Source organism: Diospyros lotus, chromosome 2 (assembly GCF_014633365.1).
Source record: "Diospyros lotus cultivar Yz01 chromosome 2, ASM1463336v1, whole genome shotgun sequence".
Lineage (NCBI taxonomy): Eukaryota > Viridiplantae > Streptophyta > Magnoliopsida > Ericales > Ebenaceae > Diospyros > Diospyros lotus.
This window is the reverse complement of record NC_068339.1, coordinates 27941269-28085447: the sequence shown is the minus strand read 5'-3', so window position 1 is coordinate 28085447 and position 144179 is coordinate 27941269. Positions and strand designations below refer to the sequence as shown.

The 144179-nt window shown below is 37.0% G+C and overlaps 5 protein-coding genes across 10 annotated transcripts; 1 reads left to right on the top strand and 4 right to left on the bottom strand.

Moving 5' to 3' along the window:
- Window positions 1-6381: 6381 nt before the first annotated feature.
- LOC127794755 (uncharacterized) lies at window positions 6382-7319 on the bottom strand. The gene is made up of 2 exons (XM_052326002.1): window positions 7253-7319; window positions 6382-6929 (listed from the first exon to the last, which is right to left on the bottom strand). Exons 1-2 carry the CDS (start codon window positions 7317-7319, stop codon window positions 6382-6384), a joined length of 615 nt encoding a protein of 204 aa, XP_052181962.1.
- Window positions 7320-11045: 3726 nt separating this feature from the next.
- LOC127793907 (homeobox protein SBH1-like) lies at window positions 11046-18430 on the bottom strand. The gene is made up of 4 exons (XM_052324685.1): window positions 17280-18430; window positions 16592-16835; window positions 11969-12198; window positions 11046-11543 (listed from the first exon to the last, which is right to left on the bottom strand). Exons 1-4 carry the CDS (start codon window positions 17646-17648, stop codon window positions 11340-11342), a joined length of 1047 nt encoding a protein of 348 aa, XP_052180645.1. The 5' UTR covers window positions 17649-18430; the 3' UTR covers window positions 11046-11339.
- Window positions 18431-74132: 55702 nt separating this feature from the next.
- Window positions 74133-75917, top strand: LOC127794602 (uncharacterized). Of its 2 annotated transcripts, none has more exons than XM_052325851.1 (2): window positions 74133-74732; window positions 74836-75917. In XM_052325851.1, the coding sequence occupies exons 1-2, from the start codon at window positions 74296-74298 to the stop codon at window positions 74837-74839; spliced, it is 441 nt and encodes a 146-aa protein (XP_052181811.1). In that variant the 5' UTR covers window positions 74133-74295; the 3' UTR covers window positions 74840-75917. The 2 variants fall into 2 exon arrangements, with proteins under 2 accessions (XP_052181811.1, XP_052181810.1); XM_052325850.1 differs by having other exon boundaries at window positions 74135-74732; window positions 74900-75917.
- LOC127794601 (cell division control protein 48-like) lies at window positions 75684-82884 on the bottom strand. The gene is made up of 8 exons (XM_052325848.1): window positions 82606-82884; window positions 79078-79121; window positions 78696-78821; window positions 78482-78559; window positions 77762-77844; window positions 76309-76998; window positions 76110-76212; window positions 75684-75945 (listed from the first exon to the last, which is right to left on the bottom strand). Exons 1-6 carry the CDS (start codon window positions 82673-82675, stop codon window positions 76884-76886), a joined length of 516 nt encoding a protein of 171 aa, XP_052181808.1. The 5' UTR covers window positions 82676-82884; the 3' UTR covers window positions 75684-75945; window positions 76110-76212; window positions 76309-76883.
- Window positions 82885-93148: 10264 nt separating this feature from the next.
- LOC127794600 (uncharacterized) lies at window positions 93149-141190 on the bottom strand. 5 transcript variants are annotated; one of them, XM_052325844.1, is made up of 15 exons: window positions 140963-141189; window positions 138975-139123; window positions 135324-135485; window positions 134802-134932; window positions 134434-134578; window positions 134046-134305; window positions 126751-126875; window positions 104022-104065; window positions 103634-103765; window positions 103422-103499; window positions 102956-103038; window positions 102746-102868; window positions 102083-102143; window positions 101824-101989; window positions 93149-93718 (listed from the first exon to the last, which is right to left on the bottom strand). In XM_052325844.1, exons 1-14 carry the CDS (start codon window positions 141081-141083, stop codon window positions 101825-101827), a joined length of 1779 nt encoding a protein of 592 aa, XP_052181804.1. In that variant the 5' UTR covers window positions 141084-141189; the 3' UTR covers window positions 93149-93718; window position 101824. The 5 variants fall into 5 exon arrangements, 4 of the variants coding, with proteins under 4 accessions (XP_052181804.1, XP_052181807.1, XP_052181805.1 ...); XM_052325845.1 differs by lacking the exon at window positions 93149-93718 and adding an exon at window positions 93728-100378 and having other exon boundaries at window positions 140963-141190; XM_052325846.1 differs by lacking the exon at window positions 93149-93718 and adding an exon at window positions 100387-100512 and having other exon boundaries at window positions 140963-141190.
- Window positions 141191-144179: the final 2989 nt, after the last annotated feature.

Below are 144179 nucleotides of genomic sequence, written 5' to 3'. Positions count from 1 at the left end.
GGTCAGAAGTGCCGCAACCATAGGGTAGCAGATGACGACACATCTAGCTCTTTAGAGCATAGTGGGGGGATGTTGTCGCGAACTGCTCAGGACGTGGTCTTATCTAATTCTAAGGTCACTGAGAGAGTTCCTCAGCACACTGATCATGTAGTCTCTCAGCGAGCTGCTGAGGAACGCGCAACTCCCAAGGTCTTCAAACGCTACCCCTCAAAAATGACGATCAACGAACTGAGGTCTTGCACTTCGGAGTACAGACTTCCCTGTGGCACGCATATGATGGTACCTTCTCCCAGTGACCACACAGGGTTCATGGCTGTCAGCCCCCAACACCTAGAGTTTGGTTTTAAGCTTTCACTCTAGCCCTACCTCATAACCATTCTAAACAACCTGAAACTCACACCCTTCCAACTGACCCCCAACTCTTACACTTAGATAACCTCCCTAGCCATTCTTTTCAAAAAGAACCAGCTCCCTCTTCCAACTCCCAAAATCCTTAGGTACCTTTATTCCTTCAAAGGTACCAAGGACAGGTTGTATTATATGGAAACTCGTTCCTCCGACTGTAAGAAGCTCTCAAGGGAAGGCTAAGGAAAAATCCAATGTAGGGGACTACAAGTCCCAATGGTTTTACATTTCTTGCTCCTCCCTTCATGATCTTAATAACTTCAGCTTTGTTCTCATACCTAGTAAGTAGTCTTTCAGCTCGTACTTGTAACAACAATTTATTTGTTACCACTCCTTACTCACAAATCTCTTTTTGATTTTGCAGACGTTGCTGGTGGAAAGCCCGAGCTTACTATCTACGAGGCCCAAGAACTGCAAAAAGCTTCAGAAGAAAAAACTGACGAGGACGACAACAAGCTCTGTGACTCTTTGCTACCCAACTACTTGCTCGCTCCCCCCCTTAGCCTTAAGGACATCAAGAAGAAGGACATAGGAATTTAGGGCCAGAAGGAGATAGGGTCGGCCTTATCGACATCGTCAGAGGCAATGAAGCTTCAGCTCAAAAGACCTGGCACTTCAGCAATCTCGAGCTTACCCAGGGTCGTCCGCGCATCTTCTTCTCCTGCCAAAATCCAAAGGGCAAAACCTTGTGCAGTGGTTGCCGGCGAGAGTCACGATATCGTCGCTTTACCTGGTCCTGAGCTTGTAACAGCTGTCGCTACTTCGTTAGTCCCCGCTCCTGCTGACACCTCTTCGCATCGCAAAGCGGCCATGGCTGCAGCAAGTCGTGGTAAGTCTGTGGTTCGCGAGGAGACCCCTGTAGCTGGGAACAAAAGAAAAGCACCACCGGCTTTGCAATCCATTCAACAAGCCCAGGCAGACAAGAGGAAGAAGGCAACTGCTTCTGATGGGCCAAGTGCATCCGAGGTCGCAGCCGGTGGGACATATTTTAGCCCCCTTCTTGACAATTTATACGGGATCCTTGGAAATTCCACCAAGGCTCTGGACAAGAGGGAGATCTCGAGTGACGCACTCTCCGATTACATTGCTCGCCATAACCTTTTGGTAAGGATTTAAGCTCGACTCTGCAAATCTTATTTATGTCCTCCCTGAGTACTGACCTTTCAAGTTTCACAAGCTTCTCTGGGTGCCTTCAAGCAAAAGGAAGCAAGAGCTCGAGCTGCCAAGGAAAAGGAACAGCTTGAGGCTGTCATCGAGGTGCTCAGGAAGGACAAAAAGAAACTGGAGGATAGTCTGGCCTTCCTGACCATTGAGTCCCAGAAAGCCCGGCGAAAAGTTGAGGGCTTGGAAGACCAAGTAAGGGAGGCTGAGAGAGCCAATGCAAAGGTTGAAGATGAACGGGCTCGTGAGAAGAGGATGTATGACTCGACCTTCTCACAAGTCACTTCCAAGCTTAATAAGGCTGAGGCAGAATTGGTTTTAACGCGAGGTGACCTGGAACAAGCCCAACAGCGAGCTAAAGCAGCAAAACAGGAGGTCGAGCAAATGAAGGTTGACGTTGAAGCTCGGGTCACGAGGGAACGCGAGGAGGTCGAGTTCGATATCTGTAGTGCATTTGTCTTCACTTTGTGGAGAGCGCATCCAGACCTTGACTTTTCCTACTTCGGCGAGGAAGCGATGGAGGTGGTGAAGAAATATCTTACTGATGCTGCAAGCATGAAAGTCGCCGCAACCTTGCCCGAGCCTGATCAAACTGTGGTGGACCTCCCTGCTAAAGACGCCAGCAATCCAACTCCTCAAGATGTGGCTGCTCAGAGCTCGCATTATCTAAGCCACTAGGGCTTGTTTCTTTTCTTTACTTGTTCTTCTACTTTGATTTTGAAAGCGATACACTTCTTTAATTCAATGAAACTTTGTTCCCTTGTCACTTGCTACAAGCTGAAAGTTGAACACAAAGATCATGCATGAGTTTAAATTTCAAAACTAAAAACTATTTCATTAGATCAAATAATATGTTAATAAAGACTTCATTAGTTCGAGTCGTATGTCCAATACGTCATGATCATTTAGGTAAATGAGATCAAGTCTAAGCTAACATACGGTAGCTCGGTGAACGTTATAATAAATCGCATTTCGCCGTCAAGTTATACGTCTAGGTAGATCGTAATTCGATCTCAACTAACATACCATGACTTTTAGGGGCTTAACAAGGTTAAGATGAACACCCAGGTAAGTCGTAGTCCATGACTTTTGTCAAGATGAGGGGACCCCAGCTAGTGAACCATGACTCGTAAGTTTTTAGCAGAGGTGGTGGCTTAACAGGCGCCAAACCATGACACTACGGTCAAGATGAACAGGCTCTAGTTTGCCGACCATGGCTTAGGGCAAAGACTAAGATGAATGCTCAGATAAGCTGCAAACCATGGCACATGAGCCAAGCTGAATGGGCCCTAGCTCGCAAACCATAGCCTTTTAACCCTGAATTAGGATTTTTTTCCTGCCTCTTAAATTTAATGAAAAGTGGAAATAATAAGATTTAACAGCAATAATCATAAGTTCAATTCCTTAACGGAGTAACGCCAGCATAAACAGAACATCAATCAAACATCATGAAAAGAAAAGATGTTGCTTATCGAAAATATGGTCTGAGATGCTCCGCATTTCAAGCTCATGGGAGAATAGCTCCATTCATATCTACCAAGTGATATACTCCATTGCCCAGGTTTTCCTTGATAATGTAAGGCCCTTCCTAGGTCGGGCCTAGTGCCCCGTCGCTGGCCTTGTGAGCTCCAGGGAGAATAAGGCGCAACACGAGGTCACCAACATTATAGCACCCAGCTTGAACTTTCTGATTGTAATACCTCGTGATCCATTGTTGATAGGTAACCACCCTCACACGAGCTATCTCTCTTGCCTCTTCGAGTAACTCAAGGTTTGCGGCCAATAGCTAGTTGTTGTTTCCAGAGTTGAAGGTAGCTCTTCGCTGACTCTCCACTTCATTTTCCGCGGGGATCATTGCCTCTGACCCATAGACTATAGAGAAAGAAGTTTCTCCCGTGGTGGTCCGCGCCGTTATTCGGTAAGTCCAAAGTACTGTTTGCAGTTCGTCCACCAAGACCTCCTTTCTGGCTTCCAATTTTGTCATCAGGATTTGCTTGATTATCTTGTTGACAACCTGGACTTGACCATTAGCTTAGGGATGGTCCATGGCTGAGAAGCTCTTATGGATCCCTAGCGACTCGCAGAACTGAATGAATTGCTCGCTGGTGAATTGGGTCCCATTGTTCGTGATTATCTGTCGGGGAACTCCGAACCTGCAAATGATATTACTCCAAACAAACCCTTCTAATTTTGTCATGGATATTTGTGCAACCTCCTTTGCTTCCGCCCATTTTGTGAAGTAATTAACTGCTACTATAGCGTGTTTGCATCCGCCGTGAGCTGTTGGGAGCAGGCCAATTAAATTCATGCCCCATATAGCGAAGGGTCATGGACTACTCATCTATTGCAGATAAGCTGGTGGAGCTCACGGTATCTTTGTGAACCTTTGGCATGTGTCACATCTTTTTACCAGATTTGTTGTGTCTTGCTTCATTGTAGGCCAATAGAAACCCTGGCGAATTGCTTTTTGAGCCATGGATAGCCCCCTAGCATGGTTTCCACAATGACCTACATGGATTTCCTTGAGTACTCTCTAGGATTCATGGTCGTCGAGGCATCTCAACAGTGGGGCCGTGAACCCTCTTTTGTAGAGCATATCATCTTGAAGGCAGTATCTGGCAGCCCATGCTCGCGCACGACGCGCCTCTATTCTATCACCTGGCAACTTTCCTTCTTGCAGATAATCAATAATGGGCTTCATCCATGAGCTCGGGGCCATAGCAATCACCAAAACTTCGTATTGACCCTCCGTGCTTGGTGCTGCTAGGAACTCCACCGGAATGGCTTCCAAGGAGTCCGCATCTCAAGCTGACGCCAAGCGAGCTAAGGTGTCAGCATGAGAATTCTAATTCCTTGGCACCTAGCTCCCCCTCAAAGGTGCGCATTAAATCCCGAACTCCCTGGAGGTAGGCCACCATCTTTGTGCCATTCGCCTGATATTCCCCTCATATTTGACATACCACAAGTTGGGAATCACTGAAGTCCGTTAGTCGCTCTGCCTTCACCTCTCTCGCCAGGCGTAGTCCTGCCAACAGCGCCACATACTCGCTGTTAGTCGCTTTAAAACATAACCTCAACGTGTAAGGGATCCTATGCCCCTCTGGACTTATCAGGAGAACCCCAGCTCCAACTCCATGCTCGCTGGAAGATCCGTCCACATATAACTCCCAGGATGGACTTTCTGAAGACTCGATCTCTTCCTCTATTGGTTCTGTGAACTCCGCAATAAAATCCGCTAGCACCTGTCTTTTTATAGCTGACCTCGGTTTGTTCTTTATGTCAAATTGAGTGAGCTCGATGGCTCATTTGAGTAACCGGCTGGATGAGTCGAGCTTTTGCAGGACTTGCTTCAACGGGTATTTGGTCAACACATCAATTCGATGGGCCTGGAAGTAAGGGCGCAGCTTCCTTGATGCCACCACTAAGCAGTAGGCGAGCTTCTCCATCAAGGTATATCTGGTTTCTGCATCTAACAGTCTGTGACTTACATAGTACACAAGGTATTGTACCCTATTTTCTTCTCGCACTACTGCCACACTGATAGTGTATTCGGACACCCCCAAGTAGACGATCAGCTCTTCTCATTCCTTTGGCTTGGACATAAGTAGGGCCTGTCCCATATACTCTTTCAGCTGCTGAAAGGCGACCTCGCATTCTTCCGTCCACTGAAAATTTTTGGCTTACTTCAACGTATTAAAGAATGTAATACATTTATCGGAGGCCTTAGAAACAAACTTGCTGAGGGCGGCGATCTGGCCGTTGAGACTCTGCACCTCTTTTATCTTAGATGGCAACTTCATATCAAGCAGAGCTCGAATCTTTTTCGAATTGGATTCAATCCCCCTTTCGTTCACCATGAAGCCCAAGAACTTTCCAAAAGCTACGCCAAATGTGCACTTGAGCGGGTTTAGTCTCATCTGATATTTTCTCAAGATCTGGAACATCTCGTCCAGGTCGCAAACATAGTCGTCAGTCCGCTTAGACTTCACCAACATATCATCTACATATACTTCTATGGTTTTCCCAATCAAGTTTTCAAACATCATATTAACCAAAAGCTGATAGGTCGCCCCAGCATTCTTCAGCCCGAAAGGTATCACTTTGTAACAGTATAACCCTCGATCTGTGACAAACGAGGTGTGCTCCTCGTCTTCGGGTTGCATAGGAATCTAGTTATACCCTGAGGAGCTAGTGACTAGTTGTCGCGTCCACGAGCTGGTCTATCCTTGGTAGAGGGAAGTTATCTTTTGTGTATGTCTTATTCAAATTCGCGAAGTCAACGCAAGTTCTCCATTTCCCGTTCTTCTTCTTTACCAGGACCAGATTTGCTACCCAAACTGGGTAGTGAGCTTCTCTAATAAACTTGTTTGCTAACAACTTGTCCAACTCTTCTTTCAAGGCTGCATAACGCTCTGCAGCCATAGGCCTCCTCTACTAGCGAATTGGCCTATGACTTGAGTCTATGTTGAGTTTATGCAACATCACATTCAGATCTATTCCTACCATATCCTCATGGTTCCAGGAGAATACATCGAAATTTTCCCTTAGAAACTCAGTCAGTTGGGCCTTTATTTCCAGGGTGAGGTCCACACCTAGCTTGAGACATCTCTTAGTGTCTGTGCCACTAACCACAACATTTTCCGGTTCACCTATTGGGCCAGCAGCTCAATCACAATCCACCTCACGTGGATCCAAGTTGTGACTGATTCCTTTCTCACCCACACCCCGTGGGCCACCTCCTGAGACAATATTGACTTTCTTTCCTTTGACTCCCATCTTTAATGCCTCTTCATAACAATGTCTCGCGGAATACTGCTAGCCTCTCATACACCCAATCCCATTTGGAGTCGAGAATTTAATAGCCAAAGCTTTGGTCGAGATGACCAGATTCAGGTCGTTCATTGCAGGCCTCCCCATGACAACGTTATACACCGAAGGGCAGTTGATAATTAAGAAGTCCATCATTATAGTAGCCTGGTGATCTAAGTCCCCAATCCTAAGAGGGAGCCTGATGCATCCTGTCGGGGTCACCGCATCCCCAGTGAAACTGTAAAGCGGCTCCGGGGAGGCCATTAGCTGATCCAACCCTAAGCCCATTTGGTCGAAGCATCCTCTATACATTACATTCACCGAACTGCCTGTGCCTACCATAATTCTTCGTACTTCAACGTTCTCAATTCGAGCTTGGACCACAAGAGCATCATTGTGGGGCCAATGGACCTCTCTTGTATCTTTTTCTGTAAAGACGATATCACCGAGAGTTGCTTTGGCCTTCTTTGACGGTGTTCCCTGTTCGCTATACCCGGCAAGTAGAAAGTGACTGGCCTCTCGAACATAGCGCTCGTGCAACCTATTAGAGGCTCCTGCGATATGAGGCCCACCATGAATAGTGAAGATAGTTCTTACCGTAGGTGCCTGGTCCTACTCAGGAGCTTGACAAGGCTCTGGTTGGACTGAATGCTGGGGATGCTGATCCCTCAGTCGCACCACATAATCACGCAAGCGACCTTTCTTAATCAGTTCTTCGATCGCATCCTTCAATACCCAACACTCGGAGGTGTTGTGTCCTGCCTCGTTGTGGTAGGCACAGAACTTGTCCTTGTTCTTGAATCTGTCGGGAGTTCAAATGGGACTAGGCCTCCCAAAGTTTTCTTTTCTCTTCTCAGCAGCAAAAATCCTATCTTACGTGTCAGATAGGACGCTATAGTTCTCATAGCGACCTTGGCGTGGAGGTCGCTCACTTCTCTGTTCATTCCTTACCTTTTTAGCGACCCGATCATTAGGATTTCGCCCCTAGCCTGCTTTATCATGGTCGTCATTGCCCCTCTTCTTGCTCTGGTTATTGCTTCCATCTCTATCTTTTTGGTTGCTAGGCTTTTTCGAGCCAAAACTTTCCTCCCATTTGATCTCTTTCGCAGCTCGCTCATAAAACTCGCCTAGGTCCTTTATGGGAGACTTATAGATGCTCTCATAGAGCTTCTCATCTTTTCGTAGTCCCGCGGATATCGCGGTCAGAATACTCTCATTCGAGGGATTCTCAACATTATTAACCTCGCGACTGAACCTCTCTATGTATTACTTCAAAGATTCACTGGATCGCTAGAAAACCATAACGAGGTGGCATGTCGAGGTGAGCTGCCTCCGGAGCGATTTGTATTGGTTAATGAACCTCTCTTGGCACTCCTCCCAACTACAGATACTACAGGGGGCGAGACTTCCTAACCAAATCCTAGGTATATCCCCCAAGGTCACGGGAAATGCTCGGCATTTAGCCAACGAGCTAGAAGTTTGTAGGTCAATTTGGACGTCAAAGGCATCTAGGTGGTCATAAGGGTCACTGTCTCTATTGTACTGAGGGATGTTCGTGACCTTGAATCTGCGAGGGAGAGGTTCTAGTTCGACTTCTCTTGAGAATGGGGTCCTTTCATTGCTGCCTCCTTTCGGGTCAGGAGCTCCATGTCGCGCCTCCAATTGTCGAACCCTTTACAGAAATTCCTCCACAGTTGGATTTTGGTCCATAGATCGTCCACCGGGGGAGGGACCGCCTTACCCGTCCGCTGACTCATTCTAGTGAATAATGAGCTCGCAGCTGATGTCGTCTCCTATTCTCTGGCGAGCTGCAATAAGTGGCACGACCTGGACTAACCCTGACCGAACTTTCCCCTTGGCATGAATCCTCGCATCATCAATTCCTTTCATGAATCTCATCATGGAAATCCTCATAACGATTTGTTCTTGTTCTCAGATTTGTGGGGCATACTTTCGATCCCTTTCCCTGAGGTTGTCGTTCTTCCGATCTCTTGGACCGCGAGTTCAAGGAATGCGTAGATCCAACCCACCGTGATGTTCCTCTACCTTCCCTTTCATCTGGAACGGGTCTTTCATCCCGAGGCTGCTAGACACCTCCGAGTGGTGCGACTTCCACTCTATTTTGGGTGACTTGGACTTGCGCTTGGACCAACGTCCTAACTACATCCGCGAGTTGCCTTACTGTATTCTCCAACGCCTCTTGACGTTGCTGACAGGCCTGAACCGCCTCCACCCTTGGAACAAGGGTCACAAATTAATAGGGAACCCACGAGGGGATTCCTGAGATTGTTCCAGTCAATGGGGAAACAGAAACAGTCACAGCAGTCATGATTGTGCCCCCTACAGGTGGAATTTTCAGCGACCGACTAACATGATCTTCGGGTTGATTAGCCACCACTTTAGAGCTTCTCGTGTTTCTCTCTCTTGCCATTGACATTGACCAGAACGACCTCTTTCTCTAGCGTCAAAATGTTAACGTTTAGAATTGGTCGACTGTGATTTGTCAGCCCGTACTAATAGAGTGATTCCGAGCGCGAGGGGAAAGAAGTAATGGCACAATCAATCAGACAATACGTAAGAATTTTTACGTGGTTCGGCCATAACGGAGCCTAGTCCACGACTGCTCTCTAGTCATTTGGACAGAGTGACGACATGAATTTTTTCTCGTAGTCCCTTTACAATGGCTTCTGACCCCTATTTATAGTGTGGGAGTATTTTCAATTTACACGAAGATTAAAATGGTGGGCCACATCATGGAGGACAATATGTTTTCATTATCTCCGTAAAACGGGGAGATAAAGTTCTGCACCATCTAGGACCTGGTTTACTATGGATAAGACAAGTGGACATCATCTCCGATTATCTTGTTTTATAGTTCTTTTCTACGAGCTAATCGGCACGGCCAACGAGCTAGAGGCATCGCTGGGAGCTCGCTCGCCATCGCAATTGGAGCTCACGCTTTAGTAATTACGCAATCTCGCTAAGATGCCTTCAGCTTTAGGTTCATTGAGCTTCAAGAAGTTGGGCCCAATTCATGGACTATTCCCAACCCAAAACAATCCAGACAGTAGTCCAAGACGATTTAGAAAATACCCATAACACATCACATGCTACTAAGTTGTGTTCAATCCTTTTTGGAAAACACATTTCCTGTTATAGTGGTTTGTGCAAATCTCCTATCTTTTCACCAAACAACAATGTCTCATAACTTAGATCATATATATATATATCCCAGCGACCTTTCCTAGGTCATGGGTTGAAGATATCACTCTCTCCTAATGTGACAACTGTCTTCACCCATGTGTCATAGTTTATTTATTTCTCATTGGCACACAACCCAGACGTACACTCAAATGCCATTTTATGTTTATTGACTCTCTTGCTTCTATTGCCATTGCTCACATAAGCTAGGGTTAACCTCCTTTTAAGTTCCAAGAAACTTCATTTACACTTTTGTCCCAGATAAGCTCTGTTATCACCATTCTCATTTCTCAATCTTGCGACTAACTATCACAATCTCTCAAGTTGAAGTCTATTCTATTCTTGCCTATTACTTAGGTCTCTCTTACTATCAAGTTCATTCATCTCAAGAAATACTCTTTTCATTCCCCCAAAGACTTTAATTACTAGTCATTTAACTCCGCACTTAGGAGACATGATACACTTCTTCAAAACTTCTTGGGAATCTTTATGGCTTCCCTCGTTAACTACTAATAGATATCATCCTCCACTGTGTCTGTCTCTCTTCTTTGAGGCACATCTGATCTATGAACAATGTTTCCTTCATGAAGAGTATTATGTCCTCTAACGTATTCTCGATCCTCTCAAGATCACATTTCTTAACGTTCTATTGCTCCATCATTTATGATTTGATTATCAAAGTCATATATCCTTAATGACCTCAAATTTCTCCTTATCTATTTTCTTAGGTCTGGGTTGGGGAACAACCCCTCTTAAGACTCTTTGTCACGCACCGACATTTGAATCATCAAGGCGTGACGCTACTTATCCTATAATGCCTGAAACAATTGAGTATGCCTTCTAGACCACCTGTTCCTTATTAGAACACAAAACTACCATCTTCTCCCAATCCATATGGTTCCATTACCTCGAAACACACCTACGTACCCATCTCATTATCATCTGGCCCCACACTTTGAAATTCACCCAGATTCTCACTAGTTGTCTATTAGAGGCTCGCATTTATCGAAGGCTCAGGTAAATTATTAGACTTGTAAGATCTCCTCACTAGCCCTTTCCATCTGGCCTGCTTTGCAGTACCATAGTGTGTCTTTTGAGCTTGAATTACTCCTTTACCTAGATTGACTCTACATTTTGCTACCCCACAGCCACTATACCTTGACCCTACATTTTAAGATCTCCTTGAAGTCTTGGGAGTAATTTTAAGATCTCCGTGTAATGGACATGAATAAAAATTATTATTGCTATAGGTCAGAAAGAAATAATTAATTGGCCTCTTTTATCTTGAAGGCCCGAACGGCTTAAAATTCTGTACAAGAAATAAAATATTTCTAGACAACATAAGGGGAAATTTCTGTTGTCACATCGAGAGCTTCTGCTAGTAGCCACTACGACATAACAAATGTGTGACACTATTTTCAAATCAATCAAAATTATTCTTACAAAGTGATTCCCTCAATAGCTTAAAAAAATGGCTGTTAAGAGCTCGGAAACACCCAATTTAATTATCTCCAACAACGTAAGTACCAGGAGACACCATTATATAACAATAGGAGGATAGCAATATTTTGACCATTATATAACAATAGGAGAGTAGCAGTTTTTGATTTGAGTTAATATCAATCTGATAGCAGCCACAAGGACACTACAAGCTCTAGTACAAATGATAGCAAGGCAGCATTCAACATTTCATATATGGCATGGCTTTGGGAATTCAGTAGAACTCTAAACAGTACTGCGAGAACTGACTCAATTGATTGACTTCATAGCAGCGAAGGAGAGATATCCATGGGAAAGGGATTGCCCAGAACATTATCCATGTAATAATGGGGATGTGTGGCATCCATGACAACAAACTGCATGTCTTCTGAGGGTTTCCAGTGCCTTTTTCTTTGGTTGATAAACCAGTTGTTGATTTGCTTTTGATCCAGCCCTGTAGATTCAGCCAGTGCCAGCTTCTGAGACTCCTGTTGATTCACACATAACATTGCATAGTCGCACCATTAGTTTCATCTGGCTATTAATTAAGCCAATCTGATCAGTTTAGATTTGGTGAAGAGAACGATGTCATTAGTACACGTGAGAACAAGAAAAACTGAGGGTCATATGGTCGGACATGGGTTCAGCAAATAAGAGGAAGAAATAATCCCCGGGACAATAGGGCCCAAATAGATGAGAAAAGAGCGAAATAATGATAAACTAGCAACACTTGGTTATCCAAATCTAGTAAATAAAATTAAGCTTTTATCCCACTATGTAAAGTTAGCAACATAAATTCTAATTTGTCAGTCATTTCTATCTTAAAGTCTTATCTTCTGCAAGGGCTTATTCAAATTTAGTTAATATAGCAAGCAAACACAAAGCATCAAAAGCCTAATGAATGGAGGCATACCGATGGGTATGGCCATTTGTAATGTCTACTCCACCAATCTAGCAACTGTTGCCTAGCTTCTTTGGGCAGCTTCCCTTTCTTCCTCTTCTTCATGAACTCCTGCTTTAGACTGCCTAAATATCCACTGTACTTCTGCAAAAGTTGACCCTTCAGCTCCCTGTCTTCGGCTTGAGGATCAATGAAATTGTTATTCACATCAGCCTCTTCAGCTGATCCATTTCTGTCTAGACCTTCTCCACAGTGCAAAATACAATACAGGTAGGTTAGAAACATAACACGTGTATTTGTATGTGACAATAAAGTTTGTATTACAAGAATTAAACATGATGCTGCTGTTGTAGCAACAGAAATCAGTCACTGCATATCAGATTATCATACAAAAGCAAAGAATGATTCAAGAAGTGCTAAATCGAAGCCTCCCTACTTAGTAATAAAGTTGATTCTGGATATCCCCTATATGTTTGTTGACGCACATAATTTATGAAAAGATTCAGTACAAAATTGAAACCCATGCCTGTATCGGGAATTTATGCACTTAAAAGCATTCACATACATAGGTGATTGTCGTACATGCTGTTTGCATATAATCTGGTGTAATTAGCTTTACTCTCATTAAGAAAAATGATACGCACTTGAGCATTTATCTTTACATTTAAATAAACCACAACATTTTCAAGTGAGAATAATCCTTGTCGTGTTTAGAATGTCATGGAAACAACACGTGCAGGCTGGAACCCACAGGGAAGGATGGTTCACAACAAAATAACATAAAAATTAAAGACCCCACTCCCAAAATATAGATATACAGACAAAATTTTCCAATAAATGAAAAGGTACAAGCATTCATCAATTGCATCTAATCAAAACAGAAGCAACAAAACCTTGCAAGGAGGGGCAAGGAATTGCTATCTAGCTATGATTGCACTATGTTCATAATGATTTTCAAAGATTGACAAGATTTCATTTCTCTTCAAAAGTAAATCCATGTACTACAAATCCAGCCCCAGTTTACCATTTGGAGAAGATAGGGTAAGTCTCAAAAACGACCATTGCTTTCAGGTTTTTTATTTTCCAAGAAAAAACACCAAATTGCTGTGATCTACACGCGCTACTGAACAAATCTACGACTTATGGTATTGGCCCAATTCCACATCAGTAGTTTACTGGGAAGTCTTAGCTATATTAGTTGGTTTCATGAACTCAATAATCATCTTTAGCTAGAACTTTTTGGTGAAGCCTCATGATTTTATAAGTGGTATGCCAACTTAGGATTAGCATGGAGTGGGAGTAAGCTATGGAGTGGTTTTAGGACCCTGAAAATAGTAGCTGACCTAATAGTTGACGTCGGACATTATAGCCAACCTTTTAGGTAGGGCTCTTTACTCACACATACTAAGGCACCAAGAGTCAAATCTGCTAGTACATGCAAAGGGACAATCAATCTCTCTTTAGATTATATTTTGGCATGTTGCATATCTTTTTGGCATAATTTGACCCTGTGGTTGATTGTCCTTTTGGACAAGCAAGCTATGGCCGTCCAATTCATTTTAGCCGTCAATTGTGGGGCTCCAACAACTATTTTTCTCTACTTTTTGAAATGGTTTAGGTCACCGTATTATGCAAAAAAAAAAAGATATTGGATAAAGATCTGGAAGAATGTATAACATATAAGAAGACTTCCAGAAGGCTAAAAACAATCGCTAAATACTATATTGAATGTTCCTGTATACTTCTGTACATCTACAAGCGCCTAAAACGTACAATCTACTTCTCTCTAAAGAAGAAGAAAGAAGGCTCCACTAGTGAGAGTTCCAGATCTGAGAAAAGACAGAAAAAGTTCTTACTTCTGCATCAAAGGGCTATATAGTTTTATTTTGCTTTGCTTTTGAACTACTGTTTGTTTCAAGACTTCAAGTTGTGTACGCAGGCTTGTAATCCTTCTAAATTTTGATTTGTTTTGCAAGGCCAGTAGTCTTTCCGTTCAATTTTCCAATTTAACAACAAATTTGGATGGATGAGTAAACTATTACTAGCTAGAATCAACAAGCCTGGCCTGCTATTAATCAATACTTCTAGAAACCATAAATGGAAATTTCTGTGTGCATAAGAGACCAGTTTAACTTCTAGCCGGCAAAGTGAACATTTTTAAGAATACCACAGGTGAACTGCTCAACCTAGCTATTTAATTAAAATTTTGTTTCCAATAAAAGAAAAACAAATAAATAAATATTTTCATCTAGGATGGCATCTCAAATTATACAATATGGCGAAAGAATGCATGATAAAAATAAAAAAGTAACAAGAATGATCAGCACACTATCAAGTAGAATTCTTATGATTCGGAGTAACATTTATATCTGACAGCCTCAAATGAATAATGTCCCTTTGAGTCCTGTGAGTACTTTAGATACTCTTTCTAAACCAATGAAGTCATTTCCCCAAACCCAACAAATTAGCAAGGATATCATTCTGGCGCATGCTTATCTACATTATCTAAGTGCAGAAACCTTGTTAGCAGCCAGATATATTATGCTTTCTTTAGTGGGTTGACTGGCTATATCTTATCACCTAATATGATCATAAAAATGTCATGTCATTGATAGTCTAATCTCAATTGATTTATCAGGCCAGAAACCATGCCTAGCAAGTTGATCAATCACACTACTGCACCACTTAAAGATCCAGGGTGGGGTTTAAGAGGCAAAACTAATCAATTAAATAATTATATGTATTGCAAAAAATGGACCTTTTCCATGACCATGACAGAGAAGTATATATGGTATCGAGTGAGTCAATAGTGTTGCAACCAATAATTAATTTGATCCACTCGTATATGAAAATAGCATATCAAGCTTTAATCACACCAGGTGAGATCAGCTATCCACTTGGATATAATCATGAAAAAATTAAATCAAAGGGGTAAAAGAGTTTACAACAACATAAGTTTAGACATTGTTCAGCAAACCAAAAAACACAAGTTCAGACATTTATCAAGAAAAAAGAAAAAATAAACGTAAATTTAGACAATTGCTGCATCAGATTGTCAGCTCATAATTTGAACCTAGACCTAGAGAAGTATTCATTAACCATCAAATGATGAATAGTAAAAGAAAGAGAATGAGAAGAAATTCATAAAGAAACATGACATTTTTATCAGCTCAATCAATGTCATTCTTCCAAAGCTGCTTCTCACCATGGTAGGATTATCATTCTCCAAGTTTAAAGATAAATCAAACTGTCACGTACTAATCCATTATGATTCCAATAAACTGTGCTTTGATGTGTCCACATAGCAAACAGTAGCTAATTGATCTTGCCCCAAAATTAAAAGGCATCACAAAGTAATTTTGATCTTAACCAGACCTCTAGGCTTATTTAAGGACCAGTGGCAGTTCTATTCTACTCTTGGTGCAAAGAACTTGTTTCTGTAATTAGATGTGATGGATTGAACTTGATACTACCATGCATTGTCATCAGTGAAACATTAAAACACAGCCTAATAGAGGCCAGGAAATTAAGGAGACACTTATAAATAATGCAAAAAATATGCTCACAACACAAGGAACATAACACTAATTAGCAGCAGACTTACGAAACAAAAAGAAACAGAGAAAGCCAACACACTGACTTGCAATTTAACATAAGGTTGAGCATAAGCTTTGTGTGAAATCCACAGAAATCTCTAAGCTGTTTAAACGCATGTAGGGAAGTACACAAATAGGCATGAGAAACATAGAAAACACTGTTAAATAGAGATGGAAGAAAAAAAAAACATTATATACATAGAACTCAGGATATAGATGGCAGCAAAAAAATTTTTAAGGTTTTTCCTTCTCTATTCGTTCAGATACAGCATTATGTTTGACAACCTAAAAAATGACCACCTCATTAATTTGAAGTGAGGTTTCCACATGCATTGTCCAACCTTAAATTTGTTAAATGGTACCCTATCAATCCAAAGAAAAATAGCTAATCAAATTTACCAGACCATGCCGTCTCGTTCTTGTAAGATTCTAAACTTAGGGGAGTAGACCGCAAACCCTAGGGTCACAAAGTTGTGACTTGACATTTTTCCTTCGATTTTCTGTAGCTATTTTCAAGTACAATTGCAAGCCTTTACACTCCAAAACAAGGTACAGTCACTTAAAAGTTACTTATATACCAACATGACCTTTTGGTGCATGAACTGTTCTCCTATGTATTTTTCCTAATGTCTAGGAAACAAATTCAGACATGGAAGTACATAGAGCCTAGCTGGGAAACTGGACTGTTCCAAAGAGTAATTTAATGTCGCCTCGTTTTCTTCAGTAGAAAGCATTAATTAAACTAACTAGAGACTTCCGTAACTCCATAAAAGCCAAGTAGAAAAGAAAAAAGAATTTAAGCATGAAAAGTTAGAAACGGGGAATTTAAAATTAAGCAGACCCTTTGGGATCAAACATTTTATGTTCGTTTATTATAATATCCCAGTGTTCTTGTAAATGGAAACGTGCATGAGATGTGGTGACGAATGAGCAAACAAATTCAAAGCAAAATAAATATATGTATATGTATATATATATATATATGTACACACGATAAACAAATTAGAGAGAGAAATTAATCCAAGAAAGAGGTCACAACCAGAGTCCGAGGAAGCCACTGTAAGGGCTTTGAACTGGAACTCAATTCTGGACAGGAAAAGCATGGCTTCCTTGAAGGGTTTTGAGAGTTCTTGCTCGTACTTGGTCAACATCTCACAGTAGGCTTCCATGAACTGGTCCAGCGCCGGATCTTCGCCAACACAGCCCGATCCCATCCGGCCGACGGCTGCCGCCGATGCGCAAGCTTCCTCCAGCCTCGCCACCACTTCAGGCGGCGCTCCTATCTGTTTCACGTATACACGTGTGTGTATATATATATATACTTGATTAATAGACTTGAAAACATAATTAAACTGCCTGTCTTTATCACTCTGGTTAAAGAGGGACTAATTCTCAGAACAGTTTCCTTGAAAAGCGCCCTTTAAGATTGGAGAAATACAGATGAAAAATCAACCATCCATAGTGAGAAGTAGAACACAGTACACGAGACTCCCTGGTTCCGGGCTCCAAGAAAGGTTAATTATACCAGGCCTTATCCTTGTTCAGCAAAGAGTCCGTCTCCTTCTGACTTAAACTCGTAACACTCGAGTGATAATAAAGCAACGCTACCGTTGCGCCAAGCTTTCGGGCCTATCCAATTTTCTAAATCTCACTTGAAAGAAGATAACATGTCGAGAGAGAGAGAGAGCGTTAATAAGCATAGTTGTCGAAGAGCAAGAGTAGTATACCTTTTGACAATTAACATAGGCGGCTAAGAGGCGGTGGTAGTGAGGATGGGCCATAATCTTGGCCTTAACAGAAGAAGAGCCGCCCTCGCCGCTGTTGTTGCTGTAGTTCTCCATGAAGTAACACCCAGCTGCGCCTGCGTTGTTGCTGTGTTTGTTGACGTGATCTCCAACCATCAAAGAAGACCCACTATTACCGTGACGATTTTGGTCGGGATTAATGTTGTTAGGATCAGGTAGAGGAAGAAATAGGGTATTGTTGTTGTCTGCGTTAGGGTGAGAATTAGTAACCGGAGGTGGAGGCATCATTATCATTTGGCATAGTCCACTACTGTTCTCTCCAAAACCCATCAAACATGAAGTTCCCTCCATTCTCTCTCTCTCTTTCTCTCTCTCTCTCTCTCTGAGCTTTGATCTCCTTAGCTTCCCTATAAAACCCTAAACCAAGCCACCTATGTTTTTTGTGGGTGGATATGGAGTTCTCTCCCGAGAATTAAGCTACCCTATTCAGTCTTTTTGGAGAAATCCTAAATAGTTGTAGTGGGTGGGAGTCAGATTTCATGAAGTTGGTTTTGCTCATCAATTGGCCAAAAAAGCCTGTCCAAATTTCCTTTGGAAGTGTGTTTATCCTTCTGGTCATTCACAGCTTTACCTGCTTCTTCTCTCTCTCTCTCCACCTGATGGATGACAATTTTAGAGAGAGAATGATGATTTGCAGAGAGCATGCGGATTGTAATCACACTAATCGCAGAGAGAGGGGACTCCCCATGTTTTATTTGAGCCTTGCGGTGCAAAGCTTTCCCTTCCCGATGAAAACTCTCTCCCACTTTTCTTGCACTGCCACTGATGCACTGCCATTACTGGCAACTATAGAGAGATAATTAAAGCGTAGAGAGAGAAGACGATCAAATCGAGGTGTGGTGTAGTGTGGTGTAGTGTATGATGAAGCGAAAGGGTTGGGCTTCGGGGCACGGAATCAGAACTGTTGGGTTTGTACTAGCACTGGCTGCAGAGGTCCACTCATTCATTTCAATATTCGCTTCATTCATTGTCACTTCTAATTCCCTTTCCTCCATTTTTCCTTCCCTTACATTTTTGTGTGTGTTCATATACTGCATTATCACGAGTTTCTAGTTGGCTGCGTTTCTAGCCTAATGAGGGGAGGAATGGCCCCTAGCCACCCTGCATACTCCAGAGGCTAATATAATCACATGGGTGTCGTACAATTTTTTTTATAATTATTAAGTAAAACAGAGAAAAAAAAAAGTATATTTAATGCGGGAAAAATAGTAGGCTACAATAGTGTAGTAGGTGAATCATTGTCTCTATTAATTCACCAACATACCACAACTTGATGGTGCACTATCTCACCTTTTGTTTGCAATGAAATAGCATAAGAGTGGTTGATTAGCATACGTGGAGTTTTGAAGGACGCAAGTGAGATCAAGCCTAGTTTTAGCCTTGAAAGTAGAGAGGAAATTAAACTCCCATCCTAATAAAAATATTTGAGTCATTTAAAGTTGCTCGTAGAAATTTGGGTCTTGTAGACCCAGATCCAACCAGCCACACGTATTAACAGTGGATTAAACCCGGCCTACTTAAGTTTCAATGGTTTGGAAACTATCTGTATATCATCAACAACAACCTCCTCATCAATGTCAGAGGTGAACGTCTATGCAAAATAGATCACCATCACCAGCTTGAGTGGACGACAAAGAAAGGTTGAGATAGAAAGCTAAGGGATTGCAAAACAACGAGGAGTCACAATCATTGCGACAGTCCTTTGATGAGACCGCCGACGTTCGAGGATGATCTCGCGCTAGACTAGCAAGCTGCGGAGGCTTGGGCCTATTGAACGACTCAACCATGCAACTCCAACTGCTCGAGATAGGCCTCTGCTTGATAATCTGGTGCTCCACATTACTATGTGGAGCTTACAACCGGTGCTCAATGAACGGATCACTAGGGTAGGGTTTCGGTGGAACGATGAATACAGAGACAAAAGGCGGGAACTTTTTCTTGGCCTTATTATGTCCATGAAGGGATCAAACAATGTCCTCGGAGGAGTAGAAGGTGCTTGGCCTAGGCGTGAGCCTTCGTCCAAGGGTATCATTCAAATCTCTATAGCAAATCGACCCCTCCCTCATTTGTGGGGCTTTGAGATTCAGCTCTCTTGACATCAATGACTTCGACTTTTAAAGGGTTTGGGTCTTGTTTTGAAGTTAAAGGTGGCCCATCTAAAATACTAATCTAAAGGGTTTGGTTTGTTTAGGTCTATTATTAATGATTCTGGATTCTCATAAGTCTAATTTGAGTGTAGGTTGGACTTCACTTATTGATAATCCTAATTATCACAAGTGTTTTTTGGTACCTTAATTATCATATGTTGCAGGTTAACATAAATTCTCAACACTCTATTATCAAACTCAAAACTCAAGTCCGAGTAGTTAGGACTCACACAAGCAGTAGGCAATAGAAGGATACTGTAGAATTCTAATCAATTTATAAATCTTGCTCACTGTTTATAATGCCATCCCTTTCTGTGTTCATTTGCTTTACTTTTTTTTTTTTTTTTTCAGTCAAGATTGATTCCATGACTGCAATTCTCTTTTCACTAACGTGTGACACTTCAAAAAATGACAAAAGAGAAAAAGGAAAAAGAAAGTAAATAAGAGGAAGGAAACAAAAGGGAAGCCATATCATAATATCTTATAAGATGACAAAAAATGCCTCCCCAATCCCCACCTCCCCAAGATTTCTCCCGAAAAAGAAGCAAATTATATACGGATTAACGAAAGGGAAATGCACAATGCCCCTTCGTCCAAAGAAAAGGTGGCAGCAAAATTCATCGATTGGCTTGAGTTGTCTCCAATTCAATTTGCACTTTGGAATACTAATCTTTTACCAAAGCAAAACGAATCATATCCCCGTCCCTATCTCATTATTAGTCTCATCCATCCCATCTTACTACTCCTAGTTTACCCAATGAAAAGAGAGTTGCGGCCAAGAAAGCTGGTAAAAACACCCTAGTGCCACAGTACCGGCGTCCTTTCCATTAGTTTCTCTCTCCCCATCTAATAATTTGGAGCATAATTATTTTTCTTCTTTCCACCCATCTTAATGAGCCAGTCTCAGGAGTAAAATCTTTCTTTTGCCTGTCCTTACTTTTACTCGCCTTTTTATTAGCATTCAAAACTCAGATGGTATCAAGTAGGAAAAGAGATCGATCTCATTTCATAGACCCACCCAATTTTAAAAATGATAAATATATTCTGAATATTAATGTACGTATGACAGCCTACTTAAGTAACCTTAAACTAGTGACACAGCCGCATATACTTGAGAGAGGACAATTTCTTACCTTAATTTTTAAAAAATTATATATAAAAAAATATGATTTAGTTCCTTTCTCAAAATGATCTCCACTTAAATTTATAAAATGGGGGTTAACCTTCTGCTGTGAGTGGTAAAGTTCTTTAAGAATAAGGATTTGAATAGTGGGGATAATATTTTCACCATCTCTTATACTTTAATAGTGTTCCAATCACATAATTCACGAGTTTAACAAAATAATAAGATGCCTATAATACTATCGGTAAGACTTTAGTAGGAAGTTCTACTCAAAAGTAACATCCTTGTAAAGAGCTGCTACCACCCTTGCGAGCAGCAATTAATTAATGGCCTTATTGAGTTAACCACACAAGTAGGGCTTTTCTTTTTTAATGTGTAAAATAAAAAGAGTATTTATTATATAATATTTTATAACATCCAAGTTCAAGAAAAAAATATAATATATTTTATAAATTATAAAAAAAATTAATAATAAAATATATCAATAAATATTTTTCACAATTCTCAAAACATAGCCAAAATCTACAATCAAAGAGCGGCATTATTACCTCATTGAGGCCTTTGAAGATTGATGATTTAACAATTCGTTTTGTTTAAAACTTGATTAATGATTGAAAATAAATACTACAAAGAAACTTTTCCTTTGTTGTCACTTGATAGCTAGACTATATAAACTTTTCTTGAGAAGATTAGGGGAAAAAATGGGTGGACTTACTTAGAAGAAAGAAAAGTAAGAGAAGAACAAAGTGGAAACAAAAAAAGAAGAAAAAGAAAAATGATTGAAGATCGAAGGTTAAAATATTTAATAATTATGTGTCAGTCAGGTGTTCAAATTAAATTTTAATGTAGGTAAATACGTGGGCAAACTGCTATAGAAAGTGATGTATGAATTTGTTTTGAGTAATAACCAAATAGTCTTGCCGGGTTAATTATAAAACTAGAGTTTTCTTTTTTTTAGTAATAAAAAATAAAATATTAATCAATATATAATATTTCAAAATATTCAAGTTCAACAAAAAAAATAGAATACATTTTGTAAATAGATAATTGATTTAACAATTTGTTTCATTTAAAGCTTGATTAATTGATTGAAAATAAATACAAAAAAGAAAAAAAAAATCTTTTTTTGTCACTTGATAAACTAAATAAAGACTTTTTTCAACAACCAACCATTTGGAGAAGATAAGGGAAAAAACCCTCCATGGAGCTACTAATAGAAAGAAAATAAGAACTAAGAAAAGAATAAGAAGGAATACAGAAGAAAGAAGAAAAATGATTGAAGATCTTAGGCTAAAAGATTTTTAATAATTATGTCACAAGGTTAGTTCTATAAGATAGGGGGAAAAATCTATTCTCATTTTTTTTCATGATAGTTGAAAAGGGTTTCAAGGCAATCACTATAAAATTCGAATAATGACCATGTTCTTAGTTGGTTCTTCTTGATTTCAAAGTATTATGGTGATTCTCAAGTATGAGCATGCTTATACTTACTCTACTTATAAAAAGAGGGTGGGATTGAGCCTCTAGTGAATTTTTTTATGTTCAAGTCACTATACTCAAAACTAAATGACATGATATTGATGCAATCAATGAATAATTAATAAGATACTTGATTTTAAAAGATCATGTCTTTATGTAGACTTGTCGAGAACTAATAAATAAATACGATTATACTACATGAATGGTCGAATTTGATCCCTTGCGTGTGTGAACTTAGGCCCGAGTCCCTTTTGTTTTATGGGCTTAGATGATTTTGAGTCAAGAGATTTAGGCTCAACTCTCTATACCTGATCTTCCACGCTTAACTATTTAAGTTTGGATGTATTGGCTTAGATCCCATCCCTAAAGGACATTTCCTCATCAATAGTAATTATGTTTATATATATAATTAATAAACTTAATTTTAGGATAAATATTGTTATATAATTCTTTGCATTACTAACTAATTAAGGGATAGTCTTCGAGCTCTATTTTTTCAGCTAAAATTTATTTTTTTTAATAAGTTACACTTATGAACTATTTTCTTAATAGAAAAATAACATTAAATTAACAATTATCTCTTGAAGAATTCGATAACTAAGATGATGAAAACTTCTTCTTTTTTTTCAAAAATTCAAATAATTTCAAATAAATGTATAATATATTCTGATATGTTATTAGAAATGAAAAAAAAAAATGCCCCCTTTAGCTTAGATCTTACCTCCGCCCTGGCTTCGAACTTAAATATTCTACACATGGATATATATATATATATATATGAATATTTACCTAATACTCGTCATTTATGAATTATTATGCACATTTAATCAACCAATAATTATCTATATTCAATGAATTTAGGCAATATATATGCACTTAGAAAAAATACGTACGAATTCTCAAGGATGTGTATGTATATATATAACAATTTCACTTTTGTTTTTTGGGGTTTGGCTTTGCTAAATAACAGTTTATCTTTAGGAGTAGGGAAGGAGTTTGCATGCTGTGTGCGATTGTCCACACTCAATCACCGAATGGGGAGACAGGCATTTGCGTACAAGGAATACATCACCATTACATTTAACTGTTTAAAAACTCCTACGTTTTGAGACTGACAGTCTTTACTCTTTTTGATTTTGTTTTTGTTTTGACGATGGAAGTAAGTCCATCATCACACGATGGTTTGGAATTTATATTTCGAGATTGTATTTACAAGAAAATGAGGTGGGATTAGATCTTTCGTCAAAATTAGTAATGGAAGTTAAAAAAAATGACGATCTTGTAATAATTTTTTTTATTTGTTGGGGTCTTTTTTTTATATAAATTGAACGAAACCAGATATTTGAAATTATTTTTGAGATTATTGAGATTCTTAAAATTGTTTATGAAATTCCTGAGTTTGCCTAATTTTCTAGTTTAATTGTTATGAGATAGTGAAATCTCTTAAATTTAAATTGAAATAGATCTATTAAATTTAATCTGAGTGATTCTCTATTGAAATTTAAGAGTTAGATCTAATTTAATCTCTTTTAAATTTAAATCTCGTCTGGAGGAGATGACAAATGTCATCACCACATGGGCCTAAATTTCAGACATATGACAAGATTGGATTGTTCTCTTTTGAGAGATATTTTGGTAATATTGTTTTTTTTGGTAAGAAAATTATATTAATAAAAAATCGACAAAGAGTCAACAAAATCACATCTAGACATCCCCAGACATGAAAAATACACAAAAACACCAAAAAAATAAACACAAATAAATCAATTCCTCAAAACATAAAGAAGAAAAAGACCAAATTGTTAAGAACAAATTAAGCCGTCCTAAAAAATTATGGGGTCAATGATAACTGGATTTGCTGCATCCAAGTTAAGGAAACATCACGACAACACTAATAATATGATCAGACAAATTTGATAATATTGTTGGTGTTGTCGTGATGTGTCCTTATCTTTTTTTGTTTTAAGATAGTTTTTTTAATTTTAAGTATAAATAATTATAAAAATATTATTTAGATATTCAAATTTAATATTTTTGGTGATATTCTATTTGATATATCATATTATATATCAATAAAGTGTTAGTAAAAATATTAAATTTAAATATATAAATAATAAAACAATTAATTAGTAACCCAAATCAGAATATTTGAAATTCTTTTGTGAGTACAATTAAATTTACCAAATCAGAAGGTCACACATACACACTCTGAAGCTGTATTTATCTATGGATAATTTAATTACAAGCTCGATTACATATGGTATGGTGTGTTTATTTATTTATTTTTTATCTTAGAAAACTAATAAATATAATCATATATTGTAGTACAATTAGCACTGACGGAAACCTAGATGACATCTTGTTCACCTAGAAAAAAAATAAAAGAAAATATATATGGAAAATCTAAATGCCAAGTACTTCATCATCATCAAGTACTTCATCTTTTATCCCAAAAATCTAAAAGCCAAGGCTCCTAGACTATCAAAAGTGTACTCTGGGTGTAGTGATTCTCCTCGTAATTAATGTACACCCTTTCTCAGTTCTAAATTTCTAATTATATATATATATGTATGGGGTTAATTATTCATTATATATTCACTCATGGAAAAGAAAATGAAAGTACGCAAATTGCATTAAATTATAATTAGAAGCAATTCCTCACGTTCAAAACGTCAACTCCTGCTGCATGCATGGTTTGAATTTGTAGTCGATCTTATAAAGAGTGGATAAGTAGATAAGGATGCAAAAGGGATTCGCCATTTATGTCCACCCACGCGTCAAGAATGGGACAAAACATACATATATATATATATTATATGCAAGAAAGAGATCAATGGCAATAATAAGAGTCGGGTTTAGGGATAGGGTTAGGGTTTGGGGGCGATCTTGTCTGGTAGTATAATAAATAATATGCGAATCGATCAGTCACAACGGCAGCGTCAAGAATAAAAACAGAGATGAAAAGTTGAGAGACGTCACTGCTGAGAAGGAAGGAAGGGAGGAGGGATGGAAGGATGAAGACGGACTGGCGGGGGGGTTGGCTATGGCTATAATAGTAGCTATTTATATTTATATATATAGGCTATATATGTAGCCTGTAGGTAGGTGCTAGGGTATCTACGCTACGCACGAAGAAAGACAGCTTTGCTTTGCATATATATATATATATATATATATAGCTAGGGCCTTCCAAGGAAGCTTTTGTCTTTGCCTTTACGTCATGTCCATCACCAGTAGTAGCGTAGCTTTGCCACTTAATTGCCGCCATCATCATCGCCATCATCGTATATGTATATATATATATATATGTAATCTAATATCTTCTTCGTTAATCGATCAATTCTAAAGCAACTATTAGTTTGGTAGCTTAAATATTAGTGGTGACTGGTGAGTTCATCTCTTAGATTTCAAATTTTGTGACTACTAGATTTTTTTCAAAGCTTTTTTGGTCTGTCAGCATGCATATGTAAATAAATTTACAAGATATTGTCATATATAACAACGTAGTAACTCAAGAATGATACTTAAATACTACTTGATATTGTGAGTTTCATTTGGTTATAGTGGTATTATTATTCCTAATTTAATGAGTGAGGGAACAAGTTAGAAATGGTGTCACTTGATTATTTAATATTACCTTTTTTTCAATAAAAGTTCAATTCTAAAGACACCCTCTCTAAAACATTTTTGTATAATATGTAATTGATGAATTTATATATTTTTATTTTCAATCGATTCTAAATTCTGGTAAAGAAGAATGGTTGTATTAGATAATTGATAACTAGTTGGATGAAATAATTCAATCCAAAAATATAAATAAAACTTAAATGAGAAAAATATCGACACATATAAAATTAACATGATTTATGTCAATGATGTATATCCACAATTTTATTATATACAATTACAATAATTTGAATATATTTATTAAATTACAGAAAATTAACTCATGATTTCAAATAACTTATTGTACCACACACTAAAACTTTAATTAGTTATCAAGTTATGAAATACGTAATATATATACAATTACAATAATTTGAATATATTTTTTGACATATTATTGGCAGTTGTTGATAATCACTGAACCAAAACTTTCTATTTATAAGGACTAAATTACAATTCCAATAGGATTAAGTTTTTCAAAACTATTACAATATGCTAATTAAAATTATCATATGATAAAGATTATCTAAATTTTTTTTCCTCCATTACGTTAATCTTCTCAAACGAGATAATAAAATCTCAATCAAACTACAATTTGTAGAGTTATCATAGCAATTCCTCCCTCCACTTAAATTTCCAAACATACCCGCAATTCAACCAAGAACACAAATCATGGGCTAAAAACATTGCAAACCTAAACAAGTTAGGTCACACATTTCCAAACACATTAACTATCATTCTCTAGCTAGTGCATCCAATTATCAAGCTCTCTCGCAAGCATTTTCAACGATGACTTTCTCTTTAGTGACGACTTGGATTCCTCCCTTCAATGGTTGCCTTATCTCACGACAACAATTGTGATGGCATCGTCCTCATGGCAAAAACAACACGACTATTTTCTACTTCACTACAATAGGTGATAATAACATATAGTAATATATATCCTTCCTTCATCCTCAGACTCATTCATATAAAGGCGACAAGTCCATGTTAAAATTGTGACGACGTGTTGACTTTGTTGGTGAAAGTCATACCTTTGTTTATACTCTCTTTTTATCATTATGAATGAGTCCCTAGATTTGCTGATAAAAATCTTATTCTTAATTATTAAGAATATGTGACGAAGATTTTTAGTTCATAATTTCTTAAAGGTATTCCCGATTCTTAGATTTATCAAAAGAGAAATATGATTTATCAATCATGGATCAACACATGGGTTAGTACTATTGATTAACATGAGATGTTAATGATAATGGATGATGAGTCACATGCCATATTAATTGAAATGCAAATAGTAGACATGTGGTAGGTGTTAATTGAATATTTCTGAATGTGATGCCTATAACAGATCACATGGCTTTGATGATTAATGATCTGTTCCTAATTCTCGATTGTGTATTAGGTCCTTTGACTGGAAGGGACAAAATTGTCTTGTGCACTGGTGTCGGGAATTTATCATTGAGCGAAACCATCTAGTGTAAGAGGTGGAGATGCTCTTTATGTGGTCTTTGTGCAATGGTGTATGGAGGTAGATGCTAGCTGATGGGATCCACTGTCCTCCATCAGATGTGGGCGAACCATTCTTTGTAGTCTTAGTTGTAGTTGGAAAATCCCTAATCAAGGTAAACACGATCGGAAAGGAGTTTCAGATGTCAGAAGGAGTTCTAATATGATGGCCCTGTTTGTTGCAGCTTTTAGAAGGAGTTCTAAAAGCTGCAACTTCTAGCTTCTAACTTTAAAAAAGTTGAGATGTAGTGTTTGTTTTAATTTATAGAATTCTAACTTATAGCTTCTACTAGCTTTTAGAAGGGATAGAAGCTGACTTTTTCAAAACTGGGGTACCCCAGCTTTTACAACTTCTGCTTAAATAATTATATTTTTATGACAATTTTGCCCTTATTTTTAGTAAAGAATTACCCTCTTGTTTACGCAATCATAGGTTTTTCTTCTCCATCGCCATCTCCATTTTCAAATCTCTTCCTCTCTCTCGTCATCTTCTTCTCTCTCTATACTTTAATTAATTTTTTTATAACACTTGAAATTTATACATATACACTAATTAATTTTTAAATTATCATTCTATAACTACTAAGGGTATTATGGACAATTATACAAAAATAAGTTATTTTACAGCTTATGGTATCAAACACCACAACTACTTAACTACAACTTTTAAGAAGCTGCAGTAAACAAGTTCACAACTTATTCTAAGTTTTAGAAGCTATAATCTAAGAAGCTATAAGTTATAATTTCTTTAATTAAACTGCAACAAGCGAGGCCGATATCTCAATCACATCATACTAGATTTGGAATAGTTACCGAATCTTATGAGTTTAATCAGTCCATGACTCTCACTTGGTCGGGATGTTAGTTAATGGAATAATTATAGTGCACGGTAATCAAAGAGTCTTAATAGGTTCATCCGAAGTATAGATTTCATTGCCATTATGATCGTCTTAAGTTTTGGTTAGAGAATACTCAAAATCTTTCAAGATGTTTGGGGGAGCTAGAGATATCCTCTTAATTAGGTTGAAGTGTTCGACCGAGGTCAAGGAGTTGTCGTATCTTGATTGCTATATCACTATAAACCTAGAAAGTCATGCGTACGCTGAGTAATGTATAAGATTAGTAAACCTTTGTTGTTTCAGTGTTCCATATCATTAAGTGTTAATGATGCAAGTTGCTATTAAGAATTAACAATATGGATCAACATGTTTGGGGGACTATTAAAAGTTAACAGGTGCTATTAAGAGTTAATGGCGGTCTTGGTTCCATTAAGAGTTAATGAAAAAGCTATTAGGAGTTAATAGCGAGAGCCTAAGTGCAATATAATAAAGATAACAAATTCGGGTACAAATTGTTGACAGATGTTTCAGGCGATCACTAGTTTCCTTTGTCAGATAAAGAAAACGGTTGATCGATCTTTATGATCAGTCACAACTTTAAGAGAAGGATTAATCCCACGTGCTTCTGATTTCTGTTGCTTCATCACATCATAGCATTTAATGCTTTGATGCTGTTATCATGAGATAAAAGAAAGAGTGAGGAAGCTTAATTGAGAATAAAAAATTGGAAGACATGCAAATTTTTGGGAAGTCACGAGAGAGCTTGAGAAACACCCTCTAGGCTTCATCTTCTTCATTCTTTCTGGTTTAACCTTTTTCTTCTTCTTGCTCCAAGAAGTTTGCCATTTCATTCTCTTGCTCCCTTGTTGATCCATGGCTGTGAGATAGCTATTAGCAACTGAAAGGAACCTCAATAGCTTTGGTTCACCTTCATCAAGCGAGTCCTAGCACAGCTTTGGTGAAGGGTTTCGAGGCAGCTTAGGTGTGGATGGACTAGGTCTTCCATATTTGAGGAGGCGGACTGGTCACCCGAGCATCGCAAGCATGAGAGCGAATTTGGACAACCAAGAGAAAGTTGGAAGTTTAAGGCGTATAAGGCAACCGACGGGAAATATCATCAATAAAGGTGCAATCCTCATCGCCCTATGGATGGCTTTCGTTTAATTACATATGAATGATTAATATCGAGTCTTGCAAGAGTTCATTTTCGTTTTAGCTATGGATTTGTTTTGGTTTTGAAAATGTTTTAAAACTGATATAGCCTTGCATAGATCCACCAAGCGTTGGCTTTTTGGCCTTGGGCCCTCACCCCTTTAGATTTCACGCAAGAAGTTCTCTCCCAATAATGGTCACAAGTGTGCTCATAGAAACACTTGTGAATGACAACACTTCTTTTCTTCACTCAATTAATGGTTTGAGCATGAGACTTCTATTAATAACACATCACTTTTCTCTATTGAAAAGTTTTGACATCATTCTTCCAACAATGACAATTGTGGTGGCATTCTTCTCGCAGTGACAAATTCAAACATACAACTACAAACATCTAGTGACATCTCATCTTCACATCGATTTTGGTAATAAACTTTTATCAAACTCAAACTCACATTGTAACAAATTAGACTCAACTTTAGATCTAATCTGTCACAAATCAACAACAAACCCAAATCATACAAAACTACCCTAAATCAAAACTTGTCCAACTCTAACTCAAACCCAAACCCAAATCACAAATTGCCTAAAAAGTTATGCCCAAATACACACAAAAGTACCCAAAATAATTGCCCAAACAAGTTCATCCAAACAAAACTCACTACACACGAGACTTCAATTAAAATTGCCAAACGGAGACCACATGGAAGTCAAACTTCCTTTGAGAAAAAAGCCCAAAGGTTTCTCCCATTTCTTAGGTTGAGAATGATGATTGGAAAGAAGTAGTTTGCAATGACGATGATCAAGTCTATAATCATGGTAAGAGGCATCAAGGGAATTAATGGCGAGTCAGTTCATGGATAACAACAAGTGTTTATACTTATTTTTAATCTAGTTGGAAGCTCTATAACACTTTAGATTGTGGTGATAGTGGAACAACTATTAGGTTTCTTTTTCTTCGATGAAACTAGGAACCAACAACATTGTAAAGATTTGTTAGCTTAAAAGGGATAGTGAATTAAGCTTTTCATCTTTAACAAAATTTAATTAACTTGAAGCTAAAATTTAAAAATAAACTGAAGGAATGTAGCACAAAGGATATATAGTGGTTTGGCTATGTCTATTCCACTATCTTGCCTCTTCACTAAAGATTTTGTCTAACCAATTTACTTGAATAGCTTTTCAAACATGCCTATGCATAAACCTTTACAACCAATGGTTTTTTAAATAGGCCACAACTAATGCCTTTTACTAGGATTTAGTTTAACCTTTACAAGATCACAATTGAAATGTGAATAAGAAATACAAGAGAAGGAATAAGATTATATTGAAATACAAACATTTTCTTTTACGTTTACAAAGAGATAAAAAGATTGGAAGATTTAAACTTAATCTCTATTCCTTTTGAAGAATGTAAGCAGTAAGACACATCTTTGAAAGCTTTTGAAATTGAGAGGATGTAACTTTTCAAGTTCACAACATTCTACTTTCTTTTTAGATTTCAACTCTTTATATAGGATTCTGTTCTTTAATGCATCTGCTGAGCTATCTATCAAATTGAGAGAATGTTGTTTGTATCTTAATTACTATTTTGTTTTTATCTCTACAACATCTTAAAATTTAGTTAGAATCATTAAAATTCTGGTACAATTTGTTCGAAAAATATTTAATATTCTGAAAAGTAGAGATAAATTGCATTTAATGCACTACAACGGTTATATTATTCAAATTCTATTAGACATTACTCGAGTACAAAATAATATTTAATCGACTAAACTTAATCCTTACTCGAGTATAGGTGTTTTGTAATCGGCTATCTTTCTGACTTACTTGATTACAAATTTATTTTTACTCGATTAAATTTCACTACCAGAAAAATCGAATTTAGCGACATAATTTAGAGACGGAATTATTTCGTCGCTAATTAGTGATGGATAGCGACGGAATTTTCGTCGCTAATTTTTTTAATTTAGCGACGGAATATCCGTCACTAAATTTAGTGACGGAAATCTCATCGCTAAATTTTAATTTTTTTTAATTTAAATTTGTTTTATTTTTTAGCGACGGGAGTAATCTCGTCGCTAAATTTTAATTTTTTATTTTATTTTTTTATTTTTTAGCTACAGGTTGACCCCGTCGCTAAATTTTATTTTATATTTATTTTTTAGCGACTGGAGTAAGCCCATCGCTAAATTTAATTTTTTATTTTTTAGAGAATTTGAATTTTTGTATTTAATTTTTTTTATTTTTTAGCGACGGGATGTCTCGTCGCTAAATTTAAATTTTTTATTTAATTTTTTTTATTTTTTAGCGACGGGGTTGACTCCATAGCTAAATTTAAATTTTTTATTTAATTTTTTTTATTTTTTAGCGACGGGTTGACCCGTGCTAATTTTTTTTAATTTAAATTTTTTAAATTAAATAAAAAAAATTAATTTTTTTAATTTTTTTTATTTAAATTCTTTTAATTTTTATCGAATTTGATTTTTTTTTTAATTTTTAGCGATGGGAATGATCCCGTCGCTAAATTTTAATTTTTTATTTAATTCTTTTAATTTTTATCGAATTTGATTTTTTTTTTAATTTTTAGCGATGGGAATGATCCCGTTGCTAAATTTTAATTTTTTATTTAATTTTTTTATTTTTTAGCGATGGGTCACTCCCATCTCTAAAAATTAACAAAAAAATAAAAAAATTAAAATTTAGCGACAGGTCAGTCCCGTAGCTAAAAATTAAAAAAAATAAATAAAATTAAATAAAAAATTAAAATTTAGCGACGGGGTCAACCCCGTAGCTAAAAAATAAAAAGAATTAAATAAAAAATTTAAATTTAGTGACGGGATATTTTTCGTCGCTAAAAATTAAAAAAAAAATTAATTTAGCGACAGGCTCAACCCCGTTGCTAAAATATAAAAAAAATTAAATAAAAAAATTAATATTTAGCGACAGGTCAACCCGTCATTAAAAAAAATAAATAAATAAATAAAAATAAAGAATTAAAATTTAGCGACGGGGTAGAATAAAAAAAATTAAATAAAAAATTAAAATTTAGCGACGGGTCAATCCATCACTAAAAAATATAAAAATTAAATAAAAATTAAAAATTTTACATTTAAATATATCACAATAATTTTTACTAACATTAATATTAGTAAAAAATAAACTAATAATTTTTTAAATATATTAAAATTAAAATCAAAATCAAAACATAATTTTTTACTGCTAATATAATAATTAATAAAATTTTATTTAAATTAATAACGAAATAAAATTAAAATTGATATTCATTTCCCATTACTAATATTAAATATTAAAATTAATATCATTAAATAAGTTTAAGAAATTTTGGTGTATAAATATAATTCTGAAATATTTGAAAGAGAATAGTATAAATATATTTTATATATATCAATGAATAAGAAGGCTTTTAGATTGGTTGGATCGCGCGCGAAAAAATTAAAATAAATAAATAAATAAAATTCAAATTTAGCGACGGGGTCAACCCAGTCGCTAAAAATTAAAAAAATTAAAAAAAAATTCAAATTTGGCGATGGGGTCAATCCTGCTGCTAAAAAATAAAAAAAATTAAATAAAAATTTTTAATTTAGCAACGGGGTCAAGCCCGTCGCTAAAAAATAAAAAAAATTAAATAAAAAAATTAAAATTTAGCGACGGGGTCAATCCCATCGCTAATTCTGTCGCTGATTAGCGACAGGTACAACCCTTGTCGCTAAAATACTCCCGTCGCTAAATTTTTTAGCGACGAATTTTCATGTTTTAGTGAGGATTTTTCATTACTAAAACGTTGATTTTTTGTAGTGTTTTTAAGACAAAAAATTGCAATATATACTCTATTAAAACACTATATTTACTTGAATACAAATAAAACCTTATTCGATTAACATTTCAATTAACATTTCAAGTACTCGATTACACAAATGGTCTAGAGACTTAACACATTTCTAGAAATTATATACTCAATTACAAAATGAGTACACTTAAATTATTACTTGATTACAAAAACTAAATACTTGATCAATTTTTGTATAACCAGAAACTTATGTTGTCTACTCAAGTACAAAGCTTATTTAGTCGAGTACACTTGATTTTTTTTCAAATACACTGAGACTTGTAATCGATTATCTATTACACAACCTATGCTTACTCGATTACAACCAAGATATACTCGATTAAAATAATATACCCTAATTGATTTGGTTTAAAGACTTATCTAATAATAACATTACTCAAATGTATAGGATTTTTACTCATTATAAGAATTAATTTTCTGACCTAATGAGATATTATTATATTACTTGAGTAACGTAGATTTGTACTTGATTAAGAGATTTGCTTTATTCAATTGATTTATATATCTTACTCAATTATTTTTACACTCATATATTTACTCGAGTAACATAGTGGTGGGTGACGGTTTTTTGGTATATCACTCTACTTTTCAGGCATGTTATATAACTTAGGAATTCAAGATTTTTTTAATAATTAGACCTTAGCCCCTAAGTTTTCTAAAATTTTCTTTTTACCCCTTAACATAACAACCTTAATAAAATAAAGTTAAGGAAGGTAATTAAAATAACATGGATCATAGTCTAGAGCAAAGATAAAATGAAATAGAAAACTTCAAATGAATAATATACATATAAATCTAAGTTGACTTTACTTGATAGTCTAAATATATTTAGGATACAACAAATTAAGGGTAGAAACGAAAGATTGAACATAAATATGCAAGTGAATCTGAAACTTCAAGGAACTAATTCACTAACTTGTTCATTAGTTAATTATAATACCCTTATCTACAGATCATTTGTCACATCTATATATATACATTTTATAGAATAAAATACATTTAGGGTTGAGTTATATGTTTTAACGATATTTTTTCGTAAGATACATGACATGAATAACTTATTTTAATAATTTGATAGTATCAAAATATCATAGATTGCACATTTAGGTTTGAGTTATATGTTTTAACGATATTTTTTCGTAAGATACATGACATGAATAACTTATTTTAATAATTTGATAGTATCAAAATATCATAGATTGCACATTTTCATGAGTTTTTCAAAAATAGTAACTGACACGTGCAAGACCATTTTCCATATTTTATAACATATTTTTCAACATATTGCTGTGCAGAATGTCAATTGTACAAATAAAATATTTATACATCATACCTTAATTATATATGAGGAAAAATTGAGAAAATCTTTATGTCGATGTTAGCTTCTGACTTATTGTTTATGGTCTCAATGTGCTCAAAAATATTTTTCCTAAGGTTGAATGTTTTTCGAACACTTGATATTCTTTTAAATATTTTTCTTTCTTTTTTTAGTTTACCCTATTTATTCAAAATTTCTCTATTTTTTTCATTTTTTTCTACTTTGACACGTGTGCTAAAGCACCTTGTTCCATGCACATCCCATGAGCACCTTACTCTTGGTGCGTGTGACGTAAATGCTCGACAATAGTTTTTTCTAGTCATATTCTCTAGTAATTCTCTTATTGTTGGCGATTATTGTCGTTAGTCATTTCGTTGTTTCTTCATTTTCTTTATTCTTTTCTTTTCTAATTGAAACAAGCATTGGTGTTGCCAATTTTGTACTTTGTTGTATTGGTTTTTCAGATGAGATGCCTTTGCCATTATCCATTCTCTAGAACACCAAATCTCTTCCCTCTCACCCCTCTTTCTTTCTTTCTCTCTCTCTCCTTGAACCCTCAAATTCCAAGAAGAAATCTTGAAAGACCATCAATTTCACTAGAAAAGACTAAATTTGATGAGTCACTATTTTTTGGCGAAGTACAAATCGTACCTAAAACAACACTAAAAGATTTAAATTTTGTCCCAATCAATCAATCTTTTTCACTTTTTTCTAACAAACCTTTTATTAGGAATCCTTAAAACAAATCAAAACATAATTAATTTTTTTCATAAACTATTAGCTAAAACCTTTCCCTTTATATGGTTTTAGCTAAAACCTTCCCCTTTACATAGTCGAAAACCACTGCCCAAAATGTTTCATGACAAGTTGCAGCTAAAACCTTCCTCTTTATATAGTCAAAAAGCACTTGCAAGTTTTGGAGAAATTACACTTTTATCTCTCAAGTTTGGTTAATTCAAATTTAACCTTTCTAGGTCTCTACTTCTAATATATTACACTATGATTTCTGTAAATTATACCAACACCTACTGTAACGTAAATTTTCATTTAAGCTTTGAAAATTTTCAAAAATTATGCTAAAAGCCCAACAATCTTTGAAAATTACACTAAGACCTCACACTTGAAAAACTAAATCAAGTGAAACATCTTAGTAAATTACCAAAATACCCTTAAATCATAAGATAAATAGGGTGTAATATTATCAAAATGCCCTCAAATCATAAGAAATAGCCATTAAGCCTATTTTTCTTTATCTAAAATAATAAATTCTTAATTTTTAAATTATTTTAAAAATCTCAAATATTACACAGGCTTCGTTCAAGTGACTATACATTATGGATCTTGTCAAATCTCATTCTTTCTTAGATTTGATTGATGACGACCAAACAATAGCAACAAAACTTTCTTTTTCGATGGAATCAACGACTTTTGGTTTTTGAGTTTCTTCTTCTTCATTAACAAATGGCTAGTCGATGATCTTCTTTCAGCAACAATCCTATCTTCAATGGTCATGGCAACCAAAAGTTTTTCTCTCTTAACGATGGATGGCAACAATTGTTCGTCTTCAATAACAAGCAATGGTATTACTCCCCGATGATGCATGTTATTGTTGGTGCAACCCTCCACACAACAATATTTATTTTATGTAATTATATTTTCTCACACACAAGGATTTTTGAAAAATACAATCTCAACAGAAATTGAACCAAGCTAGAGCTTTGATACTAGTTATTGGGATCTGATTGAGCAAACTAACAAGATAAACAAAAATCAAACAAAAAAATTATTGACACATAGAAAATTAATTAGGTTCAACTCAATAACCTATGTCCATAATTTCATCACAAGGGAATAATTCATTAAATCAGAGCAAACTAATCTTATAAATTCAAATAATTAGTCGCACCACTAATTGAAACTTTGGTTATTAAGTTATGAAACACTTGACATACAATCATAATAATCTCAATATATTTTTCTCCTATTATTGGAAATGGTCCATCAATCACAAAACTAGGATTGCCTATTTATCAACATCAAATCACAATTATAGTGGAATTAGATTTCTCAAACATATTCTAATTTTTTAATTTAAATCATCATTTGATAAAGATTATTCAAGAGATATTTCTTCCATCAAATTAAAAGTAATATACAATCACAATCAAACTTGAATTTGATTAGTTATCATAACAATAACTAAATACAAAACTCATCAAATCTAATAATCTGAAGTCTAGATAAAAAAAAAACTAATTGGGACACAACCCCCTCCATAATGAAATTCTACCAAGTATAATGAAAATGAGCTAGCTAGGGCTACATCGATCGATACTCAAATATAGTAAAAAAATTTAGTTTGAGATCATAGATTGCTAAGAATTTGGCATAAAATAACGAGAAATTATATAGAAATGTGGACGTGATGATTTAAGAAAAAACTAATATATATTGAAAGCTTTCAAGGGACAGGAACAGGATGATTGAGAAGAAAGCCAAAATGTTGACTTGATTTGAATACAATAGGTTATGAAAGGTGATTCCCCTTTTGGGCATGTATCCTAGATTATATAATTTATGATGTGCCTTGATTACCATTTATTTATCTCTACTTGTCTACTAGATTTTCAAATCAGATGTCCTAATCATGGGAGACATGTAAATGATTCTCCCCTTGTAACATTAATCATAATCACTAAAATGCCTTCTAATTAATGTCTCTCTGCCCGCTTACACGGTCCCATTAGAAATGATAAAATTTTAATATTCAACACCTAAGTACATTTTTCCTTCTCTTTAGATGTAAAATATTTTATATTTTATTTTTTGATATTTGTTTGCATTGTAAAATAATTTTTAAAAATTAATTATAGATATTAACATATATATATATATAAATCATGAATATAGATGTACTTGCATGCCTACGTACATACATATGTACATGTGTCTATGGATATATATATATATGTGTGTATAGCTTAATTTATATATTTGAGATTTTTAAATTATTAAAAAATATGATATTTCGTCCCTCCTCTAATTTATGTGTACTATTTATATTTAAATTAATATTTTAAATTATTTTTAATCTAAAAGTTAACAGTTGTAAAGCACATAAAATCATGCTCAATTCAAAATAAGTGAAGGATGATGTCCCCTTAAAATTAGGGCTCCCCAAATCTTAATATGCTTTCCACCCAACCGCACCCACACATCTTTCTCCCTCTTTGGCTCCATTGTTGTCTTTACCTTATTTTCGCTCTGTCATTATTGTCTCTCCTTCATCGTCTATAGGCACTCAACTTCTCTTCTAGTTCTGACCTTTTCGTAAGACTGACTGTCACTAATTGCCTCTTTTCATCTCCGTTGTCATCATCTTTTCTTTATCGTTACTCCGTCATTGTCTTTATTTTTATTGTTCTTGAAATCATCAACCAAAGGTACATTTTTGCAATCATTGACCAAAAATTTCTCCATCTCAAACCTCTCAATTCTTAAAATCATCTCAAAAATTGTTTGGGTTTTGTTCTTTATGCTCTTGACTTGGTGTGTATTGGGTTCTAAGTTGGCTTTCTTTCCTATTCACCTTATTTTCTATTTATTCTCAATTAATTTTTGAACTAAAATATTAGTTTAAATGATGAACAGTAAGCATGAAATAGATAAGGGATGAAACATCATATTTTTTTAATAGTTTGGGGAGTCATGGATATATACACATGGATATATGTGTATATATCTTTGCATGTGTATGTATGCATATGTATTTGTGTGTTCAAGTGCATGAATATATGTGTATTTGTATACCCTATCAAAAACTTGAAAATAAGGGTAATGGGGTTCAATCAGTGGTATTGGTTCTCCCACCCAAGGTAAAAAAGAAATGCAATGGAAGGAAAGATGCTACCTATAGTGAGTACTCCCTTTGCATGGCTTCATTTTAGGGAAAAGTGAGGATGCGTTTTTTTTGTTATTTTTAACTTGTTTTTAATTTTCAATTTTTCAAAACATAAAAAATGCGTTTACTTTACTATTTTAAAAAAAAATTGTAAAAAAAATCTAAAACAACATTTTGGGTGTTTTTAGCCAAAACATACTGAAAACACCCAAAACACTGAAAACATAAAAAACACCCAGCTAGCCCCCCCACCAATCTCGCACAGACCTAGCATCTCTCATCTTTTCTCTCATTTCTCATCTTTTTTCTTTCTTTGACTGTCGACTGCCATCGCGACCACATCCATCGTCGTCAACTGCACGCGCCACCAGCAATGTGAGCCATTGTCGACCGCCCTCGTTACTTTCTTGCTGGTTTTGTCTCCTCTCTCATTTCCTCTCTTCTCTTCATTTTCTTTATGATTTTTGGGTATGTTAGTCGATGTGCCATTGGGTGTCGGGTGGTTGGCTCTGATTATTGAAAACCATCGATCACGCTGGCTAGTGGCGACTGATAGTATGTATATAGGCGAGTGGGTTGAACGTATAAGTTTAGATCTAAGGAGATTTGACTGTTGGATCTTGCTGATTTTTGGGTATGTTGGTCGATGGGCCTTTGGGTCTCTGGTGGTTGCCTTTAATCGTTGGAAACCACCAGCCATGGTGGTTGGTGGCGACTGGCAATGCGTTTTTCACTTGTGGTCAAAAATTAAAAATTAGATCTATGAAAATTTAACTATTAAATCTGGCCCATTTTCGTGTATGTTAACCCCTTGACTTGGAGTTTGTAATGCTAGGCCCTGATTGTGTGAATCTTGGGTAAGCGGTGGTCGTCGATGACGAAGAAGAAGCAGGGCGTTGGAGAAGAAGAAAAGAGAAAAAAAAAAAAGAAAAGGAAAAAAAAGAAAAAAAAACAAGAAGAGAAAAAAAAAATTCTTATTGAATTTTGAAAATAAAATTATATATTTATTTAAAATTTAAAAAATATAATATATCTATATTATAACTAAAAATATAGGATAACATATAGTATATTATTAAGTATATAATTTAGTATAAATTATTGTTAAAATGTATGCTATTAATTTATTAATCAAATTTATTATTTTATTTTAATAGTAGAATTTCATTAAAAAGAGTTGATTTTATTATTTAATAATTAAATTCATTGAATAAAATATAATAAGGACAAAAAAAAAATAATTTTTCAAAATTACAAAGTAAACTCATTTTCTATTTTAAGGAATTTTTTTTCAAAATGACAAAAAGAATGTGTTTTAAAAAATCTCAAAAGAAACACTCAAAATATAAAACTTAAAATGAATTCTGTTATACGAATTTCCCGCATCACTCCTCCTAGGCCAGGCTCAGTCCAATGGGCCAACCCAATCACTCGGAGCCTAGAAGGTCCAGGCGACCTCGTAAAAGAAAACTCATACACCACCGAAATTCGCAGCTCATAAAGCGAAGCTCCTTGAGAACTCTCGGTAATGCCCTTAGTGAGCTCCCAACGATCGACTAACGAGCTATAAACCTTTAATTCGCCGGCCTAAAACCTCCAGCTCGCATAAGTGGCAAATCTACTGAGAAGTCAGAGGTAGGGTTTATTTACTTTTTCTGCAACAACCCATGCTCTTCGTAATGAGGATCCCACTCCCGATTTTGTGTAGATGATAAGGGTTGTTTGTCCCCCGTTATGTGATCTTCATATTTCTACACGTTATCTAAATTGTAAAGGCCCCTCAATATAAATAGGAGCGAGAGATATCATGAGGGGTATAAGGATAATAATCAGACACCGTCATTCTGAAAGAATAATCAGAGTGCGGTTGTGGAGTAGGCATCGTTCTGACTGAACCACGTAAAAATCACTTGTGTTGACTCACATCTGGGATTTTGTTTTTCCCCTCTTGACATTTTTGGACTTACTCATTGCGGTCCAAAACGAATCACGGTTAGCTAAAATCGAACGTCGACAAATTCAAAACTCAAAACTTAAAACTAAAAGATGAAGAGAATATCACCTGAGTTTTTCCTTATTCTAGATCTATAAATAATTCGAAATTTCTATTCTATGCATGCATATCATGGCATTTGAACTTGCTGACTAATCATAACATCTACATCACTGGAAAGCATACAACCAAACATTGGGGCTCTAGCCTGGTGTACATAATTTACAAACTTAAAACTTAATTTACAATGATAACTAACCTTTGACTAGTGCATAACAATTTAAATTTATTTACATGACTAATGCTTGTTGAGCCAAAATAAGCCAAGATTCGATTTGTTGGAACTTGACAATGCTTGCAGACTATGTAACGACCCATTAACAGGGGTAAGACACCCTGTTGATGTTCTTATGTGTGTTATATTTTGTTGTCAATTGATCAATACTTTTAAAAAGATATATGTTATGCTTAAAGGGTCAAAATGAATGAAAATATGATTATGTGGAAAAGTCAAAATAAGAGGAAATACAATTGATGGTTGATATATATATATATACATGTTATATGATATATTAAATTAATATATGTGCAAATGGGTTATTATATATGTGTATATATATATATATGTGGGTATAAAAGAAAAGAAAAGAAAAGAAAAGAAAAGAAAAGAGGGAACAATTAACAAATTAATCAAGAGCTTGGCATGCAACCTTTTACTTCTCTTCTTCTCTTTCTCTCCTTCTATCCTTATTTTTTGAAGCTTCAAGAAGGGTGGGGGTTGTAGTTCCAGTGTGTTGCTCCTCATTCCAACGACCTTATTTCGTGCCTTCTTCCTCATTTGGTTTAGTCGTCTGAAAATCTCTCAAGGCAAGTTCCTATGTCTCTTTTACCTTTTAGAGGCAAGTTCTTATCCTCTTTTTCTTTCAAATGCAAGTTCTAATTTTCTTTTCAGTTTAGATGGACTTGCTCCTCTTATCTTGGAGGGTTTGTTCTTGAAAACCTTATTTTCGGATAGTGGGTCTTGCCTATTCTCTCTTTTAAATCTTCTTGTTATTTTTGAAATACTTGATGAAAGCTTTAATAGGATTTTGGTTCACCCTATATTTCTAAAAAAAATGATGTTTTTCTTGATCAGGGTTTAGTTTCATACAAGATTTTGGTGTATCTTGCGTGTGTTTTTGTCTCTCGTGCTTGTTGTTCGTGTTGTTGCATTCTAGCGATCGATTGATCGTGCCATGGCTTTTGACCGTTTGGAGGAATAGGCTCTGACAGTCAACCATTATGGCAAGGTTGTCAACCATTCAGGGAAACAAGCACTGGCAGTCAACCGTTGTGCGTAAGTTGTCGACTGTTCCGACCTTGTTGTCGACCGATACTTCACGTACTACTTATATACTGCCCCAAAACATCTTGTTAACTATTATTATGTTCATTCATTGATCTTGATATTGATTGTTCATCTTGGGATAGGGGGGGTAAAAAATACAACCATGGGTATGAAGTGTGCATTACTTATTATCTAGCATGAATTTATAAATGCGTCGAAACCACCTATGTTTGCATGATGATGAGTTTAATGTGTATTCATGTAGGGTAAATGACGTGGGTAACATGTGATCATGCATGAACTTATACATGCTTACAAAGTGCCTACGTGTTTGTGCATAATAATTATTTTGTGCAGTGGGCTATGTCTGCAAGGGTACCTTTAAGTTTGGTAGGCATTTGCCTGACGTAAGGGAGCATCAGCTCCTTATGCTCACCTAGTGAAAACTAGTGCGTGGGAGCTTCAGCTCATTATGCTCACCTGTTGAAAAATAGTGTGTGGAAGGATTTAGGTCCAAATGTTATGGTCATGTTTATGTGGGCAGGTATGTATGTATTCGAGGTATGTTTATATGATATGATGAGGCATGGCATGGGTGCATATTATATTATAAACAACTTTTTCTTGTTTTAATTCGTAATGCTTCATGTCCATTTTAAATTATATTTGCTGAGCCTTGTAGTTTATACTTGCTTTTGAGTCATTCCAAGTAAAAAGAAAACTAAGGAAAGGGGTGAGCCCAATGAAGCTTGATCCTTTGGGTAGATTTGTGTACAATGCTTTCTTGACCAAAAAGTCCATGGGATATTTTTTAGGGCAAAAGATATTAGTTTAATTTTGTATTCAAATTTTAGTTGCCCTTTTTGATATTTATGGGTGGTTAAGCCCTAATATGTATCTTGAATGAATTGGGGTATAAATATTTATTTTGGCTTCTGTTACTCAATGATAAAAGTCGTGAATAGTTTTAATTGAGTTTATATCTGTGCTAATACTCTTGGCGACTTCTTTTTTTGATTTCCCCTGATAGTAGGATCTTCGGGAATAAGGTCGCCACAGACTAACCTATCGAGTTAGTCATTACCGGCTCATCTCCCTTGTATGTCCTTGCATTTGATATTTTACTCTTGAAAAATAAAATAATGGTTTTGATAATGACTATATGAAAATCAATCTCTAAATCTTTATGAGTAAATAAATATATATGGACAAAGTTTTTTTAATCAATCTATATGAATGAGAAAAACAATCTTTAAATCTCCTTGAGTAAAGTTATGAAAATTTATATAGGAGAAATGTTGAAGTGCGGTTGAGTGTATTTCGATTCAAAATAAATATGTTTTTAATAATCTCAACTTACTTTCAAAAGAATCGAAATAAGGATTTGTTTAGTTTTCATTTTTTCAAAATGGATAGTCGACTATGTGATTTAATACTGTTGACTATGCTTGAAAATAGTCGACTATGCTGATTTGATCTGTCGACTATTTAAGGCTTTTGTCGACTATTTTTCACTATGTCGACTATCATGTAAGGATAGTCAACTATGGCTTTTCATCTGTCGACTATTTTTGTTCATAAAATTCAAAATCCTCTTCATATTTTTACATCTATCGACTATGTTTATGTGTCTGTCGACTATGGAAAATTTGTGTTATAAGATAGTCGACTATGCGTTTTTATCTGTCGACTATGTTTTGTTTTATTTGTAAAAATAGTCAACTATCCATTTTCTTCTGTCGACTATATCTTTTGCAGAAAGCTTCCAACAGCTAATTTTTCAAACTCCAACGGTCACAAACGGCTACATTTCTCTTCAATCTTTTGGGAAGCCTATAAATACAACTCAAGGATGATCAAGAGAAGACTAATGGATAGAAATGAGTTGATCTAGAAATTACAAATCATTTTAGTCGAGCTTACAGTGTTCTATGCTTTAATTTTCTCTCTTCAAGTCTTTGATTTTAACTTGTATTATTTCATTCAAGCCTTGTATCATTTTTGAGAGACATTGTAACTAAGAGATTCATCTCTTAGATTCTCTCCAATTGTACACTTCTTGTTTTTCCTAACTTGTGTAGCTAGAAGGCCTACTTGGTTTAAGTAGAAGGTTGTATTTCTTAGCTTGTGTAGCTAGAGGGTCTACTTGTGTAAGTAGGAGGTTTTAGTGAATTGGTTCAAAATCCTTAGTGGGAGCTAAGGTAGTGGATTAGGCTTGGTTTAAGCCGAACCACTATAAATCCTTTGTGTCATTTATTCTTCTTGCTTTACATTTGTCATTTCATATGTTCTATGTTTTAAATCACTAAAACCTCAATTGGGTCAAAAAGTTTTCAAGTTCTATCAAGATTTTTAATTATATCAATTCACCCCCCTCTTGGTGTGTGCCATATCAGTTCAATTCTAACAGCATTTACTAATCATAGAACAAAGAGCAAATAACAAAAGAGATACAGATATAAGTGCATAGCTTAGGGCATACCACAAATGCATATGATGTACAATATGTATGCATTTATGATATGATAAAACATTTCAATCAACTTTGAGATATGGCTGATCTGACAAGTGCCTTACTTGGAACAGGCTATCCCATTTCCAACCTTTCTCTTGGATAGATAAGTGCCCTATTAAATCATGGCTAGCATCTCTTTGTCTAGTATCAAGAACTTTTTACGAAAGCTAGTCTTACAATACCCCAATTAATGAGCTTAGCAAACACATCTTAGATCATCGTCCAAAATGTTTATGAACCCATTTCAAAGCACCATTTATGCAACAATACATGTTCATGTCAAACCAATTCTATGTACATGTAATGCACCACACATAGTGTCCACCTTAGATAGTCTTTACGTGTTTCCTCTATCCTTAGTTGGCTTGAATTTTCACATCATAATGATCTTGTGAAATCATGTCACATACATGCATGTCAACATTAGGATGTAGATTCCACTAGGACCTTCAAATTTTTAGGGATTACATTTGGGTGGAATGTTATGCCTTAACTAAATTAAGACTACCCATAAGGTTTCCATTTAACCCTTTCTAGTCCAGATGATTACCAATTTACTCTAGAGTCCCAAACAACACAAAAATTACACCAAGACCTTAAAATCTTCATAGGCAATTGTATCATGACCCCTGAGGGTTTTCCTTTGTCTCATTTCCAACCCTCATTTCACAAAACCCACCCCCTAAAGTTTAACAAAAACACACACAACCCAATGACTGAAACTTTAAACTTATTAAACTTCAATTAAGCCCTAAATTTCTTACAAATTAACCATATGTAAAACTTCAATGAGTATCGAAAGACCTCAAATAATAAAACCATGGCATCACGAAGAGAAAACAAGCCAAAAACCTTGAAGAAAATAGGCTTACCGAACTGCCTTTATTTGTAGCCATAATTGTCCAAAAACTAAACTTGTTGGGACATTGATTTCTTGCTTGATTTTCCTCAAATCAACACATGTAGGGTCTTCCCTAGGTAGTAGTAGATTTTTAAGTTACTTGGGTGACTCAGCGTTTAATCGAGTAAAAGAGAAACTAAATCGATTATGCAAGAAAATCAGTTGAGTAAGCTAAGAACTTAGTCAACTAACTAGGCAAGCAATTGAGTAAAAGTAGTTGAGTAACAAGGCAGGGTAATTAGTCGAGTAAGGAAACATGATAGTCGATTAATTAAGGAGGGAAAATAAGAAACGATGAAACTTGCTACTAAGTGATAATGCACTGCAACCACACTTAGATAAAAGTTAAGAAAATTTGTCACACTTTGAACAAATGATGAAAAAGGACAAAAATCAATAAATTATCATAATTTTCTTTCAAAAAGTGTTAAATGACTGGTCACTTCTTCCTTTGTGAAGGAGATAATTCCATGATTATATTGAATATTTTTGGAAATTATAATAAACACCTAGGGACCTTGGACAGTTTAAATGGCTAGTGTTCTAGTGATTTCATGGGGAATATAGGTCAGTAACTCTTTAATGGCACGGAAAAGATGAGAAATGGATAAGCGAGAGAAGTTGGGAAATCGAGTTTGTTTTTATTAAAGATGAGCTGGAACCCATTAGAGGAGAATCTCGATAACTACAGGAGGGGTCTTGGGTCAATAGTAATTGAGTTGAAGGACCTTTCTTCGTCTAGGGCCAAATTTGGGGAGATGGTTTTGGAGATTGATCAAGTTATTGGACCATGATATGTATCATCAAAAGTTCATTAAAACATATAGAAATTGGACTTCATCAAAGTGTTTTCTTGTTTCGCATCATAATAACAGGTTCTAGTGGCTTTTCTTTTTTTTTCTAGCTACTCCTAAGTGATATCGTTATTTGACAACTCTTTTTGGTCTAGGTAACCACCTTTCAACCTATCATATTTTCTTTCCTATTTTTTTCTTTATTTTCTTTTTTTTTTCCCTATTCCTTGCTTTTTTCAACGAGACACATTATGCAAAACAAATATAGGGTACCTTTCATAAATTACATAGTTGCCCCTATCTTCATGTAATCTCACTTCTATTTCATTAAATCTCATATAAACCCCAAATAAGTTTCTTTAATTCACTTAGACCTTTTTTTATTTCACTTGGGTCCCCAAAAGTTCCACTAATGCCCTTTTCAAAATTCCCGACACTTTTAGTTTCTCATTTTGGCCCCAAGCTTATATCTTTTAACCTTTTCAGGCCTTGAGGAATCCTCAAAAAACATTCTCAGGTCATCCTTTTGGGGTTTACTCATGCCCTAAGGAGCTCCTTGTCTTTTACCTTTTATGTTTTATTCTTTCTCAACTCAAAGTTTTACCATTTTTTTAATAACCTTTTTACAATGTCTTTGAAATTACGTTGTTTTGATATATAATAAAATAAAATTATTTCATATTGTATAAAGGTAAGATTGCTTTATATCACATGTTGGAGTTATGGAAATAATTTCTTTGCAAAAAAATAAATTAATTATGGTGTACAGATACAATTTTTATAAAGTAGAAATCTCCTACATTCAAAACCCCCTTTTGAATCTCGTAGAGAGGACTCTTATAGTTAGGATTACAACGTTGGTTGCTTCACCTTTCTTTTTTATTTTAATAAAAATCTTTAATCATGTAAACATAATTTCACATAGCTGGCCATAATTACAATTACTTTCCTTTTTTTTGGTCCGAAGCATTCAATGAGTACTCAAGGAGTGAGATAAGAATGCTTATCTCTATTCATATATATATATATCAGCAAAAATGATTGAACGGTGGAAATGATATATATCCATTTGAAAGCCCATCTCTTCTACTGTTTTCATCATTCATTTTATCTCAAATCACTTCTTTTCTACTGCACCCTCTTTGAATTGCATCGCACTTTACTTTTAGTACGATATTGTTCTTCTTTTTGCTCTGCCAGCCCTAAATATATACCAATACTCTCAATTACCCTAAAAGCCCTTCATCATGTGTTTGTGTGCAATGCAAAAGATAATCTATGGAGAGGTGAAAACTAAGTCATTTTTAGTAACTTCCTCAACTCAATTGGTTTGCATTGGATATGTACCCACAAAGTGCAAACCCTATTCATATAAAAGTAATCCGCAGTTGATTCAGACAATTGCGCCTCAAAGAGTTTGAATGGGACAACGTAATCTTTGAAGTGAATGCTCCTTCCAATACCAAATGCCATTAGCAGGAATAATGAAATAATGGACCTCCACTACTACTATCCACTCGTATCAAAGAAGAAAGAGAAGAATGAATGATAGATATGGGGCTTTCTGCTAGCTACTATTAATGTATTTTTGGAGGTTCTTAAGTACATGGGCTCTCTTCTACTCTTAATTAAAATTAATGATTCAAAGTCATGTTAATATATATATTCATAACATCTCCTTGAGATTGATATCATTCTTCAGTAGTTAATATTTAAGATCAGAGTTTGAATCTCTCAATGTAATATTTAATATATTGACATAATATTTGGATATGTTTGTATGGTTCGGTTGTGACACTGAATTTTGTTGTATTTGGCCGACAAAACACATTTGCGTTGGATTCGCTCTTATGTATCCAACTCCTTATGGGCCACTACTAGTGGATGTCAACGTTGGAACGGCTCACTTATTCCTCCATTCCCTAGTGATTCTTCACAAATTTTAGATGCCAATATTCTTGTATAAGAATTTCAATGTAATATTAGTTCGAGAAAAATCATTGAATAAAAGTTTGTAATTGTTAGATCGAAACATGCAAATTAATAATGATAAATAGAAATTAACGAGAAAATAACGATTCTATGCCTACGATTCTATCACAAAGAGATAGTCTACTAATTAAAATGAATAAGACAAATCTCACAACTTGAGATAACTAATTACTCTACACACTAAATCTTATCTCAATTACTTTACACACTAAATCTTAAGTTATCAAACTATAAAAATTGTGACACAATCGATTTATCACTCCACATTTTAATGGGAGTGATCCATCAAACATTAAATAGAGACTGCCTATAAACTCCAAATCATAATCATAGTAAGATTTAAGTCTCTTACATTTATTTTAGTATACCAATCAAAATCATCATCTGATAAAAACTATTTGAGATATTTTCTTTCTATCAAAATTAAAATTTGAGAAGTTATCCCAACAGTAATTCAATATAGTCAATACAATATATAATATTAAAAAGATCAACTAGCCAAAAACTTTACAGCTAAAAGATTCTTGGTGTTACTGCTTGCAGATCCAACTAAAGACAAAAATAAACATCCACAAGCAATAACAGCCCCCAACTCAAAGCAAAAGGATAAACAATAATGCATCAAAATCTAGGTCGTACTATACTTACACTCAATATATATAAAGGGTGCCTGCAAACTCTTAGCTCTTTTTTTTTTTTGGGGGGGGGGGGGGGGGTAGGGGAGGGGCAAAGAGTGTTTTAATGTGTATAATAATAACGAAAAAATTAAACAAAAATAAATAAAATAAAAGAAAAAAATAAAAATAAATAAAGAGAGACAAAATGGACTCAATAGAGTTTCCCTAGCAAATGAGAGTCTGACAGAATCCCTTGTGTTCGCGTTCTAAGAAGCCTCTCGGGAGAGTCACAAACATCTCCCTCGATTATGTCTCATAGGAGACCAATCGCAGGGCATCCCATGAAAAAATTGCAGCTTTCCTTAGATGTTCACTCCAAAAATCTCTTAACATAAGCCTTATATATTAATGATCCTTACCCCAAAGCAACAAGAAATCCTATCCCTTTCAGGGAAGTACTCCTATAAATAGAGGACCTATATCTCCCTAGGCAAGTCATTCTTATTGATATCAAACACTCTATAAATTCTTCAGTAATTTTTTATTTACTAACTTAAGTATTAGAGTGTTTGCATAGAATTGTCTTGCACCATTTGATGATGTTTTTCTTATAGAATTGTATAGGCTTGAAGACGGATTCCTCAAGACTTTAAATATTTGGTTTCCACACGATCTCAAGCTGTTGACAACCAAAGCAAAAGGGGTTTCAATGTTAAAAGCCCCCAGACTCTTTTGAGAAACAAGGGGGCTCTCTCAGAAGGGCAACCAAGAGCCTCAGGAACAGGTTCACCATGGTACCTCTAAGTGACTATGAGGCCCTTCAAAGACAACATGACAAAAGCATCAAGGCACTCTGAGAGATGGCAGCTTTTCTTTAGAATCTCATGCCTTTTGCTTTACTTCAGCCAACACTTCAAAATTATCTGAATGATAAAAAGAATCACTCAGCAAACTCTCTCAAAAATCTGCTAGAGACTCATCTGGCTGAGCAAGTGCTCCTTTGCTGAGAGAACACTCCTGGCTAGGAGACTCACCCGCAAAGGACTCGCTCAGTCCACCCAACAGAGCCAGAAGAAGGCCGCAGTGAACAGAGCAGAAGTGATGCCTCAGAAAGTTCTAACGCTGGGAATAATCGTCATTTGTCCCTCAATGTGTCAAACTTGCTGGGTTGGCACAAAGAATGACACCACGCACTTAAGAGGGATAGATGAATTGAGTATTTTAAAAATTACTTAATATTTAAAAATATTTGCTTAAAATAAGATTTTAATGAGTTAAAATAAAAAATAAAAAATATCAAATCACTATAAGAAAAATACTTTTTAACGACAGGTTAGCGACGGAATAGTCGTTGCTAAATTTTTGCAATGAATTAACCAACGAAATTAACGATAGAAAAATCCGTTGCTAAATAATTTCTAATATTTTTAAAATTTAGCAATGGATATGCCCATCGCTAAATAATTTTTGTGATTTTAATTTTAAAATATAATATTTAATTTAAAATTTTTATTAAATTTGTTAATTTAGCTACAAAATTATTTCCTCACTAAAAAAAAATAAAATTAAAAATAATTTACTGACAGAATATTTCTGTCATTAAGTGAGAAAATTTTAAATTAAAATTAAAATATTTTAGAGACAGAATAAAAGAAAATAAAATTAAAACTTAATTTAAAATAATTTAATAAAATAATTTCATCGCTAAATGAAAAAAATTAAATTAAAATAAAAACCTTTTAGCAATAAAATAATTTTCATCGTTAAAAGAAAATAAAATTAAAATTTAATTTAAAATTATTTAACGACGGAATAATTTTGTCGCTAAAAGAAAAAAATATAAAAATAAAAATAAATTTTAATTTAAAATTATTTATTGATGGAACAAATCCGTCATGAAAAAAAAATTAAAATTAAAATTTTTAAATTAAAAAAATAAAAATTAAATTATAAATTTAGTGACTAAATTATTTTGTTGCTAAAATGTAAAATTCATAAAATATTAAAATTAAATTTAAAATCTCATTTCACAAAGAAATTTTTTATATTTAAATATAGAATTTATAAAACTTTAAATTAAATTTAAAATTAGTGACAGAATATTTCATCGATAGGTTACAAAATTAATAAAAAATAAAATTACAAATTAAAATAAAAATAGAGACTGAATTTTTCACAACTGATAAAATAATTTATAAAATTTTCATTTGAATTAACAACGAAATAAAATTTATAAATATTAAAATTAAAATTAATATCCCTTTGAATTAGTAACGAAATATTCTATCTGCATTCAAATACAAAACAAACAAAGAAACCCATATTCAAATACAAGATAGAAACCAAAATATATATATATATATATATATATTCGGATATAAGACAAATATAAGTAAAACATATTTGTATATAAAATAAAAAGAAGAAAATTTATCTGGATACAAGACACAAAATCATATTCGGATATTATTTTATGTTTACTACTGAGTATAAAATATATTTTTCTCTCTCTATATATTATTTATATTTTATGATTTTTTTAAAAAATCAAATAGTCTAAATAGCGATGGATAGATGCTCGTCACTAACCACCCCCTCACCACGCCCTCCTTTCCCGGGTGCGACCCCCTTTTGAATTTTCTCGCCCTCCCCTTATATAAATCCCCTCCCCTCCCCCCTCTACACTCTCTCCCCTCTCTTTCTCCTCTCCTTGCCCCCTATGCACTCCCACCCTCACTTTCAAAATTCTGTTTATTTATTTATTTAATTTTTGTAAAATCTTCATTTAGAAGATATAAGTATCACCAAAATTTATAAAGTATTTTTTTTCATTGTGCATTATATTTTTTATATTTATTATTTTAACTTTTAAATGCATCTTTAAATATTTTTTAGATGAAAAATATCCATGTTAGTTATAGATTATTTCGTTTTAACTGATATGTTAAACAAATAAAATGATCGCAACATATCATTTTTAGCTATTAATTTTAACTATTAATTTATAATAATTAGTTGTTACTTGATTAATATCTCTGTTATTTATATTTATTGCATGTATATTATTGTTTATTTTACATTTATATAGTTATATATTCTATATACATTATTGTGTATATATTATTAATGATTTAAATGAGAAATCATTCATTAGAAAATGTCTAAATTAGAAATAAAAAATTATTATGTCAATTTTTTTCAATGAAATATTAATTATATATAAAAATAAAATAAAAATATAAGTTATTTGTAAAAAATATTTTTAAGTAGTTATTTATTAAATATATTATAATAATTTTAAATAAAAAACTTAATATTTATATTTTAATTAGTTCTCATTTTTGTTTTAAAATAAGAAGTATAAATATAATGTTATAAATATTATTGTTGAGTTAGTTATTTAGTAAATATAATTTTAAAATTAAAAATAAAAATATAATGATATAAATATTATTAATGAGTTAGTTATTTTAATTAATTAAAATAAATTATTAATTATCAAAAAATTATTTATATATATTTATATTAAATAAATATAAAAATTTACGTTCAAAAATTTGAATTATATAATTTATATTTTTATATATTTTTTATTTGTTTAAAATTTTATTTTTTTAATCAATGACAAAAAAAATTTCATTGCTAATTCCATTACTAAATCCATCTGTTGCTAAATTTCGTTATTAAAATTTAGCGACAGAATCTGTCTATTACTAAATCCGTTGCTAAATTATTTTGTAGTGAATACAATGCTTGAAAAATATAAAACAAGAATGAAAAATGACACAAGAGATTTATAGCGATTCGACTAAATCTAGTCTATTCCACTACTTTAGTTCCTTATTAAAGATTTTCAAATTCACTAAAATCTCTTACTTAGTCAAATATGCCCTCTGCATAAATTGCTAGGACTACACAACTTCTACCAAATTCAATAAGGTCTTTAGCACAAAAGCTAGGAATAAAATCAAGAAGATTAGAGAGTTGACACTCTTAGTTACAATATCTTTCAAACAAAATACATAAAAGTGAAAACAAGATAATACAATTGATATATGTAACTTTTTGAATGAAAAAATGAAAGCTTAAATACTAATGAGAAGAACGAATACAATGGTAAGCTCTTGATACTTTATTTTTGTTCATTAGCCTGCTCCAACGCTTCATTGGACGGTATTTATAGACTTCTCCAAACTTTGAAAAAAAATTAGTCGTTTTGAACCGTTGGAGCTTGTAAAAATTAGCCGTTAAAGTGATATGTGATGAAAATGGTTGATAGACTCATAGAAACGGTCAACCAATTATTATATAGTAGTTGTTGATTGGGATTGGCCGAGAGCTTGCATAAGATCAGTTGACAAGCTTTGAAAAACTAGTCGACACTTCAAGGGAAAACGATCGACCAATTTGAGAAAAATGGTTGACAGTTTGACCTTCAAATTTAAAAACTTGGATTTGAGATTCAAATGCTAGATGGTCAATTTTGATGGATCAAATACAAAAATTTCTTTTGATAATAAAAACTTGGTTTTCCAAATGCCACGAAGAATATTGAAAATTTATTTTAGCATTGGATAATTTTCAATATGGTGCTTAATCATAAAGGTTAAAATAATTTAATTGCACTTATAGATAATTCTTTTTATAAAAAATGGATGCATAATATTTGATTAATGACATGGAATTTTTCATCATTCAAAGAGAATAAAAAATCAAAACAACAAAACTAACGATGTAAGAAAAATGATCTAGCAAGTTTTAGAGCAAAAGAAAATACTACCTACCTATGAAGAAGAACAAATAAGGAGTATTCCTTTTGGGAAAGGAATAGCCCTTGTCTCCAAATTTAAGATGCTTTAATTATCTACCTACTCAAGAAAAAAAGAACCTTATGGACATATTCAAAATTGTGATGCAATCACATTATAACATGGATGGAAAAATGCAATCATGTGTCGAGTTTTTCTTTTAACTCTAACTAACTATGGTCGCACATGGTTCAACAGTTTGACAAAATATACTATATCTACTTTCTATCAATTACGGAGGAAATTTATCAAGACTTTTATCATTAATAATCCTAAAAAGTAGGATGTTACTTATTTACTCAATCTACGACAAAATGACAAGGAGACCTTAAGATAATATGTTGACCGACTCTAAAATGCCATTCTTGAGATTCATGATTTACATGTAGGAGACCTTAAGATAATATCTGCCATGCTTTAAGGTATGAGATCAGTAGCATCACAATACTCTCTAGTAGATTTATTTGTCAAAGTAAATAAATATATCCTACAATGGCAAGCCATGAGGATAGTAGGAAGCACTGAAGAAAAAGAAGAGAGAGAGAAAAGAAATGGATTCAAATGAGGGAACAAGAAAAAGAGAAGACAAATCAAGGAGATTCGATGGACCCTATGGACTGTAATTTAATAACTACACTGTAACGCCCCACTTTTCTTTTCTCCATACACGTATAAAGATACATGATGACACTAACAACCACATGGTAATCAAAGAGCGTTTATGGAAGCCTTTGCCAACGGAAACAAAGAATCAAACCTGAAAGCTTTATAAAAACCATAAGCTAAATATTTAAGGTTTCCACTAAATGCTTTTAACACAAAAATCACCTGAAAAATCATAATACAACCTGGGAATCTAGGGATCATTTAGACTCCCTTTTTACAGTAATTAAAACTCACACTAAAGTCACAGTACAATGCTTTTACAATTTACACGTAGAATAGCTAGTTATCCGAGAACCACTTCCTTTCGTTTCCTTTCCTTTTCCTTTAACATGATTCTGGGGCATTTGTCATGACTAACCCACCTGGAACGTTGAATGTTCCAGGAGTATGAGACACCCAAGTTAGATAGTTATATCTAAGTGAGTGCAACAAGAAGAGATAGCATATATGTAAATGAGATATGCAAAATGATATGAAACCGCCTGTGTGATAGTGACGCCGAGGTGTTGCAATCACCCCGCTGATCAATCATGTCCTCACATCTCCATGACTTTTCACCAGTCTAACATGAGATCCTGACTTCAGCTAGCCACACACACCAAGTGATGCATGATAAAGAAAGAGGAAATGCTTGGTTTAAAGGAAAGTCATGCTTATGCAAGTAATCACCCTTACCCATTTAAAGACAAAATGTTCGGTATGTATCATAAAGATGCAAAAAACACTCACCTTGCTGGTTTGGAAACGCTAAGGTACTATTCACAGGGTTCGGGAATGCTTTTCTGTAAAAATAACATACTTTCGAAACTCAAATCTAAAATATTTTTACATAGGGTCCTAGTAATAAATTTAAGAACCAAGTACACAAAATTTGGGGCTAGGGGGCCTTTCATGCGCTTGGGAAGGAACCCCACGCGCTGCACTCGCAGCAATCAAGTGGCGCGTGAGCTGCACGCGCTGCCCCTCCCATTTTGACCTCTTGTGATTTTTTGACCCGTTCTCCCTCATTCGAACTTCGATTTGACCTCCGTTTAAACCCACGGGCTCCTTATTCAATTATCTATCAAACCATAGAAAGAAATTAGAATTAACTTACTGTTTCGATGCTGTTTGGATCCTTTTACGATGACGGTCTAAATCTTTCGACGAAGCGTTTCTCCACTCTATTTTTGGGTAGAACTTTTCCTCTCAAACTCACTTCCTTTTTGCTCTTGATCAATGGTGAGATTGTCCCTTCTAAGGGCTTAGTATTTATAGGCATCTATGGCCAATCCAAGTGTGCCATGTGTCACTTGGATAAGGTTGTAATCATTGCTTTCGTAGGATCGCGCCACGTGTCCCTAGTGATTTGTGCCATTTCACCCTCTTGCAACATGTGTCCATTAAAACATGTGCCACCATATGTTAATTAGGTTTTTTCAAGATTCCTCATAATTGCTCATAATTATGTTTCCTAACTAAGTTTATTTGGTTTCCTTAACCAATTAGTTACAAGATATTTTGAACTTCTTTCAAATAACTCTTTAGCTAAAAACTTCTTTGTACTTATATCACTTGAGCCCTAGAACTCCTTAAACCTCTCCAAAATACCTTAAGATGATGCCCCCGTGGTAGTTTCCATGATTTTTTGAAAAATCCTTTATTTGTTCATCGGCGATTACCCAGGAACTTCACATGTATCAACCGTATCCTTCGATTTCCAAGAAAACGTTTTAATTCTTGAACAACAATGCCTAGAAAAACTTCGGGTATTACATCTTCCCCTCTTAAAAAAAAGATTTCATCCTCGAAATACACCCCTAGGTCTCCATGTGGTTGAAGAGGTGTGAGAACTTCTGCTGCATTTCTTCTTCTCTCTCCCAAGTGGCTTCCTCAATGTTATGGTGTTTCCACAACACTTTCACTAATGGTATCACCTTGTTTCTTAATACTTTCTCCTTCCAGTCCAAGATCTCAATGGTTTTTTGGGATAGGTCAAATTCTCTTGTAGCTCAATCGCTTTTTCTAGAATCTTTTGGGAAGGATCAGGTTCGCACTTTCGAAGACGAGACACATGAAACACATCGTGTACGCCAGACATTGATGGGGGTAGTGCTAACCGATATGCTATTGGCCGATGTTCCAAAACCTCATATGGCCCAATGTAGCGTGGGTTTAACTTTTCTTGTTTCTTCCCCTGGTGCAAGATCTTCAAGTATACCTTGTCTCCAGTTTGAAATTCCAAACCCCTCTTTCGATTATCGACATATGACCTCTGTCGGTTTTGGGTTGCCTTAATCTTTTCCTGAATCACTTTAATCTTTTCGTTAGTTTGTTGTACCATTTCAGGTCCCAAAAGTTGTCTTTCTCCCACCTCGGTCCAACATAGTGGTGTTCTGCACCTTCGACCATAGAGAGCTTCGTAGGGAGCCATACCAGTACTACTGTGATAACTGTTATTATATGCAAACTCAATAAGAGGTATGTGCTCCTCCCATCCCTTTGAAAACTCAATCACACAAGCTATGGTCTGAATTGTCCGTTTGTTTGGGGATGATATGCCGTACTCAGCCGCAATTGGTTCCCCAAACATTTTTGCAAACTCTCCCAAAATCGAGAAGTGAATCTCAAATCCCTATCAGATACTATACTTACTGGAGTTCCATGCAGTCTAATTATCTTTTTTATATACAATTATGCTAACTTGCTGACTGGTTGCCCTACTTTCATGGGCAGAAAATGAGCAGACTTTGTTAGCCTATCCACTATTACCCATATTGCATCGTTTCCCGTAGGTCCTCTTGGCAAACCCGTAACAAAATCCATAGTGATATGCTCCCATTTCCATTCGGGAATATCTAGGGGTTGCAGCTTCCCAGCAGGCTTTTGATGTTCAATCTTTATCCTTTGACAGGTGTCAAATCGACTCACATGTCGAGCTATGTCTTTCTTCATTCCCGGCCACCAGTACAAATTTCTCAAGTCCTCGTACATTTTGGTAGCACCAGGGTGGATAGTATATTTGGCTCGGTGCGCCTCTCCCAAAATGGTTTGCCTCAATTCCTTGACCCTAGGCACAGATTCGGTCCATGAACCGTAATATACCATCAGAAAAACTGAAGTCAAGATTCTTGACCCTTCCCTAGTCATCCACCCACAATTTCACCCTCGAGTCTTCCAGAGTAGCTTGCCGGATTTGTTCCACCAGATGGGAATGAACCATCAGGCCAGCGATGTAGACGGACATTCTTTTAGGAATAGCGCCCATTGACAATTGGCTGAAGGCCTCCACCAATCCCCACTCCCGGGCCATCAAATTAGCTATCAGAGCAGGCTTTTTCTTGCTTAACGCATCAGCCACAACATTTGCCTTCCTGGGGTGGTATTGGATCATACAATCGTAATCCTTCAAGAATTCCATCCACCGTCGTTGCCTCATATTCAAATCCCTCTGTGAAAATAAATACTGCAAGCTCTTATGATCTGTGAAGATCTCGAACTTTTCTCCATACAAATAGTGCCACCAAAGTTTTAAGGCAAACACGACCGCAGCCAATTCCAAATCATGGGTAGGATAGTGCTGCTCGTGATTTTTCAATTGCCGAGACCCATATGCCACCACCCTTTCGTTCTGCATGAGTACACACCCCAAGCCAGTTTTTGAGGCATCAGTATAAACCACGAATCCTCCTGTCCCACATGGCATGGCTAAAATGGGTGCAGATGTTAGTCTCTTTTTGAGTTCATTAAAACTATGCTCGCACGCCATATTCCATTCAAACTTAACTCATTTTCTCCTTAACTGGGTAAGTGGTAAAGCAATATGAGAAAATCCTTCAACATATTTTCTATAATAACCTGCCAGCCCCAAAAAACTTCGTACCTCAGTCACGGTCTTAGGTTGCTCCCAATTTCTTATTGTGTCAACCTTTGAAGGATCCACCGCTATTCCTTCCTCTAATATGACATGGCCCAGAAAAGCTATTTGCGTTAGCCAAAACTCACATTTAGAAAATTTGGCATATAGTTCATGCTCCCGTAATGTCTTTAGGACTGTTTCCAGGTGTTGCTTATGTTCCTCCCTGCTAGCTGAATATATTAGAATATCATCAATAAACACAATCACAAATTGGTCTAGGAATGGCCTGAATATCCTATTCATGAAGTCCATAAAGGCTGCTGGTGTGTTAGTTAACCCAAATGGCATCACCAAATACTCATAATGTCTATAACGAGATCTAAAGGCGATTTTCAATACATCCTCCTTGATCTGCAATTGGTAGTAGCCCGATCTGAAATCTATCTTCAAGAATACTTTAACACCTTGTAACTGGTTAAACAACTCATCAATTCTAGAGAACGGATACTTGTTTTTTATAGTAACCTTATTCGGTTGACGGTAATCTATGCACATCCTTAGACTCCCGTCCTTCTTCTTTATAAACAATATAGGTGCTCCCCAATGTGACACATGCTAGGTTGGATAAAACCCATGTCCAAAAGGTCCTACAGTTGACTTTTCAATTCTCTTAATTTTGCTGAGGCCATTCTATAAAGAGGTATTGATATTGGGTCTATCCCTGGTATGACATATATGGCAAGCTCAATTTCTCGATAAGGGGGTAGTCCAGGTAAGTCTTCAGGAAACACATTAGGGAAGTCTCTTACTATGGCCACTTCCCCAAGCTCAACTTTTTTGTTATCCTCCTGTACACAAGCTAGGTAGCCATATGCTCATTTCCCTAACATCCTAACAGCTTTAAGAGTTGTTATCCATTTGATTCTCCCACTCCCATTTTGCCCTCGAAACTTCTCCCAAGTTCCATCATCTACTTGTAACTCAACTGTCTTTGCTTGACAGTTAATTTTTGCATTATATTTAGTCAATAAATCCATTCCCAAGATTATGTCAATATCCTGAATATCTAGGGATGTAAGTTCGACTGGAAACCCATTATTCCCCAATACGATCCGTCCATCCCCATAGCATGTATATGTTTCTACTTGTCTTCGAAAAGGGGTAGATACTATCATGGGACACCCTAGTTCTCCCAATTTCAATTTTAAACAACGTGCCAATGCATGCGATACAAATGAATGAGTAGACCCTGGGTCTATCAATACTTGCACCGGCGTATCAAGAAAGATCATTGTAGCTTGTATTGTTGACGGGTTGGCACTGGCGTCTTCTCTCGTCAAATTGAACACGCGTCCCCGCTGCGGCTCCATGCTTCCTTTATTTGCCCCGAATTGAACAATACTTTTCTTCTGAGGGTAGTCGTGAGAGATATGACCAGGCTTTTAGCAAGTGAAACACACGGTCCCTTTTGGGTAATCCCGAGCCACGTGGCCAATTCTTACACAAGAATAACATCCCTGGGCTCCTGTCCTATAGGGTTTCCCTGGATGATATTTCTGACATTTTGGGCACGTACCTTTGGTCTTGAACTTCCTTCCCTCGAGTCCCCAAGTCATGCTTTCTTCCCAACCTTCCATCCTCGGGCCCACGAAATTCCGTTCCCAAAGTCTCCATTCACCGAAAGTTGCTTTCTACTGTCAAGGCTTGCAGCACCACTTTTGCATAGGTGCGTGTCCCTAAGGAGCTTAAGGCCAGTTGAATCTTCCACTTCAGTCCCCCAAGGAACTTCTGCACTTTGGCTTCCTCATCCAAGTTGTATATAGGCATATACTTGATTAGCCTTATGAAGTGATCCTCGTATTGGGCGACAGATATGTCCCTTATTTGTTTTAGATTCATGAACTCCCGACCTTTCTCCATTTTCTTACACAAAGGAAAGTATTTCATATTAAAAAGTTTCTTAAACTGCACTCACATAGTAACTGGCGTACCTTGTCCTTTAGGACCTTGCAGGGTTCTCTGCATCGTTTTCCACCACTGGTCAGCTTCATCACGAAGCATGAATGTTGCACAACCAACCTTGTTCTCCTCCTCACAGCCAATAAAGTCAAAGATCTTTTCAATCTGCTCTAGCCAAAACTCACTCTCATAGGGGTCAGTCCCTGCCTTTCCTCGAAAAATAGACGGGTTCAACTACTGGAACCTGTAGCTAACATTAGGATTTCGAGGGATAACCTGACTCGTTGGTTGTGTTCCTTGCATCAGGGCGACCATACTTTCCAGGACCCACTCCATTTGATCCATACGAGTCCCTCCTTCCTAGTTCTCTTCTGGCAATAGGTTACCTTGGGGCGTCCCCGTCCCTTCCTCGTGGAGGTCCTGCATCTCCTCCTTTGAACATTGTTTCTGTGCCTAGTGTTCCTGGTTTGGCGAGTGTTTACCATATGAAACCATTTACAATAAATTTTAAAGACAATTTATAAACATATCCTCCCAAAAATGTATATCCAGCTAATAAAATAAAGCATGCAACCACACGTCCTATCCTTTTATATGACAATCACCCACCTATCCATACCCATATGATGGGTCTTATAAAGCCATTATCAAGCATGCAAATCCCTAAGTCCCAAATTCCATATTGTGACAGCCTCTTAGGGTTCTTATTACATACTCAGGGCCCTTAGATTTACAATACATTCCCAAAATTCCTACAACATCAACAACCTTCCAAGTTAGTTTGTCCAAAATCCTCAAGGTTTCTAATCCTTCACCTACAATCACTTGTTTATTTCACAAACCATTACTCAAGGCATCATTATCAAATAAGACCAGTTAGTCCTAGTTCATCAAATTCCTAAAAAGCAGCAACCAACAAATCTCCAAATGATAATAATCATGACATCTCCAAAACAATAACTATCACTTCTTCTTCTTCTTTTTTTTCGGAAAGTAACAATCATCAACTTTTAGGTACAACAACTACTAATTTCCAGGAAATAATAACCATCAAGTTCTAAGAAGCAGTAATTAGAACTTTATATGTCAAACCAAAATTGCCTCCCAAAATCCAATATGCTTCTTAGTTATGGCAATAAAGTGGTTTAACCTACCGAACGACCAACTTACTCTTTCCTGCCTTAATCTACTTACTCATCGGGTTTAGGTGTCACTCATTTGGGTTCCTTTTTCCTTATGTTTTACATAACCTGTCACCACAAACCATCAAGATTAGTACGACTATAACATTTTGTATATTACATCACTGCCTTTTTATTTATACATACATAGCGGTTTATTCCCTTACCACGACCTCCCTACCTTTCTATTCTAAGTATACATACATAAGCCATATCCACCACTATCACTATTCTACGTATACATATGTGTAAGCTATATCCGCCACTATTCCACTTCCCCTATATACATATCCAAAATTTACATGAACCAAAATTGTCTTCCTACACCTCCAACCGTCATCACTCCTCGTCCTCGGACCCAAATAGGGGTGTCCGGGCACATTCCTCGGGCTCCTGCACGGGTACCTCCACAAGCGCAGGCATAACCTGATTAGCCATGAGAGCCTCGACCTCACATAAGTGGTTCATGAAAGCTATGAAATCGGGGTAGACCTCGTAAATGATGAGATGATTTCCTGCATCATTCCACTCGGGGGTGAGTAAGGAAACTAAGTATGCTATTTGGAGTCCTACCAGATGTGGCACCACTACGTCCGGTGAAAGCTCCAGAATGGTAGGTGACACAGCATCAAGAAAATCTCCTAAGGCATCTCCGGGAATCATATACACTCCCCTTAGTTGCATGGTCCACCATCCCATGATAATGCGCTGGTTTTGATGTTCAACTACGTTGGGGTCCATTTCTTGTATTTAACCAAAAACATCCCCAAAGTCAATCATGTAAGAAAACTAAATCGAGTTATGTAAATCTAGCTCTAATACCAACTATAACGCCCCACTTTTCTTTTCTCCATACACGTATAAAGATGCATGATGACGCTAGCAACCACATGGTAATCAAAGGGCGTTTATGAAAGCCTTTGCCAACGGAAGCAAAGAATCGAACCTGAAAGCTTTATAAAAACCATAAGCTAGATATTTAAGGCTTCTACTAAATGCTTTTAACACAAAAATCACATGAAAAACCATAATACAACATAGGAATCCAGGGATCATTTAGGCTCCCTTTTTACAGTAATTAAAACTCACACTAAAGCCAGAGTACAATACTTTTACAATTTAAACGTAGAATAGCTAGCTATCCGAGTACCACTTCCTTTCCTTTCCCCTGACTTGATTCCGGGGCACCTGTCACGACTAACCCACCTGGAATGTTGAATGTTCTAGGAATATGAGACACCCAAGTTAGATAGTTATATCTAAATGAGTGCAACAAGAAGAGATAGCATGTATGTAAATGAAATATGCAAAATGATATGAAACCGCCTGTGTGGTAGTGACGCCGAGGTGTTGCAATCACCCCCGCTGATCAATCATGTTTTCACATCTCCATGACTTTTCACTAGTCTAACATGAGATCCCGACTTTAGCTAGCCACACACACCAAGTGATGCATGACAAAGAAAGAGGAAATGCTTGGTTTAAAGGAAAGTCATGCTTATGCAAGTAATCACCCTTACCCGTGTGAAGACAAAATGTTCGGTATATATCATAAAGATGCAAGAAACACTCACCTTGCTGGTTTGGAAGCGCTAAGGTACTGTTCACAGGGTTCGGGAATACTTTTCTACAAAAATAACATACTTTAGAAACTCAAACCTAAAATATTTTTACATAAGGTCCTAGCAATAAATTTAAGGACCAAGTACACAAAATTTGGGGCCAGGGGGCCTCTCACGTGCTTGGGGAAGGACCCCCACGCGCTGCACTTGCAGCAGTCAAGTGGCACGTGAGCTGCGTGCCCCGCCCCTCCCGTTTTGACCTCTTGTGGTTTTTCTACCCGTTCTCCCTCGTCCGGACTCTGATTTGACCTCTGTTTGAACCCACGCGCTCCTTATTCAATTATCTATCAAACCATGGAAAGAAATTAGAATTAACTTATTGTTTCAATGCTGTTTGGATCTTTTTATGGTGGCGGTCCAAATCTTCCAGCGAAGCGTTTTTCCACTCTATTTTTGGGCAGAACTTTTCCTCTCAAACTCACTTCATTTTTACTCTTGATTAATGGTGAGATTGTCCCTTCTAAGGGCTTAGTATTTATAGGCATCGTTGGCCAATCCAAGTGTGCCATGTGTCACTTGGATAAGGTTATAATCATTGCTTTCGTAGGATCACGCCACGTGTCCCTAGTGATTTGTGCCATTTCACCCCCTTGTGACATGTGTCCATTGAAACATGTGCCACCACATGTTAATTAGGTTTTTTCAAGATTTCTCATAATTGCTCATGATTATGTTTCCTAACTAAGTTAGCTTATTTGGTTTCCTTAACCAATTAGTTACAAGATATTTTGAACTTTTTTCAAATAACTCCTTAGCCCAAAACTTCTTTGCACTTATATCACTTGAGCCCTAGAACTCCTTAAACATCTCCAAAATACCTTAAGATGATGCCCCCGTGGTATTTTCCATGATTTTTCAAAAAATCCTTCATTTGTTCCTCGGCGATTACCCAGGAACTTCACATGTATCAACCGTATCCTTCGATTTCCAAGAAAACGTTTTACTTCTTGAACAATGCCTAGAAAAATTTCGGGTATTACATACAATTTGCTTATAGAACCCCAATCTTCTGTACTAGCAGCCATCGAGGACGTAAGACTGGTGAGATTTCCTAGAAAAACTTATCGACTTATGTGAAAAGACAAGGATGCCTTTTGTAGATTCCATAGAGCATATGGTCGTTTGACTAACAATTGCTAAGAATTAATTAATTAAATTGAGATGCTAATTAGAGAAGGTAGACTCAAAAGATATGTTCCTATTGTAGTAAGAAAATGACATGGTTAAAGACAAGATTAGAGACTAGAGAGAAAAGAAAAGAAAGATGATTAGAGAACTCTTCATCTTGATAGTGAACCCACTTTCCATGCTATACACGTCATCTTTGGTGGAGAAACTTTGGTGAGAAATACATCATCCACTCGAAAGGCTTATGCTAAATAGGCTTACCATGTGAACTCCGTCCTGAAAGAACAATATAATGAAGAACCCATTACTTTTACCTTAGAGAATAGAGGAATTATATCATTATGCCACATGACAACCCTATGGTGATCTCAGCTATCATAACTAGACACCCTATAGGGAGAATACTAGCAGATAGTGGTAGTTTAGTTAACTTCATACCCTCAGGAGAGATTTGCTCTTGTGGGGATGCGAAGGTGTGCAAGTGACCTTTTTTCCCTCTCTTGCTTTTCTTCTCCCTCCATGCATCGTCAAAACAAAAACCATCTGTGAAAGAAAAACCAAAGGGAAAACTTTGAAAAGAACTACTAGACAAGTTGCCTTCCTTGATTGGGGAACGGATTAAGGAGCCCTTGTCCATGATTGGCGAGGTTAGGACACCACTAAGGACTTGCATATCCTCAATTAGCATGTCCTACTTGACCACGACAATGTTCACAGGAGTAAAAACCTCTCGAATGGAGATAAGGACTCGAGGAACCAATTGCTAAATTACATTTCTCTGATGCTCGCATATTACTCGGAGCATAGGTAGGCAAAAGCTGTAATACCCGAAGTTTTTCTAAGCATTATTGTTCAAGAAGTAAAACGTTTTCTTGGAAATCGAAGGATACGGTTGATACATGTGAAGTTCCTAGGTAATCGCCGAGGAACAGATGAAGGATTTTCCAAAAAATCATGGAAACTACAATGGGGGGTATCATCTTAAAGTATTTTGGAGAGGTTTAAGGAGTTCTAGGGCTCAAGTGATATAAGTGCAAAAAAGTTTTGGGCTAAAGAGTTATTTGAAAGAAGTTTAAAATATCTTGTAACTAATTGGTTAAGGAAACCAAATAAACTAACTTAGTTAGGAAACATAATCATGAGCAATTATGAGGAATCTTGAAAAACCTAATTAACATGTGGTGGCATATGTTTCAATGGACACATGTCGCAAGGGGGTGAAATGGCACAAATCAGTAGGGACATGTGGCGCGATCCTACGAAAGCAATGATTACAACATTACCCAAGCGACACATGGCACACTTGGATTGGCCAACGATGCCTATAAATACTAAGCCCTTAGAATGGACAATCATTCAATTAATCAAGAGCAAAAATGAAGTGAGTTTGAGAGGAAAAGTTTTGCCCAAAAATAGAGTGGAGAAATACTTCACCGAAAAATTTGGACCGCCACCGTAAAAGGAGTTAAACAGCATCAAAACAGCAAGGTAATTCTAATTTCTTTTTATAGTTCGATAGATAATTTAATAAGAGTTGTGTGGGTTCAAATGGAGGTCAAATCGGAGTGTCTGGACGAGGGAGAACAGGCCGAAAAACAACAAGACATCAAAACGGGAGGGGCGGCGCGTGCAGCTCACGCGCCACCTGACTGCTGCGAGTGCAGCATGTGGGGGTCCTTCCCCAATCGTGTGAGGGCACATGAGAGGCCCCCTTGGCCCCAAATTTTTTGTACTTGGTCCTTAAATTTATTGCTAGGACCCTATGTAAAAATATTTTAGGTTTGAGTTTCGAAAGTATGTTATTTTTGCAGAAAAGCATTCCCGAACCCTGTGAACAGTACCTTAGCGCTTCCAAACCAGCAAGGTGAGTGCTTCTTGCATCTTTATGATACATACCGAACATTTTGGCTTCACACGAGTAAGGGTAATTATTTGCATAAGCATGACTTTCCTTTAAACCAAGCATTTTCTTTTTCTTTGTCATGCACCACTTGGTGTGTGTGACTAACTAAAGTCAGGATCTCATGTTAGACTGGTGAAAAGTCATGGAGATGTGAGAGCATGATTGATCAGCGAGGGTGATTGCAACACCTTGGTGTCACTACCACACAAGCGATTCATATCATTTTGCATATCTCATTTACATACATGATATCTCTTCTTATTGCACTCACTTAGATATAACTATCTAACTTTGGTGTCTCATACCCCTGGAACATTCAACGTTCCAGGTGGGTTAGTCGTGATAGGTGCCCCGAAATCAAGTCAGAGAAAAGGAAAGGAATGGTTCTCGGATAGCTAACTATTCTACGTTTTAATTGTAAAAGCATTGTACTGTGGCTTTAGTGTAAGTTTTAATTGTTGTAAAAAAGGAGCCTAAATGATCCCTAGATTCCCAAGTTGTATTATGGCTTTTCAAGTGATTTTTGTGTTAAAAGCACATAGTGGAAGCCTTAAATATCTAGCTTATGGTTTTTATAAAGCTTTCAGGTTCGATTCTTTGCTTCCGTTGGCAAAGGCTTCCATAAATGCCATTTGATTACCATGTGGTTGCTAGGGTCATCATGCATCTTTGTATGTGTACCTTGGAAAAAGAAAAGTGGGGCGTTACAATTGGTATCAGAGCTGGACTTACATAACTCAATTTAGTTTTCTTACATGATTAACTTTGGGGATGTTTTTGCTTAAATATAGGAAATGGACCCCAACGTAGTTGAACATTAAAACCAACGCATTATCATGGCATGGTGGACCATGCAATTAAGGGGAGTGTATATGATCCCTGGAGATGCCTTAGGAGATTTTCTCGATGCTGTGTCACCTACCATCTTAGAGCTTCCACCGGACGTAGTGGTGCCACATTTGGCAAGACTCCAAATAGCCTACTTAGTTTCCTTACTCACCCCCGAGTGGAAGGATGCAGGAAATCATCTCATCATTTACGAGATCCACCCCGATTTCATAGCTTTCATGAATCGCTTACGTGAGATCGAGGCTCTCGTGGCTGATCAGGTTATGCCCGCGCTTGTGGAGATGCCCGTGTAGGAGCCCGAGGAATGTGCCCAGACACCCCCATCTGGGTCCGAGGACGAGGAGTGATGACGGTTGGAGGTGTAGGAAGACAATTTTGGTTCATGTAAATTTTGGATATGTATATAAGGGAAATGGAATAGTGGCGGATATGGCTTACACATATGTACACATAGAATAGTGATAGTGGCAGATATGGCTTATGTATGTATACTTAGAATAGCAAGGTAGGGAGATCGTGGTAAGGGAATGAACCGCTATGTATGTATAAATAAAAGGTGGTGATATAATATACAAGATGTTATAGTCGTACTAATCTTGATAGTTTGTGGTGACAGGTTATGTAAAACATAAGGAAGAAGGAACCCGGAAGAGTGACACCTAAACCCGATAAGTAAGTGGATTAAGGCAGGAAAGAGTAAGTTGCTCGTTCGATAGGTTAAACCACTTTATTTCCATAATTAAGAAGTATATTGGATTTTGGAAGGCAATTTTGGTTTGATATATAAAGTTCTAATTATTGCTTCTTAGAACTTGATGGTTATTATCTCATGGAAATTGATGATTATTATCTCATGGAAATTGGTGGTTAGAAATTGATGATTGTTACTTTCCAAAAGGAAAAAAAAAGGAATTTGATGGCTATTGCTTTTGGAGTTGTCATGGCTATTATGATTTGGAGATTTGTTGGTTGCTGCTTTTTAGGAATTTGATGAACTAGGACTAACCGATCTTATTTGATAAGGATGCCTTGAGTAATGGTTTGTGAAATGAACATGTGATTGTAGGTGAAGGATTAGAAACCTTGAACATTTTGGACAAACTTAACAACTGATTATGGTTTCTGAAATGAACAAGTGACTTGGAAGGTGGTTGATGTTGTAGGAATTTTGGGGATGTATTGTAAACCTAAGGATCTTGAGTGTGTAACAAGAACCCTAAGAGGTTGTTACAATATGGAATTTGGGACTTAGGGATTTGCATGCTTGATAATGGCTTTATAAGACCCCTTATATGGGTATGGATAGGTGGGTGATCGTCATATAAAAGGATAGGATGTGTGGTTGCATGCTTTATTTTATTAACTGGGTGTACATTTTTGGGAGGATATGTTTATAAATTGTCTTTAAAATTTATTGTAAATAGTTTCAGATGGTAAACACTCGCCAAACCAAGAACCCTAGGCGCAGAAACAACGTTCAAGAGGAGGAGATGCAGGACCTCCACGAGGAAGGGACAGGGATGCCCCAAGGTAACCCACTACCAGAAGGGAACCAAGAAGGAGGGACTCGTACGGATCAAATGGAGAGGGTCCTGGAAAGTATGGTCGCCCTGATGCAAGGAACACAACTAGCGGGTCAGGAGAGTTGGTGTACTTGAATAGGGGGAGGACCCTCTATTTATAGTAATGGAAGAGGCTAACAGGTGTTGGGTTACTCATTCTTCTCGACAAGTATCTCAAAGGTGGTTTTGATAGAGTCTTATAAAGGCTTACAACCGAGTGTGTGCAAGGGCACGCGATGCGCAAGTGAGCAAACAGGGGCGCATGGTGCATAAGCGTGAGCACATGAGAGTGTGAGCGCTGTGTGCGGGTGCCACCCCCGAGTGACCCTTACTTGGGGGTGTTGGGGTGGTTGAGGTTGTAGCCTTACATGTGAGTGCAGGCACTCAGGCACTACTCGCAGGTGCCACCCTCGAGTAACCCTCACTTAGGGGTGCTGGGATAGTCGTAGTGGTGTGGCCGATAGTGGCCTTATGCACAGGCCCCTCTTCCCGAGCAACCTTGTGCGCATGGGTTTTGATTGTAGAAACCCATGTCCAAGGTATACTTGATTGGAGAGTATTTTCAATGTCGGAAAGAGTTTCGATGTGTCATCTCAATTACACCACACTGATTCTTGGCACAGTTATTAAGTTAGTGAGTTTGATCAATCTACGACTCTCACTTGATCGGAATGTTAGTCGATTGAGGGATTATAATACATGGTAATCGAAAGGCCAAATAGGTTCTCAAAGAAGTTTAGACTTCATTACTAGTAGGATTGTCTTAATATAATGTTATTTATCACTCAAGATCTTTCGGGGTACATCGAGGAGATGGATAGATCCTTGTTGTAAACCAAAGTGTTTGGTCAACGTCAAAGAATTTAACATGTCTCGATCATTGCTTGGTAGTGAATCTAAAATGTCACATGTATATCCGGGTGTAGTGGTTGACTAAGCGATAAAAGTTATAATCATCATTAAGAGTTAATGTTAGTCACCATTAAGAATTAATAGATCGGGTTCAATAATTAAACCAATTGGAGCAATTGTTAAGAGTTGACATGCATGCTGTTAAAAGTTAACAAGGGCCTTAGTTTCATCATGAGATGATGAAAAAGTCATTAAGAGTTAATGATGGGCCTAGATGCAATTTTTAGAAACTTGACAAAATCGATGGATGGGCTAAAGAATCTGTTGATCGATCATGACAGGCTGAAGAATCAGTCGACCATTTCCATTGCACAAGGTCGTGAGATTCACAACTCGTTTTGTCGTTTCTACTTCGGATGGAAAAGAAAGCCGGTGGGGAGAATGATTAAGGGAATGAAATATGTTATTTATGATGTGGGCTTATCTCCCACTTGCCCCCCCCCCCCCCCGGGGCACGCTCTCTCTTTCTCCCCTTGGCTATTGACCGATTATTGAGCATTTTAGGATTTTTATGGCTTCATATATAAGTGAAGAAGAAGAAGAAGAAAAAAAAAAGAAATGATAGTTGCAAATGCATTTGATGCTTGACTATTCTCTTGACTATTACTTCTTCTCTTCATTCTTCCAGAGCCTACAACCCTTTCTATTGCTCTCTTTCTTGCTCCACTCATCTCTTGATTGCTGGAGTACCAAACTCATCCAAATAGATTGTTTATTGGATTGGGTATTCTTTCTTTGAACCCATTTTTAACTTGAATCACCAACAAGAAAGCCTGGCTAGCACATAGGCATTCTTCTTGGTTTCATCCACTACTAAAAGCGTTGACCGACTAGGGCCCTTGTAGTTTCAAGGGTCGAATAAGTCATCCGAATGAGTGTTCAGGAACTACTCAGGAGCAAGTCGTTGCTACAATAGGGAAGATTCTAGCCTCTTCATCATATTTAAAACCACTATAAGGTATACCTTCTTACCCCCCTATAGTGTGGTTTTAATTGTAATGCATATGATCGTTTGATATCGAGTCTTACAAGGTGATTCTCGCTTTTATTTCTATTGTGTTTATATGATTTTTCGAAAAAGTTTCAAAAATCGGTAAAACTTTTACATTGATACACCAAATGTTGGCATACCTCTTCAAGGATATGCGGGGGGGTGTAATTATAATTATTCTTAATGCTAGTAAATAAGAAACTGTTGTACCTAGTAATAATAACTAAAACAATTTATACTGTTTTGGTTAAAGGAGTTACAACCGATCAAAGAGCTACCTATGAAAGGGAATTGGATGTATGAGGATGGAAATTATAATGAGATAATATATAATTCTTTCCCTCCAAATTCTATTTCCCTATTTTCTCTCTTTTTCTAAATTCTCCCTCCTTTCAAATTCACTCTCTCAATTCAAATTTTTCCTACAACTACAAAACATTCCAAAATTGCACAAGTCTCAAATCTAAAACTTATCATTCTAGTATCAAAGCCGTTCATCCTAGGCGACGAAGGTGGAGATCGAACCAAGGAATTGAGGCGATACATCAATGTCGAAGCAATGGCGGAAGAAACTCATTTAAAGAAATTGGAAACAAGAATGGAAGCATTGGAGTTTGAGATGACCCAAACGCATGAGGTGGTTACTCAAGGAAGGGAAGATCTGATTCCATCAAAAGAAGGAATGCAAAGTGAATTGGAGAAATATCGGGAGACAATTGAACAGTATGTAAAAAGGATCAATAGCATCTTCAACATGCTATATTCCCTACCATAATTTAGGTTGTCGTCTGAATTCCTGCCCCAATTGGTCACAGATCCAAGTCATTCAGGCCATGAAATTCCACCGCAGCCTGCGGGAATAGTGGAGGTGAATGAGCTATCAGAAGGGGATACAAGAGTATAGGTAACGGGACTATCTCCCCAAACTAATAGTCATGCCTCGATGCCCCGTTTAGAGATACCTTGTTTGATGGATCCAACCCTAGGTGGTGGATCTATCGATGTGAGAGGTTCTTCCAATTATATAATGTGATGAAAGTGCAAAAAGTATCCATGGTAGTGGCCTATCTTAATGATATGGCCGATTCATAGTATCAAGGATTGATAAAAACTAAAGAGATGGAAGCAGGGTGGAATGAATTTGCAAAGGAGTTGTGTGAAAGGTTTGGGGAGAGGAACATGTCCAATGTAATTAAGGACTTCAAGATGTTGAAACAAGTAAGGACAATGATCGAGTATCTAGACAAGTTTGAGGAGTTGAGAACTTTGATGTGAAATGCTCAGCCAGCCTTGATTGAGCAGTACTTTGTATTAAATTTTGTAAGTGGCCTGAGGGATAAGCTTAAATCTATGGTGAAAATGATGATGCCTACCATGGTGAGGTAGGTAACGAAAAGAGCCAGATTACAAGAGTTAACATTGGAAGTTATTTTCCAGAAGAACAAAGTGTGACCTAAGGCAAATTATAATCTTCAACAGATGACGTGGGTGAATTCAAAGGGGATGATTGTAGAGGTGATAATGGGACCTCCTAAGGCGAGTACTGCTTTGGCCAAGGGCACTACAACATAGCAAAGAAGACAATTGGAGTTATGTTATAAGTGTGGTGATCGTTATAGCCAAGGCCACCAATGTAAAAGGCAATTGCTGAAGATGGAATGTATGGGAGAGGAAAATGAAAAAGATGAAGGGGAGGTCATCGGAGAAGACATAGATGATATAGAAGAAGCTAAATTGGAAAATGAGGGAGAAATTTCCTTCCATGCATTGAAGGGGGGCCTACGGGGAAAATTATGAAGGTGAAAAAACAATTAAGGAGGAAGAGGTTGATGGTTCTAATAGATAGTGGCATCACCCATAGTTTCTTGAATGAAGTTACTGCTACTGAGCTTAAATGCAAATTGATTGCCACTACACCATTATCAGTCACTATGGTGAATGGAAATAGAATGTACAACCACCATAAGTGTGCTAACTTCAAGTGGCTCATACAGGGACATGAATTTACGATGGATTTGAGGGTTTTGGAGCTAGGAGAAAGTGATCTTGTCTTGGGGGTTGACTGGACAAGGATAGTTAGTCCTCTAACATTCGATTTTAACAAGTTGGAGGTTACAATAGACATAGCAAGTGTTTTGGGGTGCCCTAAAACTCTCCTAAATTTCAAAGCAATTTTCAAGTTCATTCTTCCCTAGACAGTCTCTGAGACAAAAGCCTTTCGGACCCTCAATGGGTCCCTTCAAGATAGGCATGCATCATTTTTTCCCAAGTCCAAGGACACCTTTCGAGGTCTCCCGGACCTAAGCTATCTGGTGGTCTAAAGCCTTCTTTGAGGCCACCCAGAGATAGCCATTGGGGTGTCCCACCTCAAAAACTTCTCCAAGCCCTCAGACCTCCCTAAGGCACCCCCGGGAAGAGTCTTCTAGCTTAATCATGGATCCCACCACTTCGTCTATAAATACTCACCTCTTCGAAAGTAAAAGGATCTTTTTTATCCTTTGGCTCTACTGGTCCCTAGACTTTCTTCATACTCATGTCCCAACACTCAAATCTCTCTCTAAAACTCATTCGGGAACACAAATATCCATTTGGGACACGGAATAGACATACAATTACATCATACATCATACTTTGGACATGCTTTAGACTATTGTTTAACTTTGGCATCGGAAGTCCCCGCGTAAAGGAGTCTACTGTGTGCCTTTCTGACTTTTATCTGTGACTGTAGGCCAAGTTTGGGCCTAGCTCACTTGAAAGACTGATAGTTCAGCCTCTCGAAGACTCATTGAGAAGCCCCCCGAGGATTATCCAGGTCCCTGCCTCATTGGGTTTTGACCCCGACCCATTCTAAATCCATTTAGCCTCGCTTGTGGCATCTCTAACCTTCTGCCGTGGTGAATAACTCTACTTTGGTTGATCCCAAAACAAAAAAATTTAATTATTATAGTTAGACAACAATAGCATGTAAGAAAATAACATTAGTAGGGAGCCTCAAGGGAGTGCAAGTTGATCTTAGGCAAGAAGTTACAGAAACTATTGAAAGAATGTTCAAATTTCTCAATTGTTCTCCATCCAAGCTATAGAGATAGAGAATGAGAAGTATATAGAAGAGAAGAACATATTAAGGAGGAGAAGACAAGCCCTACACTATCCCTTGAGAAGGTAACATATCCAAACGCTCTAAACTCACTATTGATTGAATTTAGGGAACTCTTTGCTGAGCCTGCCTCCCTACCTCCCACCCGAACTCTAGACCATTCCATTCATCTCAAACCCAATTCAAAACTAGTTAACATCAACCTTACTGCTATTCCCCTATACAAAAGGCTGAGATTGGAAGACGACTCAAACAAATGTTAGCCTCATCCTTTATACAATCTAGCCAAAGCTCTTTTACCTCACTGGGTCGACTGGTCAAAAAGCAATATGGCACCTAGAGATTTTATATAGATTACTGCCAACTTAACACCCTAACTTATTGTCCCACCCATGAAATACCCATTATTTGTACAAATAAATTCATAAAAAACAATTCTTATAACAAAAATTTAACTAATTATAGTTTGCGACATTATAAAGTATATTATAGGGAGGGAGGTGGGAGGAAGTGGACAATGAAACCCATTGTTGATGAGCCCCATGGTTGCAAAAGGTTCTAGATTTGCGATGATGGGTTCTGACGAATCTAGAAAGAGAGATAAGAGTGATGACAACGACGAAGTATTGCAACAAGAAAGATGAGGGGGTTGTTCCGACAGGAGCGAATTGCAGCAAGAAATACTTTATATTAACACTGTTAACAACAAACAGTGAATAACTAATAATAAGAGAAAAAATGAGGATGGCAACAATGGACGGTGGCTAGCTAGCTGGCTGGCTGGCTGGCTGCAAACGACGATTAAGAAAGGGGTGGTAGATGACAGTGGGGAAATAATATATATATATATATATATATAATTAAGGATTTGCTGCTTGTGACGTAAAATGATCTTAATTTAAGGTCAAGCTTATAAATATATTTTTTTAAGAAACTTGCTCCTAAAACATTTGTAAAATATTTAATATGATTATAGAAAAAACTATTTATTAAAGAGATTTTAACTTCTAATGAAATCAAAAACTTCCTTTAAAGCTGTTAAAAAATTAAAAATTAAAATTTCACTAAAAAAAACTATTTATTAAGTAGTAACCAAACGTCTCTCACGAGTATGGTGAAGGAGGAGGAAACATGGTAAATGGGGTGACATTGGTCGACGGGTGGGTCCGATCCGGCTGTCCAGCAGGTGGAGAGCGTCGCGCCTTTCCCGCTCCACTTTTTATCACACTTCGTTCTTCTCTCCTTAAAAGACAAACGCAAACTGCACCGTAACGTAACGCCATGGCTGACCCGATCGGCCGACCCGACCCCAATCATCATTGCCCCAGCCGGAGGAAGCGTCTACAATACGCCTTCGACGCAGCCGGCTCACACCCTTCTGACGACGGAGAGTCAGCCACCGCTACCCACTCGGGGAGCTCTGTCTCGGACAGTTCCGACTCGGACGGAGAGTCCACTGGCTTGGCCGATCTGGCTGCCAGTTTCCAAGTCTTCTCGGAGTCTATGTTGAGGATGGAGCTTGCCGAGCTGGAGATGGCCAAGGCCAGGGAAGCGCGGCGCTTGGCCGCGGAGAATCGCCGAGCCGAGCTGGAATCCGAGTTGACTCAGATGTTGCTGCAGACTCAGGTGCAGATCGCGTCGTATGTCTCGCGCTCGACTCCGCGACGGAAGAGAAAGCGCTCCGACGAAGACGACGACTATTCCTCCACCTTTGACAGGCACATCTCTCTCTCTCTCTCTCTCTCTCTCTCTCTCTCTCTCTCTCTCTATATATATATATATATACTTATTTATTTATTTATTTATATATTACACATACAGATAAGCAGACAAGCGAGTAGGGCAAGTTTTAACTAGGTAAGTTGGTCAATTTGCTTGAATGCAGGGAAGGAGCTATGTTGCTGAGCCTGCTACAGTGCAATCTGATCTGAAGGTCTTCTTCGTAGCTAAAAGAACATCTACTGGAACGTAATGTAACCCAACAAAATACTTGATTTTTTTTTTTTAAGCTATGAAATGCATGTAATTCGCATATATATGGTCGTGTCTCAGCTCGATTGAGTTCATCCCTAAAAGGCATATTTCAGCTCAATCAAATGTTACGGCACAAGGGACCTGCACCACACATCCGCATGCAATCAAAAGCCAGAAATCCACCCTCGTGATACACAACCACCCCAATTGGCAGGTCCCAAGCTGGCAACCCTCCTAGAGTTGAACTATTTCGAATAGAACCCACCAGTCTCTAATACGAGTATCATGTCATGCCTCATCAGGGACAGATTTGGGCGGTTGCGCTCTGTGTTTTATGCAAGATTTAAGGGTGAAGTAATTAATAATAATGTTATTTATAGCTCATCAAAAGTTGTTTATAATAAGATTGGACAGTCTCAAGGCAAGCAACAAAGTATCAAATTCAACCTCAAAAGGTCTAGCCTTGGGTAAGGCTCATTCTACACATGCGAGTTCTCGTTCTTTGACACTGAATTAATCTTCTACAAAGAAAAACAGAGAAACAGATTGACAAAATTATTGACCAAGATGACATGAACATGCATCCTGCCCACTAACCAAACTCGTACTGTTTGACCAACATGCCGGATTTGTGCCTATACAGGAAGATGATGATTAGGAAGCAGTCATGCCTAAATTAAATTCCTTCAGATAACTGCCCCTTGTGTAGTATCTAATACCATCCTTTTTTTTTTTTTTTTTTGCCAAGTATATCTAATTCCATCCTTTACGGATTCATTTACACACTCTAAACTGGCTTCCTGTTCGACGAGATGCTGAGAGAACCCAGTGTCCTGACATATCAATCTTCATCTACCTTAACCTGACCTTTGCTTAGTAACCAGGTAAAAAAAAAAAAAAAAACCTGACCTTTGCTTAGAGCTTGAAAACTGCACATTAGCATCATGGCATGAATATCTGACAGCAAAACAGGAGGAACAAAACACTAAGTGACGTAAACAAAAGTTGGCAAAACATGATATTCAGTGCTTCGACAATGGAAAGGTGCAAGACATTAACAAAAGGTTGCTCGTATGTGTTATAAGCCAGACACATAGAAAGGTGACACAATTGGAGGATACCTTATATTGAATCTAAGGTGGCTTCTTCACCCCTCTTTGCCGGTCCATGGCACCACTCTCAATGAATTCTTGGAGCAGTGGAAGCGTGTCCCATTTTCAGGACCTTTAGGTGCTTGGCCACGAATTATCCACTTGTCAATGGGATATGTTACTAACAACATAAGAAGAAAATACCGTAAGATCTTGGCTTTGAAGGTACCTTTTTTTCTGGCCAGCTTAACTTGGATGCCCAGCGCCGCTCAGCTTGCTGGCACACATCGCCGATATCCAGTCCAGACATTCTGAATTCAGCAAATGCTGAAATTGACATTACAAGCAACAATCACTCGGCAGCAGCCAGGCAACGCGCGAAGCAGAAGATCGCATGGCCGAGATCTGCAAGGCATGCCGCACAGGAGCCGCAACCATGTGCGTGGGTGAGTGCAGCCATGCGGCTTGGCCAAGGGGCATGTAGCCATGTCACGCGAGAGACATGCTGAGGACCATGCCACACGAGAAATCATGCCACACGAGAGCCATGGCTGAGTGAGGCTGCTAGCCGAGTGAGGTTGCCCGAGTGACACTCAAAGATAGTTGAATTGGTCGAGTTTACCTCCGAGATGCTCACTGATAAATCCAGTAGAGAGGCAGAAATGCCCGTCGAAGACTGCGAGTCTCCCCCCATCTGTCATTCTCCTCCCTCTCTATAAATAGGAGACTTCTCGTCTAGCAAATGTACACTCACTAGACTGCTAAAATTATAATTTTACTTCGAACACGAGATACAAAACTAACTTAAGCATAGAAAGGCCCAAAGGTGACCTCACCCATGCCCCTAACTTGCTTCTTTCTCAGCAGGTCACTCGTCATCAAAGCAGCCACTTGCACCTCATCGACACGGTCTCCCGCACTACAAATTCATTTTTGTATTCAAGCAACAACAATACCATTATACAAGGATGAAAGGATTTACACTGAATGAGAAAAAAAAAATTGCAGAAGTTTCAACAAATCCTACATTTTTGCACCATTATTTAGCAAGGATGGTTTGCACCATTATTTGTACTGAATAAAAACAAGAAAAAATAATTTACTTATAGTAGGCTAGCATTGAAATATTTATATTCAACCAAACCCCAGAAACACTTATCGGTTTGCTCATAAATCCCCGAATTCCAAGACTTACAAACAAAAGGAAGTGGTAAGACACAGAAAACATTTTGCTGTTTTGTTCATCAATCCAAGAACCTCAAGAAACACCCCCCCCCCCCCCCAAAAAAAAAAAAAAAAAAAAACACACACACAACACCATGTGTGCACGCGAGCATGATCAGCTCAACTGGGAAAAGGAGAGAGTAGAGGGATTAATGATACCCTCCACCCAAACTGTGGCAGAAAAAAAAAAAAAACGATTTGAACCTGTATACCTAATCAAATCAGGATCAAGGTCTTCCTTTCTATTGCTCTCAAGAAACACCACCCCACCCCCCCCCCAAAAAAAAAAAAAAAAAAAAACAAAAACACACACACACACAACACCATGGTTGCACCAAAGCGCGGAAGCACACACACAGCATGATCAGCTCAACTGGGAAAAGGAGAGAGTAGAGGGATTAATGATACCCTCCACCCAAACCGTGGCAGAAAAAAAAAAAAAGATTTGACCTGTATACCTAATCAAATCAGGATCAAGGTCTTCCTTTCTATTGCTTGCTGCAATGACAATCACTTTATTTTCCTGCTCAAATCCATCAATCTGTACCAGAAGAGAATCTTAGCAAGGCCATGGGGGGAAAAGAAAAGAAAGGAAAGAGGTTTTACTAAAGCAAGTAGAAAAAACTCCCTTATTCAGTCATAGTTTATTTAGTTTGATTGCATGCCACCAGAGAAATGCTATATGCATCTCTTTGTCTTCCTTTCTATTGCTTGCTGCAATGACAAATCACTTTATTTTCCTGCTCAAATCCATCAATCTGTACCAGAAGAGAATCTTAGCAAGGCCATGGGGGGAAAAGAAAAGAAAGGAAAGAGGTTTTACTAAAGCAAGTAGAAAAAACTCCCTTATTCAGTCATAGTTTATTTAGTTTGATTGCATGCCACCAGATAAATGCTATATGCATCTCTTTCCTTAAGAAATAAGGTGCCACCCCTTGGGAGGGTAGGCAAAATTCCAAAATCCCATTTGTGAACTAAATAAGGAACTATTAGTTATTCATTGGAAGCTGCAGGGAAGTGGGAAGAAATCCTTCAAACGTAATTAGTGCAGATTGATCGTAAGAATGAGGGCAATCATGCAAGACACACAAAAAGAAGAAACGGCCAATCTGCAACATGGTCATAATAGGAACAGAAAATATTTTCCATTTATGTAGACAGCCATAAGGAAATATTACCTGCCACAGTAATACTGATAAAATTCTACGTGTAGCTTTGTGCATATCACTATCACAAGCAACAGCGAAAGAGTCAATCTGTTAATCAGAAAGGAAAAATATGACACAAGGAAACACTCAATTCATTAGAACTTAAACCAGTGTAGAAACCAAAGAAATGGAAAAATTAACAGCAGCGTTGTAATTTCACATGTATTGAAATTGCACAAATTACCTCATCCAGAATAGCACCATAAGGGATCTTGTTGGCAAGCAAAAATATCTTCCCTAGCAGAAGTTCACTTTCACTATAATACTTTGACATGACTACCTCCAATGGGACATATAGTAATGGAACACCCTGCCGAGTTATATCAGATGCATCTTTTATTTCATTAATACAGCTTGATCCTACAGTAATGCTCATAATTTTGTAGATGACCAAACATGCATGAAACACAATACATTCATGTCCAAGCACAAAATTTTATGCACATGAAAAAGCTTTCAGTGAAAGTCAGTCCAACAAAGTATTGAGTGCAATAATCAGAAACCACAATTTTCACATCACTAAGAAACAACTAGGATACTAATAATTACTGTGCCAAATGCAATACCACTTGATTTGCTATTACAGGAGCACAAGACGTCTTCCCAGTACCTGAAATTCATTACAAAAAAGCAAATCAACCTATGGTAAAGATATCTGCTAAAGAACTAGCTCCACTAATGCAGTTGATCATAACTCAAGTACGTCAACACAATGACAGTGAAGTCTTAGTCATTGTTTAGGTCTCTCTCAACTGTTTTGTCAGTAATTTAAAGTCAAAACAACAAAACAACCGACTCTCCAAAAGTTCACAAAGTTCTAAAGTCAGAACCTAATGATTCAAGGAAAGGACAAATCTATCTATTGCAACATAACATTGATTTCCGAAACAAAGGATATTGAATATTAATTTTCACAGAACTCCATCAAAAATCATGCTGAGTGCACAAGCAGATACAACTTGTGTAGAGCCACAAACTTGATTGCTCCATGAAAGAAAGATATTTATTGTGGACATGGACCTCTAATGATATAATTGAGGACATAAATTTTAGTACAAAATATAAAGTTAGCCTTCAATCTAATACCTTAAGGTTCAAAATTAAGTTGGTTGACAATAATTTAACATGATATCACACCTATAAACAAGGTATTTAAATAGTTTCACATGTCTAGCCTAGTTGTGAAGGAAAGTTGGTCCATACATGAGGGAGTGTGTTGACAGTACAAAGCAAGTGTCAAGGAAAGTTGGTAAAATATATGTTTATGCTTAATGCAAACTCCAAATCATTTATGTAAGAAACTACCTTATGTACCCTGCCTAGAATGTTCCTCAAAGATCCTTACAAAATTAATTTCAAGACAAAATATTAAGGAAACATATTCTTCAAAATCTTCTAAGCAAGCTAAAATTCTCTTTTACAAAATTAAAAATTCACATTTAGATCTTCAATCTATCTTCTTTGTGCAAATGGCTTCCAAGATATGCTTGCCAGTGGCATAAGGTCTAGCAAAGACTTTGACTGCAAAGTGTGTGAGTCCATGTGGAGATTGGTGTCTGCAATAGAGGTCTCCATTTTCCCCGGTTCAGTATTGTGAATGGGATTTGTTTTTTTTGGGGGGAAATTTCAGTGTGGGGAGAGGTAACTGATAAGGAATTAGGATTATAAAATTTTAATGTCTGATATTAGGAGGTTTATTTGAACTTTAGAATTTTAGATTTTATCTTTTATTTATCTTGTTAAAATAATTATAGCAGGTAATCATCTTTTAGTTAGGATTTCAGTCTATAAATAGGCCCATGATGTACTCAAAGATTATACTTTTATTTGATATTGAATACAATTGATGATTTTCTCTCCCTAATCTTTGTCTTACCTTTTTCTCTTTTCTCTCTCTTTGTCTAATCTTGTGTGTGACACCTACATACAAGGCATGAGGGGAAAAGAAAATCAAATGTACACACCTGAACAGCATCAGCATGGGCTATTTTCAGTCAAATTCCAAATAATTCAACCAAGAGAGCTGGAACAGGAAACAGTCCAGGAGCTCCAGACCCTGATTCCCCCTGTGACCTTTGGATGCATAAGAATGGATGTGTAGCTCAAAAGATCTTACATGTATCAATTCAAGTACTTGCAAACTGTATACATAAGCAATAATAAAGCCATCATGTCACATATTGGAAAACAGGAGTTGTTCTTGAAAATACCAGCAAACAGTTATTTCCCTGAACTTTTATTTCTCAACTGAAACATTGTGTTGATTACAATTGAAAAGCTGGATAACTAAAATCTTCCAGGTCACTTTTCAAGGGAACTAAGGAAATAGGGATTGCCAAACAGCCTCATAAAACAAGGGAATGGAAAAGGCTCCTATCCATCATGAAGGCAGCTGTGAAGAGCTTCACGAATCAATCTTTCAATTGTAAAAATTACGCCTAATTGCTAATTTGGAGATTCCAAATCATATCATCAAAGGATAAAGTGGGCTCTTACCATCCATCAACTTACTATCATTCACCAAGTGAAACATATCACAAAATGACTCAAAAAAGGAGTCAACAACCTCACCATCCACACAAACCAAATTTGTCACTTCTCATTCTCCACACCAAAGAGCATCAAGTCAACATATTCATCCTACTCAAGCATTATGTCAATCCAAATAACAACCCTCCAACTAGTCTTAATCCCTCCTGCAAACAACCCCTCTGTTGGCATAGTTACCAACCAATCTTCCTTCCTCCATAATAATCATCTATCACCCATGGAAATGGCTCCAGAATCATTAGCCCAAAAGGGTCTTACTAAAAGGCCTAACCTTCTAATCCTCACACCTTTATCAACCACGAGGCAACATGCCTTATCCCAACTACCAACTGAAATTTAAACATGATGCCATAATCTTCCCACAATAAGTCCTTTTGCAACTTCTCAAGCCTATTAGTTGCAAAATGATTGAATTGTAAACAAGAACATAGCTTAAGAGGTCAAGGTCAAGAAGGTATCCTTATAAGTGTAAGCCTCCCTCCTCAAGACAACTATCGCAATTTCCACAAGGCAAGTTAATTTTGTTGGGGAGCCAACCATGGGCATCCACTCTCACGTCACCCTCACAAGGTTGACGTGTAGTGCCATCCAGGACAATAAAGGACTTATGTGTAATTTCATGAGCCTAATACATGGCAACCATTTAGAAGCTAGGACTAATAATGAATCTGGATTACTTGGCATGTGAGAAGTAGTGTCCAAACTATCAAACAAAAGCCTACTAGCTAAGAAGGTATGCAGTCCACCCATTCAACTGCTCTGAAAATTTAGGATTACCTTAGTTGTGTTTTTGTAATTCCATCAGATTCCTAACTCATGCTGCATCCAATATATTAATTGAAAACATGAATATTTAGTATAATTTTGGTAGGGGCAGGTTATGCGATGTTAATTTAGCTCCTTCAAGATACATGAATTTAGCATGGCAAACCATAAGTACGAATTTTCCTGACTAAAATAAGGTAGCAATTTTTCAATAAGACATGTTTGCATACTCCACTTTCACCTTTTACTCTATCCATATCTGTTTCTGGAATAGTTAACTTTGAAATATCTAGAAGCTTAAAGTTAGCACAATTCACCAGGAGCCACTGCTGCTCACTCTATCTCCCCAACTAACTCCCCTTAAGCGTTTCAGCAAGAAGGAAAAGAAACATAGATTAAGGAAAGGAAACCAATTGTGGACAAGACAACACAGTTAGCCCTAAAGCTAATTTGAACAAACAATATAAAGCTAATTGGCAAAACAAAATTAACCACACACAATGCAATCACAACCACTTGTCCACTCTTACTGTTAATCCTAAATCAACAACACTCGTTAGTTCGTAGGCCACAAGCGCACCAAGTATGCGAAACCTAACCACTAGCAACCGACAAGACACCAAAAACGACAAGACCAAATCGCCTTAGAAGATCAAAATCGGCAGCAATAGGAACAGTTCACATCAAACCAAGCATTCAAGCAGAACCAATCAACACATATGCTTCATATATCTATATATATATATATATAGAGAGAGAGAGAGAGAGAGAGGGAGTACGGTGAGAGAGTGGGCGATGAAACGGGCATGACGGCGCGTACGAAGGGGTCAAGATTTTGGGATAGGGCATCGTACTGCACGCCTGAACTGTCTTTGCGAATCGCTTCGTGGCCGCAATGATGTCTCTATGCGTGCGATAACAAGGTCGCCGTCGCTATGGGCTGGCGGGGAAGAATCGAGGAAGAGATCAAATGACTCGAATGTTCTAGTGCCGAAACCGAGCGGAGGGGGAAACGCGCCTTCTGTACGGCAAGTTGGACGAGTCGGTTCTCCATGTAAAATTACACTTTTAATTTTTTGTCAAAATAATTTGTGTCCTTCTCTAAAGTCATCCGAATATTTCTCCACTAATTTAATTTTGAAAGAACAATTGTAGAGTTTACCCAAAAGAAAATTTCATCACCTATGACAAAAACATTTACTGTAGACAAACAATACAATTAAAACAATTACGACCAATATTTTTTAAAATTATATTATTTTTTATCAATACACGTAGATTGTTATATTATTTACGTCAAACAATATAAAATTTGTCTGACACAGACAAAATTAGAGGAGAGCATGGCTCATTAATGAATATCACTTCTCCCCTTTTTGCCATCGTCAAAGTAGAGAAAAATATGAACCAATACAAGTGACAATGGTCATTAATAATGGTAGTATGATCTATAGAGTAAGAAAGTAGAACAAGTTCAGGAAAGACAAAAAAAAAAAAAAATTGTGAACATTACTAAGTAAAAGACAAAATATTGAAGTGGACATGGAACCAAGTAAGTTGGAGCTTTGTTAGACTTACATTTACAGGCATATGTTTTAGATAGAGATCTGGGTGTGTGGTGTTGAGTGGATGTAGCAGGAGAAGATGTGAAAGACTAGCTGAGGATTGGAGGTTGGAGGTTGGAAGTGAGAGTATTGGTAATGGGTTGGAGCTGGGATAAGTGTTTGGTAATTTGATTGAGTTGGGATTTCAGTACTGATATTTGGAAGGCAGAATGTTGGGTAGACATTTGGTTGAGGGTGGAGATGACACTATCAAAGCTGAGTGTTTATTAATCAACCCACATTAGGTTACTGCCTTTCGTTTTTTTAGGTACTTAGACCATTCTCCATTGTTCCTCTCATAATGCATCCATGCAATTGTCTCTTAGCCAACGACATAATAATGCCTAGCAACTTTGGCTTGTTCTTCCTCTAAATCAATCCCAAAATTTTAGAAAATCACAATGAATCATCCTATAAGGTAGGTACATTATGACCCCTTCATGATGTGCATTGCAATGCGGTGAACAATGAGAAAAGGAAGAACAATCTATGTCCGTTCTTTATACCTATAATAGCTTCACCTTTTCTCAGTTATATTGCTTGAGTGATCCTTTCTCTCATTAAAATGCAATAACACAAGATGTTATGTGTCATAGGAAATGAATGGAATTCAGTAGAGTTGCTTAATGTGCAAACTTAGGTTGAAAGATATCTTACCCAATGATGTTTTTAACAATAGGATTCTAGTCCATTTTGTCCAATGTTGGATCACTTTCTGATATGCCCTATAAACAATAGACATTTTGGATATGGAGTAAACCTAAGTGACAGATATGGGTTAAAACCTTTAAATGGATACTTAGCTCAAATACATATATAAATGGATAGTAGTCAACAATCTAAGACAAAAGAGCAATGAAAAGGCATAGCAAAGTTGCAAATCAAATCAAGACCAAGTGGGGGGAGGGGTATCCACTCAAACATAACCCCACTTGGTCATGGATGACTTAGGCTCTTGAAGATCCATCCTTGATCCATTAATGAAGAACAACTTGCTAAAACAAACCATCGTTGATCAAATCAAACAAAGAAGAAGACAAAAGAACCATGGGGCTTCATCACTCGGCTATGACCGAGTGGGTACCCCCTTCCCCCCACTTGGTCTTTTAGAGCAAGTGCAAGGCATTGGTAATTTTTAACCCTTAGGAAATTAACTAAGGAAGAAATATCGTCCAGCAAGGGAAGGAAAGCAGAAAGAGAACATTTCAGTCAGTCATGACTAAGTAGGGGGTATCCCACTCGATCATGACCAAGTAAAGCCTCTCTTGTAACCAAAAAAACCCTCTTGGGGAGTTCCTCAAACCGAACCCGAGAACCTCTCTTCAAGACCCTCTCGAGGACCCACATGAATATTCCAAGATTCTATAGAATATGGTAAGATTTTACAGAATATGTCGGGAATATGCCACCCAAAAAAAGTGGGATGGATGCCACGTGTTTTCCTCTCCTTCCTCTATAAATAGGAGGACATCCTCCTCTCTCAGGTAAGTTTACTCTAACACTCAAACTTCATTTCTTGCGCTCAAGCACTCAAAGACTAACTCTGAGGGTTTGCGCAAGGACATCCACTCGTACCCCTAATTGGTTGTTCATCTTGACAGGTCACTCGGTCATCAGAGGTCACCCATTCATTGGGACACTTGATCATCCCCAAGACATTCCTAATCATTTGCATCTAGGTCTTTTGATTATTAGCATCTAGACCTTTAGGTCTCATGATCATTTTCATCCAGACCTACAGGCCACCTGATTATTATTACTCACTCTCCTGATCATCATCGCTCAGGATTATCAAGATCATTTTTCCCAAATTATAAAATAATTGTTGTATTTTGGTAGTAACACTATCCAAATTAAACACACTAGCCATGATGTTGTTTCCATAATACAAGTAAAATTTATTAAATGTGAGAGGTAGAGCATAACAAGGAACAAAGGACTCAGTTGTACACTGAGAGACAAATGGCTAGCTACTTGTTCAGGAGAGAATTCATCGTTGTCCTAATGAACTCGAGCCTCTATCTAGGGGAGAGATCAATTGGCTTGAGTCTCTCAAATAAGCAGATGTTGGACTTGAATAAGCATATTAAGAAGTAAGACAAGAGAATGAAAGATAATTTCCCAAGGGAAGCTTAACTATTTGCAAGGGAAAAAATAGTTAGAAGGCATGCAGGGATTCCTCTCGTGCAAGCCTTTCAATGCTTAAGTCAAGTGTAGTCTTCATGATACTATACATAAACAAGTGAGGTATGAATAAGAAGGTGAATGCTATGAACAAGCAACTTTAGTTGTCTGGAATGAGTATGGGGTGTTCCTCCAAAAGTGTAAGTAGGTGTCTATTGTACATGGAAGACGAATAGTCAGAAAAGATCAAAGGATCTCAAAAATGTCAAGTTGGAGGTAGTTATACCCCCTTGATATCGGTGAAAATGACACATGGCACACATGTACGGTGGTGTAGGTTGTTGTCCTGAGTTAAGCATGGAATGAGCCTAGTGAGAAATCGCCCAAGAGTAGTCCTCTAGGAAAAAGCAATGCCTTAGAGGCAAGCTATCATTGCATTGGCCAATGACAGGGTGTAGTTTTCTGGGACAAGGGTCTCCCTTGTTCCCTCAGGAGAATGAGTAGACCAGTTCATGCAGTGCAAAGTCTCAAATAGTGAAGGAGAGTTACCTGGGAGAAATTTTTATTTGGGAAAGCACACTTCCTCTGGGGAATTACTTTGTCTTGGAGAATAGGCTATAACACATGATAATCTTAGAAATAAGAATTTGATTACCCTTTATGAAAGAGGCTTCCCCTTCTAGGTTTGCATAAAAAATCCTGATCAACTGGATGTATACATTTTCTTTTAAGTCTAAAATGTTACCCCATTTTTGGACCTCATAAATCCATTTCCTAATGAGATACCATTCAACTCAAACCACAATTTATCCACATATTTTCATTGGAGGACATTATATATTTTAAATGAAGAAAAATATTTCTCTTGTATGACTCAATAGTAGAAAAATCTTGAAGTCGATAAGTGTTAGTGTGCTTACTTTTATCGACACAAGTTTTCTTTATCTTAGAGGTGGCTTAAGAAGATTTTGTCATTGGAGGTGTTAGTTGGAGAAAAAAGGCACTATAAAACTTTGTAGTTAAATTGAAATCCATCGAAACAAGAATTATCGAGAGTCAATTTGAGTGTGAATCTATTAAACAACCTTTGATGTATATGGCACCACACACCCAAGAAAGGTGGTGAATTGGGTGAATAAAATTTGGATGAATTCAAAAATTACTTTTATAATAATATTAAGGAATGATTTTATGTAAAAGAGTTATGGAATGAGAATGTTATGTGATGAATGAGAGAGATTGAAAATGCAAAAGACACAAAAAATTTATAATGTTTCGGCCTTTTTCCAACTTATGCCTACTACTCCAACACCCAACTAGAGATTTTTAAATCCACTAAAATAAATTTCAAGTAGCAAACCACAACCCAATACAACCAACTAGCTCTCAAGCACAACCCGCTAGAAAAATTATTACGAATTTCAAGAAAAAAAAAATCTCTCTCTGATCTTTTTGCTAGAATAAGGCTAAAATGAAGTTTACAGCAAATGATTAAGTCTTAACATAATTCGAGAGATAAAATAATAAGTATTCAATGTAACAATACAATCAAAAACTTTGCAAACTCAATCTCTTTCTTCTCTCTCTTTTGAAATGCATTTGAACATTAGATTAGCTTGTATTTATAGCTTGGAACATCTCTCGTAGATTTCTAGTTGGTAATAAACAAGAATAACAAAAAATCGTTATACATAAATGTAGCCGTTAATAATTTATTGAACTAAAACAGTTGACAATTTCAATATGTAGTCAACAATTTATTTTTAAATTTAAAAAACCAGTTAACAATTTTGCCAGGAAAAATTTTATTCACAGCGAGCATTTTACTCTTCGCAGTCATTAAAAATTTATTTTTATTCTTTTACTTTTTATAGCCAATTTAATAACTTTTTGCAGTCAATATTTTCCAAAAATACCCTATTCTATACAGGTAGCCATTCACACACATTCATCTCTTTAACATCTTCAAACCTCAATAATTTCGATTCACAAATACAAATTTCACGAGGCAAGTTTACAAAATAAAAAACACATATATACATACATAAACACATATATACAATGCAGACACACAGATTTATATTCTACCCACTTTCTCTCTCGTCACCATGCTGCCCAAACACAAAAAATAGATGAAAATAAATAATCACACAATATATATATATATATACAAAGACACACATAAATATATATACACACACGAACATATATATATATATACGCACACATACATGGCTGCCGAGCTTCATCAATCACGTCCCCCGAATCCCATATATATATATATATATATATACAAACACACACATACATATATATACACGCACACATAGACACACAAACATATATATAGATATATATATACAGAGAGAGGAAGGAAGCTCGGTGGTCATGGCCGCCGAGCTTCATCAATCACGCCTCCCAAACCCCAGCGTTTGGGGCTTTTAGTGTGTCTCGAACGCTAGAGTTCGAGGGACTTTAAGGCCCCCGAACTCTAGGGTTAGGGGGCATGATTGATGAAGCTCGGCGGCTATGGCCGTCGAGCTTCCTTCCTCTCTCTCTATATATATATATCTATATATATATGTTTGTGTGCTTCCTTCCTCTATGTATGTGTGCGTATATATATATATGTGTTTGTTGTGTTAATGTATATATGTATATATATGTGTGTGTATTTTTTTGTTGTATTGTCTTTGGTTTGGAAAGGATGGATGGCGGTTTTGAAAGGAATGGGTGGCGGGTAATTGATTGAGAAAGAAAGTGAATGTAAGGGTAAAAATGAGTTTTCAAAATAAGGTATTTTAGGTATATTAAAATATAACTGCGAAGAGTAAAATCCCGACTGTGAATAGAATTTTCCTTTTGCCAAGTTTGAAAACTAATCAACTGTTTAATGCATCGACCTTGGGCATAGGCTGTCTAGGCAGTTGCCTAGAGCCCTCCCCTCCCCTTCAGATCCAACAAAATAGCTAGGGGGCCTTTTTGCATTCAACGACTAAATTTAAATTTAAATAATAAATAAAATCAGCAAGCAACAGATGGGAGGAAATGGAATTTAATGCATATATGACAGTGGTAGTGGGCTGCGCATAAGGCAGTGAGTTGAATGTCTTAAAGGTTCCATAATTTCAAAATATGGCAATGGGCTGCGCATAGGGCAACTAGGGTAATTTTGAATGTTTTTATATAATAAAAAAAATTATCATATTCAGTATATATAATTTTATTTTTAAATATAAAAGGTTCGTACAAAATTTTGCTAAGGGCGCATGAGATCTCAGGGCTGGCTAACATTGATCTAAAAGGTATGCACTAAATTGGTTGACTTGTTTTAGGGATCAATCGACAATTTTGAATGACAAATTGACAAACGCATAAAATGGGTCGATAGTTTTTTTTTTTTTACTGGATTTAATGTTTACTTGATTTTTCTTCTATTTTCAAGCTACTTTTTTTTTGTCTTTTAAAACTTTGATCATATTTTTGGATCCACAAGATTTAAAAGACTAGTTTAAAACCATTTTCAAGAAGTATTCAAAATAGTTTGGGTTTAAAACCTTGAAGTCCAAAACCTTTTGTTAAGTCATATGTTAAGTTTTGATGTGATGAGAAAATGAGAGAATGATTTTGAACAAAATAATGTATTATAGATAAAAATTGATAGAAGATTAATTAAGGCACAAAATCAATTGAGTATCTTGAAATATTGATAGAGTACAAAATCTCCGTTACTCGAGTAAAATGTTAATCTAGGCTATTAAGTCTATGAATTCATCTTCTTGATTGAGTATTATGTCATTAGTAATCAAGTATTATTCTTCGTTACTTGAGTAATAAGATCATTTGATGTAAAATTGTAAGCCAAATCAATTTAAGTATGATTACCTTTTCAATTGAGTAAAATTCATTTGTAATCGAATAAATCAATTTTGCTTAAGAGATGATAGATTAAAGGTTAAAATGTATTCGAGTGAGTATGAATTCTTACTTGACTAAATATACCGATTTTTTGTACGAGGTTATAGTGGATAAAATCTCCAACAGTTCAATTGGGGGAATAGATGTAGACTGGTGTTGAACCACTATACATTGTGAGCCTCCTTCAATTTCATTTTGGTTGTTTTATCTTACATATTTTGTTCTTTCAAATATATCACTAATTTATTACTTCACACATTCGTTTACACGTTAAATTTTCAAGAGTCAAATTTTTAAAAACACTCAATTCACCATTTCTCGGGTATGCAATGATTCAAGTGTGCTTCAATTCAACAAATTATCAGAGGAAGGAGCACAAAAAAGGCTTAAATATTAATAGATAGAAAAACAAGTCAAAGTTTAGACATCAAAATTTGACATGCAATTACTGTAAGAGGAAATTGTTGTTTTGTTTTTGATAAAATGTTTTGATAATGAAAAATTTGTTTGGAATTTGAAGATTATTAGTGAGATTAATTTGTAAAATATCTAAAATGGTATTGATGATATTATTGTTCAAAACGTTTATACATTCCAATGATACCAACGGACAAAAATCCTAAATGCCCTTTTAATATAAAATCCTTTATGGAAATATATCATTTTGAAAAATAACATTATGACATCAAAGAAAAGTTATTTTGAAATCAAATGAATTGTTGTATGAAATGTGTTAAAATTATTTTTCTTTTTGATATTATTTTGATGATAAAAAGCTTCATGATTACTAATTGATGAAAATCATTATGTTGAATATCTTTGATGGAAAATACTTTGATAATGAGAATCTTCATTTTTTATGATGAAAAATATTTTCATGTTATCTTCATTTTAAAAGTAAAAATAAAGTATATATTGTTGAAAATGAAAAATAAATATCCATTTATCGACTAAGAATGTTGTTTCAATCATTTTGTCAAATCATATAAACTCCTTAGTAGCAATCTCTTGAAAAATATCTTTTTGCCATTCAATATATATTATATATTTAGAAATTGAAAATGAGATATATTATTTTATCTTTGAAAATCGAAAATGAAAAATCAAAATTTTGCTAAAGGTTAAATGAGCATTTTGTAGTTCAAAACTGTTAACAGTTTTTTTTCAAATTATTGATAGTAAACTATTGATAGTTTTTTTTAAACTATTGACAGTTTTTTACAAACTCGTTGACGATTTTAGAAAAGAGTCAATAGTTTTTAGCCTAAAGTGAATGGGTTATGCAAAAAATGTTAATTGTTTTTTTGAACTATTAATCGGGTAATTTCCCACTCTATACTTTTCGTGCAAGTTAAAAAAGAATCGACTATTCTTGTATAGTGTTAACTTTCTTTCAAAACTGTTGATTTGTTACTTCACATTATCGACCATTTATCAAAAAATTCAACCTCTTTTATAAAAATTCAATCGTTTTCCCAAAGCCATTAATTTTATTTAGATTGCCAGACTTCATATTCCAATTCTCTATTTCTTCTTAGCAAACTCAAGTTGGTTCTCAAATTGTTCTTACGAACCAACTTGAATATATATATATATATATATTTGGCAGAAATGGGGAAATAATTAGAGATAACTCAGAATTAAAATAGATTGTTCCAAATTTGGATTTATTTATGAATTTGATTAAATTAGATTGTTAAGAATCAGATATAATTTTAGACTTGGTTGGTTGGGTTTTATCTTTAGATTTAGCCATCTTATCTTGGTTAGGCTTTATCATCTTATATAGTCTATAAATAGACTTGTACATCAATCAATTTATTAATTCAATTCATTTTTATTGGTTAATTTAAATCCTGTGTTTTTTTTAAAATACAGAGTACACACCACAGTGTCCAGTCCATCATAGAATTCATACACCTCAATGTCTCATCCCCCACTAGCAACCACTTCGTGGCTTTCCCAAAAGCGACTAGTGACTAAAGAGAAACACATGCTAAGTAACTGAAATGTTGTTCAAAGTGAATCAATTTTCTTATCTGAAATGAAACCCTTCCGTGAGATTACAAAATTCATCTTTATTAAGGAGAAGATTACCATGTCATGCTTTGCTTCATGTTCGCGACGTTTCTAGCCACTTTTCACTTTTGTTGACTTGATAATGTGAAGAAATGGCATATTAGTGAGATTGGTTCTTTTTTTTTTTTTTTTCAAATTTTAAATTATTATAGTCTCTGTCTTTTTTGGATAAATATCTAAAAATTTCAAATTTCATTTTTTTTCAACATAACCAAATTCACAATTTTGATGATGTGGGTTGTAATACCATACCTATTATGAGAATTTACACATAGAGAGATAGTTTGAAGAATATCTCTATTTCATTACAAATTAAGAGATGGAACACACACATATATATATATATATATACAACTATCATGACATCATCATGACATAAGCCATGACATGACATCATGCTACTTCATGACATAAACCATGACATCATGCTAGCTAGCTCTGTATACAACTCAACACCTATTTTAAAGTGACACTTAAGCCATGTTTAAAGGTGAATTTGCAGACTAAGGAGAGTCACCAAGGGTTGAAAGGAGTCAATTTGGCATACAATGACTCGAGGAGCTAGGGAAGTACCAAATCAGTAACAGGGCAGACTTTGAACCTCTGAAAGTTACAGATCAAAGTAGGATAATGATAGAATCCAATGATTGAGATGTTGGCCCCAAAAATCAAAACGTAATAAAGGACTTCAGGGAAGCAAATTAAACTTGAGTGAGTTTGTTTTTGACCAAGACTAGCTCCAAAACTGAGTTTGGGTAAAACAGGGGACCCAAAGGTTTGCAGGTACTTGAAACGCAAAAACTGACTAGTTGAATGGTCAAGGTATGAAAATTTCTTAAAACAAGCATGAGCAAACCCTGAAGATTAAACTTGAGAATATTTCAGGAAATTTCAAGGGTCTGGGGAATTTAAAGATGAAAGAAGTTTAGAGTTGAAATGGAAATTAATAAACGAAGCAACCATGAGTCTTAAGCTCAAATCCCATCAGCCAAAGCAATCCATAAGGGAAAAGCAGAACGCCCACACCACCCACATCCACTTTACATGAACCAGTAGCAAGAAGCCTAAATAACCAAGATAGAAGCCAAGATAAGAAGCAATTTAATGAAACAAACACTATTACCAATTACACAAAGAATCTGCACCTAATAGAGGTGTTGAACAACTATACACAAAAGAGGGATATCATACCTAAATCTAATAATAAAGATGTGAAATTGATGGTTAAAGAGATTTCTTTCCAACCACAGTCCACACAACATTGAAAAACAGAGTTAGTACCTTTTAACCCTTTTTCCAGCAACGAAACGAAACAACCACCCCTCCCCCAATCAAAAAATATTTATGAACACACCCAATAGAGGCCCTACCAATTAAACACATCACTCCAAAAGCTCCAATTAACCAAGAGAAGAAAAAGGTGATTCACAAATTCCCCTTCAAATCCACAAAAGGGGCATAGAGAATACCCATTTTAACTAGATTAACCTAAGTATTAATTTTATTTAGAAGCAACCACGGTTGAAAATGAACACTTATATTCTGCCCAACACTTACTCAATATTCTCACCGAACCAATCACAACACGTATAAAACATAAAGTAAATAATTGATGGAATTGAAAGAGAACAAAAATTCAAACTACAATACAGTACACCCGATTTACCTTGGTTCACGCCATAGAAATAGCACTACATCCAGCACTTCAACAAAGAGAACAACCCGCTAAGAACTTCAGAAATCAGTACAAGAATCCCTCACTTGCCTTCTCTTATCTCTCGAGACCAATACTCACATGAAAAGAATCCAAGAATTATACTTAAATCATAGCTCTCTCTTTTCTCACTGCACTCGAAAAAAAAAAATAGAATGACAAATGATTGATCATCATTGTAGGTCCCTCTACCCTTCTATTTATAAACTAAAAGGGCGAACCTTCCTAGGGAAAATAACTGACTATTACAAAATCTAAAATACCCCTACTAATTACAATTAAATACAACAAAATCCTATAATCTAACTGTAGTCCGATCATCCTCATAATCTCTTCCAATTTTCTCTAAACTTGCAGCACATTAACTCGGGCAAAACATCAATAAATCTCCACCATTTTGCTTCGAATAAACCCGGAACTTCACCATTCTTATTCTGCTCTCCCTTGGATACCCTGAAAAAGATCAATCAAACAACATCAAACTGTAACAATCTTAAACAATGATGTAATTTGGACATGGGAACAGCTTTAGTGAACATGTCAGTTGCATTATCATTTCTTGCACCTTAATAAGATTAATCTCCTTTCTTCTCAAGAATTTCTCTTATAAAATGATACCTAATGTCAATACGTTTAGTCCTTTCATGGTGGTTGATTTTTAGCAAAGTGTCATTCCATTCTCTTTTTTGAGTGCAGTGAGAAAAGAGAGAGAGTTGTGATTAAGTATGGTTCTTGGATTCTTTTCATGTGAGTATTGTACTCGAGAGATAGGAGAAGGCGAGTGAAGGATTCTGATACTGATTTCTAAAGTTCTTAGTGGATTGTTCTCTTCATTGGAGTGCTGGATGCAATGTCATTTCTATAGCATGAACTAGGGTAAATCGGGTGTGTTGCATTGTGGTTTGAATTTTTGTTCTCTTTCAATTCTGTCAATTATTTACTTTCTGTTTTATACATGTGTTGTGATTGATTCGATGAGAATATTGAGTGAGTGTTTAACAGAATATAAGTATTCATTTTCAACAATCTGGTATCAGAGCATAGTTTACTCAATCAAGAACCATCAAGAAACCCATAGAATTTTTAGAAACCTATAGAATGAGTGTCTACTATGGCTTCCGCGACCCCTGCTACCCAGTATGATATTGAAAAATTTGATTGCACTAACGATTTTGGACTTTGGAGGATAAAGATGAAAGCCTTGATGGGAAACTTAGGGTTAAAAGAAGCCTTAGAACCCCAAAAACCATTCCCAAAAGCAGCAATGAACAGAGATTAGAAGCTAGTAATCGAAGGCAAGACATCTGTGAAAAGGCTTTTAATACCCTAATCTTGAGTTTAGGAGAGAGAGTTCTAAGAGAAGTGTCTAAAATGGAAACTGTCGAGGCTTTACGATCTAAATTAGAAAGCCTATATATGACTAAATCTCTTTCGAGTAGGTTATATTTGAAAGCTAAGTTCTTTACTTTCAAAATGCAAGAAGGGCAAAAGCTCCAAAATGATATCGATGATTTTAACAAATTGTGTCTTGATTTGGAAAACTTAGGTATATCATATGATGAGGAGGATAAGGCCCTAATTCTGTTGCATTCATTGCCTAAGTCATATGAGCATTTTGTAGACATTCTAAAGCATGGTAAGGACACCACATCTTTAGAGGATGTTATAGGTGCCTCAAATTCTAAAGATTTGTAGCAAAAAGTAGAAATGAAGAAATCTGTTGGGGATGCCCTTACAACTAGATATAGATCTAAAAAGAGAGACACTAAGGCTAAAGGGAAGTCTCGATCAAAGTCTAGAAATGGCAAGAAAAACTTTAGATGTTTTCACTGCAATGAGGAAGGGCATAAAAAGAAAAATTGTCCAAAGAAAAAGTAAGATTTTTCAGATAAAGGTAAACCAGAATTCTTAAACTCAATTTATGATTTTGACTATGATAGTTCGGATGCTCTTGTGGTATCAAAACATTCGGACAAAGAGGTATGGGTATTAGATTCCAGTTGTTCTTTCCATATGTCACCCCATATAGAATGGTTCTTGAATTATAGAAACATTGGTGGGGGGAAGGTTTTATTAGGAAACAACCAAGAGTGTATTATAAAGGGAATTGGAGACATGAAGCTTAAGATGTTTGATGGGTTAGTTAGGATCCTGTCTTCTAAGGTATGTTCCAGACCTTAAAAGGAATCTGATTTCCCTAGGGGAGCTAGCTAAAAGTGGCTATAATTATAGTGGCTATGGGGATGTTCTCAAGGTAGCTAGAGCATCACTTGTATGTATGAAGACAGTCCTTACAAATGGAATTTTTGTTATGATAGCTTCCATAGTATGTGGGGATGTAGCTGTAGGGGAAGAAAAGACCTATGAGCACACAAGGCTATGGCATTTTAGGATGGCTCATATGAGTATCCAAAGGCTTAGAGAACTAGTTAGCCAAGGGATTTTAGGCTCCGGAAAGGTAACAGATTTAAATACATGTTATTACTGTTTTGCCTAAAGTAATTGAATGCTGGATTTAATGAAGAAATCAGGAAGAAATAAAGATGATTTGGCAGCAGTTAGTTAATAGGACATAAATATAATTAATTGTTTTATTAAGGGTAGATTTGACTTTTATGAGTTAGTTATCTTTCCCTTGGGTAGTTCCGCCCCTCTAATCTATAAATAAAAGGGTGCGGAGGTCAGTCATATTATCAAAAACATTCATATCTTTCATTCCTTGTGTTCGGATACAGTGAGAGGCGAGAGTAAAAGCTGTGCAATTCTAGTTCTTGTTGTCTTCATTAGAGTATTGTATTCGAGAGGCAAGGTGGAGTGAAAGAGGGGTATTCTTGTACTGATTTCTTATTTGTTTCTAGTGGATTGATTGCTTCTTGGATTGCTGGATGTAGTGCCATGTAAATGGCATGAACCGGGGTATATCTTGTGTGCTGCAATCTGGTTTGATTTTCTCTACTTTTAATTCTGTTTTTCTTTATCTACTTTCAATCTTCAATATTGTTTGAATTCGGTGAGGTTCTTGAGAGATCATAGTCTCGGTTTCAACACATGTGAATCATGCATCTATGGAAAATCTGTGAAAGTGAAATTCCCTAAGAAAGCACTCCATACCTCTAAAGGCCCCCTAGAATATGTCCATCCGGACTTATGAGGCCCTAGTCAAACTCTAAAACATAGTGGAGCTAGGTATTTCTTTTCTATAATAGATGACTACTCTAGAATAGTTTTGAGTCTTTATTTTAAAATCAAAAGATAATACCTTTGATGCATTTAAGACCAAGAAAACTATGATTGAAAACCAAAAGGGTGTAAAATTAAAGGTAATTAGGACTAATAATGGCCTAGAATTTTGTAATAAGGAATTCACCCAATTATGTAAAGAAACTGGCATTCTAAGACACCTTACTGCCCTCGGTAACCACAAGCAAAATGGCTTGATCGAGCATATGAACAGGACCCTCCTTGAGAGGGTAAGACGTATGCTATTTCATGCTAGGCTTCCAAAAACATTTTGGGGAGAGGCGGTTGCTATAGCAGCCTATTTGATAAACTGGTCACCTTTATCAGCCATAGATTTTAAGACACCTTATGAAATGTGGAATAATCATAAGCCAAACCTAGATCATCTTAGGGTATTTGGGTGTATAGCTTGTGCACATGTAAAACAAGGTAAATTAGAACCTAGGGCTAAGATGTGTGTGTTTATCGGTTATCCATCAGGGGTCAAGGGGAATAAGTTGTGGAATTTAGAAGAAGAAATGCCTAGAACCATGGTAGGTAGAGATGTAACATTTGATGAAAATTCTTTTATCAATCAAGATAAGGAGAATAAGGATATGAAAAGGAAGACAAAAGCTGTAAATTTAGAACAGCAGCAATAGGATGATGTTGTTGTATATGATACTCCTTTAGAACCTATTTAGGACCAGCCAAGTGCTTGTGAAGGAACCTCAATCCAAGATAGTCTTGATAGATCTATAGAAATTAGGAATTCATCAAGTTATGATGAAGAACACATGGACAGTGCTAGTTCATCAAGCATAGTAAGATATCTAATTGAAGGTATAATGTAGGCAGAGATAGGCAAAGAAGAATCAATAGACCACCAGTGATATATGGTTTCTCTGATTTGGTGGCATATGCACTATTAAGTGCAGATGAGATGGCAAGAGAAAAGCCTCAATCCTATGAAGAGGCTATAAATTCAAAGGAATCTCATAAATGGCAGGCTGCCATGGAAGCTGAGATGGAATCCTTAAGAAAGAATGAAACTTGGGTGTTAGTAGATAGACCCTTGGAAAAAAGAATAGTAGATTGTAGGTGGTTATTTAAGATAAAGGAGCCGGAGATAGCCTTAAGCCTAGGTATAAAGCTATGCTAATAGCTAGAGGTTTTAACCAAGTAGTAGGGATAGACTTTAATTAAGTGTTTTCTCTAGTTGTGAGACACACTTCCATAAGAATTCTGCTAGCAATGACAGCCCATCTAGACCTCTACCTAGAGCAAATGGATGTTACCACAACATTTCTCCATAGCGAGTTAGAAGAGGAAATTCTAATGGATCAGCCTAGAGGTTTTGAGATTAGGGGCAAAGAGGACAAGGTTTGTTTGTTGAAGAAGTCCTTATATAGATTAAAACAGTCCCCTAGGCAGTGGTACAAGAAATTCGATTCTTTTATGATAAGTCAAGGGTTTATAAGAAGCTCATTTGATTGTTGTGTCTACCTTAGGCATGTTTCCTCTAAAGTATAAATCTACCTCTTGTTGTATGTAGATGACATGCTTATAGCAAGTCATTCATCTGCTGAAATCCAAAGCTTGAAGCTGAAACTTAGGTCAGCCTTTGAGATGAAAGAGCTTGGTGAGGCTAAAAAGATTTTAGGGATGAAAATTACTAGGGATAGACCTAGCAGAATCCTTTAACTATCCCAGAAAGCCTATCTAGAGAAAATCATGAGAAAATTCCATATGTTGGATGCAAAGGTAGTAAATATACCCTTTGCACAACATTTCAAATTATCGCATGCCCAATCTCTCCATCGGATGAAGAGAATTTAAAAGAAATAGAGAGAATTCCCTATTTTAATGATGTTGGCATGCAATGGTGTGTTCTAGGCCGGACCTAGCCCATGCCATGAGTGTAGTAAGTAGATTTATGGCTAATCCAGGGAAGGAACATTGGACAGCTGTAAAGTGGGTATTTAGATACCTAAAGGGGTCAATTAATAAAGTTTTAGTCTATGGTGGAGCTAAGGATTTAGAGGAGTCGAACATTATAGGATATATTAATGCAAATTATGTATCAGACTTAGATAGGAGAAGATCAACAACCGGTTATGTGTTTCAATTGTGGAATTCTACAATCAGTTGGAAGATTAACCTTCAACCGGTTGTGGCATCATCAATGACAGAATCAAAATATATAGTTGTAACTGAAGCTATTAAAGAGTCTTTATGGTTGAAAGGATTGATTAGTGAACTCCTAAGAAATAATGTGAAGGTTATTCTAAAGTGTGACAGCCAAAGTGCTATACACTTGGCTAAAAATCAAAGCCACTATGAAAGGACTAAACATATTGATATTAAGTATCATTTTATAAGAGAAATTCTTGAGAAGAAGGAGATTGATCTTATTAAGGATGTAGAAAATGATAATGCAGCTGACATGTTTACTAAAGTTGTTCCCATATCCAAATTACATTATTGTTTAAGATTGTTACAGTTTGATGTTGTTTGATTGATCTTTTTTAGGGTATCCAAGAGAGAGCAGAGCAAGAATGGTGAAGTTCCAAGTTTACTCGAGGCAAAATGGTGGAGATTTGTTAATGTTTTGCCCAAGTTAATGTGTTGGAAGTCTAGAGGAAATCGAAAGAGGTTATGAGGATGATCGGATGGCAGTTAGATTATAAGACTTTGTTTTAATTAACTATAATTAGTAGGGGTATTTTAGGCTTTGTAATAGTCGGTTATTTCCCCTAGGAAGGTCTACCCTTATAGTTTATAAATAGAAGGGCAGAGGGACCCACAACGATGATCAATCATTTGTCATTCCATTCTCTTTTTCGAGTGCAATGAGAAAAGAGAGAGAGAGAGCTGTGATTGAGTATAGTTCTTGGATTATTTTCATGTGAGTATTGTACTCGAGAGATAAGAGAAAGTTCTTAGTGGATTGTTCTCTTCGTTGGAGTGCTGGATGTAGTGCCATTTCTATGGCATGAACCAGGGTAAATCGGGTGTGCTGCAATGTGGTTTGAATTTCTGTTCTCTTTCAATTCTGTCAATTATTTACTTTCTATTTTATACATGTGCTGTGATTGATTCAGTGAGAATATTGAGTGAGTGTTGGGCAGAATATAAGTGTTTGTTTTCAACAACCACCATAAGAAAATTACCACTCTAGGTGGCACCATTGAAAGCCAAACATATCTGCCAACCCCAAAATTGTAAGGCTATCATTGAAGATAGTTCTAAATTCTAATTGCGGGCATAAAGATTTAATGGAAAAAGCCCCATTCAAGTCAAACTACCAATAAGGACTATGCCAAACTCTTGAGAAAAGGGTTGTCAAGAGACAACCTACATAAGATCATGCCACAGGACTAATTCCCATTGAAATAAGGAATGCCTCCAATGAAGATTCCAGACCCATGCATAGTGCAACTAAGAACCAACATTAGCAGTTCAGACATGCTGTACTGAATACCTTATCCTAGACCATGATAGAAACATCAACATACCTTAATTAGTTAATCATTCATTACACTTCTCACCAAACAGATTATTAGCTGTTAGAGCGATCAAGTGTCACACCACCAGATGCAACATCCTGTTGCTTATTTGATTTCAGACAAAAATCACCACCACATATTTGATCACCCAAAATGATGGTGCTATACCACTATATATAGAAAAACAAGTTCACAATTATGTTCACTTGCAGTTTCCCTGTTGCATCATCTATCAAAATCTGACTGGAGGACAATTCAGGTTGGAGATGGTTAAGATACTGGCGAAATAAGGGCTTTGCAAGTTATTGTTTGCAAGAGGCCACATTTGGAGAGAACATGAAGCAACTTTGACAAATGACAAGCAACATCTCACGCTTAGAGGGACCTGCAACATGATTCTTTTATCATTAAGAGCTTCCACAAGAATTTCCTTCTTTCGAGTATAGCATTTGAGGATCCCACAGTCATCTAGTATCAAGGAAAAGCAGATAGCCATCCGCAGACACACCACCTGACAATCTGACTAACAAAATACTACTGATTTACCCATATCATAAAGCACCCAAAAATGAAAGCTTTTCCACACCCTTAACTGATGAAGTATTTGGATAAAATATGTTTTAAACTACTAGTATATAGTTATGTATTTGGTACCAAAACAAAAACAAAAACTTATAAGCAATGCAAAATTATAAAAATGATCACAAAAGGACATACCCATTATTCGAATAAATAAATTCATGAGAAAACAATTTCTTTAACAAAAACTTAATTAATTGTTGTTTGTGACAAATTATAACATATATTATTGCAGGGGAGGGAAGACACGGACGATAGAACCAATAATTGATGGGTCATATCATTCCGATGGATTCTAGATTCGGGATGACAGGTTCTAATGAATTTGGAGAGACAGAGAGAGAGCGACGACAAAAACTACAATAAGAAAAATGAGGGTTGTTCCGAAAGTAGCAAATTGTGGTGGGAAGATGATGAACGGAGGCAAACAGTGAATGGTAGGAAAAACGATGATGGATGGTAACTTGCACCAGACGACAGTTGAGAAGGGGCGAACAACAGTGGGATAGCTTTATAAGCTAGGCAGATTATAAGCTTTCTTATGTAGCCAAACGAGTAACAACTTTTTTATGAGTGATTAAAAGCTCAAAGGTTTGACCTCTCCATATAAACCCATGATTATAATGAAACTACCAAATATTTATTATTGTTGAGAGTCGACAATTATTGTTTTCTTAAATAATAAGGTAAGGTTGTATGATCAAGAAATTTGTGTATGATGTTTGAACTTGCTCAATTTATGATCCCACCCATGAGATTAAGTATCATACACTAACAACTCAATGATGAATATTATAGAATCAAAAAGCTGTCCAAGTACCATTTATAGGTCTAATGATATCTCACTAGATTCTCATGGTAATGTCACTCGCCCTCTACCCCCTTAAACTCAACAAAACATGATGAGAAACCATGAGAAATAAGAAAAAAAAAAAATTCAAAACTATGGGTTAGTTTGATGTGACCTAAAGTGAGTCTTAAGTTTAAGCTAAAGACTATGAATGTTTTTCTTTTTAAATCTCTCTCATACAAAACCTGCAAAGCATTTGATATAATAATATTAGAAGTTATTTATTAAATAGATTTTGACTTCTAAAGAAGCCAAAAACTTTTTTCAAGGACGCTCAAAATCTAAAAAATAAATTAAATTTCTGTTAAAAGCCAGAACAACATGATACTCTGTAATTCGATGTTGGTTTTCTCATATATGTTTTAAGCCAGACACAGCAAGGTAAAACAATTGGAGGATACCTTATATTGAATCTAAAGGCTGCTTCTTCACCAAACGGTTTCGACCTCTTTGCTCTGCAAGACTACTGATTAGAGCTCTTTGCCGGTCTATAGCACTCTCAATGTATTCTTGGAGAGGTGGAAGTGTCCCATTGTCTGGACCTTTAGGTGCTTGGCCTCGGATGATCTACTTGTCAATGGGATATGTTACTAACAACATAAGAAGAAAATACTGTAAGACATTGGCTTTAAAGGACCCTTTTTTTTCTGGCTGGTTTACCTTAGATGCCCAGCGCCGCTCAGCTTGCTGGCACACATCCCTGATATCTCGTCCAGACATACTGAATTCAGCAAATGCCAAAATTGACATTAGAAGCAAATAATTGACAAAGGTTACAAATGCAATTCATACCATTTAATGAGGATGAAAGGATTTACACTGAATGAAAACAAAAAAATTTCCAGAAGTTTAAACAAATCCAACATGTTCATACCATTATTTAAAAAGGATGGAAAGATTTATTCTGAATAAAAACCAAAAAAAACAAGTAATTTACATAGAGTAGGCTACCATTGAAATATTTGTATTCAACCAAACCCCAGAAACATTTTATCAGTTTGCTCATAAATTCATGAATGTCAAGATTAAAAACAAAAAGAAGTGATAAGATAGAGAAAACATTTTATTGTTTTCTTCATCAATCCAAGAACCTCAAGAAACACCAACCCACACCCCCCCCCCCCAAAAAAAAAAAAAAAACAACACAAAAAGGAAAAAAAAACACACACACACACCATACGTGCACACAAGTGCAGGCACACACAACATGATCAGCTCAACTCGAAAAAGGAAAGAGTAGGGGGGGGGGGTTAATGATGCCATCCACCCAAACCATGGCAAAACAGAAACAAACAACTGAAAATGAGGTTACTTCAAACTTACTCTTCAGTAACTTTGGCAAATTCAGCTAATTCAGATTTTGTCAAGTGCTTTGCATACTGAGCCACTATTTCCTGACGGGTCAACTGATCAGGAAGGCCAAATGTAATCATAGAATCAAACCGACTGACAAGAAAGCAGATGGGATATAGGTTAGAGAACCTTTTGCATACAATATCTATAAAAAAAAAAAAAAAAATTGAACCTGTATACCTAATCAAAGCAGGATCAAGGTCTTGCTTTCTATTGGTTGCTGCAATGACAACCACTTTCTTTTCCTGCTCAAATCCATCAATCTGCAACAGGAGAATCTTAGCAAGGTCATGGGGTAAAAGAAAAGAAAGGAAAGAGGTTTTACTTAAGCAAGTAGAAGAAACTCCCTTATTCAGTCATAGTTTATTTAGTTTAATTGCATGCCACCAGAGGATGGTATATGCATCTCTTTCCCTCAAGAAATAAGGTGCTAGCCTTGGAGAGTAAGCAATATTCTCTGGAAGCCGCAGAAAAGTGGGAAGAAATAGCTCAAACGAAATAGTGCAGATTCATCAAGAGGACAATCATGCAAAACACACATCCGCACGCAAACACACAAAAAGAAGAAACAGCCATTCTGCAACATGGTTATAATAGGAACAGGAAATATTTTCCATTTATGTGGACAGCCAAAAGGAAATATTACCTGCCTCAGTAATACTGATAAAATTCTACGTGTAGCTTCGTGCATTTCACTATCACGAGCAACAGCAAAAGAGTCAACCTGTTAATCAGAAAGGAAAAATATGAAACAAGGAAACTACATTCATGAGAACTTAAACCAGTGTAGAAACCAAAGACCCAGAAAAATAAACAGCAGCATTGTAATTTCACATATACTGAACTTGCACAAATTACCTCATCCAGAAAAACAATAGCACCATTAGGGATCTCATTGGCAAGTGAAAATATCTTCCCTAACAGACGTTCACTTTCACCATAATACTTTGACATGACAACCTCCAATGGGACATATAGCAATGGAACACCCTGCCAAGTTATATCAGATGCATCTTTTATTTCATTAATACACCTTGATGCTACAGTAATGCTCATAATTTTGTAGATAACCAAACATGCATGAAACACAATATATTCACATCCAAGCACAAAATTTTATGCACATGAAAAAGTTTTCAGTGGAAGTTAGTCCTACCAACTATGAGTGCAATAATTAAGAAGCCACAATTTTCAAATCACTGAGAAACAACTGAGATATTAATAAATAGTGTGCCAAATACAATACCGCTTGATTTGCTATTACACGAGCACAAGACGTCTTCCCAGTACCTGAAATTCATTACAAAAATGCAAATCAACCTATGGTAAAGATATCAACTAAAGTACTAGCTCCACTAATTCAGTTTAGATCATAACTCAAGTACTTCAAGACAATGACAGTGAAGTCTTAGTCATTGTTTAGGTCTCTCTTAACTGTTTTCTCAGTAATTTAAAGTCGAAACAACAAAACAACCTACTCTCCACAAGTTTACAAAGTAAACACTTAAACTCAGAACCTAGTGATTCAAACGAAGGACAATTCTAACTGTATTGCAACATAACATTAATTTCTGAAACAAAGGATATTGAATATTAATTTTCACAGAACTCCATCCAAAATCATGCTGAGTGCACAAGCAGATACAACTTGTGTAGAGCCACAAACTTGATTGCTCCATGAAAGAAAGACATTTATCATGGACTGGACCTCTAATGATATTATTGAGGACAAATTTTATAACAAAGTATAAAGTTAGTCTTCAATCTAACAACTTAAGATTCGAAATTAAGTTGGTTGCCAATAATTTAATGTGATACCATTCAGACCTCACCAATAAACTAGATATTTAAATTTTAAACAGTTGCACGTGTAGCTTAGATCTAAAGGAAAGTCTGTCCATACTTGAGGGAGTGTGTTGACAGTACCAAGCAAGTGTAAAAGAAAGTTCGCAAGATATATGTTTAAGCCTACTGCAAACTCCAAATCATTTATCTAAGAAACTACATTATGTACCCTGCCTAGAATGTTCCTCACAGATCCTTACAAATTAATTTCAAGACAAATTATTAAGGAAACACATCCTTACAAATCTTCTAAGCAAGCTGAAGTTCTCTTTTACAAAATTAAATATTCACATTTAGATCTTCAAGCTATCTTTTTTGTGCAAATGGCTTCCAAGATATGTTTGCCAGTGGCATGAGGTCTAGCAAAGGCTTTGACTGCAAAGTATGTGAGTTCATGTGGAGATTGAAGTCTACACTAGAGGTCTCCATGTGCCCCGCTTCAGTATTGTGAATGCAATTTGGTTTCTTTGGGAAAAATTCAGCATGTGGGGAGAGGTAACTGAACAAACTTAAGAGAATTTAGGAATTAATACCCTCTAAGTAAAAGGGTTGAGAAAATACCAACTGTTACATTCTACTTATCTACTATCTAAATTTTAGGAGTTTAAAATACAAAAACAACTACAGATAAGGAGAGAAATTTTCTCCTAATTCTTAGGAATAGCTATAGCTTTATCTTCACTGAATTCTTAGGAACGGCTGGCTGTAGCTTTATCTGATCTTCTTCCTCTTATTTCAGTTTTATCTTCTTCTTACCCAGATTACTTTTTCAACACTCCCCCTCAAGCTGGTGAATAAATGTCTTTCATTCCCAACTTGTCTCTAATCAGCTCAAAACCTTGATTGTTTATTGCCTTGGTAAGAATATCAGCTTCTTGTAAACCTGTGGGGATATATACAAGATTGATTCCACCATCTTCAATCTCTTGTTTAATGAATTGTCTATCAATTCACACATGCTTCATCTAAGTCATGTTGGACTGGATTGTTCACTATATTAATTGCAGACTTGTTGTCACAATATAGTCTTGTAGGAGTAGTATTAGGCACCTTCAAGTCTTCCATGAACTTCCCTAGTCAGATTACTTCACAAATACCTTGAGCTATAGCTCGGTATTTTGCCTTAACACTACTTCTAGATATTATACTTTGTTTCTTACTCCTCCATGTCACAAGGTTACCCCATAATTTTATGCAATAACCGGAGGTTGATTTGTTGTCTTCTAAGGAACCTACCCAATCAGCATCCACAAACCCTTGAATTCCTCAGTCTTCATGTTTTCTAAATAAAATACCCTTACCAAGAGTTCCTTTAAGGTATCTTAGGATATGATAAGTAGCATTAAGATGTTTGCTAGTGGGTAAATGCATATATTGACTCACTTTACTCACTACATAAGTGATATCAGACCTAGTAAGAGACAAATAAATTAGCTTTCCCACTAACCTTTGGTATCTACCTTTATCAACTGCGTTTTTTGTCCCATCTTCATTAGCTTTCCAATTGGGTTCCAATGGTGTGCTAGCTGGTTTACAACCAAACATACCTATCTCACTTAGTAGATCCAATGTATACTTTCTTTGAGAGAGAAAAATTCCCTCTTTGCTTCTTGCTACTTCCATCCCTAAAAAATACCTCAATTGTCCAAAGTCTTTTATTTCAAATGCCTACTGCAACTGTCCCTTTAGTGCCTTAATTTCCTATTGATTGTCACATGTAACAATAAAATCGTCTACATAGACAATTAAGATAGTTTTCAAACCATTAGCAGCATGTTTGGTGAACAAAGTGTGATCAGATTGCCTTTGTTGATACCCTAGCTAATGTAAGGTGGTGCTAAACCTTTTAAACCAAGCCTTAGGAGATTGTTTTAGCCCATACAAAGATTTCTATAGTCTACAAACTTTCCTTTTTCTTCAAATCCAGGAGGGATTCTCATATATATCTCCTCTTCTAGATCCCCATTAAGAAATGCATTCTTTATATCAAGCTGATGTAATTCCCAATCTAAGTTGGATGCACGGGATAATAACATACGTATGGAATTGAGTTTTGCAACAGGTGCAAAAGTCTCTTCATAATCTATACCTTGTGTTTGAGTAAAGCCTTGGGCCACTAACCTGGCCTTATACCTCTCAATACTGCCATCAGCTTTGTGTTTTACTATGAATACCCATTTGTTTCCTACCACTTTCTTGTTTTGAGGTAGATTCACCACTTCCCATGTACCATTCTTTTTCAGTGCATCCATTTCTTCCATTACAGCCCTTCTCTAGTTTGGTATTTGTAAGGCCTCATTGATATTCTTAGGTATTTGCACTTCATCAACTCTTGTAGTGAATACCCTGAAATTTGGAGACAATCATGAATATACCAAATGGTTAGAAATAGGATATTTAGTGCATGATCTCACCCCCTTTCTCCAAGCAATTGGAATATCCAAATCATATAATTCAGGTTCTGCATTTTCAGTCCTGTTATCCTCCTCAATAGGCACGGTTGCTTCAGTCCTTTCGTCCTCTCCGAGTACTGGACCTACTTCTGGGGTTAATGATTGGTTTTGCTTTGGTTCAAGAGTCCTCCTTCTAGAATACACTTGGATTGGTGGTTGTGACTTAGGAAATTCTTCTTGAATGTGTTGAATTTGCTACTGCATTTTCTGTTCTCCCCCTTGAATTTGCTGCTGCATTTCCTGTTCTCCCCCTTGATTAGTTACATAATTAGGAATAAGAGTAGAAGAAGTCACTGTTTCAGGAAAAACACTAACATCCTAGCAATCCCTACCTTGCTCTGCACTAGGAATCTCCCCCTACAGAAGTTTGGTATAGCAGTATTGATTCTCAATAAAGGAGACATCACAAGAGACAAAAAATTTCTTAGTGTTAGAGCAATAACACTTGTAGCCTTGTTGTGTGAGAGAATAGCCAACAAATACACACTTTAAAGACTTGGAATTTAATTTAGAGTGGTAGTGCTGAACAAAGGCTATACATCCAAAGACTTTTGAGAACAGGGAATTTATTACACGGGTAAGAAGAGGATAGGAAGTAATGAGAGTATTCAAGGGAGTTTTGTAGTTGAGAATCCTCGTGGGGAGTCTATTGATGAGATAGGCAACCGTAAGGATGATTTCTCCCCAAAAAGAAGTAGGAATCAAGCTGGTAAACATTAGGGTTCTAGCTGTTTCAAGCAAATGCCTATTCTTCCTTTCAACCACTCCATTTTGCTGAGGATTATAAGGTCATGTACTCTGATGAACAATGCCATTTTCACTCAAATAGATCTCAAATTCAGTTGAAAAATATTCTCTTCCATTATCCGATCAAAGGATATAGATTGAGGTTTGAAAAATGTTAAAGGATCATTTGATGAAATTTTTTGAATACTTTGTAAACTTCAGACTTTTCTTTCAGCAAAAATACCCAACACACTCTAGTATGATCATCTATAAATGTGACAAACCAGCAAGCGTGTGTTAGATTTGGAACTTTTGTTGGCCCCATACATCACAATCTATTAGGTAGAATGGTTTGGTTGGTTGATAAGAATGAAAAAGGTGAACAGATTTTGTTTGCTTAGCAAGAATGCATTGTTCACAATTGAAAGACTCACTCATTTTATTGCCAAATAAACGAGGATACAAGATCTTTAGATATCTAAAGTTTGGATGGCCTAATCGTTTGTGCCATAAATAGATGTTAGAATCTGAAACAATAGAAGAAAAAAAAGAATTATGTAACTTAGGGAGCCTAGAATCACCAGTAGTTCCTTTCACATAGTATAGGCCATCTTTCCCCTCAGCATTGCCAATCATCATTCCCGAAACTAAGTCTTGAAATACACAATGAGTTGGAGAGAAAGTTACTTTGCAATTCATATCTTTAGTAATTTTGATGATGGACAAAAGATTACATCTCAATGTAGGCACATATAGGACAGATTTTAACCACAAATCTTCTAAATATATCAAACCTCCACCTTCAGCATAGGATATTGTACCATCTACCATAGTTACCTTTATATTTTTCTCACAATGTTTGTAATCAGCCATTCCATATAAGGATCCCATCATATGGTCAGAAGCCCAGTATCCACTATCCAATCATTCATGTTTAGCATTTTAGAGATGTAGCAATTACGAAAATTACCTTGTTTCACATGAGAAGCTGGTGGATTAGGTACTTCTACAGAATCTGATGGTTTTATAACCTTTGTTTGGTTCAAAATCTGTTGCAAAAACTCTAATTGATCTGGAGTAAGTGAAAAATTTGCAACTTTACCTTCTTCAGCATCTACTGCATAGGCTGTTTGCTGCTTCTTCTGACCTTTCCCTTTCCAATTGGCTGGTTCCCCATGTATTTTCGAGCATGTTTCTCTGGTATGGTAGGGCTTGTGACAATGATCACACCATTGCTTTTCTTTCTGAAATTCTCCACGAGTTGGTGTTGTTTTTGGTTTAGAAACAGCAAGGGTTGAGCCAGTCTGGTTATTAATTTCAGGTGATGCATGGAGCGTGACCTTCTTTCAGCTTTCTTCCCTCCTAACTTCAGCAAAAGCCTCCACAATGATCACACCATTGCTTTTCTTTCTGAAATTCTCCGCAAGTTGGTGTTGTTTTTGGTTTAGAAACAGCAAGGGTTGAGCCAGTCTGGTTATTAATTTCAGGTGATGCATGGAGCATGACCTTCTTTCAGCTTTCTTCCCTCCTAACTTCAGCAAAAGCCTCCTTGATAGATGGAAAGGGTTTTGTTCCTAACAGCCTTCCTCTGACTTCATCTAAGTCAGAATTCAGCCCATGTAGGAAGTCAAATACCCTCACCTTCTCTATCATTTTAGAATACTTCACCCCATCCTTTGTACACTCCCAACTGATATCATAAAACAGATCCATCTCCTACCATAATTCAGATAGTATATTATAGTAATCAATCACCGAATTGTCACCTTGACAAGTGGTTCTTAGGGCTGATCGAACTTCAAAACATTGTGTTGTATTCTCCATGTTTGAGTAAAGACTTTGGACTGCATCCCATACTTCTTTTGTTGTTTTATAGAACAAATAGGTTCTCCCTATCTTTGGCTCCATGGAATTGATGAGCCAAGTCATCACTATGGAGTTTTCAGCATCCCATGCTTCAAAATTGGTCGCTTCAGGATATGGTTTTGAAACTCCCCCTTTAGATATCCCACTTTTCCTTTGCCTTTCATAACCAATATAACCGATTGAGACCATTCCCAAAAATTGGTCCCATTGAGTTCATGTTGAGTGATTTGAAGGGTGTGGTGATCTAACGAAATAGGGGCAGAAACTGGTGGTATAGATCGAGAGGTAGTAGGGCAAATACTTGAGGACTCACTAGTTGGTGAAGAACTAGCCATCTTAGAGCAGATTGGTGTGAAAAAACCAGGCATACAGATTACCGAAAACCAGGCTCTAATACCATGAACAACTTAGAGAATTTAGGATTTAATACCCTCTAAGTAATAGGGTTGAGAAAATACTGAAGACGATGAGAATATAGAAATTGAATCAAAACCTTATTCAATTAGTTCAAATATTCTTTGCATACTCGGTCCCTATTTAACATGTACATAGAGAATCAACAAATATGGCAACATAAAATTAAACCCAAATAATCAGCCTAAATATTGGATCTCATTATGGTCTCAATCTCTTACCGCAATCTCCTCCAAATCCTCTTCAAATCGTTTAGGATTTCAACACTCCCCCTCAAGTTGGATCATATATGTTGATCATGTCCTACTTGCAGATAAACTCTTCAAAGCTAGACTTCTGTAACCCCTTAATGAATATATCTGCCAATTGTTCTCTTGTAGGGATATAAGTCAAGCAGATTGTCCCTTTCTCAATTTTCTCCTTTATAAAATGTCTGTCAGCTTCTATATGTTTAGTCCTGTCGTGCTGAACAGGATTATGGGAAATATTGATAGCAACTTTGTTGTCGTAGTAGAGTTTGATGGGGAACTCTACTGTGATATGTAGTTCCTCCAAAACCTTTTGTAACCATAGCCCTTCACACATCCCTTGTGCAACAGCTCTGAATTCAGCTTCGGCACTACTTCTGGCTACCACACTCTGCTTCTTACTCCTTCATGTTACCAGATTTCCCCAAACATAGGTACAGTAGCCGGTAGTAGACCTTTGATCTTCTGCTGAGCCTGCCCAATCTGCATCTGTATAGATCTTTATCTTCTTACTGTCTCATTTCTTAAAGAATAGACCTCGCCCTAGAGAGCCTTTCAAATATCTAAGAATCTTATATACCGCTTCTAGGTGACTCTCCTTTGGTGAATGCATATGCTGACTGACCACACTTACAACGAAAGTAATGTTAGGTCTAGTGTGAGATAGGTAGATCAATATACCTACTAGCATCTGATATCTTTCTCTATCCACAGGCTTTCCAATGTCTTCCATTCTTTTCCCTGCCTCAATCGGGGTATTGCTTAGCTTGCAACCAAGCATACCAATCTCAATCAAAAGGTCAAGAACATACTTTCTCTGGGAGACACTAATTCCCTTCTTTGATTTGGCGACTTCCATTCCCAGAAAATATCGCATTTGACCTAGGTTTTTTACCTCAAACTCTGTGGCTAAGACCTTCTTCAATATTTCCACCTCTTCTATGTTATCTCCAGTGAGTATGATGTCATCAACATACACGATCAGAATGGTCCTCCTCCATCATTGGATTGTTTGAAGAACATAGTATGATCTGACTGTCCCTGTTGATATCCTTGATTCTTAATTACCTTCGCAAATCTATCAAACCACGCTCTTGGTGATTACTTGAGCCCATATAGAGATTTCTTCAACGTACAAGTTTCTTTTCCCTCCTTGTAAAATCCTGGTGGTAGCGTCATGAATACTTCTTCCTCTAGTTCACCATTCAGAAAAGCATTCTTGATGTCAAACTAATGGAGTGACTAGTCCAGGTTTGCTGCCAAGGACAAGAGAACCCGCATAGTATTCAACTTTGCTACTGGTGCAAATGTCTCGGTATAGTCAATACTGTATGTTTGAGTGAACCCCTTTACAACTAGGCGGGCTTTGTACCGTTCTACTATGCCATCCACCTTGTACTTCATCGTGAACACCCACTTATAGCCCACTGGTTTCTTCCCCCTTGGCAATGTCATCACCTCCCAAGTTCCATTTTTTTCTAATGCCCTTATTTCTTCCATCATTGCTTCTCTCCATTCTGGAATCTCCAAGGCTTCTTGAATATTCTTAGGAATCTGGATTCTGTCAAGGTTAGACGTAAAAGTACGACACTTGGTAGAAAAAGCATTGTAAGATACAAATTTTGAGATAGGATGGAGAGTACATGAACAAGATTGTTTTCTAAGAGCAATGGGTAAGTCATCAAGATTTTTTACCTGGTGAGGATTGGGTTTTAGCTCATGAGTAGTCGGAGCTATCACCGGTTCAAACTCTTTTGGTGCTTTGAATGCGAGAGTCTCATCAGGCTTTGATTTAGGTCTCCTTAAGTAGACAAGTGTCTCCCTATCTGTTTGCTTTCCCACACCTCCCCTTGAGTTCAAGATTCCTTCTGCGTTGGATAAAGAAAGAGAGGGTGTATTGTAAGGGGTAGACTCAAAGATCGCAACATCGAAGTCAGTGTCTGAGGGTCGAGCTTCACTCAAGGACTCTGTCAACTTCCGAGGAGCTGACTATGAATTTCCGATGGAATGATACGAATGGTTTAGGGAAGAGAGAATCAGTAGGGAGAAGAGAGAAAGGAAGAGAGAGAATAGAAACTTCTAAGAATATTCATTCATGCCTATTCATGAGTTGGACAGCTGCTTATAAAGCCTGCCACTAGCGCCCATGTGCGTAACAGAATGTCGTTGCTGGGAATGTACTACTCCCAAAGTGGCAACAAACTAATTACAACCTTTTAATGCAAACTCCTAATATACTATCTTCTACTCATAGTATATCTTTATTACATAAGCACCCTTCTTACCCGAGACACATGACAATCTCCCCTCCCTTTAAATTCTTCTTGTCCTCAAGAAATGGTGAGAAGTCCCGCTGCCTTGGGAAATTGTTTGAGAATATCTGGAAGGTATTCCTAAGTGTTGTTGTCGGAATGTAGATTAGACCACTGCACTAGCACCTAGATGATGGGAGCTCCTTGGTTGTATATCACTCTCCTGTCAAGTATCGCTATAGGTTCCTTTGGGCTGTCATTTGAATTTGGAAGGCGAGGTAGCTCTGGATTGACTGCTTGCTGCCCAATTGCCTTTTTTAGCAAGGACACATAAAAAACCGGATGTATATTGGAATTTTCCGGCAGCTATAAACGATAAGCCACATTCCCAACTCGAGCTAACACCAGGAAAGGGCCATAATACCTCGGATTGAGCTTTGAACTAGGCTTCCCAAGTAGAGCTTTCAGATGGCCTGGCTGAAGCTTAAGATACACCCACTCTCCCACTTGAAATTCCCGTTCACTTCTCCTTCTATCAGCAAATTGTTTCATACGATTCCTAGCGCTGGCCAATTCCGTTTTGATTGACTGGAAGGCTTGTTGTCTCTGTTGAAGGTAAGTATCCAAGGCTGCCACTGTCGAAGAACTTCCCAGGTCTGGCAGTAAGGTCGGTTTATAACCATATAGGGCTTCAAACGGGGACCTCTTTATGGAGTTGTGGTAGTTAGAATTATACCACCATTGTGCCAATGCGAGCCACTTATGCCAAGTCCTCGGCTGTAAGAAGCAAGCACATCTTAAGTAGGTCTCCAAACATTGGTTTACTCGCTCGGTCTGACCATCGGATTCGGGATGATAGGCCGTCGACATGCTGAGTTGAATTCCCAATATTCCAGTCAATTCCTTCCACAAGAGGCTCATAAAAATTCTGTCCTTGTCCGACACTATAGTCTTAGGGGTTCCATGTAACTTCACCACTTGGTCTAGGAACACTTTTGCTACCTCTTGAGCTGTGTAGGGATGTGCCAATCCGATGAAATGGGCATACTTGGTGAATCTGTCCACTATCACCATTATGCAGTCTCGCCCATCCGATTTGGGTAGACCCTCAATGAAGTCCATTGAGATACTTTCCCAAGGCCCTCCTGGAATACTTAGTGGCTGCAATAACCCAGGGTGGGCCACCGATTCTGATTTACACCGTTTACAAACATCACAACTCAACACCCAGTCCATCACATATTTTTTTAACCCGGGCCAATGAAAGTGTTGCTTAACTTTGTGATAGGTAGCAACTATTCCGGAGTGGCCCCCTATTGGAGAACTGTGCAGCGTCTCCACAATTTTTTTCCTCAAATTCTCATCATCTCCTATTACCAGCCTCTCTCTGTTTCTGATAAGTCCATTAGTCAAGGTGTAACCTGGTTTAGCACTAGGATCCACCACCAGTTGTTGTAGCAGCTCTCGCATACTCTCATCATTTTCATAACTCGAGGCCACTTCCCTGTGCCAGTCTAGAACCATCACCGTAAGAGCAGCAGAATGCCCTTCCTCATGACACCTTGACAAGGCATCTGCAGTTAAGTTTTCTTTTCCCTTCCGATATTGGATAACATAATCCAATCCCATCAACTTAGTCATCCCCTTTCGTTGCAATTGTGTATGTAATTTCTGTTGAAGTAAGAATTTCAGACTTTCATGGTTGGTTTTGATCACAAATTTACTGCCTTCTAAGTAATGCCTCCACTTTTCTACCGCTATCAGCACTGCTAACAGCTCCTTCTCGTAAATGCTCAACCCGAGATGCCGAGGAGCCAATGCCTTACTAAGAAAGGCCAAGGGTCTATCTCCTTGTACCAGGACAGCTCCAATTCCAACAGCGCTGGCGTCTGTCTCCAATACAAATGGCTTGTCAAAATCCGACAAGCCCAATGTTGGTACTTCGCTCATAGCTCCCTTTAGTTTAACAAAAGCCTCCTCAGCCCGGTCATTCCATTGGAAGCCATCCTTTTTCAACAATTCCGTTAGTGGCCTACTGACAACTCCATAATCCTTGACAAACCGGCGATAATAGCCAGTTAAGCCCAGAAATCCCCGTAAGCCTTTGACATTTTGAGGCCTCGGCCACTCCACCATGGCTGCTACCTTGCTAGGATCGGTGCTGACTCCTGCATGAGATATTATATGGCCCAGATACTCCACATGACTTTGTACAAAGGAGCACTTAGACTTCTTAACATACAGTTTATTGAGTCGAAGGACCTCGAGGGTAGTTCTCAAGTGGGCTAGGTGTTCAATGAAAGTGGAACTATAGATCAGAATGTCATCGAAAAAGACTAGAATGAATACACGCAAGTAGGGCTCAAATATTTGGTTCATTAATGCTTGAAAAGTGGCTGGGGCGTTAGTGAGTCCAAAGGGCATTACCTTGAATTCGTAGTGCCCTTGATGAGTTTTAAAAGCGGTTTTAGGGATATCCCGAGGCTCCATTCGAATTTGGTGGTACCCTGCCCTAAGATCCAACTTAGTGAAAACTGAAGCGTGCTTCAATTCATCAAGCAAGTCTTCTACAATGGGTATGGGAAACTTGTCTTTGATGGTTATGGCATTGAGTTGCCTATAGTCCACACAAAATCTCCATGAACCATCTTTCTTTTTGACAAGGAGTACGGGAGATGCGAAAGGGCTATGGCTGTGTTGGATAATCGACTTTTGTAACATGTCTTGGATGAGTTTCTCTATCTCAGTTTTCTGTTTGGGAGGATAACGATAGGACCTAACGTTCACTGGTTCTGAATTGGGTTTGAGGTGGATGGTATGGTCACAAGGCCTTTTTGGAGGCAATGAGCTAGGTTCGGAAAAGAGGTCTTCGAACTCAAATAATAGCATGTTAAGAGCGTTAGTTTCGCGTACCTTTAACTGGTCATGTGGGTGGCTACTCACTATAATTGCCAATTCTCCTCCCTGTTCTGGTTCTTTCTCGAACACTTCCAAAGCCTGGATAGAAAACAGCTGCACTACTTGGGAGAACTTGCTTTTGAGCAACCGTTGAAGTCTCTTTCCCGTTATCATTTTGCACATACCTGCTTCTTGGCTACCCTTGAGCATTCTTTTTTTTCCATCCTTCTCAAAGGTCACCTCCATCTTGTTGAAATCGAAGCTGATGGGACTCACACCCCTCATCCAATCAACCCCAAGTACCACATCACAACCCCCCAATTTCAACAGCCTCAAATCTGCCACAAATGCTTCCCCATTCATCTCCCAGCAGAATCCCAAACACGAGGATTGACTCAGTACCTTGTTTCCGTTTACGACTGTTACCGAGAGAGGGTGGGCATCTGAGACTTCACATCCCAACTTCTTCGCCATGCCTTCATCCAGGAAGCTGTGGGTGCTCCCGCTATCAATGAGTACCATTAGCGAACATTGGTGAGCTCGCCCTTCCACCTTGATGATCTTGCTATGTGCCACCCCTTTTAGGGCGTGTAGGGAGATTTCTCCTTGATCACCTTCTTCCATTCCTGAAGTTTCCTCCACGAGTCCTTCCTCGTCCTCCCCTTCCAGCAACAAGATTTGTCGTTTGCATCTGTGTCCCGGAAAGTATTTATCCCCGCACCTATAACATAGGTTAGCTTGGCGTCTCTGCTCCATTAACCCTCCTCCAGTCGTCGGATTAGGGGCTGCAGGAGGTAATGCCAGGACCCCCTTACCACTGTGCACCGCATCTCGTCCTTGAGTCCTGCTACCAGTCTGCCAACCCCCAGTGATCACTCCCTTCACTTGATTGCGCTGCTTTTTTAACAGTGCTTCAATCATCATTTCCTGCAACTTTGCACTCTCGGCGGCCAACCTCACTGTTGTTGGCTGCATCATTTTCACCATGGGTCTTACTTCATCTCCCAAGCCACTAATAAAACTCGATACAAAATACTCTTCTGATAGATGGGGATTGTGTATCATCATTAAGGACCTCAGCTCCTCAAACTTGAGCTGGTAATTCTGTACCATTCCAAGTTGCTTGAGCTTGTTAAACTCTTCAACTATATCCCGCATACTCCGATCTCCAAATCTTTCACACAAGTCATCCGCGAACTCGTTCCATGGGCTGCCTTCTTTCTCCGCCAGCCACCCCTGGTACCATGCATTAGCCATGTCGTTCAGGTAGGCAGAGGCCAGGGTGACCTTCTGCTGTTCCTGCACCTGATACAAGGCGAACATCCGTTCGCACCTCCTTACCCACCATCTAGGATTTTCTCCATCGAAGAGCGGAATCTCCAGTTTGGGCACCGGAAAGTTTGGTTGATAACGATCTCCCTGAGCTCTCGCTCTTCTCTCCCTTATGTTATCGCCAGTCCCTTCCGGCTCGAATTCCATCTCCGACATTCCCACTGGTCGGCGCTCCATTCCTACCCCTTGAAGAATGGGTTTCGACCGCTCCCTTTGCGGAAAATCAGCGGAAAGTCTCACCGGTTGTTGAGTTGAGAACATTCGCATAATCTGCTGCATCTGTTCCATTACTTGCTCATGGAACCGAGCATTCTGTTCTCGATTCTCACCCCGCCACCTCTCCATGGCCTGATCAATCCGAGCATCTACCCCTGCTCCAATTGAAGATTCGAGAGTTCCCATTCTCGTCTGCACCTCCGCCACTGTTGTAGCCACTTGCTGTAATTGAGACTCCATCTGCTTCATCCTCGTCCCTTCGGCCATATGGATATTCCTCTCTGCCTCTGCTTGCGCCCAAGAAGACCGCTCTGATACCAAATGTCAGCTTCCGAGGAGCTGACTATGAATTTCCAATAGAATGATACGAATGGTTTAGGGAAGAGAGAATCAGTAGGGAGAAGAGAGAAAGGAAGAGAGAGAATAGAAACTTCTAAGAATATTCATTTATGCCTATTCATGAGTTGGACAGCTACTTATAAAGCCAGCCACCAGCGCCCATGTGCGTAACAGAATGCCGTTGCTGGGAATGTACTACTCCCAAAGCGGCAACAAACTAATTACAACCTTTTAATGCAAACTCCTAATATACTATCTTCTACTCATAGTATATCTTTATTACATAAGCACCCCTCTTACCCGAGACACATGACAGACTCCCCCTGAAGCAAGTAGTAAGGAGTATGCTCAAAAAAATGTGACATCCAAGACTAACATATAATTTCTGTGAGAGAGGATCATAGCATTTGTAACCTTTCTAAGTAGGGGAGTAACCAAAGAAGACACATTTGAGAGCCCTAGGATCCAACTTAGTACGTTGGGAGGCGTGAATGTGGACAAACATGGTGGACCCAAAAACACAAAGCGGGAGAGATGAACTGAGCCGAGAATCAGGGAAGATCTCCTGGAACTTTTGGAGAAGGGTTGTAAATGAGAGAACTCGACTAAGCATTCGATTGATAAGGAATGCAGAGGTCAGAATAGCATCACCCCAAAAATTATTTTTCATGTGAGAGGTGAACAGTAAGGCACGAGCTACCTCAAGAATATGCCGGTTTTTCCGTTCAGCAACACCATTTTGTTGGGGGGTATGAACGCAAGAACTCTGGTGAATAATACCTTTGTCTTGAAGATAGGGGCCCAAAGAATGATTGAAGTACTCAGTGCCATTATCAGTACGAAGAATTTGGATTTTTGTGTGAAATTGGATGTAAATCATAGTATAGAAGTTCATGAAAACAGAACTAACCTCAAATTTATCGTGTAGTAAATACACCCAACAGAGACGAGAATGGTCATCAATAAAGGTAATAAACCATTTTGTGTGGGTTCTATTGGGAACTCGTGAAGGCCCCCAAAGGTCACTGTGAATTAGAGTAAAAGGCAGTGATGGTTTATAAGGAGATGAGGGAAAAGTAGTGCGAGGATGTTTTGCAAGTTCACAGACTTCACATTGTAAACCCAAGAGAGTTTTATTCGAACAAAGTGAAGAAAACAAATGTTTTCAATATTGAAAACTTGGATGGCCCATTCATTTGTGCCATAACAAAAGGTCACTATCCCTAGGACTAGATGCAGAATTACAAATAGGAGGATGACACTGTTTACTCATGTGAGCGTCATCAAAGTAGTTGAGTCCCTCGCATTCTTTAGCACTGTCAATCATCTTCCCTAATGATAGGTCCTAAAAGACACAATGGGAAGACAAAAATGTAGCTAAGCAATGAGATTGGCTGGTTAGCTTACTAACAGACAACAGATTGCAAGATAGATTAGGAACATGAAGAACAGACTCCAAAGTAATAAATTCAGAGATACAGATACTCCCTTTGCCAGCGACTGGGGATATAGTACCATCTGTAATTTTTACTTTCAAGTTACCAGCACAAGGTAAATATGTAGAAAATAAATGATGGGTATTAGTCATATGGTCGGATGCACCAGAATCAATAATCCAGGGAGTACGGCACGAAGTAGTACTAAGAGCAGTCAAAAAAGTACCTTTGTGGGCTAAGGAACCCGATGGCAAAGTAGAAGACTGACCCGAGGCTTGAAAGGTCAAAAAAAGAGCATATAACTTCTCAAGTTGCTCGGGATTAAAACCCCCAATAGAGGCCGACTGAGTGTGATGGGTTGTTTCTTTCTGCTGTTCAGTCAAAGCCTCGTACCCATGGGATTTGTTGGGCCGTCTGGGCTTCCAGTCAGCAGGCTTTCCATGTAAAACCCAGCAGATATCTTTAGAATGGCCTGATTTTTTTCAATGGTCACAAAATGGCCTTTTATTTTTTCTCAACCTAGATCCTGTGGGAGGCCCACGGGTTACAAGGGCTGAAGCTTCAGGCCCAGGCGCGATTTTCTCCTTCAACATCACCTTCCTTCTACTTTCTTCACGTCGAATTTCGGAGAACACCTCTCGAATGGAAGGTAATGGCCGGCGACCAAAGACTCGGCTCCTCACATCATCGAGCTCTCTGTTGAGCCCAGCCAGAAACTTGTACACTCTCTCATTCTCCATTCTCTTCTTGAATCACACACTATCACTCATGCACTCCCAAGATTCTTCACAGTTGAGGTCTAGTTCCTGCCATAAACCCAACATCTCCGTGTAGTATTCCGTCACCTTTCTTTCTCCCTGCTTCATCTGCCACAGCCGAGTCTTTATCTTGAAGATTTGAGAGGCATTCTCGGCGTCGGAGTAGGTTTCGCTAACAGCTTCCCACATGTCTTTCGCCGTCGGCAGGAACATGTACATTTTGCCGATTGCTGATCGCATGGAGTTGATCAAGTAGGAGGTTATGAGGGAATTCTCATAACGCCATTTCTGGAAGGCCGCTACTTCCTTGGAAGGTGGCTGTTTGATCTCACCGATAAGGAAGCCCAGTTTGCCTTTGTCGTCGATGACCGACTTGATAGATTAGGCCCATTCTCGGTAGTTCTTACCATTCAGCTTTTCTACGGTAAGATAAATTAAGGAATTTTCAAACCCGTCGGTCGAACCCATGGAAGGGATTATCTCTGATTCTCCCTCCTAAGTTACCGACTGGGTAGACTCATGGCTGGCGACCATGGCTTGCTAGGATTTTCAGAGTGACCTGAGCTCTGATACCATAAAGACGATGAGAATATGGAAATTGAATCAAAACCTTATTCAATTAGTTCAAATATTCTTTGCATACTCGGTCCCTATTTAACATGTATATAGAGAATCAACAAATATGAAAACATAAAATTAAACCCAAATAATCAGCCTAAACAGCCTAAATATTGGATCTCATTATGGTCTCAATCTCTTACCGCAATCTCCTCCAAATCCTCTTCAAATCATTCAGGATTTCAACAAATACTAACTGCTACACCATTCTCAGTTACAAGGATGCTTTAAATACAACAATTCTACTTATCTACTATCTAAATTTTAAGAGTTTAAAATACAAAAACAACAACAGATAAGGAGAGAAATTTACTCCCAAGTTTTCCCCTAATTCTTAGGAATAGCTATAGCTTTATCTTTACCTAATTCTTAGGAACAGCTGGCTGTAGCTTTATTTGATCTTCTTCACCTAATTCTTAGGAATAGCTATAGCTTTATCTTCACCTAATTCTTAGGAACAACTGGCTGTAGCTTTATTTGATCTTCTTCCTCTTATTTTGGTTTTATCTTTATAACGTCCCGCTTTTCCGAGCGTTAAATAACTTAGGAATTTCAAGAATATTTTTTTTTCAATATAAACCATTTCTCGACAATCCCGTTTTACCTTCTCAGCATACTAAATAAGAATCAATAAGCTAAGATAGGTAATCATCATAAATGCAGAAGCTTAAAATCGAAACTTGATATGATACATAATCAAATTTGCTTTAATCATAACATAGGAATCTGTACCATCGTATCATCAAATACTTAAATACATGGAGACTTATCATCAAGAGATAACAACTGAACACCTCAGATACAAACTAATGATGCCTCAGAAATACATCAAACCGTAACGATTATACATGATCATCAATATAGTACAATCTTCTAAGAACATGTCCTGAATCCTCACGAATGAGCATATACCCGAACAACTCGTCGACCCCATCGGCCACGTCATCAATCATCCACTTGCCATAGCTGCAAATCCTAACTGGAACATTGAATGTTCCAGGGGCATAACTCAATTAGAAGATGAATCTTCTAGTGAGGGTTTAGAAACATGAATGCATGATACAATAACATGAACAAACATTTGTCCTAGTGTAACTTCCCTGCCCACAAGCCCGGCATAGAACCCTAGGCAAAATCCCGAACCTCTGCAGGATAAGCCTAACGTTGTTCCATTAATTGCCCTTAGAGAATTACGACTACACTATCGGGGCAACATCCAATTCCCATGCACAAATATCAATATGCCAATAATATCGTTCCATGCAAATCACAACCTTCCATGCAATATGATAAAATGATCATAGCATTCATAAATATCATGCATATATAAGCAATCATATCATAAATATAAGTTCTTAGGATAAAACAATTCACCTTGGCACGAAGTTCGAAATACCTTAAAAAACGTGCATCGCCTCGATTGCGTGCCTGATCTCGATTTGCGTGCCCGACCCTCAAAAGTTGCACCAATAACTATTCCTCAAGCACATTAATCATAAAAATCATATTAAATCACTAAATATCTCAATATTCCAATTTCTTAATATTTTCCTTCATTTTCTTCCATTTTCCTTTCTAAAAACCCGAATAAATCTCTTTAACTATTTTCTCAAATCTCTTTCCACAACAATTCATAACATCCTATTAACTTCAAAGGAAAATTACTGAACTTACCTGGATGCTACGTTTTCACGCTAAACGAGGCTAGTCGATGCAAAAACCGAGACATCAAGAAGGCCAAATCCAAATTTGATTGTGTGTGTTGACCAGCGCGTGTGACCCACGCGCTGGTCATCTTCTTCAGCGACGGTTAGCCGAAAATTTTTTCCGACTCCACCAGCTTCTTATCCTCGACCAATCAATCCTTTTGGCCCATCTTGAAGCTTGAACGAAGCACCGGAGAGCCCTCAACAGACCGGCCAAAGCCTCGGATTGACCAACCGCCTCCCATCTCCGGCGACCTTTGAACACCCTTCAAACCTTGACAAAAATGCATCAAAATGCACAGAAATGATCTACCACTCATGGGCAACAAAAGCCCCTTAATTTTGACCCTCAATTTGTTCAAAAACGGCCCCAATTTGGAGCTCCAACTCCTCCCATTTTTGGCCACCATGAACACCTATTTATAGGCAAAATTGAGCGTCCAAATGACCTTGCTCGGCCAACCCAAGGCCCTTAGAGCATCTACCTCCCTTGGATCGACCTCAAACGAGCCTTATCTGACCACAATCATCACTTGCAAGCGCTCGACAATTCGACCGAACTTTCGGTCAGTTTTCCTGCTTTTCTGGCCAACCCAGTGGTCGTTGTCGACCCATGCCTTTATCAAAAAGCCTCCCCCGACCATCCCTCGTGCAACCCTGTGGCCAAAATCAGTCGTGGCTGACCAGCAAGATGCTGGTCGGTTTCCCATTGCTACCATTTTTGAGTTTTTGCACTTTTGCCCCACTGATTTTGATTTTCTCATTTTGGCCCTCTTTCACCAAGCCCCTCAACTTTTGATAATTGCCTATAAGTCCCTCAGGTCTTTAGCCTTTCATTTCTCCCTTGAAACTTTCAAAAAAATGTCATTTTAAACCCCCTTTGGGCAACTATCAAAAATTACACTTAGGCCCGAATTCTCGTTTTGGCCACAAATCCATTCGTTTCTTCCTAAAACCACTGAAGGATTATTACTTATGAAAAAACCGAAGCCCCCTAAAGCTTCCGTTGATTTCCCGAAAGTCGCCTATAACAATTCGATTTTGCAACCTAAATGGCAGTTGCATTTTAGCTGTACCGAAAATCGTTCCGAATTCCATTTCTTTCGATGCCATAAATCATGCCTCGAAATACTCATCACGGCCATATCATTTTCCTTTGGCATATCGGCTCTAGAGCACTCCAGGCAGTCGATTTGGTTATTCATACAGTAAGAAATTACCCTTATACCCTCAATTTATCTGAAAAATCCTTTATTGCCCCAAGATAAATTACTCTTGAGTCCTTTAGAATTTCTCAGGTATTACAATCTTCTTCTTACCGAGATTACTTCCTCAACAGTAACTGAAAAGGAATTAGGATTGTAAAATTCTAATGTTTGATATTAGTATTTAGGTTTCTTTGAATTTTGGAATTTTAGATTTTCTCTTGTATTTATTTTGTTAAAATAATTATAGTTGGTAATTATCTTTTAGTTAGGATTTCAATCTATAAATAGGCTTATGATGTTCTTGGAGATTATACTTTTATTTGATATTGAATACAATTGATGATTTTCTCTCCCTAATCTTTGTTTCCTCTTTCTCTCTCTCAAATCTTTTCTTCTTCTAAACTTTTTCCCTTCTTTTCTCTCATTCCCCCAAATTCTCCTCTCTTCATTTTTTTTGAAATCTTTCTGCTGTTCTGCATCAAGTTGGTATCAAGCAAACCTCAATTTTGAGTTTCCATCAGTTCCACCATTATAACAGCCATTACTTTTAGCAACAACCCTTCATTCATCTGCAGAATCCATCAGAACAGAGCATCAGAAGTCCATATGTCATCACAAACTTCATTGCCAACACAGCAATAGCATATATTCAATTCAATCAAGATATCTTGTGATATCAAGAACAATAAACAATCAACAATGAAGTCATCACAAAATTCACAATGCAATCAACACGAGCCATCATCAAAAGCTTTCCTCAAAAAACCAATCAAGATGATGACAAAGCACTGCAACTGGAACCATCAACCATCATCAATCCACCAGAACAAAGAAAAACCATTGGGAACCGTCAGCGCCATCTTTGGTATTGATCAACCACCAGCTACAAGAAGAGTCTACACAAAACACAAGGATGAGTTTTTTTCTTTCTTTGGATAAGGGAGAATGATGAGAAATTAAGATTATTAAATTTTATTTTTAGAGTTTGATATTAGAATTTAGGTTCTTTTTGAATTTTATATTTTATATTTATTTTTTTTTGTCCAGATAATTATAGCTACGTAACTATCTTTTAGTAACGATTTTACATAGGCTTAGGATGTAAATAGGCTTTCGAGGGATGTCAAATAAAATCAATGATTCTTCTCCTGCTTCTCCTGCTGCTGCTTTTCTCCTCAATTTTCTGCAATTAAGAGCATCTTCCACTCTTTGTGACAAGTAATACTAGATGCCATAAGTGATTAGTTTGCAATGCTTGCAGGTGGTGTGGAATATTTCAAAGGATGATTTCATTGTGGCAAGGTAATGAGCAACAATCTGCATCGGCAATAAACAAAACCTCAGGACCTTAAGCGATAGTGAAGAATGTGTATTCAGACTCAAGATTAGTCTTCTCTCTATTTCAAACTGCTGATTCTTGGGTGGCTTTGAGCCTCCAAACAGTTTCTCAATCTCATAGGGGCTCCCGAATCATGATGTATAGAGAATGTGGCCATCTTTTGAACCTATTTACGGCACACAACAGAAACACCTTTCACATCACTATACCCTCCCTCTCCCATGACAAAATGGCATCCAAAAAATAAAAAAGGAGGTAAATTCCACGCAACAGTGCAGGGTTTGGTAAAAAGGCACTAATCATCCATATGTTTTTGGAAATAACATTGATCTCCCCTGACTTTTAAAAACTCAAAACACTTTGGCCCTTGTCATTACTTAACTGCAATTAATTTTTCCAAAATGCCAAAAATACCCTAATCATCTCTCTCTCTCTCTCTCCCTCCCTCCCCCCCTCCTCCTTTAATTAGAGAAAAAGGGAACAAAATATTGGGGAGTGGTGGTTGGCCACTACAATGAAATCCAGAGAGAGAAGTCCAACAAAACCCAACAATCAAGGTTCCTAATGATGGAACCCATATCCCTGGGTTCCATCATTGGCCTCCATCTGAGTTCCATCACTAGCCTTCGTCTTCAACTCCTCTGGATTTGGCTACTCCTTGATGATCTCTTCTATTGTTTCTTTCATGACATTTGGTTCTTTCTAAAACCTAACTTCATTGCTATTATTATCATCATCATAGTTAACATTGCCAATGTAATTATAACTGTTATTGTGGCCATCATGTTCATCCTCCTTTTTCGACTTTAAGATCAAACCTAGATTATGAGCATGGGGTTTCATCAATTTTTAAAGGTTCAATTAAGAACCCCATCAGTGGGTTTCTCTGCAAATTGAACCCGTCCACTAGGGTTTTTGTCACTATTGGAGAGAAAGCCTTGTTCGCAAAGGACGCATCACATTGTCACTAGAGGAAAGGAGTTAGTCAAGACGTGAAGACTTTGGTTGGATTACACATCTAGCATTTGGGTCTTCTCCGATAGCAAGATCAACACAACAAAAAAATCACATCTACGTTGAATCCATTGAGAGAGGGAGGGGGATGAATTCATCTTGGGCCAGGTCTTCACTATGACTTAAAGCTCATCTCCACAAGATGGACCTTTGTTGAACAGTGATTTTGCCCAAGCTAGAGAGGGAGAGATAGATGTAAAATGCTATTTTGTCTAACTTTTTAACTCCAAAGGGGTTTGTGCTCATCTCAAAAGCACAAGGATGGTTGTGCCTTTTTGCTATAAACCTTACAAGTGCCACATGGAATTTAGCCCCCAAAAAACTAATAACAATATAGAGATTGATGGGTTTAAAATTGACTTACACCAAATTTAACTCAATTCATCTCATCATTGCATCTGCCTTTTTTGTAGTAAGCACTTCTCTTCTAGCTCTCTACTAAGTATTTTCAGTATTTTGACACACCAGATACTTGTTTAGAAAACTACCCAAAAGGATTTCCTAGTAATATGCGTGTAGGGATTAAGGTAAACATGCAAAAGAGTTGAGAAGCATCAATATCCAATAGATATATGACTTGCTTGGTATTTGTTCTTGACAAGAAGATAACAAAGGTAGTCCTACCATAAGTTCAAATACCATCAACTCACAGAGAGAATGAGAGAGAGATGGATAAAGGGAGATAGAGATTAGACCCGAAATAAGGTATGAATTAGCTTGAGAAGGCAAGACCTTTTGATCCTAATTCTCACAACTTGCAACACATACTTTTCTCATCTTGTGAAATGTGAACAACTCCCATCATCTAAAATTCAAGGTAGATTTGGCAGAGTATGTTCAATGTGTCTAGTTGGACTTGCATTAAACAAATGTGCTATCCCAAGAGCTTCCCATCAAAGCATGGATGGAACATCCCTTCTATTCTTAAAAGCTCTATTTAATGCAATTCAACTTTAAACAAATAAAAAGAACATAAGCATAAAAATATCTATCTATACCATCATGAAAAAAGGCAAATAAAAGTAAACGTACTTGCCATGACATCCATAGCCAAGTAAAATAACTCAGAAGAATATGAACACCAAGAGAGGATTCTTGTTAAAATCCATCAAAATATGCAAATTACAGACAGTATATTTTGCCACTCTATAGACATTAAACGCAGAGAATACATAACCATCTGGTTCAGCGATGTTGGACCTAAATGTTTCCATGCACAATCAATGAATTATTTCCACCCCTAACCAATGAAAGAAAAATATGCTTAAAAATTGTTCAAATGTCTAGTTCTGGACTGGAATCCAAACCTGGCGGGCCTTCAAATAGCACTGCTCGAGGTCTGTTTGTCTCAAACTTACAACGGGTCCCACGAGCAATGTCATCATACACTTCAGGACTTTGAAGAGCCAACAATATTGTATCTTCTATGTCCCTACACATCAAAACTAATACGAACAATATTTGGCAGTTTTTATTAAAGCAACATACAAAACTGTGGACCATGTTATTGAACTGCAGCACATCTTGGCATCAGTTTTTAGGCTCACATTACAACATATCAAATTTTCATCCCAATATGTTGAGTCAGCTATATGAATTCTAGCTTGTTGGTCATTTCTTTATGGCTTCATCTTTTGTAAGGCCCTTATACCTTATAGTTCATTTCATGCCTAATAGTCTCCCACCAAGTTTTTATTGGTCTTCAAACGCTTTTACTAAATACTTGCTTCATTCTATCCCCTTCTCACAAAAGCTTGTATTGGTCTCACATAACCAAATCATCTTAATTATCTCATGCATCTTATCTTCAATAGATGCCATGGTTTCCAAGCTCACATTATGAACAATGATGCAGAAGCAATTTTTTTGTTATTAGTGTTTATTTTATTTTTATTTGTTTAATTCGGCTTAGTATTTAAGCTATTAGGTTTCAATTTTTTTTTATTTATTAGCTTTAATAAGGGTCATGTGACTATTAAAATATATAGATTCCTAAGATTAGATAGATTCCTTAAGCAAGACCTAGGATTCCTTTGTGATTGAGGATTAGGATTTATAACAGCTGTAACCTAGTATAAATGGTCTTTTAACAGACTTTGTAGTCAGCCATTTGTATTCTCATTAACTTTTGAAGTTTTCTTAAACCCTAATTTTGTATCTTTGTTCCAGATTTGATCTTACACTGTTTTCATACAATTTTTGCTCTTGTTTTGCTGATTCTTCCTCCTAAACCGCATCCAATTGGTATCAAAGTGAAACGATCCAATAGATGTGTTAGGATTTTAAGTTTTGAGCCATGTTGGGTGTGCTCTAAGAGGCAATCAAGCCCAAGAAACAGAATTGGCTGCAATGTAGCGTATGATTGAAGATACGTCATAAGCTGTGCAAGCTCTGCAGTACCAGGAATGGGTTGTGGGAACCCGTATGGAGATTCCAAAAAGTGACCACAACCCTTTTGACATGCCTGAAGGTGGTCCTGAGGGAGAACTTGATGATGGAGAAGATGAAAACCCCTTTCATGATGCTGGAACCGCAGATTTTGTGGCATGAGACAGATTGGAAGAGCAGTCAGTACATGAACTTGATTTGTCAAATGATGGAATCAAAGGTGCTGGTTTTTATGGAAAGATGCATGCTGAGGACTATTCAGATTGGAGAAGACTAGAAGCAAAAGTTGAGAATGAAGAAGAAATTGGAGAACATCTTTATGATGATTATGATGAAGACAAGGAGGAAGAAATTGACTTATTACCAATCCAAGGTGAAAGTCTTGTTTTACAGCAGGTTTTATCTACTCCTAAGGTAGTGGAACAAGAAGATTGGAGAAAACTAGAAGCTGAAACTGAGCATGAAGAAGATATTGGAGAACCTATTCATGATTAATATGTTGAACATGAGGAAATTGACTTATTAACTGTATGTCACTACCCCAAGGGCATTAATAGTAATTGTTCTTTTGTTTGTATTTTCCCTTAGTTGTACCTTAGGCTGTGTAGTGTGTGCTTGAGTTTGTTAGTTTGTTAGTTGATTAGAATGGTAATAACTGCATGGATGCAAACAGCCTATAAATAAGTTGTTGAATAGAGAATAGGTAGCTATTGATTGAATGAATCCATTATGTTTCTCTCTCAACTCCTTATCTTTCTCTCTGTGTCGTCTAAACCCTTCCCCTTTCTTCTCAATTTCTCTTCCTCCATTCTATTCTTTCTTCTCAAGTTCCTACAAAATCCCATTCTAGACCCTAGGAAAACCTAGGGCCGTGACATTTGGTATTAGAGCCAATCAATCCTCGGCTGTGAATTGATTCCAGCAATTCTTGCTCTAAGAATTCAGGCGAATTCACTTTCGGCTGATTTATGGCACTTCTCAGCAGATTAATTCCCAACAGTTCTTGGCTGTGATTCCTGCAAATTCTCTTAGCAGTTAACTCCAGTGTTCTGGGCAGCAAACTAGGCCAGGCAAAATTCCAACGACTCTCAGCAGAATCAATTGAGCAGCGAATTCCGATGATTTCGGAAAATTCATCAAAGCCAGTGGTCCTTCGGCCATTGGTCAGTGATTAGGTAAGAAGAAGGTCCCAGCAGCTGGGGGGCAATCATTGAATCACAACGATCGCAACTTTGATCCCAGCGAATAAGGAAGGCGCAAATTGGAAGCAGGCCTGGGGGCATTCATTGAACTGCAGCAATCGCAAATAGAGCTCGGATGATCTTGAATTCGCAGTGATCACGAGCAGATAGTGATCACTTGCAGGGTTTTTGACGATCAGGTTGCAAGGCTTCTGACGATCAATTTGGATTGGGGTGTGGGTTGGGGTCGTTGTCAATCTTGATTAGCAGCAAGCGCGATGATTCTCGCTTGTGAATTTTGGCACTTTTTGTTCGGATTTGAAGGCGAATCAAAGTAAAGCGACTCTTGGTTCAAATCTTGAAGGCAAAGCAGGAGGTAGTCTCACGGCTATGAATTTTGCTAATTCTCAGCTCAGATTTGAAGGCATGTGAAGGCGAAGCAAACCCAAGCAATTTCGACTGTGGTTCCAAAGCAATTGGATCTAGGTCACTACAAGTGATAAAGGCGATTCAACGAAACTGAGAGTCGACAATTCACAAGAAGTTGCAACAAGAGCCAATCAAACTTTCAAGAAGTTGAAATTAGGAAGGCAACAGTCCTTAGCTACTGCATTGTAACTAAAGCGAAGGTTTTCAGTGAATTTGGAAGCTGATAGTAGGCGAATTTGAAGGCCGAACAAACTCAATTAGATTTAGGAGTTACACAGTGGAAGTAGTTTCAGAAGCAAGCCATGGATGCAAGACTTGAAGAAACATGTGCTAAATTCAATGGACAATGGGACGAAATTATGATCATGGTGGCCAAATGATTTCGGATTCTCCTTCCAATTGAGTTACTTTCTAAGGAGTATTTGGATCCAATTATTCAAAGAAAGAAATCAAATCCGACGAGAGGTGGAGATCTTGACATTACTTGTCTATGGAGTTAGCTTTCAAAGATAAAGGAAAGCTCTAGATCCACAATAGGACCAATTCAAGCAAGCATTGGAAGCATACCTAATGCTTCCAGTTGGCAGACAGTTGGTGGAGTAAAATTAAATTAGGTCAGAGATGAGAGGTGCAACGAAGAATTCAATAACCTAAAACAAGAAGGCTTCGTAACGGATTATAAGGTAAAGTTTGAGGAACTGAAATAGTTAATGCTCAATTCCCATCCGATTTTGAACGAGTCTTACTTTGTGTCGAAATTCATTAATGGTCTTAACGATGTGCTAAGGGGTATTGTGAAAATAATATGTCCTGCCTCAGTAGAACAAGCGGCTCAAAAGGCGAGGCCGCAAGAATGGACACTAGAAGCAATTTACAAAAAGCATGGGTTGCGACCTAAAGGTTATCTTAAGAGTAACCAGCAGAATGAAGGTATTTCTACGACCACCCCTAGTTTGCAGCAAGAGGTTGATGAATTTCTCACAATGGATAAGGAAATTCAGGAAGTAAAAGATAATCCGATTGAGGAGATTTCTATGGAAGATGAGGAAGTAAAAGATGTCATGAAATTGAGAAGGGATATGATCACAGTAATTGTGGATTTTGAAGACTTCAAGTCTATTTCTCTTGAAGAAATAGATACTCCTCCAATACCTAATGACAATACAAACCTAATTTTTGAGGATCTACATAATAGAGCCAAAGAAGAGGAGGAAAAGGTAGTTCAAAAATGGCAATGTGTGGAAAAAAAAATTGTTGATCTTTTAGGCACTACCAAGCAAATCGTAGGAGATGATATTGTTGGAGATTTATTAGCCGTTGAAGATACAGAGGAGTTGGTGATCACTTTAGCAAAGGAAAATAAAGGAGGTACTTCAAGAGAGTTTGAAGTACCTGCTGATCAAAAAGATGTTGTTTCCTCTTTCATCCATAAAATAAAACCAAGGAGAAGAAAGAAAAAGAGGCCAAAGCAAGTAAGAGAAGAACAAGAAAAGGCAAAGAATAAACTAGATCATGAAAACGGGTATTGGATGAAGAAACAAAGGCCCAGTTTTAATAAGTTTCTTGGGGATAAGAAACCTCACAATAAGGGGAGATTGTCATGATCCCAAGGGCATTTAGTAATTGTTCTTTTGTTTGTATTTTCCCTTAGTTGTACCTTAGGCTGTGTGGTGTGTGCTTGAGTTTGTTAGTTTGTTAGTAGATTAGTTTGGTATAACTGCATGGATGCAAACAGCCTATAAATAAGTTGTTGAATAGAGAATAGGTAGCTATTGATTGAATGAATCCATTTTGTTTCTCTCCCCACTCTTTATCTTTCTCTCTATTTCGTCTAAACCCTTCCCCTTTCTTCTCAATTTCTCTTCCTCCATTCTATTCTTTCTTCTCAAGTTCCTACAAAATCCCATTCTAGACCCTAGGAAAACCTAGGGCCGTGACACTGTACAAGGAGACAAAGATCACCAACCTCACAAAATCTCATAAATCTGGAAGGATAATGAGACACCAATAACTTTGCTATGTTTGGTTCAGTTTATCATGGGCTTGTTGAGCCAACTTGCTCATTTAACATTTAAATTATTTAATTAAGTTTTGATGATTAACAAAAAGGGTATTTTAACAATACATAAATTTTAGTCTCTAATTATTTTTGATTAATTTATAAAATATTTTGGCATAATATATGTATTAAGAAAATTAGTATTTTCCATTAAAATTATTTTTCAAGCAAGTAAAAATTTATATAAGAATATTTTTTCAATGTCTGGATCAAAAGTGTATGCCAAAAGTTGACCCTTGATGCCCCAACAGTCATATTTTGGACCATTAGAAAATCTGCCAAAAGGATGCCAGCAAAAGTCGACTTTCACTATCGAAAGTCGACCCTTGTTCAAACAAGGGTCAACCCTTGGCTTCTAGAAAGTTGACCCTTGGCCCAACAGTCAAATTTTTTACTATCACTACAGTGCGCTATAATGATTTTGCTACAGTATTTTTCAGCAATGCCTATAAATACCCCAAGCTCGTTTTGAAGATTAAGAATAGTACATATTGCATATCAAAAGCACTCAAAAGCTCCCAAACATTCTCGAGAAAGTTTCCAAGCAATCCAAGGCTCTCTGAAGCTTCGTTGTACATCCATAAAAGAGCCAAAAGGCAAGTGGAGAAAAACGCTTCAAGCCCACTTCGAATTTCTCCATCAAACTTGAGGTTACAAAATTTATTTATATTTCATTGCCTTGTAAATTCGTTCTTAATTGCTTATTTATTTGTGTCCAAATGTGGCCAATTATTTGTAAATATTTAAACTATTGTTGTGGATGGTATAGGTTTCCTAGATCCGTTAAAATCTAAGTGAATCTAGTTTCCAAGATAAGCTAGGGTGGAAACCTTTGTGTAGTGGTTGTCTTGAACCCGTTGTAATCTAGATGTGTATCTAGTTTCCAATATAAACTAGTGTGGAAAACTTAGTGAAATTGATTTAGTGAACCTCAAAAGTAGTTAGACCTTGGGAGAGTGGACTAGGCATGTGTGAAAACACCGAACCACTATAAATTGTCTTGAGTCTCATTTTATTTATTCTTGCTATACCTTATGGGTTGCATTTATTATTAATCTCAAACATCATCTATTATATTCATCAAATATATATTCTCCAATAAAATCATTAATCAAGAATATTTATTAAAATAGCGAAAAAATTTAATCACTCAATTCCCCCCTCCCCCTCCTGAGTGGCCATACCCTAATGGACCTGCAGGGCTAAGTCTACAAAGATGAGGTATGGTCTGATATCTTACAAATAGATGGTTGGGTTTACAACCGATCTCAAATTTCCTCCCACGCTATTGAAGCATACTTAATTCAGATTCTGAAAGCTGGGTTCTTTCATGCTGATCCTCATCGTAGAAATTTTGCTATTGATGTGGATGAATCAATCAACTTCAGCATGATGGAAGAGATTAAGTCTTTCATGTGGGATGGAATGATGGATCTGTTTTATGCAGTTTATGAGAAAAGACACAAAAAGGGTTATGTGCAGTCTCATAGATCTCAGATCACTCCAGCCCACAGGAGACCTGTCATCCATTAGGAGATTTGGGCAGTTTTCTTGGATAATTTGAGGAACAAAGACCAGATCAACAACAAAATTTGGCTAAAATTTTTGAGGATTTGTTTTGCATAGCACAAGATCAGTCATTCTGGTTTCTTTCCAATTTCATCCTTGGGCTAAGGGCTTTTTCGACAGTAGCCTATACCCTAGATCCAGGTTCCTCCTTTCAAAGGATTGTTGCACCTTATGCACTAGCTGTTGGATTTAAAACAGCAGCAACACCTTAGAAGGCAAATTGTTCAGCAAATAAGGAAGCAAGCCAATGTGCTACAACATACACCATATCCTTGCCATTTCAGAATCCAACGGATTGAGGAGTTTGTGAAGCAACTTGAGTTGGGAGACCTGAAACTTCAAGTTCGAGTTTTTTATACGAAAAGGGCTCATTGGTGAGGCAATCTTTTCTTGTCAAGTGCTTGGATATCTAAAGAAGAGTTGCAGAAAATTGATCCTAGCATTTATGATCAGTGCCTCCAAGTTTTCTTGTTGGAGCCGAGTTTGTTTCAACCCAGGGTGATTGATTTAGGAGCAGTTTTTATATTTGTGCTTTTATTTTTGTTTATTTGTTTAATTCTGCTTAGTATTTAAGTTATTAGGTTTTACATGCTTTTTTTATTTATTAGCTTTAATAAGTAGACAGACTAGCATGTGACTATTAAAATAGATAGATTCCTAAGATTAGATTGATTCCTTTGCAAGCAAGGACTAGAATTCCTTTGTGATCAAGGATTAGGATTTATTATAGCTGTAACCTAGTATAAATGGTCTTTTAAGAGACTTTGTAGGCAGTCATTTTTATTCTCATTCAACTTTTTGAGGTTTTCCTAAACCCTAATTTCATATCTACATTCCAGATCTGATCTTACACTGTTTTCGCACATATTTTGCTTCTTTTTTTTTTGCTGATTCTTCCTCCCCACTGCATCAAACTATAAGTAGGAACCATACACTAATTGAGAATATAGAAGATGCCATAGATCATAGACCATACCTTTTTTGCCGATCATATCCAGCAATATTGTCCCATGATATTTCAGACTTCGAATAACCAAAATTGGGTTCATTAAGTCCATAAATTCTAACTCCCATTGCCTCAAGGCTAGCAACTGATTTTTCAACTGATGCCTTCTGTGTAGTATCTCCTTTTGTTTTTCTTTCCAACATTTTAGTCTGCCCTGCTAACTGTAAGACTGACACTAAAGCATCAAGCTCCTGGTGGCTGAAACTACCACGCTTTAGGAACTCAATTTCCTGCATAGATAACAGCGATTCCAGAACTCGTTATAAAAGGCTTGCTCCTTCCAATTGAAAATAATCAATAAAACAAAAGCACAAGATCAAAACAAAAATGTCATAAACCACAAGAAATGAGGCGCGACCACTTTATCAGAGCTAATGAGTGAACGGAACAGGAGAATATACAAATCTTCATCATGTGCATTTGTATCATTCATATTCCCTTGATCCCCACCAGTCTGCTTCCCTTTTCCTGGACGACTCAGTGTTAGTTGCCAAGCAACTGCACTGAAAAGGAGAACAGCAATATTAAAAATGATTAGTAAATCAGAAAAAAAAAACTAAAGTTGTAAGAGAACATTACAGTCAGTGCTGAACATACAATACAATGAGTTAGGTAAATATGGAATGTGCTTCATTAGTTAGTCTCAACAAGGCCAAAAGGATGACTAGTGAGAAATCACAAAAAATAAGATAACTGATGGCCAACTCATGGGAGGTTCAAACTGACCTATCCCAAGCCCGCAATATCATATCTGAACCAACTCCAGAGTCTTCAACCTTCAGTCCAAGTGTTGAAACAAGGTTTGCAATTAGTAGCGGAATTTCAGAATTTGGAGGAATTTGAAACTTGATTGTGACCTGTAACATGACATCCTGTGAGGACGCAATAATCTTGATAACAAGTAATTGCATTGTAATATCTTCTGCAATTAAGTCCTAAAACTGAGCACACATAAAACCAACAATGGCCAGATTCTTTCTAGTAAGAAAAGAAGTGAATGGTATCAAAGTACACATATTTGACAGATGGGTTCCAACTCCTTCCACCTCATCAATTTGAAAAAAAAAAAAAAAAGAAAAGAAAAGAAAGGCATTGTAACCCAGGATGAAATTAGCACTTTTTTAACTTCCATTTAAACCCAACCCAAATTGATTATAATAACTTGAAATTCTCAAAATGCAATGCCACAATTAATCCACCAAGCAAACCATGTCTTGGGTGGGATTGCCATAGCAGAACCAAAATAACCTTTTGGCCTTTAACAGCAATTGTACACCGAGGATAAGAACCATATTGCATTCCTTTGCTTTTGAGCAATTCTTCTAACCGTTCCCGATCTTTCCTTGCAATTTCCTCCAAATCAACATGACTAGAAGGAGATTCAGATGGCAAAGAAGCTGCCGGGGGGCCCTGCACAAAAAGTAATTCTAAAACCAAATTAATACAACAACACCAATTTCACATTATATATTCAAAAATATTAACAAGGGTATATGGCCCACAATTTAGTGATTAGGTGTCAAACACCTAGGGTTCGTGATAGGTTAAAAGAGGAGTTGGAAGGAATTGAGGGAGGGAATTAAGGGAGAATAGTATAGAGAAGAAGATTTAGGGAGAAACGAGAGAAAGAGAGGGAAATTGGAGGGAGATTGAGAGAGAATTCTAGAAAGAAAAATGAGAATATTCATTCAATCAATTTAGGCATAATCCTTCCAACCTCAGCTGTGGCTTATATAGAGCCTAACTTATATAGAGCCTAACAGCCTCCCACATGCTCCCATGTGCAATATAACAACTAGCGTAACTGCCTATAGAATAAGACAGCCCTATAACAGAAAAAATGAAAAGAAATTACAATTATTGTATATTGCACGCCAACTCCTACTATTATATTTACTAAACAATCCTTGGGGTCATGACAATTACTGCCTCCTTAAGAGAGTTCTTATCCCCAAGAACTTGCAGCAAGTAGCCATGGCTCTTCACCCAATTCCAGCCTTCTCTATCTGTTTCATTCCTCTTTCCTTCTTTCTCCTCCTAGGCCTCTTCTTCTTTGTTCTTAGGTTTCCAAGATCCATCCCGGGCATAATTTGGCTTAGAACTTCAATAGAAGCAACCTGATCGACCTCGATAACTTCAGGTTCAAATCTGTGAGTGCTTGATGGAATAGCAGACCGAAGCTGCAGAAGGTGCTTGTCCCTAAGCAAGTCCTTCACCTGAAAGAAATTTGAAAGAGGCAAAGGAAAGATGGATTCAATCTTGGATGGATCATTAGCTAACTTAATTTCTACTCAAAGATGTGAATGTGGCTCATTAATCATCTTCCTTTCAACGTGACCACTCAAAATTGTCAATTCCGGCTGCTCAAATACCGAGAAATCTAGACCCTTAATGTCCTCATATGGAGGTTCCCCAACAAACAAGCCATCTGCCCTGTCGGTAATTCAGCCACATCTTCTTTCTCTTCCCTGGAATATTCCCGAAGCTCACTCTTAACATTTTTCTCCTCCACTTTAGCAACACCTTCTTTTTGCTCACCAAAATATTTCAAAAGCTCGCTGTCCACAGCTTCCTTCTCCAAGAATTATCTATTATAATAATTCAATCCTGATGATTGCTTGTTTGAATCAATCATCTTCTCGTGAGAACTTCTTGGCTAGTCATCTGAAATGTTTTTTCTTGGTTTCTCAAAGAATTCAGCGGGAAAACTGTAGTGATACTTCTTGGTCAGTATCCTTGAAAACTCCTATAACTGCTCTCGTATCATACAGCCAAATTCCTCGCATGTTTTGCTAACCCAAGGTTCTAATGACTATTCCCGTGCCTTTTGATTCGGTCCAAACTCCTCATGATTTTTGTTGAATGGAAATGCAGCATTCTTTTCCTGCAGTTGAGGTTCCAATCGAATCGTGTGTGCACTGCTTCCACTGGTCTCACAAGCAAGATAGTCCATTGGAAATGCGGAATCCTTCTGCTATAATTGAGACTCCATTGGTCTCATACATGCACTGCCAGTCATGGCTGAAATCTTGTGCTGTAATTGAGGCTCCCATGGCCTCATGTGTGCATTGTCCATCATGGCAGAAATCTCACAAGCAGGACAAGCCAAAGGCCAATAAATAGGAGCTCTATACATCCTCTTAAATTAGCAGCCAATGGTCACTTGCTAGAATTTCGAATTCCGTCAAATCCACCAAGCTTTGGAATAATCAATTCACCGAGGTCGCCTAGATCTGTTGGGTAATCAATCTCCTCAGAGCAGTTGGCAACCTATAATCGGCTTCTGTGGCTTACGGCTAAAGAGCGCCACCTCACCCACCGCTTCAAGAAGTTGCCCAAACTTAATCCACCTCAAACAGAACTTGCCAATATCTGGGTCTGCTTCGCCTTCAATTCTGGACTCGATTAAATCAAGCAAAAGGAGTTAGCGGCTAAGAAACTACTCGATTAGATCAAGCAAAAGGAGTTGGCGACTAAGAAACTACTCAATTAACTCAGTTGGAAATTTCTCTAGATTGAATCGCACTTGCCAATGTTCAGCGATTGTTCCTTAGGTTCGGTCAGACTCGTGCTCTCTAATGGAAAGCTTCGCACCCAATCAATCAGCAAATTTGCTTAGCCTCTCGTCTACTTCCTCCGGTTTCCCTCTACCTACGATCACTTCCAGTCGCGAACCCCTTGCCAATGATAACCCAACCAGTGATGCATCAATGCTTCCTTCCTCAAGTTCTACCTAATCACTGACCTCTGATTGGAATTTCTCCCGAATTCTTGAATCGCTCAAGGCTCCAATTCAATCGTGACATCCTTTTCCGCTAGCATCAGTGCTCTCGTTCTTCACCCAATCGTCGTCCAAGGGCCACAGAACCACTGACTCTACTGCGATCTGCGTGGAGTCACTGTCGAAACTCCACTAGCCTGCATTGTCTTCAATTCTGAGTCGAAGCTTGCTTTGCTCCACTTCGCCTTTCGAATCCGAGTTCAATTCCGAATTCAGTCATGCTTCTTCCCAAACCTACTGCCAATGACTGTCGGAATCACCGGAACTGAATTCACTTGAATTCAATTCGCTTCCCTTGAAGCTCATACCTCTATAATTGATCAATTTAGTTGTTCAATCGATTCTACCGCCACTTCCAGAAACTCCTACTACATTCGATCGGTTCCGCAATCTTTTGCCAGAGTTGAGGGGTTGGCCTAAACTGCCAACAACTCGGCTACTGGTACTAGATTCCATAGTCGCCTTCTAATTTCGAGAATCAACAAAGAAAGCCGCAGAGGAACGGTGGCTCTTATACCAATTTTCGCGCACCTAGGGTTCGTGATAGGTTAAAAGAGGAGTTGGAAGGAATTGAAGAAGGGAATTAAAGGAGAACAATATAGAGAAGAAGATTTAGGGGGAAACGAGAGAAACAGAGGGAAATTGGAGGGAGATTGAGAGAGAATTCTAGAGAGAAAAATGAGAATATTCATTCAATCAATTTAGGCATAATCCTTCCAACCTCAGTTGTGGCTTATATAAAGCCTAACAGCCTCCCACATGCTCTCATGTGCAATATAACAACTAGTCTAACTGTCTATAGAATAGGACAAAGCCCTATAACAGAAAAAAGGAAAAGAAATTACAATTATTGTATATTGCATGCCAACTCCTACTATTATATTTACTAAACTATCCTTGGGGTCATGACATTAGGTAACTGACTAATTTTAGTATCTATACACAATTACAACTAGAGAAGAGACATATAAAGTTTAAAGCAAGAAAATGATAAAAGTAAAAGGCTGTTCACTTGGACTATTTGATTTACAAGAATAGAATGCTACCAGAAATCATGAGTAACAAATATTGACACCTACATAAAAGGTGTGAGGGGGAGAGAAAGTCAATGTACACACCTCAACAGCATCAGCATGGGCTATTTTCAGTCCAATCCCAAATAATCCAACCAAGACAGCTGGAAAAGAAAATAGTCCAGGACCTTCAAACGTTGATCTCCCCCATTGACCTCTGGATGCATAAGAATGGATGTGTTGCTCGAAGGATCCTACATGTATCAATTCATGTACTAGTAAACTGTATGCATAAGCAATAATAAAACCATCACGTCACACATTGGACAAACATAAGTTCTTCTTGAAACACTTATTTCCCTGAATTTTCATTTCTTAACTGAAACATTTTGTTGATTACAATTGACAAGCCTGATAACTAAAATCTTCCAAAAAGATTGTCACAAAAAAGGAGATCTTACTATAAGATCCATAAATGACTAGACTAATCAGTAAAGCAAGATATTGCACATCCAAATAGCACCAACATAGGCGGGACCAAGCAAAGACAACAAGTGAAGAAGTTTTTTGATGTGGTTTAGTTGTATGTAACATAACCAAAATCCAACAGTGCAGAATATTTTGCCTCATCCAGTTAAAGCTTAAAATACCATAGGGGTGGCAAAAAAGAGTCAACAGTATGAGGGAGTGTGGTTAGCAAAGGATTCAATAACAATACAGCTAATACTAAACTGAATGACAATGACAACAAAGGGATTGGATAGTTGACACCGGATGGTAGGAATAATATTAGACTACTCATTCGACAAAGGGACCTTTGTGAAAAATTTTTGAAGGCCCCTATTAGAGGTAGTTCACAATAGAGTCAATCTAGGCTCAGTAGATGATTGGTATATAGGACTAATAATTTTAAAATTATACAAACACTGTACTACATTTACATTTGGGAATCAGAAAGTCTGAAATGGGAATTTACAAATTACATGGAACAAAATTGAATATTGTGAGGATGACAATTGGGATCCTCAGACTGATTCATTTGCCCAATCTGGTAACTGGATGAGGATTTAGTTCATTTTGAAGCTGTAAAAATCAAGAATCAAGGGATCAACTGAATCTGATCATATCATTATTTAAGGAGGTACCTATCTAATTTATTTGTGACCTGAATTTCAAAAAAAAATTGTCAAAAGAAGATCAATAATGCAAACCAGGCGTGGCACAGATAAACTTGCCCAGATATCATACAGAGTAATCATTTACTCTCTTTGGTTTTCTAATATGCAATATTCAGGTTTCCACATGTGAACCTAGATTTATCCCTTTATTGGTCCATCCAGCCCAAAACGAACGTGACAGGGTAGATTGGTGAGCGCAAGGAGCAGATTGAGCACCAAAGCCAATCAAAGATGTGGATCATCATTTGGTGCAAAAAGAGAGAGAAAGCAACCAAGAATATATATATATATATATACATATATATAGAGAGAGAGAGACAGAGACAGAGACAGAGAGATGAATAGAATCCAGATGTACTATTAGGGTAGTTGGCAATCCATCAATGTGGACATGTGGATTATAATTTGATGCAAAAAGAGCGAGTCAGAAGCCACTGATGCTAACTCTCTCTTCCCCCAATGAACTCCCTTTAAGCGAAACTCCTTCAGCAAGAAGGAAAAGAAACATAGATTAAAGAAAGAGAACCAATTGTGGACGTGACGATACAGTTAGCCCTAAAGCTCTTTTTTAACAAACAATACAAAGCTACCTCAAGCATCATTAAATGGGGATTTGATATTGAAAAACAAAATTAACCACACAATGTATCACAACCACTTGTCCAGTCCACTCTTACTGTTAATTCTAAATCAACAACACTCGTCAGCTCATAGGCCACCAGCGCACCAAGTATGAGAAAGTTAACAACAGTAAAGGAACTGACGAAACACCGGAAACGACAAGGACAAACCGCCTTATAAGATCAAAATCGGCAGCGATCGAAATAGTTCACATCAGATCAAAAATTCAGGCAGAACCAATCAATACAAATGCTACATATACATAGAGAGAGGGGGGGGTTAGAGAGAGAGTACGGTGAGAGAGTGGGCGATGAACAGGGCGAGACGGCGCATACGAAGGGATCAAGGTTTTGGGGGAGGGCATCGGACGACGCGCCTGAATTGTCTTCGCGAGTCGCTTCATGGCCGCCATCATGTCTCTCTTGAGTGCGATAACAAGGTTGCAGTCGCTAGGCTTGGCGCCGAAGAATCAAGGAAGAGATCAAATGACCGGAATGTTCTAGTGCTGAAACCGTACGGACGGGACGCGACTACTGTGCTGCTAGTTGGACGAGTCGGTCCACCATGTATTATTATTATTACTATTTTTGTCAAAATAGTATTTGTATTTTTTTAAAATTATTAAAACAATTCTTTGTTACTAACAATGTTAATTAATCTCTAATTAAATAAAATTAATCCTAATTAAATAAAGAAAAAGTAAATTAAAAAAAGGTCAAAAATCAAAACACAATTGTTCTAACCATTGCTAAAATTAATAAAATAAGATAATTCTAAAGATGATCAAAACCTTAGATGGGTTCTAAAATAATGGAGAGAGAGAGAGAAGAAGAAGAAAATAGATTGGTGAACATCATCTAATTGAATGTATGTGGAAGATAAACAATTTAGATTTGAGGTTGGAGATAAAGATATATTGCTAACAAATGGAATTGATTGTTTATTATTCTTCTAATTTCCAACAAAAACATAATCTTGTGATCAAGAGATAAAAGTGGTTGCAACCACAAATGAGACCTCCCTTTAAGGTTATCGATGCCAATCAAAACTGAATTGAGACTCAACCCTCATTGTCAACAACAATTAGCCCTCTTCTAACTAACCAAGTTGATGAAAAATAGCCACCCAACAAAGGAGAATGGCTTGTGGTGTTATTAGAGAAAATAACCCATCATTATTGCTCTTTGTCGATTTCATCGAAGTAGACAAATAGTTAATTTTTATCGTTAATCAAAATAGGGCAAGCAATCTTGAATGCAACTATTGGGTCCTCTCTCTCCCCCTTGCTAGTGATATGCCCTAATGTTATATTTAGATGACATCTAAATGGCATTTTGTTGTGTTCTTATATTTAATAAATAGTAATTTATCTTCATTCATGACTCTCCAATTTTATATAAATGAGTTCTTAGTTTTTTTGTTAAAGATCTTATTCTTAAATTATTAATAATATGATGACGAGATTTTATAGTACAAGAAATCTTAAATTATTCCTAATCCTTAACTTCCTTAAATGGAGACTTTAACCAAGCGATTACGAACTAACATAGAAGTTTAATACTTTGATTAGTATAAGATACTAATAATAAAAAGTGGTGAGTCATATGCCATAAATCACGAGATGCTTATAGTAAATGTATGGGTAGTTATTAGTTGAACGGCACATTAAATGTGACATTGATAACAAATCACGTGGTTAAAAGGATTAATAATTTGTTATCAACTGTGATTATATAAAGAATCATCTAACTTAAAGCAACACAATTGTCTTATGTATTGGTGTGTGAGATTTACTAGTGATGTGAACCCATCTAATTGCAAGGCAGGAATGTTAACTATATGGTCTCATTCGATTAACATATGAAGGCTGGTGTTTACTATATAAAATCCATTACTTCTGTTGTGAGGCAAATGTCCTATGTGATCTTTTATTGGTAAGTGATAAGAGAAGTCATTGAGCAAGGGATGAATGATTGAAAAGGAGTTTTCAATGTATTATTTCATCACATTGACTAAGATCTAGTGAGTTTGATCAACCCATGGCTTTCACTCGATCAAGACGTTAGTAATAAAATGGCTGAATTGCACGGTAATCTTCAACAAAATAGGTTTATTATGAATTGACTTCATTATCATTTTAAATTATCTTGATATGTTGTTAGATGTTACTTAAGATTATCAGGGTGTTCTGAGAAGACGAAGAGAATTTCAAAATAAATCGAAAAATTTGATTAACATCAAAAGAGTTTGATGTTTTCTAATTGATACTTGGTGATAAATCTAGAAAGTCACACATCTAAAACAACTGAAATAAGAATTATGGGGCTTATATTATATTCTCGATACCATTAGGAGTTACTGGAGGGTCTAATTTGAAAGGAATCGCTAGTATGGCAGAACGAGCAAAAATAAAATTTTTACCGTGTATTAGATACACGCAACAAAATATAATGTACACGTCATACCAAGATTGAATATTTAAGCAACATGCATATTTATCAAATGAATACATAAATAAAAGCATACATGTTTTCCGATGTAAGGATGGAGTATAGAAACGATTTCTACATTGAAACTGTATCCACCTCAAGATGTGGTGGTCTTAGTCAATCCACACCTAATATGCTGAAAGGTACCATTCCGGTCACCTTTTCCCGTGCTAGACACAGAAGATTTGTGTATCACATCCACATCTCAAAATTAAAAACGTGACATTCACATGTATAATTTATGGCAACAATATAAATTATCAAAGAAAGCAGATAAAGAAAAAGAAACAGTGCAAAAGAAGAAAAGAAATTCAATTGAAGCATAAGGCTTTTGCTTCTTTTAATAATTCTCTCCCCTCTCTCTCAATCATTCTCTCGCTCTCTTTCTCTCTCTCTCTCTCTAATTATTCTCACTCTCTCTAAATCACTTTCTTTCTTCTCTAATTTCAAATGCCCTCCTTCAATTTCAATTTCAATTCATGCTCGCCGCTCACCCCACCAACCTCTCAATTTTGCACCACGTGGTAGCCTAATAATTGGTAGCTGAGAGGGGCTAAGGGACAGCTTTTAACCAACCACTTCTAGAGACATTTTAGGCACAATGTTGATACCAAATGCAATAGTATATGGTGTGTGACTCTTTAGGTTCACTACCCATTAGGAATTGGATGTTGAGCCAAGTTGCTCCAATCAACCTATTGTGTATTTTGATGTTTAATAAAACATAATTTTGGTAAAACTATTTTTAGTATGTTTAAAACCCCTAATAGATTTTTGATGCTTGTTAAGTATTATAGTATTTTGTGTATAAAAATGAACCAAGAAATACTATTTGATTCTAAGTAGAATATTAGCACACTATAAGGGAACATATAAGAAAATGTTTTCCTTTTGGAAAACTAACTCCCGTTATTTTCATAGCTAGTATTCATTATTGTGAAAATGATTTTTAGTGAATTTTTCAAGTAATGGAAAGTATGTTTTTGGAAGTGCTAAAATCGTCAAAACCGGAATTTGTTCTA

Coding starts and splice junctions, on each gene's coding strand:
- LOC127794755 (XM_052326002.1), bottom strand. CDS start 7,319: ATGAACAGAGAAGTGAGCGACCTCCACGCCAAGGTCGCTATGAGAACT. Junction 6,930..7,252: donor TATAGCGTCCTATCTGACAC/GTAAGATAGGAT, acceptor CTCATATCGCAG/GAGCCTCTAATAGGTTGCAC.
- LOC127793907 (XM_052324685.1), bottom strand. CDS start 17,648: ATGGAGGGAACTTCATGTTTGATGGGTTTTGGAGAGAACAGTAGTGGA. Junction 16,836..17,279: donor CCTATGTTAATTGTCAAAAG/GTATACTACTCT, acceptor TACGTGAAACAG/ATAGGAGCGCCGCCTGAAGT. Junction 11,544..11,968: donor ACAAATGGCCATACCCATCG/GTATGCCTCCAT, acceptor GTGAATCAACAG/GAGTCTCAGAAGCTGGCACT.
- LOC127794602 (XM_052325850.1), top strand. CDS start 74,296: ATGGCTGACCCGATCGGCCGACCCGACCCCAATCATCATTGCCCCAGC. Junction 74,733..74,899: donor TATTCCTCCACCTTTGACAG/GCACATCTCTCT, acceptor GCTTGAATGCAG/GGAAGGAGCTATGTTGCTGA.
- LOC127794601 (XM_052325848.1), bottom strand. CDS start 82,675: ATGCCCTATCCCAAAATCTTGACCCCTTCGTACGCGCCGTCATGCCCG. Junction 78,560..78,695: donor ATGGTGCTATTCTGGATGAG/GTAATTTGTGCA, acceptor TCTGATTAACAG/ATTGACTCTTTCGCTGTTGC. Junction 76,999..77,761: donor CTTGATCCTGATTTGATTAG/GTATACAGGTCA, acceptor ATGAATTTGTAG/TGCGGGAGACCGTGTCGATG.
- LOC127794600 (XM_052325845.1), bottom strand. CDS start 141,083: ATGATGGCGGCCATGAAGCGACTCGCGAAGACAATTCAGGCGCGTCGT. Junction 139,124..140,962: donor TCATCGCCCACTCTCTCACC/GTACTCTCTCTC, acceptor TGATACATGTAG/GATCCTTCGAGCAACACATC. Junction 135,486..138,974: donor CCCATGCTGATGCTGTTGAG/GTGTGTACATTG, acceptor CTTTTTGTGCAG/GGCCCCCCGGCAGCTTCTTT.